The sequence below is a fragment of the Toxotes jaculatrix genome, chromosome 10 (assembly GCF_017976425.1).
Source record: "Toxotes jaculatrix isolate fToxJac2 chromosome 10, fToxJac2.pri, whole genome shotgun sequence".
NCBI classification, from domain to species: domain Eukaryota; kingdom Metazoa; phylum Chordata; class Actinopteri; family Toxotidae; genus Toxotes; species Toxotes jaculatrix.
This window is the reverse complement of record NC_054403.1, coordinates 21,144,616-21,288,794: the sequence shown is the minus strand read 5'-3', so window position 1 is coordinate 21,288,794 and position 144,179 is coordinate 21,144,616. Positions and strand designations below refer to the sequence as shown.

Below are 144,179 nucleotides of genomic sequence, written 5' to 3'. Positions count from 1 at the left end.
GCACAAAAGGCAAGATCACGGGGCGCTTTCCCTGGGTTTTAAAGGGACATGTGAGGTTATATTACTGTGGTCAAGGTCAGTGGTTTGAAAGGGCGACAAAGTGGATTATGCACACCTCCATTTGGCTTGCTCCCATGAGATCTTCAAAAATCAAATTACCCAACATCTCAGATTGTAGCATTCATCAAAAAGCACTTGTGCAGGCATTTATTCAAATATTTACTCTCAGATGCCATTTGGAAAAGGTCAAAAAGTGATATTTTTTGTCTCTGTGGACGTGTTTCGGTTTCTCTTTTCTCTCTGTGATGCTGAGAGCACAAGCCTTGCTGTGATAGAGGGCAAAACAGAGTTCAATTTTTCAGCTAAAGCAGTCGGACGTGCATTTTCCCTCTGTGGTGCAGAGGCTGTGTTTGTCTCAGTTTACCTTATCATTCATGTAGAGCTGCTTTAGATAAAGGCATAAATCTCACAGTGGCACAGTGGCAACAAAACAAAATGGGAAGGTCACAAGAAAACTCTTAATGTTTAATGCGCTCCAAACGTTCCCTTTGTTAAGCTGCTTTTGACGGTTTTGAAAGGGCAAGAGTCATAAAACAGGAAATAAAACAGGAAATAAAACATTCACAATTCAAAAATCCCCATTTAATTTTCAATATAAATTTTTTTTAGTTCAAAGTCACTCTGGCTTCTCTGAAGAGGGAGAATGTGAGATATGGTGGATGCATTTCATTCAAGTCTAATAAGAAAAGACTTTTTTCAGTCATACCACTTAGCATTTAACAGCTGATTTCTCCTCACTGTGACTATGTCTTTGTGAAGTTCTGGTGCCTGAATAAAGCTTTGCAGAATATAATAAATGGGTCAATTACAATGTCCATTTACATTAACTGGAAACCAAGCCAGCTCAGTGTAATCCAACTTCACTAAGTTTGTTCACTAGTTTTGTTTTTTTTTTGTCTTTTTAGCTTAGCACACCATCATCTTACACTTCCTTCAAGGGTAAACAGCAATGCACACATAAGAGGGGTTACCATAGAAATGCTCACCTTATGTGAAGAATAAAAAAAAAAAACCCTCTCTGGTCAATCTCCTTTGACTGAAATGAATGTATTTTATTCTGGGAACAAGAAACTGACTCCACATGTGAGAAACAACCCCCCACCAGCCTATTATACCGAACTGCAATGAGGACAAGGTCATAGTTAGTCTCCTCTCAGAATAATAAATTCCAGCAAGACTCTACACACTACACTGCAATCTTCATGAATGGAAGTCTGGCATCAGCAATTACAAGGACCCTTACATGACCCTAATATGACTATTACATAAGCCAATTCAACAGTGATTCAGCAATTATTCACATACATATCGGTAAATTCTACCACACATGATCAATCAAAAAACAAAACAAACAGTTCAACCAACAGTGAAAATGCAGCTGTAGTTTAGTTAAATAAAACTCCTGTGGATGAAGAAACTTCAAAAGTGACTATGAACTGGGACAGCTAAGCCAGAAAACCAATGTTGAAGGCAAATATACGCTCAACCACGAGTCTGACCTGTGGGCATAAAGTGCATTGTCACTCACGTTAACACTGGGTTGAGATTTAGCCACTGAACATATACTGATACTGTTCTGCAATGCAAACAGAGACTCTATTGAGCTGTTTCTCTGTCAGCTGTCGCATCTGTCATTCATTTCAACATGCACAGAAAAGCTGTGCTGATATCGGCACAACAGTAGCTATCAAGAGAGCAAACCTTATGGCTATTGACTGAACAGGATTACATATAAATCACCTGCTGATCATCATAAACCTCTTAAAAATATTGAAGATTTTAATGGGCATTGGAAAAAAGGTTACCATTTCAGTAGCGTTTAAAGAGCTTTGAAGATTTAGGCATTTGCAAAGTGCCTCAGTTTCCAAAGTAAATATTTTCTTTACTCAAACATCCTCAGGACAGGGATTCTATAGAAATGCAAATTCTTTAAAATCCACAGGCCTTTCATTTTCTAACATTATGGTCCTCACTTAGCTCTAAATGAGTTTCTCGCAGGGCTCTTTTAAAGCTTTTTCTGTAGCCTGGAGTGCTCAACAAGGCCCTGCTACACCGGGGCTATTATTTCAGCCGCCGCTAACACAGACCTGGAGGGTAACAATACAACCAAAATCACATCACCGTCTCTTTTTTTTGTCTTTGCTCCTTTCCATCTCCAAGACTCTCAAACTGTCAGTCTTTCATTGTCCTTCTCTTGCTATAATAACAATATGAGGCATTTAATTATCTCAAGTTGAATGATCAGAGTATCTAAAGTGAGCTTTGTAATTGTAGCGTGGACTTTTTTTTTTGTAAATGTCATTTGCCAAAGATCCAAATGCCATTTTCCAGTGGGGTACGTGAAATTGCTTCCTCTTTATTTTAGCTATTTATTGTGCTGTTGCAGCTATTGAATGTGTCCCCAAAGGGGCAGATTCATCCATTTCCGAGGTTGAATAGATTCATTACTATTAGGTTGGAGCAGATATTTATGTGCATGACACAAAAGTTCACCTTCACTCACAGAATGGGGTGAAAAGATGGGCTCACATGGTGTCATTCAGCCTGCCTGCTTTCTTTAAAGGTTAGACTTGGAATTTAAGCTGTGTGTGGATTAGTTATTACTATTATATTTCTAACAGATTTACATCAAAGTTACCCAAAATCTTTTTTGAAGCTGAAAATTTTGTGTTAAACAAGAAATTAGCAGAGAAGGCTTTTGCATCTATTCTTAATGGACAGTTATGAGTGTATGTACCTATTGTTAGGTATCCGAGTGTTTCAGCCACATTACGCACTGTGCTATGTACTACTAGTCATTCATTTGGACACAACAAAAAGACAAAACAATGGACAGTGGTAGGGAGAGAAATATAAAAAGTGACCCTGTCAGTGACCTCCCTGAACGTTGTAACTGGTAAAAATCCAATAATGTTTTGGTTAAAACCTATAAATGACCTAATTTAATGCTGGATGTGGCTCAGTAATGCTGATTTGCACTTGGAGAAATTGGAGAAACCCAGGCTCAACGTGAATGCTGTGCAAAGAGGAATACATTATTCTGACTGACTGTATTGCAGAACTCAGTTACTCTCTGTGAAACACTCCTTCTTATCCCACTAATTGGAGAAAATGAGAGGGAGGGGAAAAAGTTTTCAGATGAAATTGCTCATTTGCCAGAAAAGGAAAGAAAATTATTGAAGGGAATTTCTTATTTCTATCCACGTAATGCCTTCACATCTTATTCCCATAATGTCTCTGTATTATATGCAGGAGAGGAATAAAATAATTGTCAAGAACATGCTCTTGTCACACTCGTCAGTCCTCCTCAGCCATAGTGGGGAGCTGAATCTATCACTGAGTCAAGGAAGACTACAATGGAACTAGTAGTTTTGCACATAATAAACCCAAACTGGAATTTTAATTTAAGTGCACCACTTACGTCAAGGTTATTTATGAAGCTTTGAGACTGTTGACAAAGTATTAATGGAGAACATTTTACCAAGACACACCACAGAGTTAATACACTGCTGATCCATATAAACTGCCCTGGTTCATTTAACTCAAACAGTAAAAGATATGGGCTCAGTAAGAAACACTGTCAGCACAATTGATTTGGAAAAAAAAAAAAGAAAGTTAGTTTTGAAAGTCTGACAATTACAGACTCCCTCCTCCTCCTTCCTATAGTTTTCTAATAAGCAGCAAAGACCACAGTATCCCCAGGAATAATGTTCATATTGGACTGTGTGGCTGGGTAAGTCAGGATATTTTAGTACTATCCTTGAGAAACAGCAGAAAAGGGCTTCCCACATGAGGCAGATATAATACATAGGAAACAAGAGGGAAGCGGGCAAATGCAGAAAAGTCAGCAAATTTAATATGCTTAACACGTACACAAATACAGGAGGCATGATAAACACAAAAATGGCCTGGATCTGTGTTACAAGCTTGATGCTCCTCCAGCTCTGATGGGAGCATGGATGGCACGCCTCCATTTCTCTTTGTATTATCATTTTTACAACTCTGTCGCCTGAGAACAATATCAATATTGGACAATGCTGCAAAACCCTGAATTACATTCGTTTTGTTTTGGGGTTTTTTTTTTTTACATCCAATGCCAAAATCCTTTACTTCTATAATATCTGTGCATGGTAAGTATGGTTTGATTGTGATTATATGACTGTGGTTAAAGGAACTGCTTGGATTAGTTAGATGAGGAGCACTCTCATGTCTGTACACTAAATATGAGTCTAGTCCCAGCAGCTGGTTAGCTTAGCTTAGCACAAAGACTGGAAACAGGGGGAGACAACTAGCCTTGCTCTGGTCAAAGATGACATTGTTCAACTCCTTTAAAGATCGATAATTAACATGTTTTTTCTTTTTTGTTTCTTTGTTTGAACAAATCGCTTTGTTTGCTTGAAACAGACAAGACATAACACATTAACATGTGAGATTTAGAGGTGCTGGTAGGTGGATTTTGTAACCACTGGCCAGATTCAGCCTAGCAGTTCCCCCATTTCCAGTTTCTCAGATCTAATGTCATCTAACTCTCAGCAAGAAAGTAATTACTATATTTCCTAAATTTAAGTCTTTCATGGTACAGTTATGGTTAGGCAGCTAAAATACTTGGCTATGTTTGGGGAAAGTATCAGTATGGAAAGAATAAACACAAATGCAAATATTGTAAAAACAATGTATTTTAAAAACATTGAACATAATCTGAAGTTTTGCAGAATCATCTGGTATCAAAGTTCTTTGTATAAATAGAATATAAATAGAAGAGAATAATAGAATAGAAATAGGGTGAAGTGTAGAATAAGCATCTAAGCATCTAATAAAGGCAAGAAGACAAGCACCATGGAGCAAAAATGCCATGTTGTATTAATGGATGTGGGAACTGACAAAAATTTTCAGGACCATCAACTGAGTTCAGTGAAATAACTAGGGAGCATGAAAATAGACTTTGATCTCTGCTATGAGTCGAATCATGAATGAGCAGCAAATACGGAATATGTCACGCACATTAACAAATAGCTGTCACCTAGTGTCAAAACCAGTCTGATGAGTATCTATTGTGGAATGCAAAATACAAGACTGTAAGACAGGGTGGCTGTGGGAATGCATGGGATTGCTCTCTAAAAATGACGAGACAAACCCAAGGCTAACGTGGTGTAAACGTCTAGAATCCTTAATTCTGTAGACGGGTTTGGGGACAACAGCTGTACAAGAAAAAACAGGATGCAGACTGTATGCAAAGCAGGTTTAGTGCATGAAATTGAACACTTTGCAGCCACTACATTCAATTCTCACAAGATACATTGGCAATCAACGCCTAACAGTGGAAACACCCTAGCAATATCAATCTTGATTTGCACAAGATGTGTCCTCTACCTTTCTAAATTGTGCCCCAACTGGACCTGTTTGATGGAGTGCATATTGTGTTAGCAACAACTAGGCAGGTGGATTTGTTTCTCACCCTCTCCACTTAATGGCATGTGAAGTAAGCTGATTCAATTCCCAGTGCCCACACCTAGCTGAGTACATCACAGAAGGACAGTGCTAAAAGATTTATTGGACAAGAGCGTGTATGTGAAAGTTTGCCGCTGGCTTGATGTAAAACATTTAAGGCAAACTGGCAGAAAGTATACACAAGGTGAAAGAACAAAATTGAGCAACATTTTTGTATCGCGTTAGTGTTTAAACAGACGCCTGAAATGTTACGAAAATGAAAAGTTTGAAGTGATAAAGTGATTTGACACCTCAGGTCAAGTAAATAAATAAATGTTACTAAATCACCAAATTACATTACGACTTATAAATATGGATTATCTGACAGCTGGTCTGTTGACTAAATACCCTTGATTTAGTTTTACTTAATGTTTTCACAGCTTACAAATGAGTAAACTGTAAAGCCCAACATTCAAACCCAACTTTGCAGAAGTTTTACTCAGTATGTTGCAGTTACATGTCAACTATCAGCCTGTTTATGGTTGAATATAAATTTCTCCTAGTGTATTTCCTACAATTTAAATTAATATGCAGTATATGTATCGGAAAAAAGAAAAATGATGCTGTTTTCTTCAGTTACCGATAATGGACCTTAAGAGGCATTTAAAAGTCATTTATAGCCCTCCCTCCATACACATCAGGACAGCCTGAGAAATGCATCAGAAAAGCGCTTTGTGATGATTAACAGTCCTCCTGATTCAAGGCGATGTATATGCCACTGTGTTGAACTCTCAGATGCCATGTCTCATTATCCCCACCCTGCTAATGGAAGGAGGAGACAAATAATTCAGCCCTGCCCTGATGGTGACATGGAGCATAACAGGTCTTCTCGGGGGGAGACTGAACAGCTTGTCAGTCAGAGCAAGCAGGATTAGAAAATAAGATCCTTGAAAAGACAGTAAAACACTGCTTTATATCACACTGCTGCAAACAGGTTTATCTTCTTACTATTCTGAGTAATCAACATACATCTACTCTGCATTTCTCACCTCCCTGTTTATTGTTCAAGCCACTGCTTGGACAAATGTGTGAATATACTTACAGTAAAAACCGTGTACTGTCTTCCACATGTCAATGCAATAAACTGCAAGGAAACATTTAAAAAGTCAAGGAAATATCACAGCACTTTAAGACCCGCCTTCCAGCTGTATTTGCCTTGTAGGGTGTCAGCTGCCAACTTTAATTCTGTTTGCTGTGTTTGGGTCTTATTTAAATCCGGTATATCTGCAAATTGAAGCAATTTTAATGCTTTGTGGGCTTCAGAAGGAACAGCTGTTACCTGGGTAGCAAATAATGGTGAAACAAATAAATAATAAACTGCACAGAGATGCAGCAGCTGTCAGATTGGCTTAGGCACAAACACCTACATAGAGTACAGGAGGGAGTAACTGAAGGAAAAACTAAACAATTAACAGCTTCAAATTGACTCTACAGTCCTGTCCAAAACATATATTTTTTAACTTTTGTATGATTTTAGTTATCTCCTCGTAAATTAATACAAACATTTCACTGTGGGAAAGCTGAACTGGGGGCAGAAATAATGTCACTGGAAGAGTTTAATCTAGACTGGTGGAGCAACAACTGAAACAAGTACAGAGTTTTATTAAACTCGCTGTCTGGAAATTTCAGACTCTCAACACAAAAATGGACACAAAAAATGCAAAACTGTTCCAAACAGTGTCAGATTCACCAAACTATTTTTACCTCAAAGCATTAGAGTTTGAATTCTCCAAACTGCACTGCTGTCAAATGCTGGAAGTATTCGCCATCTAACCTCGTCAGAGTAAAAGCCAAGATAAATGTTGACACCTCAAGCTCTTAAAAATCTTTACATATCTGGCAGGGAAGACAGTTTAATCACAGGTTTTGATTTAAAACAAGACTTTACTAAATAGGGAAAAGAAAATTAATTGTAACCTGACAACTATTTGGAAGTGTGTTTGATATGATTAGCCTACTGTGTAATCAATCTCTCATTGGAGAAACTGGAACCAGATAAGTCTGGCTTTTCTTTAACTAAAAAGAAATAACTCAAAATAATTATTAATGTTATCAAAATAGTTGCCAATTCATTTTCTGTTCATCGACTACTCGATTAATCCACTAATTGTCGCAGCTCTTGTTACAATCCTGGTCAAACCTGAGCAGTTAAGGTCATAATGAGTCAGTCTTACCTGCACAGGCATGTGCAGCTTTGATTCATGTGTAATTTATCATTGCCCACTTTTCAGTTGGTTTGCTTATGCTCAAAAACACACAGAAACAATACACAAAAGAGCGGCTCAGTTATAGTAAGAAAAGCAAATACAATTCATCAGCTGTGTAATCAGCTGTGAACAGCAAATAGCAAACTATTTCTCTCGCTGGCTGACCTTTCACGAATGATGACTGTTAATGCATTATAATGCACCCCAGTCAAGTATCAAACCTTAGTGGACAAGAATTTGTTCTGTTTTTGCTCTGTGTGAAAATGGCAGTGACTTGATGGAAGAAGGATGCAGGCGCTCTGTCACTAAAGTGCTTTTCTCCTCAGACTGTGAAAGTTTCCACCACTGAATGAGCTAATTTATTTTCACAGGCTAAAAGACAATTGCTTCCTGAGCTTTGTGTCGGCTCTGTCGTTCTATTCTGTGTGTATGTGCATGTGCGTGTGCGTGCGCAATCATATTTGCACAGTTCACTTCTTGAGCTTCAGATTATGTGTGTAAAGGTATTCTTCTGTACATGAATGTGTGTCTGCATGTGTGCTGAAAGAGAGTAGTGTGAAGATCACAACTGAGAGAGTAAATGCTAAGATTAAATCACTGGAAATATGTATGTGGCTGCTGAATTTCAGTGGCTGTCTCTGGTGACAATAGTGACCTATAAAATGCTGCAATTTAAGTATTATTCTTCTGCTTTTAAAGCCCAAAGCTAGTTTTGTGCATCTTACAGTCTGCAATTTATATTTTTTCTGTTTACCTCCATGTGCCTTCTACCAGAAATTAATTTGTGAAATCATCAGTGGTGCTAGAAGCTTGGCCATGTACTGCTGTGTTAAATTACCAGACAGTAAAAGGTAACAGTCAATTTAAGTGAAGGTATTTGTACGTTCGCCTCCTGCCTCGTGACTGACTGCAAACGATGCTGCATCGCGAGTGTGCAGCTAATATAACAGCTTCCATTCTGGACTCTCAGATTCTCTCCTTTCTCTTAAAAGTCAGCACTGTCAGAATGTGTTGGAATTGGTCAGTGTCAGTGTTTCCAGTGAAAAGTCTCAAGGAACCCACAGCACACTCGCTGCCCAGCACCAAACAGCAGACAGACACAGTTACTAATTAGCTGGTGAACATAGTCCAGCATTTAGCAGCTAAGGAGACAGATATTTTGTTAGTTGGTAGAGAACAAAACAGAGCTAAGAGATAGTGAATGTTGGACTTAAATTCACCAACAGGTCAGAAACATGACTCAAAAAGAAACAATAATGTTGCTCAGTAGCTGATGGATTTGACAATAAGCAGCTGTATGCCAATTAATTTGTCATATCAACCTAAAAGGTATGTATGTTATTGCAGGTTTAAAATACAAGCACCAGAGCTTGAAATCTAAATAATGTGGCTTGCAATGACATGTGAAATTATCGAAGCTTGAAATAAGTGTCTCCACTCACAGAAAATCTTCACCATTTTAGACTTGTTTGTGCCTTTTTAAGGAAGAGGCATGAGGTGTCCTCTGTCACTACATGAGCAGTGCTCTAACTAGGGCACAGCATGAGGCCTTTCAAGTGTTACCTCACCTGGATTATCAGGAGAGCCTCACCACACATTGCTGCACACCATTTAAAAAAAGAAAAAGAAAACAAAAACATGAAGCATGAACCTGGTTTATTTGGATTTGGGACAGATGTGTGGAGAAGGAGACGGAGGAGTTTAAAACCAGGAGGATAAAGAAATGAGATTTGTCATGTCCTGCCTTTGGTGCTGCTGCGTGCTGTGCTAGCTTTCATGCTAATTAAACTGCTTGTAATTCTCATGATAATAATGGGTGAGAGGCGTTTAAGGAAGAAAACTGTTTTATCTCTCCCCGGTGTCTAGGGAAGATCTTGAGAAAATATTAAGGATTGAAGATGTCTCTTCTTATAAACACATCTGCTGGAAGAGATAAGAATAGATGTTATGTGTGGCAGAGTGTACGAGGGAACTGAAATGAGACAGAGGACAAGGTGTGTGAAGGAAACAAATTACTATGTTAATGTTGGTGAAGTTAAATTTGGCAGAATTCAATATTATCCGAGAAAACAGCACGAAAATACACCTGTCTCATTTACTGTAGTAGCATATTTACTACAGGTAAAATCCAATTATTTTACAATGTCCTGTCCCAGGACGCCTGGAGAGAGAAACAGGTTCGATTTGCATAAACAACAAAGTTCTACTCTTTTGCCTGTCCATCAGAGTTCATGTACTTCACCTAACCCTTAAGTTAAATTTTGATATTTTTCCAAATAAGAAGATAAATATATGTTATTATTCTTTTTGAAAGATAAGATTTTAGTCTCAGAGTTTAAATACATGTGTTGCTGCCGGGTTGTCTGAAAATAAGGTGAACAGGGGGAGTGTGGTCAGAATAAATTTAACTTTATTTTTTAATATGCATTACATACTAGATAACAGATGTAATTTTACTAGTTTTTTTGTTTTGTTTTTTAAATTTACAGTCAATTACATTTTGTGTCCCTGAAAAAGTCTGTTTACAGACAAGTCTAACTGTAACTTTACTGTTTATCCAAAATGAGCTCATCAGCTCCCCTAGCATCCTGCAGCAATTCTTGTTTCATGCATTTTCCCTTTTTGTATGTGTTTTTGTATTTGTTGCAGTTCCGGATTTGGATAGTGTTTCCTTTAATGTTTGTGCTTTTAATTCAGTTCTACTCAATTCAATTAGTGCGCCCACCAGTAGCAGGAGATATTCCACACATAAAATGTTGAAAATTGCTGCCGAAAAATAAATAGCTAAACCTTTTATGATGTGACAATGCTATAGTGAAGGTTTGGTTAGGTTTAGACACAAAACAACCTGGTTAGCTTTAGGGAAAATCATAGTTTGGGTTAAAATGGATCAATTGTTAAGGTTAAAGGAACAACACTGACCAAGCCCAATGTCTTGTCGACACATCCATCCACTCTGACCTCCTCCCTATGCGGACTTTGTCACACCTGACCACCCCCTTTGTTCCCAGTATAATTACTATGGCCGCTAGACGTCGCCTAACAACAAAACACAAGAATGGGTCTTAATGAGCTGCTTCCACAGATGACTTATGGGGTTGTTTTTTATGGGTGGACAACCTCAAATATTTATAGCTTTCTGAAAATAGGGCTGTTTTAATTGATCGCCTAGCATTTCTCCACAGCACACAGGAGCAAGCCAGTAAGATGTACGCTACATGCACTAGACTGTAAATCTATTATGATCTTTTTTCCAATTAATTCTTCAAATCAGTTTCAATTAAGCGGCATTCATCTGTAAGCATTCCAGTGAGGAATGTGTGTGTTGTGAACTGGACAATAATCATGAGCCACATCTGTGCTGTGACTCCTGAAAACCCATATGGGAATGTGATTTGTTACACATGACCGCAACAGTTCAGTCTGTGTCATCTGTATCACAGACTGTGCGTTAGCATTCAGGGTGTGTTTGTCCAGTTTAGGGAGGAGACACACACACACACCGCCTTTGAGTGACCCCATGGAAATGACGACCGCAGCCTCGTTTTTTGATTTGCAGTGGTTGCCACCCTCCGTTAAACTCAGGGTTGAAACGTTGCCTGTGGATGTAGTTTTAATAAAAAATAATGACCTTAGACACTTTACACTCCTATGTTGTGTCATAGTTTCTGTATTCCTGTGACTTTATTTGCTGCTGGCCATGCACTGTAGCTTCTCACCACTGAGCTAACTGATTACAAACTACAGAAAAATATCCAAAGGGTGAGTTTTCAGTGTTTTGGATGTAGAGCGCACGACTCTAATACAAAATAATGTTCATTTCATTGGCTACCAATTCATGTGTACAGACTCAAAGTAGAACAAAACTGTAGACCAACGAGACAATACACTGCCAGCAGTGCGAATCATTATGGATTTAATTTGATTCCTCAAGTTGGTGGTTTTTGCGAAGCTGTGAGGATTAATGTCACTGAGAAAATGTCTTGTGAGACTGGGCCTTAATTAGATTCAGCTGTGGAAACTATTATTAAATTCTCCAACAATTAACCAAAACTGTATATTCATTACATACATGTGCTACAATATGTAATATTCACATTCCCCTAGTATCAGTAACAGTTTTTCTAAATGTCTAACTTGGGATATGTTAAGGACTTTGTACATTCTCTTTTTCTCTTTTGTGAGATAAAACCATAAATTTTCAAGCTGTCAAACAGGCAAAGCTCTGCACAGGTGATGAATTGAATTTTCCTTAGTCAATTCAATTTATTTGAGACTGAACAGATGCTACCTTTCCACACTTATGCTTTTTTTTTTTATCAATTTAAAATCCTCTTGTTGATGAACACAGAAAGATACACAGCCAAATTCATGTGGCTGCAAACTGATTTAGCCATAGATAGAGCAGAGAGCACAGCTCATGTCATTTACTTTGCTGGGGTGTCTTTGGTGCCTCCGTGACTTTGCAAATAAACCAAATACATATTGCTCAAAACCTAAGAGAGAGAAGAGCTCTGAAAAATGGGTGTTCAGTATAAGAAAATGAAAACCAAATTCAATCTAGAAGTCACCACTGTGACTGAAATAAACTCAAATATCTGATTTTTTTTCTTCATCTTTCTATCTGAATTTCAAATAAAGTGTCACATTTTGCTCTACCAGAGTGGCCTCTGGCATCTGAAGATATCTGGCCTTCCTGACAAGAATTATCCCCCATCTGATTCCAAACCGCCTCTGCAACCTGCTGCAGTACTTAGTGTCAGAACTATAAAACTGCTGGAAGCCTCAGTCAGTGAACTGTAGTTATTGATTGTTCAGGGACCACTGGCGACCTTAGGTGGGTAATTGCATGATGGGCTCCTATGCCTGCAGGGACAGACAGAAGCCAGGAAAGAAATGGTCACATTGTGTCCTTAATGAACACCAGTAGGATGCCTCACAACTTTGATAGCACAGAGCAGTCCAGTGGTAGACCTGCCCGCTTTGATAAGGGATTTAAAGAGTCTATCCCGAATGTTTATTGGACCAAATAAAGTAAGACATAGGTTTATCTTTCAGGTCGCAGTCAGACTTCAAACTTGGGTCACTGCCTTCTGGAAGAGAAATTAGATTTGATTTGTGATCAGTAGAGGATTTTGTTGCTTTGGGCTGGCAGTATACTCCAAGCATAACTGAATTTGGCATCATCTCAAAGGCTGTCAAACAACTACACTGCGAGCATATGACAGTATAAGTCATATTTATTAAGTTTGGCTTGTTTAGTGAGGTCCATGCCAAAACAGAGGAGCTTGCGGCAGGAGAAAATATAGTGGGAAAACTGGAAACATGCAGTTGAAACCACAGATGTACACAGACGTAATACAACCAGTCACATGACACTGTTGACAAAATCCAGGCACTGACGTACAGTACTGGATGGCAGAAAACTAACCTTTGAGAAATAGCCAACAAGTTGGTTACAAAGCCACAATATTTTCAAGCAAATACTTCAAGCCCTTAAAGTTTCCATTAAACGCCTGTTATCCAGCTGACAGTCTGCCAGAAACTGCAGTGCTTTGACTTTCGGCTACTAAATGAGAAAACATTTTAGTACAAATGAATCAGTGACCCTTTGTTTGCTTCAGTCTTTTAACTTCAGTCTTGATGGCATCTAGTAAAAGACAGACAAGTGGGAGTTCTTTTTAAAAAGCTTTTTCTGCAAAGGAAACAGTTTCTGCACAGTTCAACATTTCCCCCCATAACCTGCAGATTAGCTTTGTCCACCGGGTGATTTTTTTTCTTTCATGTAATCTACTTTGAAGGAGAAAAGAGGCAAGGCAAACTGCCACCTCTGCATTGTTTCTGTAGATATGAGGGGTCTTGTGGCCTTTGTCTTGTGAAAATGCTGAGGCGAGTTAACAAGAAGTGTCTTCCTGGAGGCGGAAGGTGGCCTGTCCTGTCTCAAGGACTGTCCACTGTGAGAGCTCATCATTTATCTTGCAGTTTGGCAATGGCCATCATCATAAAGGAAAGACAAAATTATTAACTGTCTGTCATGAACTGTATATGATGTAGCATTTGAGCAAAGATTTGCAGGATGGTTTCTTTATGTTTTCTCCAAATGTTTCTGGTTTTGTTTTGTTTTTTTTAAAGAAAAAACTAGCAACCATTTTTAATAGAGAGCAAGAGCTCTCTTTGTGTCAGCACAAAATTTAGCATAGCAATTCATCTGATGATTACCCAAACAAGTTCACTACAGTTTATACCGCCTCTTTTGACAGCAGCCATTTGGGAAATTGGACTTTAGAACTGCTCAAACTACAAGACAGCCAACCAAAATTTATGACACGCCAGTAACTGAGCCAATCATCTGAGAGCTAGCTCGTTCATCATTTAGTCAATTAATCAGCCGCCTTGACTCCCACTCGACTCTGAATGTCAAACAACAACAGATCCTGCAGAAGTTTGGCATGATTTTAAAATGAGTCAGGGTGCAACCAGTCAGGTTTAATCTGTACAGTGTCTACCCGACGTTAATGGGCATGAAAGTAAAGTTCAGAACAGCTGGGCCAGTCTCCAGCTAAGTTGATTTTCAGCTTCAGTTGGTCTGTTCACATAGCTTCAATCAGCAGGTTCTCCCGGTAGTATTTCTATTTGGAGTGATTTTACAATTTTGTATCCTAGTCGAAATGAGCAATAGATTTAATCAAATATTTTTTAAACTGTTTTCTTGGAAGAATTTTCTCTCAAATAAAATGGGAATAAGCAGCCATGGTTTGGTGAACACAGAGCTTCTGCACTACCTGGGTAAAGCAACTGAACACAGAACGACCTCTGAATAGAAAAATGTTTGTTAACAATTGTAATCACTATAATACCGCAAAGCTCCAACCCCAGATACAAAAGCCATCCTGAACTCCTGTTTATACTCCAGAATATCAATTTAGCATTGACCCCAATAGTGCACACATTCTGATGTCAGCAATAGAGACAGATGGACTCTGTGAGTGGGGGTTGTTTGAAGTAAACTAACCTGTGATTTGGGATTTGATGGTTGAAAGGATTGTTGGCTTGAATCAGTCTGCAGATAAGTCAACAGAGGCATGAACTGCAGGAGTAATAGACTGGAGGAATGCAAGCAGTTGAGCACTGAACTCCAGTGTCCAACAGAAACCTCCAGAAGTAAACTCGCTCAAACAGGTCAAAGCTCCACGGCTTTAATTTATAAACTGAACATTTGCTCTTCCTTTGACATTTCTAAACCTATTTTACCCGCAAAACAAGCAAACGTCCTTTTGTGTTGCCTCACTAATCCCTATACAGCATGTCACAGATTATTTAATCCTTGGCTTCAAATGGAATTTCAGACACTAATACTTTTTTTTTGAGCATTTCTCAGGGGGACTCATAAAACCAAAGGTGAATGGACCTTTCCTCTCCATGCACTCATGTCTCTTTCCTTTGTTTACTTGTTGACAGGCGTCGTTCTGCTACCGGCGGTTGGTTTCAGTTGCTATAGCAACCCCTGCTGGCAGAGTTCCATGGCAGCTACAGCTCAACCGACGCTTTCACATTAGCCATTTTGTTTGATCTGTGTCCAAGCAAATACCGACAGGTGTCTTTTATTTACTTTTCTTTCTCTTGTTCGTAGTTTGAGATGTCCACTTGTTTCCTGTTTAGCACGCACACCTTTATACTAGCTGTCTTGGGCTAGCTGTGTTATGGCTCATGGTAAAATGCTAACTTATGGCATTATGAAGGCAGAGTAAAATAATGTGCAGGCAGAAAGTAGCAGACAGAGATCACAAAGCGTACTATCACAACTGCCGTTCCATGTGACATTAATACATATTTATGGAAAATCCCACACAGCTCAGATTTAACCTTTAAAACAGAGGTTAAGTTCAGACAGCAGGCAGAAGCAAATGTGCTGTACAATATATCAGAAAATGCTTTGAGGCAGTGAACTAATATCCCTTGAAAAAGCAAATGAGGCAGAGTAACAACCATGTTAAGATGATCTCGATGTGAGATCTAGCCAGCAGTCAGGAGACACTATTATGCACAGTTAAATGATTTTGATAGATTCCCCCCTCACTCTCCACCTCTCGCTTTAGAGCTTTCAGCAGGTGCACATGCACACATGCATGAACACACATGCACCCACACAGAGTCGACCTTAAACACACACATGCACCTGGAAGGTACATCATGTTGTTATTCCAAATGTGGCGTGAGTGAATCTAAACCACATGATTGCATCAAATAGGAGTGTGTACAATTTAGGCACTGGCAATTCTCTAAAAACAGACACACTTTGGCAAATTGAGGCTGGCAGAACACACACTGAGGATAAACTGGCACTAAAAGATGTGCTTTTTCACATGTAATGTTTTCTTTCCCTTTCATCTGAATTTTAAAGCACATTTTCACACAGGTTCACAGTGACTGATGATTACACTGTTTATAATGTAGCTGTCCTGAGAATTTAGGGTCATGAGACTGTGGATTTCTGTTGTGTGTACAGACAGATCCAAGGCCTTTGATGAAATATTGGATTTATTTGTCTCAGTGGCAATGTATCTGTTTTCATAATGTGCTCTATCCTTGACACCTGATCTATGATGTTCTCTGACGGGACAGTCTTGTGAAGGACCCCATAAATCACACACACCGTTTCTCAAAGACACATAAAGTTGGAGGCCTCTTGGGCTGACACTATGTAGTCCCTCTGGCCCAAGATATAGTGCAAACCTTTCTGTTCCAAAGCACTCTGTTACAAATTTAGTAGTCTCTTTCCCTTTCTTCATAAAAGGTAACTTCTTAAGGATTATGGATGCTTTTATATGAAAGTTAATTAAAATATTTTGGTTTGTCACTATTTCAGGCTTTTGTACCCAAAGTCTTGTAGAGGATTTAAATAATCAGGAGTGTTTTTTTTTTCATGCTGGATGATGAATTTTATATTTCTACAAAAATGCACCTACAGCATATTAGTATGAACTTTTTTTTAATAACCATCTGTTTTACCCCCTCAGAGAAGCAGAGGTTTCTGTGTCATGAAGTTAAAATCCTGCAGTCAAAGTTAATTATCGCCAGAAGGACTGAACATCTGAGATCGGTGCACACCCTGCATTTGTTCTGCCCCTTCATCTCTATACAAAGAGCACTGTCCCTTATCTCCTCATTGTACAGTATGATCGGACCACCACACAGAAAGTACACATTTTACATGGAAAAAGAAATACTGTGTTCTTCCTGTCACACAATGGCACCTCCTTCATTTGCAGCCACCCTCCCAAAAAACTACAACTGATACTAACTCGATTTTCGGTTGTTTCGAATTATAAGACAGGATGAAAGCAATCGCATCAAGATATGATAATTTGCTTTAAAGTATGTGCTACAGAACATAATTTGCACAGCCACACCAAAAAAGTTAGTTTAAGTTGCTTTTTTTTTGCAGTTTTACAGTGTGCGATCGGTCCCAACGCACCCAAAAGCTGTGTTTTCTGCTGCAAGATCTGCTGATCACAGTAGTTTAAAGTAAATGAAGTCCTCTTTCAATGATCTTATGGTAATAGAAAGCAAAGAGAGGAAGGAAGAAAACACAAATGAGCTGCTGATTATGCACCAGAGTCTTTTCAAGTTATTATTATACAAAGGTTACAAAACTGACAGTGGTTGCATTGCAAGGATACATTTGAAAACTGGCTTTTACCTGCCATTTCAATTAATTGTATTCAATTTCTACATAAGAAAAATAAGAGACAACCCAAAAGATGCCTTATTATATTAATCAAAAAATAGGGATTACTGGTTTCATTTCAATAATTTTAATAATTAAAAAGCACAAAAATGACTTTCAAGCAGGAAGGCAGGTAAAGGAGAAGATATGCCCATCTTGAGGGTTTTTTTTTTTTTCTTTGACAGTATTTATCAAATTACTGTCTTCTGCAGACTGAGTGCTGTCTGTACCAACAGCTGTGAGGAACCCTGGAGGCAAAACTCCATCATGACTGACTTACAGCACCTGTTCTATTGGACATTATTTGTCTGGAGAAAGGGATTATGCTCTGCCAACCAGCTCTCTCTTCCCGCTCATTCATGCCATCATAACTCCCAAACTGACACAGAACTATGGTCAGAGTAACTCAAGGAGGAATGAGCTTCTTCCCACAGTCTAGTTTTTGCATGAGTTCATTCAGTTCCTCATTTATTCAGGCTGCCATCTGGTAAATCATCATTTCCTAGCTGCTACTTGGCCACGACCTTCATCCCAGAGTCCCAGCTGAATTCTACATGCACCTGTAATCCATACATACAGTGTGGCTTGTTTTTGTGGCCTGCTGTGAATGGATGGCATGAAGAGAGCAGAACTCTTCACCTCATTACATGATCTATTTAAAAACCAGAGTGCAGATGCTCCGGCAGGCTGATTAAATGATGGCTGATATCCTCAGCCAACGTGCCTTTCGCCCATGAGAAGGCACCTGTGCCACTCACTGTTGCAGCAAAGCAATCCTCAATTAAAATCCCGCCCGGTTTACTCTCCACATGTGTAGGACAGTTTTAGCCGCTACACTGGGGAGGAAGGTGGGGGGTTGGAGGACGGGGGGGTATGATCAGCCTGTTATTCATTTGTTTTGAAGTCCTGTCATAATATAGTAAAAAAAAAAAAATATTTAAGAATTCTTTTCATTTGTTATCACTGACATTTTCACTCTAGTGGCATTGTTCATACTCTACCTGCAACATGGATGGCAATGTTGACTATCCATGTTGGTCCAGACTGAAATACATGAACAACTGTTGGACTGATTACCATAAAACTTGGTGCAGATATTCATGGTCCTCAGAGGAAGAAGCTTACTGACTTTAGTTATTCTCTGATATTTCTTGTAGTGCTATCATGAGGTTGCCATTTAAGAAGGGAATGGGCACAATTATTCGCAAATTTGCCTCGGGGTGGTGCAAATTGAGGCAAAGACGCCTCCATGTGAGTTGAAATTGAGCAAAAAAATTTGCACTTACCTCTGGGGTTCATGAATCTGCATCATATACATATAGATACAAAAGGAAATAAGAGTGAGACTCGAGGGAAATTACAGAGAGAACAGGACTTCTTATTGAGTCAGAGGCTGAGCCGAACACAAACACACACAGGCACACCACCACACACACAGTCAGCTGTTAGCTAGCGTTCAGCTAACATCTGTACTGTTGGTACATTGCCACAGAGTGCACAAACAAATGGTCCAGCAGTCAAATTGGCACAAACCTGAACACACCTTTACACCAGCTAAACATGTTAGCAAGCTAAATTTAGCATTTACTTGATCCATGATAGAGAGAGAGAATATGATCAGTCACAAAGAAGACAAATAATTGTTGAAATAAAAACTCATTAACAAACAGTTTTCTATAACTTCCACCTTAAGTAGCTTAAGTTTCTTAAACTAATCTTATCCCAGAGTCTGACCATATCACATATTCAGGTGGCTGCAGCTCTCGGGCATTTTTATACAGAGCCTGGCATCGAATCTGTTTAGTGTTCTTGGAAAATCTGGAGTCTCCAACAGAATTTAAAATAAAGTTCTGTGAGTTTGAACTGCAAAACATTACTCTCTGGGATTCAAGAGGTCAAAGGCAATGTTTTAAAACCGCATATTTGCAGTTGGATGAACTGTTAGAATCTGCACACTTTAGTTTGAGCTCTCCCTGCAGTATTTGGAAAGCTGTGATGTCTACTGAGTGAAAACAATGAAAACATTCAATTAGTGCTGGAAAGCTATCATTTCCCTGTTTGGGAAGAAAGTATCAAATCACTAGAGAAAACTGTAAATCCAGGGGTTTAACATGAAGCAAACGTGATGAGCCTCACTCCAAAGAGAGACATTAATAATAAAAGCTACACATCGGGCATGTAAGATCTTAAAAGCTTTGTGACACAAAGTGTTGCAGGAGTCACATCACAGGCGTTAACACTCAGCTTAAGCGATTAAAAAGCAGTTCTGTCTATGCATCTCCCCAGCAACAGAAGTTCCTCATGAAGGAGAATCTCATTATTGCTGCATTTGTGACACCAAAGCAGATGCTTCTTTGAGGAAATTATTGCCATTTAAAAAACTGGTTTAAATGGATTGACTGTCAACACTTCAGCACAACTCTTCTGAGCACAAGGGGAACAAGGTGGAGTGACAAACTTAATTAATCACACTCTGGCTTGTTCACCGCAGGCTCAAGATGGTGGCTTTGTACCTGGGTGCTCATTATAGCTTGCGTCTTGATGTATGAAATAGAAATGACACCCTAAATGTTTTGGGTTTTGTTTAAGGCTCATTTATGTTTAGTCATTCATCATGTTAATTGAGTCTCTCCACTTTGTTGTGCTGATTTTGCCTTTTAAAACCCATTTTTCATGTCATACCTGAGTCACTTTAATAGCCTCCTGACTCTGAGTTTAACATCACAGAGAAACACTTTTACAGGCGGAGTACGTTCAACAAATCACGGGCAACAAAACAATTACTACAACTGTGTTGGCAGCTGATGAGAAAGTTATTTTACGGATGATTAATGTTGAAATTTACACAGTAAACCAACCTGTGTTATACCACAAAATAGAGACTCACAGGCCATTAAGGCTGCCTGTGAGTCTCTATTTTTATTGAACTTTTCTGCTGCATTTTGTAAAGCAAAGCAAACAAAGCAAAGCACTGCACAAGTTGAAAATGAAAGAGAAAAGTCAGGAGACAATGTTAGAGGATACAGTTAAATATGTGAAAAACAACCAACAAATAAATTCAAAAAGTAAATGAAGCAAATGTCAACTTTTTTTTCACGTGTAAAAGCTGAATCCACATTTTCAGATTTTGTAAGACAATTAAAGGGATAAGAAATGGGGAAAAACAACTCATGATAGAATTTTTTTCTGTTTTCTCCAACTTTTGCTTTTTTTTTCTTGTGAAGTACTTTTAGTGCCTTGAGCGTGTGAAAATCCTTTGAATGGGTCAGAAAAAAGCTGTTAAAACTATAATAAGGCTATTACCTGTGATAATGAATTCCAAGTAGAATTGGTTTGTATTTAGGCATCACAGTTCAAAAAACTTGAGAACCACTCATTCAAAATACTCATTCAAATTACAATTATTTTAAATCTGCATGTTTCTGAATACAACCAAAGAAGATTTATTTTTACGGCCTCTCGCCTGGTTCTACACTGCTGATGTTGGATACAGGCTGCTTCTCTCTCCCATTTCTTCCTGATTCATTCAGAGAGCTGCAGTGTGGATATGAAACCCAGGTGTGACGGGCTCACAGCTGTGCATCTGCATCAGCTGCTGCTGCACAGACTCAGAGGCTGAGAGGCTGCGCTCCAGAACAGACACCAACAAATGTGCTGCATTAGTGTCATCTGGCACAGAGAAGGAAGCATCTTTCACTGTCTCAATCAATAATCTACATCTGCTGCGCTTTATTTTAATATCCAACAGTAAGGCTTCCTCAGCTAAAACTCAAAATCCCATTTTCCCTTTAAACATCACGTTAGCGGTTTCAAATTTAATGTCTAACTCTGCTCAAAAATGTGTGTGCCCTTATTGTTATTTCATTGGGATGTTTGACCCGCTCTGTGTAGAATGATGTGTGTGTGTGTGCTCTAGAGGGTTGTTTTCACTGTGGGTGAACAATGGGTGCACCATTACATCACACGCAAAACTTGTGAACATCCTGCGGCATTACATCTTAACTGTAATGCCATTTTGTTTGCCATTTTACAATCTACTCATTGTGGCAGATTTCAGTCTATTTTTTTTTTTTTTTTTTTGTACTGTTTAGACTCATCTGAGACAAAATGTCTAAGAGAAAATAAGTGGACCTTCATGTGCAGATGATCAAGCCTTGGTAAACCTGTGGCGATAAACCACAGCTACTCTTCCATGCAAAACCCTGGAGATCCTTGTCAGATTGGATTTGTGTAAAACCATCAGGCTGTAACATGAGGAGGGGAACTTTTTTTTTCTTTTTTTTTATGTGCACCGTGTCCACAATAGGACTGTGATCCTCCGTGTTCAAGCTATAGCGCTGGTGGCTATCTCTTGTTCTGCTCCTAAATTATTAAAAGCACTTAGTGTGTCAGCGGTCATTAGGGACTAAGTCCACTCGTTTGACCTGGCTGACGCACATTCTGGGTCAGAGAGAAGACACTGCAAGATGAGGAATTATTGAGAAATCTTGGTCAGACATGTATCTCCCAGGGGCATGAGGGGAAAAAAGCCAATTTTTTTTAAAACTGTTTTTAAACTGTTTTGGCAGAAGGAATCTGCTGAGGATTTATGCCAGCAACATCCGGCTTCACACCCATTCTGTTCCAAACATTCTTGCCAGTCTAAGTGATATTCTGCTAATCCCTGACAAATAGAATCTGTTTTTTTTTTTTTTTTTTTTTTTTTACCTTCGCCTACATAGGGAGGTCAAAGGTCAGCCACAGAATAGCAGCACTGGGTGCATGAAGGGTGAAGTTTGCAGTCTTGGAGACAGAGGGGGTCTTTAAGTTAACTACAGTATCACTTTTACACTGTGGTGCCATTTTCCATTTAGTGATACAGTGAATGTGCCGCACACTTGCACTATGGTTTTCCAGGCATTTATTCTGGCTCGATGGAGCAAAATCTCAATCTGTTTATGTTTTTAATGTAATTCTTGGCTGATTTCTGAATACAGCAAATTGCAACAGTGAAGTTGTGACGATATAAAAGCTGATATGACCTTCTCAAGGTCAGCACAAGAAAGGAAAGACCTGATTTTAGAGATGCTCTTTGATTGGACGAAGCATGACTGAACAACTCTTGTGACTTGATTGTCAAAAGAAAGGTCAAAAACTATGCTAAGATGTAAGGTATTAGATGTAAGGATTCTGTAAGGAAAAATTCTATTTTATGGTCTCATGGTTCACAGTTTATTGTCATATCACCCAACCCTGCTCATAATGATGTGAGAAGCTTTCAGTTTCTCCACCATACTGAGTTAAGTGGCGTGCCAATTCAGCAGATCACACCACTATAGTGAAGATATGCAGAGAGAAATACGACCCAGTCCACTAGCCCTAATGCTGGCGCCTTATTGATCCTCTGAGCTGTTTGCGGACAGATTCTGTGCAATTGGTGCTTCAAACCAGACACATTTTATAAACTTGCCAACACTGTGGGTGATAAGAGGAGGTTTCTCTGTTTTGTTGATTGGTTGATGGGACTCAAGATTACTTTTGTCCTCAAAGTGCAGACCAGAATCTGAGTGGCTGTTAGCTGTTGATTTTGAGGTGAACTCTGTACTGACACAAGCTTTAACTTGTTTTGTTCCTTGCAGCTGAAGAGGATGAAGAAAACGTTTTTTTATCCAACAGTTTTGTTTTGGGTGAAGCACTTTGATCTGAGTTTGACCTTCATTCCGCTAACGTCTTGATAAAAGAGGTCTGAGAACATGAGGAGAGAAATTCTAACTCAAAATGAAGTCTTCACTGTCTGGAGCAATACACAACATGACCCCATGTCTGTTCCATGCAGGATCTCTTCTTTGACGTCCTGTGAAGAAGTCAGAGCTGTTAATGTGTTGTGGCAAATGACGGACAGCTACTGTGAGAGAAATTGGCGCCTCAGAATTAGTGACATGTTTTAGGGGCAAGACATCAAATGTGCTGCACAGAAGAGGCTTTAAAGCTGCAGTTGTTTTGTGATTAAGCATGCACAGCAGCACAAGCTATTTAGCACCTCCTTAGCTTCAGACGCATTTGTAGTAATTAAAAGTTTGACATCAACATAAATAACATTTTAAAAATCTGCATGTCCACAGCAGACAAATTCAGGAATTATTTGAAACTTTTTTCACTCGCCGCTGATGCCAAATCCGTATTTGACATTGCATTTGCCATTAATTCTCTTCCCAGAGTTAAAACCAATTTCCCATGCTAGTAATCCCCACAGAATAGTCATACTACATATACAATAATCCCAGGATACAAGATGAAAAATGTCCATCCCCTAGTTTTTTCTTTCTCTGGAGAAGCTCTGAAGTACAAACACTGGAGCAATCGTAATCTGCTTTACTGACATGAAACATTCAGGCTTTCATGTCCAGGTTGAGCAGGAGTAAAAGTCCACAGAAGCGTCAGTTAACCATGCAATGGACTTCTTCTCATCGCAGTCACTGGGAATTTACCAGGAGCCTGAAATCAGCCTCTGAGCTTTGTGTACTTCAGGTGGATTGGGACTGCCTTTGGTCTTTATTTTTATTTTTTATTAAATCTTTTATAACTTTGTGTTTCAGGTAAACAGCCATGACAGAGGGATGTTCTTTTTGGGTTTTTGTTTTGTTCAGTTTTGTTTTGTTTTTTTTTGCCTGAGGTCTCGCTGTGTAAACACAACTCTGAACAGACAAGCCCAACTGCATTTTAACTAAGAATTGCCACAGACTGAGTGAAAATAGTGCATGCCACTCAGGTCCAAAGTCCCAGCATCCCACATGTACATCTGTTCACGTCCAGCTGGGTCCACAGATTCATTCAAGCCCAGCAGCAACTTTGTAAGCAACTAAATGTCCTCTCACACTGTTAATGTGCCACTACAATATGTTTTACATAAAACCATATGTGCCTGTGCCATAAATTACAGACCAATATAAGTATTTTTAGTTTTCATAGCTGATGAGTGACCTGTTTTCCTTGTTGTAACTCACAGTGAAGGGGTTTAAGTGAAGGGAAGCCTCAACAGAATCCCAACAATACATGTAGGTGATGAATAGAAATCACCATTTTCAAATCATAACTTTGGGCATGAACAACCCTGAAATACGTCTCTGTTTAAAAAAAAACAAAAATGTGACTGATAAGCCTGGTTAAGAGTAAATTTAGAGGAACATTATTTGCAAAGTCTGCTGCAACTAAAAAGTTTTCTAACCTGTCAGAAAATCTTGGCTCATTAAAATTATGTCAAGGATGTAATATGGTATTGATCATCCACCTGATCACTTCCTCTCAGCCCCAGGTAATTTATGCAGGCTTGCTAGAAGGCAAATCCTTAATGATAAACTTTCAATGATACAATATATTGTGCATCTATTTTGTAAATTCATAATTGGCAGAAAAGGTTTCTGTCAATGATTTTCCACTCTCTTTGCTCTAAATTGTCTTGAGAAAATCAATAATGAAAATTTGCTGTACTGCCATGACATATTGACGGTGTCATTTAAACGGAACAAGTAAGAATTGATTAACAAGATGAATTCAAGTAACCTGTATCAAGAAAGAATGAATACAGCCTTTATCACTGACTGAGTCATCTCTGACTCTGCCCCTGAGGGAGCCATCACTTCTCATTTACAGCTGTCTCCCTTCTCTGCAACAAATTATCACCTCCAAACAGATGTGATCATGCCACAAGTTTATTTATTTTAGTTTCATCAATCAACTGGATGTTAATAAATAATACTATGTAGACTGTCAAAGGAAAATGCAACCAAGCTAAATGTACGTTTTATTTTATAACTGTATACTGTATAAAGCTTTTAAGCTTTTAGCTTCTCTGCTCCCCACATGTGGAACAAGCTTCCTGGATACCGGAGGTCTGCTTAAACTGTCAGCTCATTTAAATCAGGGCTATATTTTTATTATTAACTTTTTGCTTGTTCTTGCTTTTGTTTCCACTTTAATTGTCATCATTTCTCATTATGCCACTGCAGGAATAGTCGGGGAATCATCGAATTCAAAGGACGGACATGGTCCAAAAATGTACACAGACAGCGGTTTTGTTTTTTTTTTTTGTGTCTGTATACATGGCTGTGTTCACATACATTCATCTTTGATGGTCTGCTGGGACCCTCGCAACCATGCAGATGCGAAATCTATAAACTAGACTTCAACAAGATTCATCCCCTTGGTACCATGAGTGTTTCTACAAAATTTTATGAATCCATTTGAGATATTTCACTGTGAACTGACCAACCAACAGCCCAACACTGCCACCCCTAAAATCGTGGTAAATATTCCTGATGGTGCCATTTAAAAGGCAACTTTATGACCTGACCAAGTGATCTGCAATTATTTTTGAAGGTATTAAAGATTCCTAGAGATTCTTTAATGCCATTAAAGATTCCGTCCACACTCTTATCCAGATTCTACGTACTCCAACCACGTCCATGGTTGGAGTACGCCTTAAAAATCTTCACAAAGACCCACCTGGTCTCAAAATGTGACAGACCACATTTGGTCATCCAGAAAAGCATGACCATCAGGACAAATTTAGGTCCAGCTTGTCTTTCACCTGGCAGAATGTCAGGTAATATTTATCTGCAGCTGAGAGACTGTCAGAGAAATGTCCTACACGGAGTGTTGTTACTGACTTTATCTAAAATCTTTAAATAGAACCAGGGAGTCCTTAAAAAGTGCTAAGTGAAAATTGTTTTCTTAATTTCAGACTATATCTCATGAGATTGCTCCTCTAAAGTTCATCTTAGAGAAAATTTTAAAAGTACCCCGCTGAGAAAGACTTAAAGTTGACAGCAACTATTATTGCCAGACATGAGCGGATTACATGATCCCAGGATGCTCGGATCAAAGCGTTGGCAGATAGAGATCAAGTGAAAAGCAGTCGGAGGTTTGGATCAGTCTGCAGTCCATGCTGAGTGTTCAGCTTCCCTATAGCTAATCAGTACAGCAAGTATGTTTAGGAGCAGTGAAGAAAGGGACTGGAACAGACAAGATTACAGTCTGGGAGGGTTTCAGACTGAAATACAGTCTTTATCACCAATCTGTCATTCCCACAAATGTATCTTCTGCGAACCTGCCCTAACAGGATTTGGAGGCCTGCAGGAAGATTTGCAGGATTTCGTTCTTTATTGGTTAGTTTACATCTTTCTCTAGCAGAGTTACAATGTCACCTCTTTCACTGTCTACCTCATTCAGAGGAAATTTACACAAAATCACAAAAAGCTCTCCAGAAAAAAAAAAACAATCAAAAAACACAACTGCAAAATGCATCATTTGTAGCTGCACTACCGAACAACAAATTAAAGCATTTTCTGATCTGGCTCCTCCATCAGTAGAACCATATCATTACTCCCTAACCCTAACATCATGGTCAAGGTTAAGAAAAGATCATGGATTAAGAATTACAACTTCTTTAAGGTCAGTAGGTCTTTCTCATGGTATAGAGCTGCAATGATTAGAAAAATAATCTTTTTTCAGTTTTCAGCATTTCAAATATGCTCTCCTGTTTTTCTTTCTTTTATACAACTGGAAATTGAATAATTTTTTTGTGTGGTTTATGGACATTATATAGACTAAACAATCAATTAGTGTTTTCCCAGCACCAGGGAAAACACTAGATTAATCCAGAAAATAATTAATCAATCAATAATTAAAATAATAATTTCCTATAATAATGCACATGGTTAAGTTTAGGTTTAAGGGACAATCACAGTCTTGGTTAAAAGAAGCCAATACTGACTGTCGGCCAATACTGACTGAGATTCCCATGCTGTACAGATGCTCATTCACCTTTTCTTTTATTTAGGGAATGCGTCATCTAACAGCACGTATGCAAACAAAGAGATGCAAACCACTGTTACATTTTTAAATGGCTGCAGCTGTGCTTTAACCACTCAGCTCTGTGCAAACACCTACACAACCAACAACAGTTACTAACCTAAAGTCATTATTTACATGAGTAGGTCCATTGTAAACACATTCCCTCTTTACTTCTCTGCTAAATTCAATAACAAGTGTGATTTAAGTTAATAACACAGAGAGAGCTCATTCCCATAGGGCTCTCAGCAAGAAAATTCACACCCGAGAATATAAACTTCGAGATGAGACTGTATGCATTTTGACCAAGTGAACCTGTCTGATGCAGCTCACTGTGCGCTGAAAATGGAACTGAGACACAGCAAGGCAAGTCAGATGAAGGAATTTATTTTAGTGCTATTTTAGGGGAGATGCTTTTCTTTTTTTTTTTAGCAATGAAGTGCAAAAGATGAAAAATATAGATTTTTTTTTTTTTACAGCAAGAAGCTGCAGTTAAATCCTGCCTGCTGTGGCACAGAGTAACAATAAACTGTCTGAAATTAAAATAATTCAATTGAGGTCAAGAGTTCAGCTTCTGACATTATTTAAATCTCATCAGCCCAGATAATTTTATCACCATGAACTTGGCTGTTGCATGAATCACAGTTTGGTCAATTATAAAGTGTCTGAATCTTTAGATCTGATCTTCTGGTTTAGTTTCTGTTTCAAACTTTATTGCTGCAATGAAAACTTTAATTAAGAAACAGAACAGAAACAGAAAGTGATGTTTTGAAACAGAAGGTGACATAAGCAGAGGATGGTAATCGGAGAACCCAGAGCTTTAACAACCTCACTGAACCTGCTGTGAATGGGTGTCTCTGATAAGGGCTGTGTTGAAAAATCTCAGCCGTTCACTCCCACCAGCCTGCAAAGCACTTGACGTGACAGACACACACCAAAACATATATGGACATACAAAAAACACAAGCACAGGCATGCATGCATGCCAACATATACTAAACAAACACACCCATACACTCCACAGCTGCTCCAGCTGATATCCTTAGTCCACATTAAACATCATTTCAATATGAAATGTAAGAGCTGAAAAGGTTCAGAGTAATGTGAGAATTCACAGTCCATTTGTACTTATCCCGTGATAAAAAATAAAACATATGCACAACCCCTGTTCAGCAGCGCTTAGCGAGAATTGCAAAGGAAATGTCAAACCTTACTGGCAGGCAACTAAAAGAGGAGATCACACTATTCACGCAGCATTTACTGCCATCGCATGTAGATTTTGAAATATGGTGAGAGCAAATTCAAACTCAAACCTTGTTAAATGAGTGAAGTTCATTCAAAAATGCATATTCTTGAAGTAAAAGGTAAAAAGTTTTCTTTTTTTACCCTAAATGCTTTCAATGGCACATTAAAAAGAAATTCTTCAAAAGGCTGAGTGCTTGAAGCAGTCCTTGAACATCTCCCAATTCTGTGCTTTCAATAAATTTGTAAGTGCCCTGTGAGACATGCCACACACCAACAAAAAACATGAAACACACACAAACTCAATCCAGGGCCACTACTAGTTTGAACACATTCTGGAAGCTTAAATTCTGAAATATGAAAATATGTTAGGCTCTCCTCGGGGGAAAGTGGAGGTATCATATGTAATTTCTCAGATGATCTGGTTGAGCTGGGTTTTTGGCAAAGGTGCCTCAATTCCTTCCTTTGCCCTGGAGGTAGGATTAGAACATAACAGGATCTCAGTTCTCAAAGCTTCCGTTCTTCCTTGCAGATAAGTTAAATCATCATCATTCACAGGAAACATCTACAAAATGCACCATTGTTTATGCTGCTCCTACACGGCTGTAGATAATGGGAAGATGGTAGAGCTTGTTTATAATGAAATAACATTAAAAAGACGTATGTGCCAGCACACACGTTATCGGCCACAGGTCAAAGTCTGAAAAATTCCTTGTCTGATCAGACAACCAGTCAGCTCTGGCATGAATTGGCAGTTTTACATATCTGGCAAATACTGCTGAACTCTTCAAGCTCTTTAGAGGTCCACTGGGAACAGATAACAAATTTACTGTGCGACCCTGCACATCAGACACAGTCTGGCAGCAATGTGAAGACTTTGCTCGGGATCAGGGCTTCAGCTACAACTTACTTTCATTTACAGTTAATCTAATGTTTGCTTTTTTTCTTTTTTTGCTTGTTACTTTTATTAGTCAACTAATCAGTCTGTTAAATGTCAGAAGATACTGAAAAAAATGTCCATTCATAAGTTCCAGAGACTTGTCTTCGTCATTTATAGACCTTGAACATTTGTAGCAAATTTCATGGCGAGATATTTCATTAGCCACAGATGTCAACCTGCTGGTGATGCTAGATTAAAAATCAGGGGATCACCAAAGTCACAGGGATTCTTGTGGACCAGTGGGACCTTGTTTGGACAGAATTTCATGGCAATCTATCCAGTAGCTGAGATATTTCTGTCTGCAGAAGAGAAATGCTGGAGCCATGTTGCATGGCCTAATGTTTACAATGATATCAAAACAGAGGAAAGCAGAAAATCCTCACATTTGAAAATCTGGAACCAAATGATAAATTGCTTCAAAATTTCTAATCAATGATTCAATCGACTACCTGTTCCAGCTCTGCCTCCATTAATGGTGTTTATTATTGTAAAGCTGCAGTTCAGTATAGTCATTTTCCTACCTGTGAACTGGATACGTTTTTGTCTTTTGATATTTTGTTCAGCTGAAATTTTCAAACCAAGGACAAAATAACTTGTTCCTGTTCCAGAAAAGCTGCTTTTTGTTTTTTTCCCTCCACAATGTATCAACAAAATACCAAGTAAAAGTAAGATTAGGAAGGCGGTGTTCACAGCAAGAGAAAAATTCAATTTATTTCTAAATAACTTTTTTCTCAAATTTTGTCCATGTACTGAACTGGTGAACTCTACCCATCTGTTATTCCGAACAAGCTAAAACCAAAGCTGAGAATTATTGGAAAATACTATCTGACCCCCTGTCTGATCAATAGCTAGTGAAGTAGATAAGACAAGACAGGGGCTGCTGAAACAACATTATGGGAAGCCGTTAGACAGAGAGGAAAAACACTGACACTCCACCGCGGCTGATCAAACGCCTGGCCATTACTACTCCTCTGTGAGGAATTACATCCTATTGTGTGTCACCCATTCAGAGCTATTTTACTTGTGATGAATAACAAATTATGAACTCGTACAGGAAAACATTCATATATGCTCAGAGCCAGTATAATCACATCTCACTTACTGCCTTTTGCAAAGGAAATGTGTTAAATGACCTCTGCTGTGACCTCATCAATGGGACTCTATCCAGATATTGGCTTTTAAAGGGTGAAGAGAGATGTCTTCCTATTTAGTTTGCCATTGGGTTTTTCTGTTTCCCCCCCCCCACAGCGCTAACAGTTTACTGATTGACTTGTTTTTTTAGCTGTAGGTATAAGCAAACTAATTCAATTAGTAGGAAAATGTACCACCACAGGCTTTAAAGTTCTCAAGTGAACACAAGTTGAGGCCATTAAGGACACCTTGAAACCACTCTCTCTCTGCCTCTGCTTTTGCTCTTAGTGCTCAGAGTATAAATAACACTGTGACTGTTATTTAATGGTTTACAGTCTGCCACCATGGTGATATGAGATACAATAATGTGCCAGAGGTATTTCCATTAGTCAAGATGCATCTGTGGTGAAAATCTTGATACGCTGATCCCACTTTACTCGGAGAGGGAAGACAATGGGCTCGGCTGTGCCGTACCTTGACCCCGCATCAAAGGACACTGTGTGAGATATAATGTAATCACTCAAATAGGTCTGAAACAAAAGAGAGAGCCATCACTCACAGTTCAGGGATTTCTAAAGCTCAGCCTGAATGCAATAATTCACCTTCTCTCTTCATTCACAGAGGCTCAGTGGATAAACAGTTTTGAACAGAATAAACAACCAAAAGGTCTTTTTAAGAAACATGTCAGTTACAGCAGTAAAGACACATTGAATCAGGATATAGCATAACAAGTACCATCCTAAATGTACCCCATGAGAGGTTTTGGGCTATGTTTGGCTTGTATGGAGAGAAAAAAAACGTACTAAAATGTGTGTTTCAGAAAGTGCAGTAAATGACAGGAAGTCAAGCTATGTACAGGATAGGAGTTTACTTCCAACATCCTCTGGTGGATTCAAGCCAGTGAGGGAAAAACAGCATCTTCAAGGAACAATGAGAGCTTTTGCCAACTCGTACTACTGGCGCAGTCACAAAGAGGTTAGCGTAGGGAGAATAAAAGTGGAGCAATGTTTACTGCCCAATTTGTGCATGGGAAATATGAGCAATGTTGTCAACAAATCAACATTCAACAAATCAAAAAAATCAAAAAGTGTAGCTCTGCAGGATCTACTCAGTGCTTACAGTCCTCATGTCCTTTGAGCTGTCACTGACAGAAATCTTGTCCACATACATGAAGCTGTAAATGATCAAAAGACTGATTGAACCTCTTCATCACCTCCACCTCATCAATACCGCGCGATGCACTGGACACACTGTAAGGTATCTGGTGCTGCTTTAACAGCCCTTTTGCTTCCCTGAAAGCTAGTTAATGGCATAGAGACTTGAAAATGAGGGTGCATTTTAAAAAGAAGAAGGTGTTGCATTCTGGCATTTTCCTAAAGATCAAATAAAGACCTTTGAATTACGATGAATTATCACACCAAGATATCTGCTGCTTCAACTAAAAGAATCTCTGGAATCTTTGAAATGTCTGATAAGAAAAAGGGCCTTTTCTCGTTTGTGTGATCTTTTTTTCGAATCATTAGTGGGTGTAGAACGGTGTCGGTGAAAGATTTTTCCTTTCCTTTAAAACTAATTTCTCATTTTCCACACTTCATGTCCACCATCTCCTACTCTGCGGCCTTTCATTAATGAGGCAGAAGCGGTCATGTACACTTGCCTGTTTGTTACAAGCTCCAGTAATTACAGCAGGTGTTGTTTGGTCGACCTGTTTACTATAAAAAGATCATAGTAAAGGTGTTGTGAAGATACTGAGAAGTCTGTTTTAGATGTAAAAGTGCAAAAATATATTTCTGACCTGATTATAACTCATCAAGTCAGTGGTCTCATGTGTTTCTTTATGCCTATCCGAATACAGTACCCCAATATCAATTTAATGTAAGATAACTGGATACCAACATAATAAATAAGTATATTATTATTATCTATAAATCTGATGATAAGCTTAAGGTAAAACTGCATGCCACCCAGGGCACCCACTCAGGGCAAAAACACAATCAGTTTGATGTTGACGTGGATGTGGGAAGACATAAAGCTAACATATTTACAATTTATGTTCGTTCTAAATATAAGCTAAAAACAAATGCAGCCTAAAGTCAGAATTTAGACAGAAAAGGTCCAACTCAGTGATGAATGAAGGTGCATTTGCTTCTCTGACTTCATGACAGCTGATGGATATTATAAGTCGCTTTTTATAGTATGGTCATTTTTGAGTAAGTGGGGTGCAGGCAATTTCTGGAATTGGAAATGTAATTATATTAGATTCACAGAAAATGGGCAGATTTGATAGATAAAAGTCACAGGCACACACTTTGTATAAGAATGCAATCAGCTGGTAGTGAACAGTGGAAGACTTTAAAGCAAAATGCTTGTTTTCCCCCCAAAAAATAAGACAATTTAAAGTTTTCTGCTGCTAAGAGGAAAAAAAGAATCTTTGATTAAGTGGAGGAGGAGGCTGCGTTAAAGCCATTACAAGAGGTGACAAAAAAAAAGTGAGTTTAAGGTTGTTTGTGTCATGAGCTGCATACTCCCTGTCTGGCTGGTGGCCTGTCATCCGTTGATACTTTAATTACAGGTTTATACACCAGTGACTGTTTGGTCATGCACCTTGAGTATGAGGTAGCACAAACACAGAGGAGTAGAGAAACTTGGTGAAACCCAGGTGTATGTAATGAGGTCAGGTGAGCACAGCGTCAAAGCATATTAAATCCATATTTTTGTGCACAGAAAAACCGTTGGGGCTGCAAAATTTAATCTTAAGAAAACACACCCGGTGAGTCATTTCTGCAGTGGGTGACAATGAAGCTGACAGCTGCTGGATTTACAGCCAGCCCAGTAAAAGGTTTTTGTTGTTTAATGTTTTCTCACTTTTCGTTGTTAAGGTATATACAAATACTGATTATAACATAAAGCGTCTCCAGCAGTTGTTTGTCTTCTAGCAAAGAGACACAAGCTTGTATGCAGAAACAGATGGCAGCGTCCCAGGCGATGCACTGCAGCTTGTCTGCAACCTGTTTAGTGGTGTCTCTATAGGGAGACAAATGAGCATGTGTCATGTAGTATTCTTCATGTGGAGCCGTGACACGTTTATTGTGTTTAGTGTGTAACACAACTTGCCCATATAAAGTTTTAAACACGATGCATTGCACCTATGGAATCCAAATGGATTTATTAAAGCAGCTGAAATTCAGCCGAACCAAATGCAGGGGACATTTGTTGAACCTCTATCACTCTTTCATTTCCTGTCACTGCTCTACCATCACTGTCAAATAAAAGCAAATAAATAAATAAATAAATAAAATACTGTTGTTATTCTATGCTCTTCTACCAACATCAAAAAGCCAAAACAATCTCAGTTTTGCCTGTATTAGTATGGTCATCATCGGCAGTTGAGCACCTTTAGGGAATTTATTCTTGGAAACAGACGTTGACTTGTATAATAAAAGCATAACATGCCCCCAAAAATGATTTAAATCTGCTATCTGTAGTGCTACTCTGCTAGCCTCAAAAAGACAGCTGTCTGTAAGAAAACAAATGTCTCGAATCTTCAATGTAAAGAGCTCTAATTGCTATGTTTGTTTATAATAGACTGAACCATGCCTATGATTCAGCTGTCAACTGGAAGTGTCATCTTTTTTCCCCCTTCAGTCAAACTCTGTATTCTTTTCTATTATTCATTTCATAACATTACATAATCTTACAGCCAGACTGAACTGAAATTAAAGATTAAAAAAAAAAGAAAAAGAATGAAAATAAAAATCAAAGAATTACTTCAAAGCTAAACTTCAGTACCAACCATGGAAGCCTCCCTTATCCAAACAGCAGCTTTGAGATGTTTGTTTGTGTTTTCATTCATTCATTTCAGTTTATTGGAGGCTTTGAATTGCTGCAATCAACTTGTCCTTGTTGTAATTGTCAGCCTGAACTATTGTTTATAGCTGATGACGGCTTGGCCGACATTTCCTGTGGCTTAGTGACTTCAAATTACTTGTTAATCATGTTGCTTGCGGTTTGATTGGGGGGGATAGTAGTATGTCAGTTCTGTGTGGACTAACTGTGTTGTTGTAGGTCCAGGTCAGATTTTTCAGTTTTGACAGAGTGTGATAGTCAAACACAAAACCCTTCATTGTGTAAACCAACAGTGGTTTATTTGGCTGGTTTGTAAATTCCATTATTCCTGTAGCCTGTAATCATTACATCAAGGAAAGGTTTAGATAATCTAAACTTGCCTACACTGAAGCAGCCAGATCAATGTATTTTTTTTCCATTTCAACATTCATGGAGCGAAGTGTTTGTTTTCGACACCAGAGTAGTGCCACAATGAGAGCAATCACTCCAGGGTTTTTTTTTTCCTGTGGTCATAATGTCTCCAGAGTTGAGAGGAAATTTATGGTTACAAGGCTTCAAAGATTCAAAAGATTCAAAGACCAAATATTTAGTTTTGAATCTGATGATTGTCGCTGCATTTATTGTACAGGCAAAGAGACACAGTCTAAACACAGATCAGCCCGGGGAACATTTTGTCAACAGTTTGAAACTGAATAATGAGCAAACATGTAAGAGTCGCCAAATGATACAAGTGCTGGGGATTTTGAGGATTACATGCAATTTGTGAGGACTCCTTTCCTTTCATCTTGGTGATCAGAAAGGCTGTGACTGCTGAACGTCTTCTTGGAGGAGTATTTTCTTTCATTACCATGACAAATGATGGTCATACCTTTGCTAGCATTAGTGTTTTGTTGACAAGACTGAAGAGATCTCATGTGTCTCTGCGTCTACATGCCTGTAACAATCATTTGAGGAGCTTTAACAGCGCAGTAAAATGAAGAGGATTAAGAAGGACAAAAACAGTTTGATGACAGTCAATTATTAGCAATTATTGTGAAAATGATATAATTAATAAGTGCCCTTTGATATCCGGTGAAATAAACAGCATGTCATAAATTTTTTCTAGCTCACTTTGAAGAAGTTTTCATGTGCTGTGTGATTTATGTCTGGATTTTGCAGCAAACAATCCCAAAGCTTTGATCCACGACACTGTTCATTGCAGGTTTATTCTCTGGCCCAGTTTACTCTTTAGATCCCTTTGGAGAGATGTCATATTCCTAAAAACAGCCGGCAATTATTCCTCTGCTGTAAAAGTTTATAGTCTAACAAGTCCTTAATCACAGACACAAGCGGTGCAGCTCGTAAAAACACAGCGTGCCCTCCCGTGCATAAAAGGTGCTGTTTTATATCAGCATCCACAGTAAACAGACATATCACCCTGCCGTAATATTTATAAAACGCCTGATTTAAGGCCCCCACCATTCATCCGTGACTTGCCCCGATGTGAACGCAAATGATGGTCCAGCACAGATATATATCAGCTAATGAAGGCACGAGGGCATCAGGATATTATTCACACAGTTACTGCCGGTCTCTCTGCGGCGAGAGCCTGCTCCCACCGCTGAGAAAATGACTCCCTCCTGTTTGTGTAGCCACATAACCACATCTATCTAAAACACTGCCATATCAAATGATCTATCATCCCTTTATCTTCCAAGTGAGGAAATGGCTACCTCTGCAGAGAACCACGGAATTGCTCTGCAGTTGCCTGGTAGTTCTTCAGCCAACCCCCCCACCCCCCTCCCTGTGGTGGATATGCAACGAAATCGACATGAAAATGTTTGTTTTTGTCGATTTTCCCCGGTGTCCACACAGGGTTTTTTTTTGTAAAGCTGTTACAGGGTTATGCCTGTTTCTGGGGACATGATTTGAGTATTCTTAGTTTTAGGTATGTCTTGCTAAAACTAATTCACAGATTCAACAAAAACTGAACATTATAGCCTTTGAGAACGTATGGCTTATTGCAGGGCTGTTGTATGAGACTTCATTAGTTTCAGATTGATTGATTAAATGAATAACAAATCACCATTAATGCTAATGCATAATGAATAATGAATTTCATATTTCATGGGCTATTTGGGATTTTTTTGGTAATGCATACAAGAAGAAGAAGAAGATGATGATGAACAAAAGTAGTAATAACAACAACAACAAGAACAACAATATTAATAATAACAACTGGAACCATGCAGTTCATGGTCCGAGCTTTACACCCCATGCCACCAGGGTGCCACATTTTCTGATATTTATATTAAATATTGATATTTTAATTGATAATGAAAATAATTGTTAGTTACACCTTTAGCTTAGACTATTGGCACACAGAATAAATATTACACCTCTCCAGGTTATAAGTCAGCGGTGAACAGCAGAGAGGCTCTATGTGGATCTGATAAAGGACCGTCTCAGATCAGGCCTCTGTTCCCGTCTTTGGTATATAACTCTCCCCTGTGTGCACTTACGCACCATTTCAGCTTTGGATGAGCCTCTGTCTTAAATTAGCAACTAATGTCTTGTAGTTTCCTCCTTAAGCCTGAGCTGTAATGGCAAAGTTTTGTTGTAAATGAGCAGGAAAACACCAGAGGCGACAATAGATAGCTAATTTGTTATTTCTTGCCCGTTGCCCACAGAGTGCAGCACTAAACAAAGGCAGATGCCATTTTATCCCCACTGCCAAATGATTTCACCTCTCGTCATCACGACTGCTGGTTTGAAAGCTGTAAACAGATTCCACAGGTGCAGCACATGTTGAACGTGGAGTAGTTAAAGTGTTTGCCCAGACCCGATGAAACTGCAATTTGCACACAACCCTCTATTTTGCTGTTGTTTTGCTCAGGAGTGGTGATTAGAAATCTGGAAATGAATATCTCCATCCTGTTTCTTCCTGTGTGCAGTTACGCTCAGAATCAGTCTGTAATACTCTGGAAATGACTGTGCTCTGATTTGCCAAATGTTTTGAAAGAAAGACAGATTGAATGGTCAAAACAGGAATGATGATTGAAGATGATGGCAAGAGCGATGATGATAATAATAGTGAGGGTGATGATGATGAGAGTAATTACTGACTGTGGCGGGGGATGAGAAGAAAAGCAACTGTTGACAGTTCAGAGTGAGCCGTCAGCAAAACTGAGTAAAGCTGATTTGATGCCCGTGGACAAGCCCTCAGCGGGAAGATCTAAACTGAAAGCCCCGCACTGCCGCCTCTCACATAAAAATGGGAGCTAGAAGAAAGGGACAATAACTCAGATGAAAAAGAGTGGATTGAGGAAGAGATCACAAAGACTAAGAGTTTGAAGAAGAGATAAGAAAAATGATGACAAAAACACTGAGGAACTGAGCCCCTCAGCTGCACACCACTGTGAAAACTACCGCTTGGCCAAAATCCTCCCCTTTGATCCGGTTCCACATATATCGTCTGTGTATGAAACGATTATCGTCAGGCGTCCACCCCCCGTCTCTCCCTTGAGACAACTTGTCCCCAAATCCCTGGATGCTGGGGTGAAGGCTTGCACACCCCCCTCCATCGGAGCTGTGATTATTTGGCTGGGGCTCTGCCATATCAAACCCCAGCCAGCTAAAGATTCCCCAGAGGAGAAAGCAGAGAAGGAGACCTGCACCACCACCCACCTGTGCAGGGCAAAGATAGGAACAAACCAAATGGCACCCCACTAGAAGCAATCTCCTAGTGGACACCCCTCAAAAGATGCCATCAGAGGGTTTCATTTATTTATTTATTTATTTTTTCACATAAACTCCAGTGACTCAACCCCAAACTGAGAAAAGCAAAGTCTTGTAACCAGTCCAATTCTACCGCTGCAGCCTGCTCTAATCTCTCAGACGAGGTGAGCGGCCTCGCCTTACAGGGGACATATGGGCCGTTTGAAGGAGAGCAGTAGTCATGCTCTGTGTGTGTGTCGGGGCTGATGAGGTCTGAACGAGGTCCTGAGGACTGCAAGATCAGGCGTTTTTAAAGAATCGGCTTAGAAGTGTTGAGCTGCTCTCAGGTTTACCTGCAATCTCTCATGTCTGTACACTCTAATACACTTTAAGACGTAATACACTCTGGGAAATGATCTTAAACTGAGACGTAAAGTGTTTCAAGAAACATTATCTTGAGGTCCTTAGTCTCTTTATATTATTTGAAGTAGAGCTGGGTGGTGATAATCAATTAATCGCCTGAGTCATTTTTCAAGCAAAGATGGCACAGTTGCTTGTTACAGCTTTTTCAAAAGAAGATTTGCAGCTTTTCTCTGTTTTATATCACTGTCAATTAATTATCTTTGACTTTTGAACTGTTAATTGCAGCCTTAATTTGAATATTTAGGTTTGTATTGTGACCTTGATAACCATTTGAAATTTTATTATTTCCTCAATTTCAGATTTTATTTGATTTGATTTTATTTTGTCAGGGTGTTTGTGTTCATCTCCACAGGTGCAAAATAATTGATAATGTCACATTTTATCACAGTGGCAAAATTTAGTCAGTGCACTTCACAAAATTGAGTGGCAATTCTTTTAATAATTGAATAATGGTTTAAATAATCTTTTACGCAACAATGCCAAGAATTAGCTGGTCGCAGCTTCTCAGATGTGAGGATTTGATGCTTGTCTTTGATCACACATTATAAGCTGAATATCTTTAAACTGTTTGTTGGACAAAATAAACTTGTAAACCTTCACTGTGGGAAATTAAAGAGAGCTTTTTTTCCACTATTTTCAATGTTTTCTGACATTTTATGAAAAAACCGAGAAAATAAATCGGCAAATTAACTGATAATGAAAATAATCAGCCGTTGTGAACACATTTCTCCTGCTGTCAGTCCAGCACTCATGTCATTCGTTTAGTTTACCATCAGTTTGTTTTCATGAAAGACAAAGTGACAATACTTTCCTTTAAAAATTTAACTAACAACACTTCATGACAGAACGTACTAAGGCAAAACATGCTGCACCTAACATGAACTCATTATAGGATTCACACTTCATTAACACAGTGAAGTTGTCAGAAACAGAAAATATAAGATTTCCTGCAGTGAAATATCAAATTTGTGTAACAATCCAGGAAACTGAAAATCTGAATTGGCTCTTTGTCACATGAATGTGAACATGGCCTATGAGATAATATTATATATATATTGTTCTTGCTGTTGGTGTAATGTTGTATTGTATTGAGAAATAACGAATCACATCACTGAACAAGCCACTGCATGTGTTTCTGTTAAATCATGTGAATAAAACTGGCAGCTGGGTGAGATTTTCTGTCACTTTTCTTCCCAACACAGCTTCACCTCATTCAAACAAGCAACGATATTCTGAAAATAATGAGGCACGTGCCATTCGTGTCTGTTGCCAGATAATGTAATATCACTCAAGAAACCCCTGAAAACACATTCAGTTTCACCGTGGAGTAAAAGTGAAATGATCTCACCCTGCGTTTACAGATTTTGTCACTTGTTAATAAGGATGCGGTGTTAAGGCTGAAATAAGCAAGTTGTTAATTTTAAGCAAAAAAAAAAGGTAAGAAACCTGCTCATGAACCATGGGATCAAAGGTGTGACAAACATAATCATGTGAGAATAAGCTGTCAGCCCAGAGCTGTCATGTTTGAACTGGACTTTTCTCACACCTTCCAGTACGACAGCACGTTTCCAGAGACAAGAAAAAAGATGAAATAAAATTTATCACTGAGCTGCAGTAAAATATTGTCTGCAAATCTTTCCATCCAGGGGCATCACGATATGACAACAAGATTTATTTTATTCTTGGCCAGATTTTATTTTGCAGTGTCTTGACAAATTATAACGACAGTGAGATTTCTGTGTCAGAGCTGTCTGCAAGGCTCGTGAAAAAAAGTAATCAATTATGACACAGAAAATAAATAAATAAATTTTAAAAAAGGCCTGACAGCATTTCCAATGGACATATCAGCAGCATGTTGGCAGAAGTGGGTAAATGTTGATTCAGCCAAGAATCACAGACAGTTATCTAATTCCTGCCTGTCATTCTTGTTGTCCAAGGCAATTCACTCCGTGGTAACAGTCTGTGTTTAACCTCGCCGGGTGATCGAACGCTTCTCATTCAGAGCACTTAAAACGGGCTTCTGGTGCAGAGAGGGATCAATACAGGGGGGCATTACATCTAATCAAGCACTGATTACTTTCTCAGCATTGACTGCAATTGGCTAACATGTCATTTAGTTTTGTAAAGCGTGTTTGGTTTCCATAGATTTAAATGATCACCCAGCAGAAACTGACCTTTATGTTCTGAAAGCTCAATCACTTTCACTCAGACGTATCACATGCAATGTCACGGCCCACAGCTACTCGTTTTGAGAAAATTAACTTGATTAGTGCAGGGCTTTTGTTAACTGCTTGTTCAGATAGTTTATATCTTGTTCCACCTGTGCACTGAACAGAGTCTTAAGCTTTTTACGTGACAGCCTTGGGACACTTAATACTTACTTTGGTGGATTTGACTTTTTCTACCACCAGAAATAAAGCTCAACTGTGATTTAAACTTATTTAAAGTACCAGTCAAACAAGCATGTAACTACTACAGCCATTGTTCTGCAAGGTTACAGACTTTTGCAGCTTTGTTTTCTTTTAATTTACCGACTACGGACCAGGAGAGGTTGAGGGCATGTCAGCACATTCCTCTGTGTTGTAGTAATCAAACTCCACAGCTCACAGCTCTGACTGTAGAGAAATCAAAGCAACCTATTCCAACCTAAAGTTACATGACACCACAGCCTTGTCATTAATGAGATGTCACATCAGTCAAACGTCTCACACACCCACGCACACAGACACGCCATCGTGCATGCATGCATGCATGATGGGGCATTACAGTCTCGATGAGCAATGAAAGAGACACTCGAGATTCTCACTATATCTTTTTAGTCCCATCCTGGCATTGATCATATTTAGGATATGATGTTTATCTGGATCACAAAGAAACAATTCTAACATTTTTTAAGTTTCTGTTCATCTGTGTGGTCTGTCTTTGTCTCCCAAAACCTCCCAGACAGCCTCTGTGTTGCTTTTGTATTGACTGAGTTACCTCAGCAGTTGAGAATGAATGGTTCCTGGCTGCCTGCACGCTGTGGTATTGACTGCTCTGCAAGATTTGGCTTCTGCAGCACATCTGATCACCAGTAATGGAAGACTGGAGCAGCAATACAGTTTATTCTCAGCATTATCGGTGCCAGATTCACTTCCATTGCTGATCATTACATTGTTTAGCATGCTACAACCGTGTGCAATCAGAAACCCAATCAAAAGCAGCGTATCCAGGATTCTAACACCAGGATTTAATGTTTACATGTACAAACTATTACAAGCTATTGAAAATTACATATTCTGTAAGACAGAATTGCACCAATACCCAAATCCAATAACTAATAAACCAATAAGCAAATAGTGCTCATTTAAATAAAAGTTTAGTTTTCCATTTCTACACATTCATTCCAAACACATACAGCATGAAAACACTACAGCTTTGGAAATTCTGGGCCACACCTTTAATGGAGCTAGACTAAACACTAGCCCCTCCTCTTCCAGTCTTTGTGCTAAGCGTAACTTATCACATATACCCCGGTGAAACAAAATTTCCTTAAAAGCTGGAATATGCCTTTTTGGACGTGACAGGCAGCCTGTCTCCCATAATGAGACGGCAGACCTCAGCAGTGAAATGAGGTGTTTGCTCAGAGCTATCACATCTCGGTAGTGGGAGCAATTTGTGTAAATGATAAAAATTTAACCTGTCACCTTCATCTTACAGAGAACACTTCCACCTGAGATTATGCAGCACTCCACTGTAAACATTTTCTTTAGAAATACTCTCTTTCGATTAGATTAAGATAAGATAAGATAGACTTTATTCATCCCACAACGGGGAAATTCAATTGTTACAGCAGCATATAGAAAAGGTAGAAACGGCAGTAAAAGAAAATATAAAAATAACAATATACAATCCAAAACACAATGGAGAAAAACAAAGGCAAAAGTACTCAGATTATAAATATTATATACTATATACAAAAGGTGCTTGAGTCTTTGATTGTCTTGCATTGCATAGCTACATAATGAATCTTCACCTTGTGTTTGCAGGCATTAAGTGAATATCTACCAATTCATGACATTCTTTTTAGTCAATTAAACTTCAAGTGTTTGGAAAGAAATGTGGTGTGGAGAAGTAAACAAACTGTTTTGAATTAACCTTGAGAAGATTCAATAAAGCAAACATTGCCATAAAAACTGCAATAACCTGTGAAAAGTTTGCTTGCTGGTTTTCCCTCGCCTGCGTGTCAACCTTTCACAGTAGCCTTTTCATCACTTTCTTGCAAAATATTTTTCTTCTCGACTAAATCCCTGCGATAAACTGCTGGTGCCGTGCTCTGAAGTGTAGCTGTTGGCAGTAGAGAGAGTTTGTTCTCTCTGCATCAGACTGAAAGACCCAGGATAATTTAAGGAAACAACTGTTTCCTGGCATGCTCAGACCCCAGCCGCAGGGTCCACCGATTTATTGCCAGTGTCTAGTTCACACTAGGAACATGGGCCGTCTGGCTCGCCTCCCAAACTCTCTGATAAGATTTATTGTTTGTTAAAACGAGGCCCCACCTTCCTTCACAGTCATCTTTATCTAGGGTGTGATGAAAAGGAACAAAGATTCACTGATATCCTGAATATTTGTCTAATACTCACTTTAGGCATTTTGTTATTCCAAGTCAAACTGAAATTCAAATTTATTTTTTTTCTAAGGAATCAGTGTTTATATCTTTTGACTTTTTACTCTTACTTGGTCAAAACTGTGACTACCATAAGAAAAAAAGGACATTTAAATTTTATCTATTTTTATTGCAGTGATAGCAGCCCCTTTGTCAGTTTCCTCCAGGGGGTGAATGGTTGGTACAGCGGCACTGTAATTTGATTGGTTGAGGTATCTGTTCCTTCTAGGAAAACAGCTTGCACTCCCCATGTCTCTCCTCATGATAGGAATCATCACAGGGTAATGTATGTAGTTCTGAGGTTTCAGGACTACCCGCTGCTTTGAGTTTTGACCGTCTGGTCACTTGTCAATATATCTGGATTCATGAAAAAGACACAACATAAATACAAAAAGACCTAAAACCCCTCTTTTCCTTAGAAGTCTGACCTCTGTACTGTAAATGTCTCTTTAAAGATTCCAACTTTTTGGCTATAATCTCTGCTGTCTTAAAAAAAAAAAAAAGGCCTCTCTGTCCTGCTGTTATTACTAAAATGTCTGAGCTAGCCATGACCCCTCGTCTTCCCCATGGACTCGCCCCTTGTGTCAATCCATGACGTTCAGTCTGCAAACCTCTAGGGCTTACTGGAAATGGTATTCATTAGAGGCCACTAAAATAGAAATATTATATAAACAATATTAGACATTTTTTTTTAAATAAAATACTTCTAAACATTTAAACATATGAAAAGAACTAAACTATATACCGTTCAGTAATGTTCTGTTCCAGGGCTGGGTTTTTAATTATTAGTGCCTTTACAAATGTCAGTGTGATTTCAAATTTCTGGTTTCACTTCAGCTCTCTATTATGTTTAGCAAACATGCCTTGCGTCGGAATAACGTGAATAAAAAGTGACGTCTGGTGGGAGTCACTGCTGTATGACAGAAGCTGGCCCTCAAACGTCACTGAGTCTTTGCAAACCAAGACGCCCACTGAGAGGCCTGATGCCCAGAAACTCATCAGCAAAACATTGAAACGAAGCAGGTATTTCACACGCATCGGTCCTGTTTAGGAGTCAGGCGTGAGTCCTGTGGTAGAACAATGATATCACCAGGCCAGCATTCTTTAATTGAAACCATCGGATCCCCAAGCTATCCCATTACACCAGCCAGGCTGGGGTTGCCAGGTCAGAGTATAAGAAAGCTCCCATGCGTAATTTATAGCACTCTTACCTCAGATAATCCATACATATAAGCTGTGAGGTTATGAAGCTACAGACCCCCTACCCATCTGCAGCCAATTTAGCCCTTGCACAATCCGCCTTAAATCACACAAAAGCTCCCAGACCTTGCTGACTGGACTATAGAGAAGGCAGAGGAGTCCATTTTCATTTGAATTCCCTACACATACCGCTCCTGGTAGATTTAAAGGAGAAAAAAAAAGAGACCATGGGCATTAACTACCTGAACTAGTGATCCTCTTTAAAAGCTCACACCCTCTGCTTTTTCCTCATGCAGCAGTAAATTTGCAAAGGAATGTGGCCTCAGCACCAGATCAATAAAACTTCTTTGCAATTTAACAAGAACAGATGTTAGCAATCCTACTAGGTATGCCCTGCTACATCTTAAGTGAGCCAACCATGAATGTTTATATGTGTGTGTGAGTATGTGCGGACGTTTCTAGAAAACAAAACCGCGGGCTTCTCCTGTACCCAGCCCGTTATCTCAGGAATCAAACATGTGATCCCCTCTATCTGTGGAATTATAGGAGCTTAATCACTGTGAAGATTAACCTTATCAGAAATCACATTTCTTCACACAGTTTCAATTATAAGGACAAACTCTGTGTTGAGGAAAGGGAGTTGGAGCATGGTGGCACTGAAGACAGATTAAAAAAAAGACGAATGGTCCGAGAGATGCCTGCTAGCTGTTTTCCAGCTGTGGTTAACATCTTTATCTGCAAAATCATCTTTAAAGGAGGAACACCGCTCAGTTTGAGGATTGGGGAACTTTCATCTTCATGTCTTTGTGTTGATTGTCTTGTGCTGCTGAACACTCATCAGTCATTATTACTCGGTTACAGGAGATGAATATTTCACAAAGTGAGAATCACGGCCGCACAGAATTTTCAGGGTTTGTTTGTCACAGTTTTGTAGTGTTATCCATGGTCTGTCTTTACATACTGTTGTTTCTATGGTTATTCTTCTTCTGCAGCTGATCCTAAACACTTATTTGTTTTTGCGAGCACCTGGATTTGCATTCCGCAAATAGTCATAATTTGTGAGTGCCCACTAAATGGTTTGGATCAAACGCTGTTATGGTTAGGTTTACACACAAAAATGACTTAAGTTTAGGAAAAGTTCGTACTTTAGGTTAATGTGACTGCTTGGTTATCTTTTCTTGTCAAAGTTAGCATGTGTCTGTCTGCTTGAACGTTCGGTTCAGCCGACTCCTCTGGCCCCTCCACAACCGTGACAAAACAGGCAAAACTCTGAGGTCTGCTTTGTTCTTTGACCTCCTCTGCTGCAGTAGCAGCTGCTGCACCAAGTACTACTTGCTGACTGACTCACACATAGCGGCTGGTAATGTTAGCACTGGAAAGTCTGATAAGTTGCAAAAAACAGGATTGTGCATGAACGAGATTTATTCCTCTGCTGTGGCAGTAAAACACAACACATGGACCTGCTGATAACTGCGCTGTATTCAGAGCTTAACGAGATTTTTAGGGTTGACAAACAGTAACATTAAGCGCAATAAACAGCAGGCTACGGCGATGTACTGACACTCCCCCAGAGACACATACACTGGAGAGCCCCTCACTGCAGAGCGAGACTACCCACACAGTGACCCTCTCAAAAGGGCCATAAATGTGTTTTAAGTGACTGTCAACGTTCCACCAGGCTCCCAGTCTTCCCTGTCGAGAAACAGACTGACTGCAGCTTCTCATGGCTGGTTAGCGCTGACTTACCAGCTTTCCAGTCACAGTCCAATCACGTTCATCCAGCCCAAACACATCATGCTACTTCTGTCTTTGTTCCTGACAGACAAGAGTCGTAAATTTGCTGAGCTGCTAGAGGTTCTTGTCAGATGAACATAAACATAGTTTGTTACAGGCATTTAAAGAACAACAAATTCTGTCATGGTTCTTGGGTGGCCAGGCTCCCACAGTTGTGTTTTCCTCTGGTTTTAGTTATGTTACAGCTTACCAACAAGCTGTAAATGTTTCTGTGGTTGTGACTGTGACACAACTTGCAGCTAAATACATTCGTATGGTCACAATTAGTCCTCAGACCCCCTACCCTTCTTCCTTTTTGCAGATGTTTCTTTGTCTGCGGTTCTGCAAACTCAGTCTACGCCTTAAGTGTACATCTTTTCTTAATCTGAGTTTCATAATCATAATTTACAACACGTTGCATCAAGTGACTCACGTATGCATTAGGTAACCACGTACAGCGATAATCAAGCCTAAGTGAAGCCAGTTTTGCAATAATAACAGTTTTGCAGCGCCTCATCTTATATAAGAAGAATGATGTCTTTAAGTGGTCTGCATTGTTATATCAACCTCCTTATGTAAAAACCCCCAAGTTGGCATATATTTATAAAATCTCCTATGAGGCTGAATATTACTCTACAACTCTAAATCATGTTTAAGGAGGCTTATGTAAAACATGAGGGCAGATCCGAGATATATGAAGAGGTTCCAAGAAGCAGATCTGTAATTCAATTAGACCGAATAAAAATCACACTGCAACCCTTCACAGGGACTGTTGGATTCCCTCCACCCATTCTTCTACATTTTATTAGATCCAGTTGTTGTAAATTAGGTTTTGAAATTCTTGCTCAGTGGTTCTAAATCGCCCCCACTGGGAATGTTGAAATTTTCTGTATAAGGGTCAGCAGGCATCGCTCCACCAATGACCTCACTGGGGACAGGTCTGTTGTCTGAAATGGCACGCAAGTACTGCAGAGCACATTTTAAACTCGGTGTCCAAACATTATGAGGTCAGGTGAGACAGAGGAATGGGCTCGGTAAGCCTTGTCTGACAGAATTATCATGGCCATTGGTAACAGTGGAGGGCACTATGTAAACAGCTTTCTCCCAGATGCCGATAAATCCAGAGCCATTACAGGCAGGACTGAGGTGTCGGTTTGCATTTAAACAGCAAGTTTCTATAGAGAAGCTCTCACACACACGCACACACACACACACATACATACAAGCTCTCATGTATGCATTCACACATGCACATACTCAGAAATGTGTACACACTCTCTCGAACGCCATATACATAAACACACACACACGCATGCACGCACATTTTGTGACAGAACAAACAAAGTAGGGATATCTGCTTCTGTTGCTAGGATACCAGTTCTCCTGGCTCCTAAGTAAATCAGTGTGACTGGTGGCACAGACGGCTGTGAAAAATTAACACAAGCTGTGGTAACAAAGTAAAAGTAACTTTCAACGTAATGAAAAGGGAAACCACATTCGGTTTGGTTCCAGTTTAAAGGATAGGTTCACAGTTTTTCAAGCCTGTCTTAAAACAGTCAGCCATTTAGACATTTAAAAACAGGCTTTTCTTGTTGTAATCGTTCCTCCTGTTCATACTGGCTAGAAGCCATCCCTTCCTAATGTGCTTTCAGTGTAAAAGATTGGGGGACAAAATCCACAGGTCTCATTTTGTGTAACTGCAACCGACAGTTATTTTCATAACTGATTAGTCTGCACATTATTTTCTCCATTATTTGTTTTATCTTTAAAGTATCAGAAAATAGTGAAAAGTGTCCGTTATAATTTCCCACAGCTCAAGGTCACATCTTCAGCTTTTCTGTGTCAAAGAAAAGTAGCTTGAAACTGAGAATGTGTGGCATTTTTCACTTTTTTTGCCTGAAAAAAAAAAACTAAAATGATTGACTATCAAATACTATTCACTGTCAAAATAGTTGGCGAACATTTTTCTATCAATAGACTAATCAGTGCAGCTCTAGGTTGGAAGTGCGTGGCTAGTATAAACAGAAGGAGTGATTACAGCAAGCAAAACTAACTGTCAAAAACTGACTTTAAATGCTGTGAACTGGTCCTTTAATGGAGAGATGGTGGTTGTGTTGTACTCGACTACTAAAGTAGAAAAAAATGAAAACTGCACTGACACTGAGCAAATACATGTCCGCTGTGACCCATGGCCTCTCTCCCCACACTTCCATCATCAGACTGTTATTGAGCAATTATGGCCATTGATTTTCTCTCCTCTCAGCAAACCTCTGTATGACAGCTGGCCTTTGTAAGTGGCCTCGCTGGACTCCTAACAGCTGCCCTCTGTGGCCACGCTATTTGCACGAAGATTTGGCCAATTTAACACAGTATTCCTGCCCCGTCGCCTCAAGGTGTACAGTAAGGCTCTTTGAAACAAGCATAACTGCGCGTCATGTGCAAGTTCATCATACATCATCCATACAGTACTGAAAATTTCTTTTCTTTTCCCCTCTTTGCCCCTAGACCCACTTCTTTTTATTGCACGCTGGGCCAACACATTTTGAAGGTACTGGCGGTGCTGATATTATAACTTCTCCCCAAAATTTTAACCCACCCACACCCTATCACATCAAACGACAACACATGTCAAGATATAAATTATTCAGAGCAGCTTCACCTTCAGCTGTTCACGGGATCCTTTTCAGTTTTCAATCAAAATGCCATTCTGACAGATATGTTTGACAGTCCAAGGCTATAATTCAGCTTTGCACAATCTGCAGCGCTGGTGCACAAAAAACAGCTTTTTGTTTCATTCAAACAATATCTTTTGAAACTGACAGTGAGCTCCCAGGGAAGTGGAGTCTTTTCTCATCGCTTCTGCCTCTTCATTGTTCTGGATGGGTTCTCTTTGTGCGTTTCACACTTTCTCCTAAATCTCTGAACGTAGACGTGTTTTAACACAAGTTGCACAACTTTGAACTGAACCTCACACCACGGCAGTTCCCAACAAGTAAGCTACTCATAAAAAACAAACAAACAGCAAAACACCTTGCAATTAACAGACCGAGACTCAGGCCATTAGAACAAAGCAGCATGAAACAGCTTGATACCATTACTACAAAGTGGAAGAGTTATAACAAAGCAAGCGAGTCCGAAACACCACTTCTTTCATTGTGAGAATGTTTGAGTTGCCCTCATGATGAATACAGGTCAGCACTGTTAATTTAATTTCTTTGTAAAAGCGTTACTTGTCAACACATTACTTGTCAATTGTGATAACTAAGGAATGACATGATAATTATTTAATTACTATGAATTATGTTTTTTTTATTTATTTAAAAACCAGGACGGATGAGTGAGTGAACGGAAGGAAGTCCAGAAATTCAACAGTGACAGAAATTAAACATTCAAAGATGACTCAGACAACTCAATGAAACCCAGCAATCCACTTGATATGCAGCAGCAGGCAAAGACATGTCAGCAATCCAGCAGATGATTATTATGATTGTTCGCTTACACATATGGGGTTTTTTTTTTCTTCATTCACAAGAATCCAGGAGAAATGTTTTGCAGCCTAGATAAGCATCAGATGACCATCAGTACATATAAGCATAAGGCTAACAGTGAGTGTGGCAAACAGTAGCAACAGCTTAAACCACAGAGCAGGAACTCAGCAGTTCAGATATAATTATGATATGAGGAATAATAAAGCAAACTGTCACATAAACATGTTACCACCTTAAGCAGCAATGTTTCTACAGTGCGTAGCTGTAAATAAACATAAGAATAAGACTTATGAGAACACAATAAGAAGACTACAAAAGACTGTAGAAAAAACATTTGATGATCCTGATATTTAATCTCATACTCTAAACATGGGATGTTTAAAAAAAAAAAAAAAACAACTCATACACGAAAATAAAAAATTGGTCACACTTAATGACCACAAGTTGGCAACAGTGGTTACAGTACCATATTCCAGAGAGCTGAGTTTGCAATAACCTCAACCAAAACAACGCAACAACCAAAACAACTCAACAACCAAGAGAAAATACTCAAACACCAGAATTCTAATTTCACCGCCATAAAGATCAAAAAAGCATGAAAGCATCGTTATTTATTTGCCAGAAATACAACCAAAACTGAGGTCAGCCAAGACAACAAGTGAAATCACAGATAAAACCGCAGCAAACAGTGAACACAGTTTAATATCAGCAGCACAGGAGCGGACATCAGCAACCAACCAGCAGATTTGCGCAAAAACAATTAACATCCATTAAACGCAGGTAAAGGCCAGGGCACGGGCCTTTCTTACCTGCGTGTACTGAAGCGGTGCTCGTCTGTGATGGATCCTGTCGGACAATAAACAGTCTCCATGGTCCCAGTAAGCTTCCACAGCTGGGCCGCAAGCGCACGGTGAAATAAAAACAATAAAAACAATAAAACATGGTTATTTCCTCCATAAAGTCGACCAGCAAACAACACGAAGGCTGTAAAGTCAGGTGAGCTCGAGTTGCAGGTGTTCATCGGCTGCAGTGGCACCTGCTGCAGGTCAAACCAGAGCGCATGACACTGATGATTTAAATACACCGCCGCCAGGGTGGCGGCCAATAACGTTGCAGCAGTGTGGCGCCAAAACTGGTCTGAATGGGCGTGTGTTCCTGATGTGGGTGTGTCACGGGTGTCCCCTCCACTCTTGACGCCCCCTGTATTACACTGATATCAAAACATTTATCACTGTTTGGGCGCTACAACACAATGCATCTTAACATATGAAGGAATAGATCTAAGTCATGACATAGCATGAATACAAGCTGACAGGGAGATACATATATTAGAAATTACATAGAGGATAATTTCAGTCCCTGGCCTAAAATAATAAGCCTTGAGATTTATTTATTTAGTCAGAAGATCTACTTGTTGTCCCCTAACCCCACTGCCAGTTCACCTTTTTAATGCTGTCCTCTGTAGTTATATAAGACATCCCCTGTCACACACACAGTGAGCAATAACAAATTTTATGTTTGGGCTAAAAGCCTTTTTTCAGGAAATACATTTTGTCATGTCTCAGCAGGACGAGCACAGGTGTAAATAATAACTTTAATGAATGAGTGCTGAATTCCTTTTAGCTGCTTTGGTTTCAGTGTCCTGTTGTTGTTCACGCTGGCTCACTTTCACACTGTCATGGCTCAGTGGGACACTAAAATACTGTAGAAAGAAGCCATCATTCATGTTATTAGTAACACCTGCGCTTTTCCTACTATCAAAAGTCATAAAGTCTGTTGTGAAAAATTCTCATTGTTATTTCACACATCCTTCGATGACCTTTATGTTTCTCCTCAAAGGTTAAAAGGATTTGTTTGTCTGTAAAGTTGTGTAAAATTGTGAGAAAGTGTAAGATATCAGTACCTAAGACAGCTGGAAGAGGGACAACCTGCACATGTGATTATTTTCAAAAAGCTCCACATGTCCATGAAACTAGTGGTCTGTGTCTTCACAGCAGAAGAATCCTCCCTGTGTAATGTCAGGGAAGGTAGTATGCTGCAATAGTATGTACTAATAATAGTAATAATGGTTATACCCAGCAGATGTTAACTTTGGAAACACACTTTGTTAACTTGCTTGTGTCATGCCTCAGTTTTATTCATGATATCTTGGTTGTGTAATACTTGGTTGTTTTATTTAATTAAATCTGTGTTCTCTGTTTTGAATAACTGTCTTTTATGCTTTTTGTGTGTCAGTGGGCCACAACAGAGAGATGAAGGAGGCCCCTTCACTGACTGTAGTCCACCTGAGCCAGATCCATTCAGTCCTCCGGAGAACCTTTGAGTTAAGTTTTGTTTTGTTACACTGATTTTCCCAAGGTCAAGACTGAACCTCCACACCCAAGCATGTTTACATTGTTTTATGACAGAACAAACCAAACCATGTGTTTATTTCAGACTCATGCTGGATTAATAAGATATTTCCCTATATAAGGCTGCAGTTGCAGCTTCCAATAATGAACAAATAAATAAGAAAAGACTGTAGGCAGGTGCATTAAAGTTGATAATTTGGGTAAACTGGCTTTGGGTGAAACTTCTTGCTGCCTGCTCAGTTTCAGTCTCAACAGGAGCTGAACCTCATGATATGTTCCAGCCCACTGAACAGAAGTATTACCTTTACAGTAATTTTAAACACAGGTGCTTTCAAATCGAGCATAGTAAGTGAAACAAGTGGCAGAGAGTATTCACTCCATGGTGCCATATTAAATCCTATAGGGAGCCAGCTTGAAGTGTTAATCCTTATATGATGTTTTCCATATAGATTTTCAGAGAGCAACTAGCTGTATTGCAGCTTTTGGTCTTGGCTGAAGTTTTATGGAAATGATAAAGCTTAAACAAGAGAAATAATGAGCTACAAAAATTGCATAATCATGTGTTTTTGACATTTTTCCACAGAGACAGCTTTTACAATCGTCTTTTACCTGAACATCCTACTTTTTCATCTACTCTGGTTTTAACCTGACAGGTCAGCTCATGTTTTCAGGTATTTACACTGAGACTGAAACATCTGTAACCACTTTTCCAGATGTGTTTCTACCCTTAACACATGCAAGAATATGTGCTGTTGTTTTGAGTGGACCTCCATTCGTGCCCTTTCCAACATTTTGTTGGAGCCATTGCCAGTTTGCTAAAATGTAGATTATTAAGTTTTATAGCAACTTCAGATACTGTCATACTGAAAAAATAAAAATAAAACACAAGGTGCTGTTTCCATCTGTTCCTGTGTTTTATTGCAGCAGGTACAAAACTAACCTTCATCCTGACACCTTTAATTGTGACAGCACCTTTTTTTTTAATGAACACATAACAGACTCAATAAACAGAGCTGGATATGAAATAGCAAAGACATTCACAGTTTCCAGGCTCACCAAATACCCAGATGCGAGAGCCACTACTTGAATTTCCTTTCATGCGATTGGGGAGAGTTTTAAAATGCACTCAAGTGGAGTTTCCAAAATATTTTTTCCTCCAAATAGCCGCTAATCCCTCTTTTCATATGCTTGAAAACTTGCTTTTAAATAGAAAAAGCTGACTGATTCAGACCTCATAGTAAACCTTGGCTTGTCTTTGGTCTTTGGGGGGGAGCATAAGTAGCGGCAAAAAATGAGAGAAGATGAAAGACATTTTTTTTAAAGCCACACACACAAGTATTGCTCTCATTCACATACAAAAACATCCAAGCATCCATTTCCCTTTCTAAGGTGGAGATAGAGGTAACGGCTGGTTGCAGTGTAGTAAAATATTTCAACTGCAGCTGTGTCAGAAGTTTTTCCACTAATCTCCTGAGTTGAGATTCTTTGAGTGGGAAACTAAATATCTGTGTCTGAGGCCTGTCACACAGCGTCGCATCACAGGATGATCAAAACCCCCTTCGGCAAGCTTTTGCATTGTCTGAGAGAAGGGCCTCTTTTGAGAAACGAGGGATGAGGAGAGACGGGGTTGGCTGGTGGCGGCTGTGGAGGGAGGGCTTGGAGGAAGAGGAGTAAAGAGAGTTGGAAGCGGGGTTAATCCCACACTGTCATTATCCTCACTTCTTAGCTACAGTCTGTGAGCCTCCCCCGTAATGAAGGCCATTTCCAAGGATTTGCACCTGGCACAGACGCCAAATTCTGCAGTAATTACCGATACAGACAGATTCCTCTTACCTTTAGCCTTTACTCTAGGTTATAAATAATCCCTCGTCTTTCTGCACCACTGTAAACCTGCAGAAAATGCAGCATATACAGCACTTCAGCTTCTGACTGATAATGATACAGATACTGTTACAAAACAGCCGCCTTTGTGCATAAATGTCAACAAGCAAAGAGGCTTTGTTTCAGCTCATTTCATGATCCATTTGTTTTATTGGTAATGATTTGTCAGAGGAGATAAAATAATCATACAGGCTCTGTATTATCTGATAAAGAAAGTAAATCTGAGTGAAGACGTTAAAACCTGCTCTTCTGAGATCTTTCATTTAAAAAAACAAGCAGAACAACAGGAGGAGTGAAGGGATAAAACTGTGATTATGTTTCTACAAATTGCTTGTTAAAGAAAACAAACTAGATTTATAGTTTTTTGTCATGTTGATGACGTTGGGACGTCTCCCCCTGTCTACAGTGACGATTTTGGATTTTGGATTTCCTGGAAAAGGCATAGAAAAGAACAGGCGAGTCCACTGTATGTCATCTGCACTGTGCAATCGTCTGCATGTGTCCATATGGAAGCCCAGATGAGTCATTATGAAACATTCCTGTTTCCCATCTAGCACCACTGTTACTTTCCCATGACTTAACATCGCTGAGCACGCCCGGGCATGATGATCGAGCCCAAACCTCCTCCCCTTTCTCCCCTCTCTTGTCTCATCTTACAAAAGCTTGGGTTTTACGCATAGTGATGCACAGGCTGATGCATAATGACAACAATAAAAGAAATTCAGCAGACGTCACAGAGAACACTGAGAAAAAGTGCTTACTTTCTTCACCCTCAAACTGTTGAGATGTTATTTGATAAATATGGAAATATGCTTGTCAGATAAATATTACAGTAAGCGCGTTTGTTCTTCAGTTTGCATGCAGCTGGTTTGGCAGCTTTCTGGAAACTAACGTGATCTTAATTACTTTATCCTACTAACCCACTGATTTGTTTCAGCTGTAATTCTTATTCCTGTCATCGCCTCCCAACCAGCCAGACACTTGGACGGTTTTTATTCAGCTTTGTAAATAGTTCTGACTCTTTCTCTCTTTCTGTGTAGCCACTATGAAGCTACATCAATCACTGTCATACCCCTAGGCAGCCTTTCCTCCTGAGAACTGTTTACAGTAAATGCAACAAGGACATGACATTTAAGAGGGAAAATAGATTCCTCATCTATACTGTAACATACTTCATGGGGATCAGGGCTGCTCTTTAGGGTAGCAGGGTTAACAGGGATGTTTCCTTCAGCTAGAAGACATTACCTGGACATCTGCGCTGCTGAAGCAAGAAAGTGAGTCACGGGCAGCCACAGAGATGCTGCTGCTTTGTGAAATAAAGAAATAAGTAAAGAAAGCGAATTTCTTTCAGTGCTAAACTACATATTACAAAACTCAGTTATCACAACAATATGTGAACAATTACTTGAGAACTGAATCATTCCAGGCACTCACCAGCTCTACAAATCCCTGAGCCATATTAACAACGTGTAAAAGTGTCATTGTGGATATAAATAATATCTGCTGTTTTCTTTTTTTTCAGTTTGAATCAGAAGTAAAGAAGTAGAAGTGGCTCCTGAACATGTCCAGCAAACAGCGCAGTCATATGGCAGTGCAGTCACAAGGCATGTGGGCAGTTGTCATGGAGACGCACCTATTCACATGTGTGAGCCGTGTGTGTTATCTGTTGGACCTCTCATTTGTGTTGGCTTCTAAGTTTGAAAGTTTGCTCTTGACAATAGATATAGTAGTTTGACACAACAATTCCATCTCCAGGACCACTTACTAGCCCTTTACAACGCTCTTTATCAACAAATGGACTTTGTTTAGGTGTCAGGAAGACAAATCTCTTGCCATGCAAACTCAGTATTAGCAGACTTTTAAAAAATTCCTAAATAAGTTTTGAAAGTGTAAATAAAACTCGAATTCAATTTTTTTTTTAATTAAATCTGTCAATCAAAGATGAGAAATACATGTTAACTCCTGCAGATATCACAAAATTTGGGTAATGTCACAAATTTCTTGCTGTTTTCAGGTTCTGTTACTGAATGCTTTTCCAGACTATGGACACATCTACGTATCTGTGAAGTGAGCCAAACCTGGAAGCTGCACCTGGGAGCTGAGATTGGCTTCGACGTGCCAGCTTTCCTGTAAAAGGGTTGGCAAAACTGATGAGGAGAGCCTTTTTAACCATGTTTCTTTCATATCAGAAAGCAAATGAAATAAAGATAACTGAAGCTATGTCCTCGAGGAAAAGAGAATTGTTTATTTTGCCAGTGTATTTCTGTCTCCCTGTGTGATGTAGCTTTCACAAGCATCCAGCTCTATTCAGACCACACTAACGCTCTCAGCTGGTGACGTGTCATCAGCTTAATTTCGAGTTATTATTATTTTCATTTACCATCATCTTGTATTAGCTCCATAAATGACTGCAGTAATGATCCACTCAGTGAACCCACTTGAACAAAGTACACCGTTTCATTAAATAGCTGAAGCTATAGAATGAGCTCAATGACCTGCAGAGTGCCACGGGTGGGTGTTGTGGCAGGTGATGATTCACAGTGCATTTAATTAAACTGTGGAATCAGGCGATAGAAAATAATAGCCGTTGAGTGGAGAAATAACTGTTGTTCCACCTCAGGAGTTTAAAGTGACAAAGAGCCGTGATATGCTGAATACATTTCCACTCCACGAATAAAACAGAAAACAACTGAATGGGCATTACAAGAAATTCTCATCCTTGACTCAAAATTAGGAATATTCATTTGGAGAAAACAAAGCCAAACAACATTACCATTTGTAGCCTGAGGGTGTAGCTGAGTGTTGTATAGAAGCTAATAATGAGAAAATGCTTTAGTGGGGAATTTAGATGAAAAACAATAATACTGAGTTTCAAAACGTTTAACTGTTACGCCAGTTACAGAGCCTGCAGGAACAGTGAAGCTCTACCCCTGTGTCCATGAAAAAGATTATCTGTGATACTTTCCTAAACAGCAATATTTAATTCACAAAGTCTTTCGCGCATGGCTTCTGTTTCAGTAAAAATATTGTTTTATACAGCAATAAATTCAACCTAAATGTGACTGTTAATTGGAGAAAACTTGTTTCTCTTTCTAGATTTACTTTTTATGGGAGCATGCATGGGGTTTAACAGGCAATAGAGCTGTTTAGAGTATTCTCTGGAAAACATATGGCAGTAGTGGTGGTGCTATGTTAAATATGTTATTGTGTGTGTGTAGGTAAAACATATGAAAAAGACACATCCTCAGGTCTTGCTGTATTTTCACAAGACAGATTGGTATCAGAGCCGTGACACACACACACACAGAGCATGCATATCAGATATTTACCCATAACAGTCTGTGTACCCATTTGGAATCTGTTAAGCCTCCCAGAGCCAGATGAAACCTGTTTTTAATGCCGCACACAGTTGGCACCAGCGCTAAAGAAAATGTTTTCAAGCATGCCGATCATGAAGCAACACTGCAAGATTTGCCTGTCTTACCTCAGAAGTGGGAGTGATTTGTTTGGGTGAAATGCAAACTCTTAATTTGACTGTAACTGTCTTTAAACATATCAAGGAGAAACATTTTAAGAATGTGGTTTTAAGACTTTACAGATGTATGCGCAGTATGTGATACCACCAACGCACGAAGAAGTTACTGTTGTTGTTATTCAGTGGCGGAAGGTAACTAGGTACTTACACTTTACTTGAATACTTTCATTTTACTCCACTACATTTATCTGATAGCTGGAGTCACAAGTTACTTTAACATTTAAGATTTTACATGCAATTCATAAGACAAGGTCAAAGGTGAAATGATTCAGCTGTGTATATATAGTCAACAATTTCTCCACCTCAACCAGCTAAAGCTTTAGAAGAACATTAAACTGCAACCTTAAGTAAGAAGTAAAATCAATAAACCAATGATGTAAAGCAATGAAAAAGTACCATTCTGTCATCTGTGAGTACTTTTTAGATTCCTCTAGTACGTTTTGCTTCTAATACTTCTGTACTTTTACTCAAATAAAGTTGTGCATCCAGGGTTTATACTTGTACTCGTAATGGATTATTCATACAGTGTAGTATTGCTACTTTTACTCAAGTAAAAGGTCTCAATACTTCTTCCACCATTGTTGTCACTTCATCCTGTTTAAACGTTCAGAGCCGAGGATGAGGGAAGTAACAGAGGTTGTACTGAGAGTATTTATGGCCTGTGAATATGTGCCATTGTCATGTTAATGTGGTGGGATGCTTCTGATGATCCTCAAAGCGGGATTATATTGTACAAGCCAGCTCCACGACTTCGCTGAACTCACACTTCTCCAGGAGAGAAAGGGGGTGGAATCTGAGGATTACTAAACTGCATCTAAAAATCGATGTGGGGAAACTCTTCGCCATATCAGCACTTATACTTTGTATACTGAATAAATAAAGCACATGCGTTTGCATTCTCTCTTGAGGATATATTTAAGAAGTGGGGTTGACCTTTTGCTGTGGCACCAAACCTCCTGTGCGTAGCCCTCCGGTATACGTAGAGCGTTTAATGTCCGTAATGGCCTTCAGTTAAATAACCGACACAGCAGAAATTTTTGCAAACAAGGGTAAAATCAGAGACATCCATATTCAATTGAAAAGCCCTTAAGCTTTTCATACTTTGCCCTACCAACCAATTACAGCTGACAAAGATTTGATCAAAAACAGGCTGAAATCGGGAGCATTTGCTTGAACGTATCACACGTGGACTTGGTTGCATTTTGTCACCACCATGTTTCCTTGAAAATGAACCTGTGCAGATTTCTCATCTCTTTAGGGCAAATGTGACACAAACTGGCAAGGTATTTGACATGAGTGATGTGCCACTTACTCATCAACCGACGCTCAAGCTTTCTCACACTGACTGCACATGCAAAGCTGACTCAGAGGAAATTTTGAAATTCTAAAGGGCTTTGATTCAACATCAGTAAATCTGCTATTTGGATTGGAGAAATATTTTGTAACCTCCGTTGCTGAGCTGTTAGGGGAAAGATGTGAACATCTCCAATAAAAAAAATAAATAAATAAATTAAAAATTTACAGCTCAACAGGTGGTGAGATTGTGCAACTTGGATTCAGCGACTACCCACAGATGCACTTGTACTGTGGACAAAGGAGGAGAAGAATTCAAGGGATGAATAACCGGTCTGTCTCTTTCATTGATTTCCCCTGAAAGCGAAGAGTGAAGAGAGAACTCCTGGAGGCTCAGCTGAATAGCCTTTTTAAATCCAAATCCTGAGAAGGCCCACGCTCTCTGTGGGCAACAAATTAATGTATAGAGCTGCTCAGACTGCTTGGTTTGAATATCCCGGCTTTGGTCTTTAATCAGTCACAAAACTGATTCCCTGCAAATATGGAGCAGTTTTCTGACACATAATAACGTCTTTCTTGTTATTTGGCCAGATTTCTATATGTGTGGCCGTGAAGTCCTTGCATCGCCTGGATCAGCTGCTTCAGTTCCTCCTGTCATTTCACACATTCCGGCAGCGTTATCTCCGTCAAATACCATAACATTACAACAACGTGAGTCACGGGGAGGGGGGATTGGTCTTCAAGGCGTGATGTAGGCGTAGGCTTCTACACAACAGCTGACAGTCAAAACCGGGAGGACCGTCTGGCAGTGGAAACACAGCACAGAGGAGGCGCTCCGGTGAAGTTGAGCACCGGTCGGCGGCGAGTTTTTGTGCGCTCGGGAAAGCCCACAGAGACGGTGCAGGGTTGGATCGTATACGTACTGTCTGCTGTTTTGGGAGTATCGGTGGAGTGAGCACAGAACCCGAAGCTGCACGAAATGAAATCTTTGTCGACTGTGGACGATTATAGTTAAGAAAGGTAAGAGGTCCACGGCACTTCGTGGACTCCTTGGCCGACGCGAACGCAAGGATGCGAAGTGGACGCACTGAGACTGTTAAATTAAAAAAATATATAAACGTAAAAAACATGACAGCAGGCGTTCTTGTGTGCGTATAATTTTATTTTTTGTTTCAGCCCGTCTTAGCTGTTGTTCAGCCTTTTAATTCCGTATTTACCACACCTGCCTCATGATTTCCTGAAGACAGTGAATATCGCCGAGCTTAGACTCAGTGTTTGGCATTTTCTCTTTAACGTGTTTATGAACACAAACGTTTATATTATGTAAAACATCTTAAACATATATCGCATAACATAATTTTATTTTATCTTTGAGCTTTTTAAACTACTAGACTTAGAGATTCAAACCTGATAAACTCAGTTTGTCTACATATTATTGAACACAAAACACACCGTGTTTGAGTTAGTCTGTGTTTGTACCATAAATGCACTGTATATATTGTATCGTTACAGTTAAATAAATGACACCAAAACATTTTTGTTTTTAAGATATGAAATAAAGACAAATATTGTAACAATGGCACATTTTCCTGTTTAAAATGTTGATTTTTTTTTTTTTTTTGTGGTTTGTAATTTTCCTCGCTGGGTGGAGTTTAGTCGCCTCAGTAACTAAATAAATAAATGACATGCAAATGTTGCTGCCTTAACCTTGTGGCCTTGGGGTCATGAAACAGTGATGATAAGGCATGTTGTTTAATGTGGGTAGGATTGTGTATTAGCAGGTATTTTCCAGAGGTGTTTTGTTTCTTCAGGTATGATCTAATCACAGCTGTTTTCTTCCCTTGCAGTTACTGCTGCTGGCAGAGAAGAGGCAGTTTTTTTTTTTTTGCTTTTTAGTTGGACCATTGTCCTCAGGCAGCTGCTCTTTCAATGTGGGATACAGTTTTGGTGCTTTCGCCAGGCTGAAATCCCACAGGGTCAGGACCTCCCTCATGGCAGCCTTGCTCCTCGGGCTGCTGCTTTTTGCAATGCAGTCTCCCCCCGTCCCTTCAAGACCAATGGCTGACGGGAGGCCACCTTCACCTCCCACCTCATCGCCCACCGACAACGGGACCACCACCCACCCAAACGGGACCCTCCAGCAGCTTCCACAGATTATAATTATTGGCGTGAGGAAGGGGGGCACGCGGGCGCTGATTGAGATGCTCAGTCTGCACAGTGCAGTGGCAGCGGCTCAGAACGAGGTGCACTTCTTTGACTGGGAGAGTCACTTTCAGAAGGGCTTGTCTTGGTATCTCAGCCAGATGCCCTACGCCTTCCCCGACCAGCTGACGGTAGAGAAGACGCCGGCCTACTTTACCTCCAGCAAAGTCCCCAAACGCATCCATCAGATGAATCCTGACATCAAGCTGCTGCTCATCCTCAGAGACCCCACAGAGCGGGTGCTCTCGGACTACACCCAGGTCTTTTACAACCGTCTCCAGAAGCACAAGCGCTACCAGCCCATCGAATCCATGCTGGTGAAGGATGGAGAGATCAATTTGGGATACAAGGCTCTCAATCGCAGCCTGTACTATGTGCACATGCAGCACTGGCTGCAGTACTTCCCACTGGAGAGCATCCACGTTGTGGACGGGGATGAGTTGATCAGGGACCCCTTCCCTGAGATGAAAAAGGTAGAACGATTCCTTAAGCTGGAACCCCAGATAAATGCTTCAAATTTTTACTTCAATAAAACTAAAGGATTCTACTGTTTGAGGGACCACGGGCGAGAACGGTGTTTACATGACTCAAAAGGCAGAGCTCACCCTCATGTGGCGCCTGCCATCCTGCAAAAACTCTACCAGTTCTTTCACGAACCCAACAAGAAGTTCTTTGAGCTGGTGGGTCGAACATTCAACTGGAAATGAACGTTTGAGTCTCAGTAGTTTGGTATAGAGTTGCTTATGGATAATCTCTGTGAGCTGTCCTGTTTTCCTCACTAACAGTGTAGATGAAGCGAGAAAGCTAATGTAAATTTAAACTAAATCTATTTTTGTACTCGTGTGTTTGTTACAGCAGTATGATCGAGCCAAATATCAGGGCAGACTGCAGCTCATGACATGCTCTGTTAGTGCATGTCTTGTTTTTTCTTATTCAAACATATGCATTTTACTGTCTTTCTGTACTGTTGGAAACACATACTACTGCTCAGCCCGTCTGATCAAAGCAGACGACTCATTGTGACATTGGTAATGACATTCAGACTTTAGACTGTGCCAGTTAATGTGTTACATAAAGATAAGTACCAGGCAGTTTAATATTGTCATACCTTCTTGTTTCACTTCACATAAGATGACATTAGTAATGTCTAAATGCATTTAGAGCTCTGAAGAACCTTTTACCTGCTGCTATGATTTTCTCAGTCACTTTGAGGCACACGCCATACTGAATATGTATTTGTCCTTTTTGTTACTCAAAATGTTTCTTTATGTAAGAGTCAGTTATATAAATGCTCTGCGCACATCATATATTTGCCGATCATCACGGTGTACTGTAAATAGATTTTTTTTTAAAGTGAAGAATTAATACCATAATAAAGATGTATTTTATTTTTAGCATGTCTGATGTTGTTTTTTTTTCATCTTGGTTTATCTATTTTTATTCATCCATTATGTTTTTGTCTGCTGTGCAGTTTGTTTTAGATCTTAACAAGCAAAGAGGATGATTCAAGTTATGACTTCCTCTCATTTAACAGGCATGAGCTTGTGTCCTCTGTATAGACTATACCTATCATTGTGAAGCATTTAATAACACTGTTCTGAATACATTTACACTTAGGGGTGTGGGGTTTTGAGCACTTTGTACGTGCTGTCTGTCACAAGCACATAAAACATTCAGACTCTTAACTGTCCTGAATTTCCTGTTTGACTGCTCTCTGCATGCACAAGCATGTGTAGACCACAGTGGGTAGCCATATCTATTCATAAAAAAAGGGGGGTGTGGGGGGGGGGGGGTTGGTGCTGGTGTCTGTTCATCTGATGGGATCTCCAACTGTGAACAGTTGCATTAATTGTTAGGGCATGTTTCTTTACACGTTCAGAGTAAATTCTACTATCATAAATTAGGATTAGAGTAAGAGAATTGAGAGTGGGCAGATACGTGAGCTCAGATTCGAGCACAATCCGAACCAAGAGAAATCAAAGTTGTTAAGTTGTTTATGCCCAAGGGTGCGATCTTCTTAGTCAGTTTTTTTTTTAGAGAGGCAAGGGATTATTTATTCAAATCTTATTGCTACTTTGAAAACATCAGCAGCACCGTCTCAAAGACATTAAGCTCCAAAAACCTACAGTAGTGGTTGCATATTTGAATGTGGCCTAGATTTACTCGCAAGCTTACTGGGACTCTGCAGACAGGATGTCAGCGTCATTGCCCTTTAAATGCAGACCAAAGTAATATTTCCTTCTTTGTATGTATCTTATTCTTTTTGCCCTCACAGAGCAGGAGTATTCCCTCATCTACCTACAGTTTAAATGTTTTTCATAGTTACAGCGTTGAGTAAGACTATCAACGGCTATCAGCGAAACAGGTTTGACTGCAGTCGCCAGGTGAAAGCAGGAGAAAGAGTAAACAGAAAAGAGTATGTGGAGGTGAGGTACGAGGTGGAGGCTGATCTCTGCTGTGAGGTTATCAGACAGCTGCTTGCGTCATTTGGCATGTGCAGCAATAACACAGAGCTGGTGGGTTCTGCTTTTAGCGTTACTTTGAAGGTGTCAGGTCTCCAGATGGTCCTTTAGAGCCGTGACATCTGGAAGAGGAATGCCGTTTACTCAAAATCAAGAAAGCAACAGCAGCAATGTCAATGTCATCTTTCTCTGGGTCGAAGAAGGACTGATACAATTTTCGGATTAAAGTTTTGTATTCTCCCCTCAACACCACAGACTGCAAAAACATAGAAGAGGGGAAAAACAACACACCAGGAAATAATGTAAAGCTTTATCTTCAACGGTGGATAGTAACTAAATACATTTAATCAAGTACAATTCTGAAGCAATTGCTCTCAACTTATTTCCATTTTCTGCTACTTAAGAATTCATCTTCTATTTCACTTGAAAATCATATTAAAAGCTTATAAAACAGATTACATCAGCCTAGGTTTGGCTTGTGACCCCTCATGAAAAAGCAGATCTGTTTGGGGCCACTCACATTTCAGATGTCACTGAGCTGTTAGTGGTTTTATCAAAGTGACATTTCCCTTTAAACTTATCAGATGGTGGTTTCACTTAGATAGCTATTAAAGGCCCTGTACTTAAAAAACAACCCAAAGAAATCAGTCCAAAAGTCTAAAAGTTTGTATAGTAGAACTTTTTCTGAAATTCATGAAAAAGCTGCACAGAACTGGGAAGGGTGGAATTGTCGATAAGTCTGTGTGGGTTTTTTATCATGAGTAACCCCTATCACACTACACATAGTCAATTGATCAAATATTAATATAAAAATATTGATTACAGCAGTTTTACAAACTGGGGGTGGGGGTAAAAGGATGTACTTGGAAATAATGTAAAGCTTTAGCTTAAGTTTGTGCAGGTGCTTTCAGAGGAAGCTTTCTGAATCCTCTCTGCTGAAATTAATTTGAGCAAGGACACGTCTTCACTCTGCTCGGACTGTTTTTTGTCTCTATTTTTCTCCGTCTCTCTGCTCTGCTTACACACAACTCAACATCAGAGCAGCATCTATTAAGAGTTCATGAACGCCCCATTAGTCTAGTCAGCTGTGCAGCCCTCTAAAGTTTTACAGTCACAGATTTCCCTTAACATCACCTAATTAATCTCAGCCACATAATTAATTTGCCTCCTCGCCCCACATGCAGTAAGAGCGGTAAACCGGGGCTGCAACGAGGATTAATGGCCTTGCCCTCCCCCTGGCGCCTCCCCCACTGCCACCACCACCTCAGCTGTAACACTATTTGCTGTCGAACTTTCTGAACTAACTTGGAGCCAGTCTGCCTCCCACCCCCACCTCTTGCCCTGCTGCCAGCCCGCACTAGTTGTTCCTGAAGGGGCCTATTTCCTCCAAATTACAATCAGCCATTCTGGGGTGTTTCAAAGGATGATGTGATCCGATGGAGCACAGCCCCTTCTGCAGTCACCAGGGCTGCAGCTCGCTTTAATTGGAATAGATTGTTTGTCCACTCAATGTGTGAAACCTGGCAGAAATAACACATGCACCCACTCTTTCTCTCTTTCTTTTTCCTTTTGTCTACTTGTTAGCCAAAGCCCAGTTTGTACCTCTTGTATAACCTTTACACTTGAGTCACAGTGATAAGCATCTGAATTTCCCAAAGATACCTGGCAATACTGGCACCACTTTCCGATAAGGCGCCATTTATAAAGGGTTTACAAAGGCACTTCAGTTGTTTTGATTCGTTATAGAAACCTCTCCAATGGACTGTTTGACCATTTGTCTTCTGTGAAAAACATCCATTTATAAACTGCCTATGAACATTTACAGCTGCAGACTTGATGGATGTTAGAGCCTTTTATTGATGTCAGACTGGTTTTTATAATAAATATAATAATATAATGTTGTGATAGTGTCATTGATGAAAAAAACAGCAGCACCAATTAATGATAAAAATCATAATAGCAATAATAATAATAACAATAATAATAATAATAATTATGATAATGATCAGTGTTGAGTAGTAGTGGCAGATCCAGGTCCTGCAGCTCTGGACTCAGAGGGACATGCAGACAGGATAGAGAGGAAAAACCACAAACTACAGGAGTGAGAAGACTCAAAGTTGATGACATGCAGTGGTGTGATGCATGGAGAGAGAGGGTGCTCCACCAGCATAGCTAAGTGATGGGCTCACCTGAGCCAGCCCTAACTTTAAGCTTTATCAAAGAGGAAAGTTTTTAATCCTAATCTAAAATGTAGAATATCTGCCTCCTGAACCCAAACTGGGTCCTGGTTCCAAAGGAAAGGAAGCTGATAGCCCAAGGCTCTGCCTTCCTTTCTACTCTTTGAGACTCTAGGAACCACAGGTAAACTGGCATCAGGTTAGGGTGCTATGAGGTCTTTAAGATGTGATGGCGCTTGGTCATTAAGGGTTTTGTACTTAAGGAGAAGGATTTTAAATTCTGTTCTGGACTTTACAGAGAGCCAATGCAGAGAAGCTAATATGGGAGAAATATGATTTCTTTCCCTAGTTTCTGCTAGTACTCTCACTGCAGCATTTTGGATTAGCTGGAGGCTTTTCACAGAGTTACTGGGACATCCTGATTATAAAGAATTACAGTAGTCTAGTCTAGAGGTAACAAATGCATGGACTAGTTTTCTGGCATCCTTTTGAGACAGGCCATAATATTGCACAGGTGGAAGAAGGCTGACCTAGAGACTTGTGTGTGAAGCAAAGGACATGTCCAAAATGGCCCTAAAGGTTCCTTAGACAATGTTTACGGCCAAGTACAATAACTTCAGTTGTGTCTGAATTTAGAAGTAAAATATTACAGGTCAGCCAGGTCTTTATGTCTTTGAGGCATGACTGAATTTTGACTGGCTAATTAGTTTGATTTGGCTTCATAGATAAGTACAGCTGGGTGTCATCTGCATCGCAATGGGAATTTATGTGGTGCTTCTTGATAGTACTGACTAAATGAAAGCATTGGTCCTAGCATAGAACCTTGTGGAACTCCGTGACTAATTTTCAGTCATTTTTCACATGAACTAACAGGAGTCTATCCGATAAATAAGACTTTGAAAGGCGCAAGGTCACATTTATGTGCAGTGCCTTGACCAGAATGACACATTCCAGTCTCTTACAATTGTCTGTTGTCCATCTTGTGATGGATAGAGTCAAATGTAGCATTAAGATATAAAAGGACTGGAGAGAATAAGGGTACACCCTTATGCCAAAAAGGTGATTTATGACCCCTGATTTCCTCCAGCAATTTTCTGTAGGATGATATAAATATATAACTAAATAAATAAAAGTTTTAAAAATACAGAAATTTCAAAGTTGCAAAATAAAATACAATAGAGGAGCGACTCGTGGTAGGAATACAAATTTATCAGCTTGATCCTACGGCTTTTAAAAAATACACCAAAAAAAGCAAATAAAACATTTTGTTTTTTCTTAGAGGTTACCGTTTGTGCCGAAATACACTCTCCTCCGTGTGAAAACTTGTTTACCGGTAGGTCTCCTCAGAACAGCTATTCATTTAAACGTCTTTATAAAATTTATAAAATTATTTAACGAGGGTTTCTCCAGAGGTGCTGGAAGGTCCCAAAACGCAGTCAGACTACAGTAAGAGAGTATCTGAATCATAAAAAACAGCTGTTGACAACAAAGAGTTGTGCGCAGGTCACTCACTATAAATACTTACAGATTTAGTAGAGCGCACTGAGCGGTGTTTTGGGTGTTCGGATACGTCTGTCGGAGTATGCGGACGAGACAGCGAGGACGAGGATTTTGTGCCGACCATCCGTCGGTCTAAAAAAAAAACCGTCTGAGACTCCGTCGTGTTAAGCGTCAACATCAGTGGCGGTTTTTGGCACGGGCGAACTGGACAGCCGCCCGGGGCGGCATCACATGGGGGGCGGCACAACCACGTGAAAAGAAAATCATCTGCGCCGCTAAGCTGTTTTTTATTATCTATCATATTACTGTGTGGGAAATTGGCCAATTCGCGCCGTCCTCATCTCCCGGCATGCACCACCAGCATATGTATGTAGAAACGGCACCCTGACTGAAGGTGGTGGTTAGGTTGGAAGAGTGTGGGAGTCGTCCCTAGTCGTGGTCTTCTAACAGTCGAGGCTCCCACGCATACGCGGCAGCGCATGAGGCAGTTGTATTGAACCACTGTACCGACGTGTGGTTTGATCACTGACGTTTGAAGCAGGTGAGTGCTTCGGACGTCATAGGAATCACCTGATTGGTTCGGTTTGTCATGTGAATAACGTGGTGGGATCGTGTGTGTTCAGAGATGGAATAGCTCTGTATAGTGGCGGTCATTTGAAGTTTTCTTTGCCGAGTATGTCGGTTTGTTGCGGTTGTTAGGTGTTTTGAGTGTTAGTAGTGTTGATAGTGTATTTTTGGAGAATCAGTGTATATAGAGCAATAGATATATAATATATAAATTAGATATAGATAAAGAGTTACATAGATAGGTATATAGATATACAATCCTAAAAAACATTAGATATACATAAGACATATAGATTCATTACATATAAATACACACACACACACACCCCAGCCTCATCTGTGCCGTCTGAATGGGTTTTTTCCAAAGACAGGTGACAAACAGCTATGAACATAAAAATCATCGGTCGGCCACTGTGCAATGTTGTATTGTGGGACACACTGCAGCACCGTGGGCGAAGGCCAGTCCTTTCCGAAAACTCCATCGATGACTGGAGCTGGCCCAGATTCATTTCACAGATAACAAGAAAAGTAAGTTTGCTTTAAAAAAAAAAAAACCCCAAAACAAATCATTGAAATCCTGATAGTTTCTGTGATTTAACTGCATTTATTCTCATTTAACTGTTGGAATTTCTGAGGAGGACAGCATGCTTCATAGATCTGTTGATGAGCTGCAGATTCACTCAGGGGACTTAAACAACTTCCCCATGGTGGCTGACACTGAAACAGAACAATGCACGCAGCCAACAATTCTGGACAGGTTAATAGGTGATGCAACAATGAGTACTGGTATGTTTTGGGCTTCGTTAGTAAATAGGTTCATGTGTACGTGGGTAAAGAGGGTGTGCTTGAAGAACAGGGCAGTGAGTGTGCTTGTGTAACTGTTTATTTGTAACTGAGTTTTTATTAAGAAACAACAGTTTTTCTACAGTTTTTGGACTCAATCGGTTTCTTCTTTTACAAACTATTTCCCCAGCCTTGGAAAAAACCCATTCAGACGGCACAGATGAGGCTGGGGTGTGTGTGTGTATTTATATGTAATGAATCTATATGTCTTATCTCTAATGTTTTTAGGATTATATATCTATATACCTAACTATATAACAATTTATATCTAATTTATATATTATACATCTATTGCTCTATATATTCTGATTCTCCAAAAATACACTATTAACACAACTAACTCCCAAAACACCTAACAAACGCAACAAACAGACATACTCTGCAAAGAAAAATTCAAATGACCGCCACTATACAGAGCTATTCCATCTCTGAACACACTCGATCCCGCCACGTGATTCACATGACAAACCGAACCAATCAGGTGATTCCTATGACGTCTGAAGCACTCACCTGCTTCGAACGTCACTCAAGTGCTTCAAACGTCAGTGACCAAACCACACGTTGGTACAGTGGTTCAATACAACTGCCTTATGCGCTGCTGCGCATGTGTGGGAGCCTCAAGTGTTAGAGGACCATCACTAGGGACGACTCCCACACTCTTCCAACCTAACCACCACCTTGAGTCAGAGTGCCGTTTCTACATGCATATGCTGGTGGTGCATGCCGGGAGATGGGGACGGTGCGAATTGGCCAATTTCCCAGACAGTAAACATACCATATTTCACAACACAAAATATAAGTGAAGATTATGTGGGGTTACAATCAGCCAAGCAAAATAACAAACATGGTCTTCTATTATTATTATTATCATTATTATAATGAATAATCCACTTGAAACCACCTTATCATCTGGTGCAGTCAAACAGAAAAGTACTATGTGTCTCGCTTCACGATAGTCAGACTTGGAGTCAGACGTGTGTGTTTTGGTTAGGAAAAATCACGTTATTTATGACGTATGAACCACTTTACTGCTTCATTCGGTATCGAAACCCTGTCATTGGTTTAGTGGTCTTGCAACAATGTAGCGTGGGTTCGATTCCCGTCAGAGCTGCTGGTTATTTAGCTCATGAATTAGACATTTGGAATGAGATCACATTTGCCATCTGGAGACTGAACACCCAGTATTCAACATCTTTTAAGACTATTTAGACTTGTATTAGGATAGCTCACGATTCATAACACAAATTATCAGGCCAAGTTTCCTACAACAATCAGACGTGTCAAATAATATAGCCTATGTATTTAATATATATATTTAATATTTGTATTTTATTGTGTCAGCTTGAAACCATACAAACATGTAGTGTAGTCAAACAAGAACGTGCATGCCGAATCAAATCCCAAACAATTCATGAACCAATAAATGACACATGTTGATTGCACTTCATTTTATTGACCACTAGATGTCCTACTCGAGTACTGTGTCATTGAAGCCTCGGGTAATGAACCATTTTTTTGAAATCGGGTGTCGAAGCTTCAACAAAGCCTCAATCAGCCATCACTTGCAAAAGGAGTGACCTAGCCAGGTCCCCTATGTTTTAATTGTACAGTTAGATAAAAAAAAAAGGGGCTTGATCGCACCCAGTAGCTGGCCTATCTGACAGGCCGGCCACTGTCAGACAAGCCAGACGTACAGATAGGCTTGATCTCGCCCATCGGCTGGCCTGTCAGACAGGCCAACCGTGCAAGCAGTCCCTCCGACCAACATTTTAGTTTTAACAAGGGCTCGATCGCACCCAGTAGCTGGTCTGTGTGACAGGCCGGCCACTGTCAAACAAACCAGCTGTGCAAGCAGGCTTGATCATACCCATTGGCTGGCGGAGCTGTCAGACAGACTCAACGATACAGCCATACCTCGTACAATCCCGAAGGACAGACGGGCTCAAAATTACCCCTCAGCTGGCCTGCCATATAAGCCAGCCAGCCAGGACCCCTGGCTGACGGTTTCAATTTCTACACTTAGGAGCTCACGCCAATCGGCCAGCCTGTCAGAAAAGCCATCAAAATGTGAAATAGCTACGTTTGTCCGCAGTACAAAACATATCAGTCTCACAATTAGGGCCTGAAAAGTGTGAAATTGTCACTTTTTTTTTGTCCCATTCTTTTCTATTGGCCTGCTGACGGGTCATATGACTGATTGCAGGTCTTCTCAAAATAAAAGCATGGCGGCCATTCCTTTCATTCTCAGTGTAAAATGCATTATTTCAAGATTGTTTGGACGCAAAAAGCCTTTTGATGACAGTTCAAGTGAGAAATACACATTAAAATTTAACAACATTCATTCAGTTCTTGTAAATTATCTTTGTTTGTTATTACGATAACAAACAAAGATCAGGCCAAGTATATCGCTGTTTCCTACAACAATCAGACGTGTCAAATAATATAGCCTATGTATTTAATATTTGTATTTTATTGTGTCAGCTTGAAACCATACAAACATGTAGTGTAGTCGAACAAGAACGTGCATGCCGAATCAAATCCCAAACAATTCATGAACCAATAAATGATACATCTTGATTGGACTTCATTTTATTGACCACTAGATGTCCTACTCGAGTACTGTGTCACTGAAGCCTCGGGTAATGAACCATTTTTTTGAAATCGCGTGTCGAAGCTTCAACAAAGCCTCAATCATCACCAGCAAAGGGAGCGACCTAGCCAGATCCCCTATGTTTCAATTGTACAGTTAGATTTAAAAAAAGGGGCTTGATCGCACCCAGTAGCTGGCCTATCTGACAGGCCGGCCACTGTCAGACAAGCCAGACGTACAGGTAGGCTTGATCTCGCCCATCGGCTGGCCTGTCAAACAGGCCAACCGTGCAAGCAGTCCCTCCGGCCAACATTTTAGTTTTAACAAGGGCTCGATCGCACCCAGTAGCTGGTCTGTCTGACAGGCCGGCCACTGTCAAACAAACCAGCTGTGCAAGCAGGCTTGATCATACCCATTGGCTGGCGGAGCTGTCAGACAGACTCAACGACACAGCCATACCTCGTACAATCCCGAAGGACAGACGGGCTCAAAATTACCCCTCGGCTGGCCTGCCATATAAGCCAACCAGCCAGGACCCCTGGCTGACGGTTTCAATTTCTACACTTAGCAGCTCACGCCAATCGGCCAGCCTGTCAGAAAAGCCATCAAAATGTGAAATAGCTACGTTTGTCCGCAGTACAAAACATATCAGTCTCACAATTAGGGCCTGAAAAGTGTGAAATTGTCACTTTTTTTTGTCCCAGTCTTTTCTATTGGCCTTCTGACGGGTCATATGACTGATTGCAGGTCTTCTCAAAATAAAAGCATGGCGGCCATTCCTTTCATTCTCAGTGTAAAATGCATTATTTCAATACACATTAAAATTTCACAATATTCATTCAGTTCTTGTTAATTATCTTTGTTTGTTATTACGATAACAAACAAATCAAACCATTGTTATGTGGTTGCTATGGACACTGCCACAGAGGAAACCAAGTGGCCTGTTTGTGATTGTATATATTCGTTACATTGTGAGCTGTTGAAATATTTCTGTAACTGTTGATTACATCCATTTAATTAAAAAAAAAAAAAAAGAAACAACATATAATGGATTTTAGTGCCCCGGGGATTGCATATATATATATATATATATATATATATATATATATATATATATATATATATATATATATATATATATATATATATATATATACATATACATATATATATATATATAATCACGTGGCGGGATCGAGTGTGTTCAGAGATAGAATAGCTCTGTATAGTGGCGGCCATTTGAATTTTTCTTTGCAGAGTATGTCGGTTTGTTGCATTTGTTAGGTGTTTTGAGAGTTAGTTGTGTTGATAGTGTATTTTTGGAAAATCAGTGTATATAGAGCAATAGATATATAATATATAAATTAGATATAGATAAAGAGTTACATAGATACGTATATAGATATATAATCCTAAATAACATTAGATATAGATAAGACATATAGATTCATTACATATAAATACACACACACACACACCCCAGCCTCATCTGTGCCGTCTGAATGGGTTTTTTCCAAAGACAGGTGACAAACAGCTATTAACATAAAAATCTTCACATGACAAATCGAACCAATCAGGTGATTCCTATGACATCCAAAGCACTCACCTGCTTCCAACGTCACTCAAGTGCTTCAAACGTCAGTGACCAAACCACATATTGGTACAGTGGTTCAATACAACTGCCTCATGCACTGCCGCGCATGTGTGGGAGCCTCAAGTGTTAGAGGACTATCACTAGGGACGACTCCCACACTCTTCCAACCTAACCACCACCTTCAGTCAGGGTGCCGTTTCTACATGCATATGCTGGTGGTGCATGCTGGAAGATGAGGACGGTGCGAATTGGTCAATTTCCCACACAGTAATATGATAGATGATAGATAATAGAAAACAGCTTAGCGGTGCAGATGATTTTCTTTTCACGTGGTTGTGCCACTCTACTAAATCTGTAAGTATTTATAGTGACCTGCGTACAACTCTTTGTTGTCAACAGCTGTTTTTTATGATTCAGATACTCTCTTACCGTAGTCTGACTGCGTTAAGTTGGGACCTTCCAGCACCTCTGGAGAAACCCTCGTTAAATAATTTTATAAATAAGACGTTTAAATGAATAGCTGTTCTGAGGAGACCTACCGGTAAACAAGTTTTCACACGGAGGAGACTGTATTTCGGCACAAACGGTAACCTCTAAGAAAAAACACAATGTTTTATTTGCTTTTTTTGGTATATTTTTTAAAAGCCGTAGGATCAAGCTGATAAATTCGTATTCCTACCACGAGTCATCGTCCGATCCTTATATAACGACGTTACTTTCTCACTTGCACATTTATACCTTTCTCTGTTTTTATTTTTCTTTGATGCACCCTAAACAACAAATGCTTTGTCATGAGACGCCTTAGAATCTACAACATTGCATATTGACCCTTTGATATGAAACTCTGTGTGTGATACTTTCTGCAGATCTGGACCTTCAGACATTCTGCAGAGAGTAAGGACCATGGAAGAACGGGAAAAGGACTTTTGTCGCTCCTCAATTTTATTTTATTTTGCAACTTTGAAAGTTTGTATTTTCAGAACTTTTATAAACGCTTTTATTTATATATTTATATCGTCCTGCAGAAGATTGCTGGAGAGGTGTGATGACGCGGGGAGGGGTTTTCCCAGGGATAGAAACGTCGGAAGCAAATTGTGGGGGTGGAAGCGGAAAAATACATCACTGGTCTGAAAAAGCATTTTCAAGGATTTTTGAAATCAGGAGCCTTGTTTTTACCAATACTTTGTATTTATACAGGGCACACTGATGCAACAAAGCCTTTATCAAGAAATGAAGAACGTATCATTTCAAGGCTGCCTGGATACAGTTACAACATGGGTAATGGTTTAAAAATCTGTTTTCTTTGTTTTGTTATTATTGAGCAGCAGTCAGAATGATTCTTTTTTTTATCCAGATGGTTAAAGGAGTCTTTGAGAATGTTGGTAATACCTTCAGAAGAGCAATTAAGTGTTGTTGAACAAGCTTCTGGGTTTTCAGAGTGTGCTGGGTATTTTAGAGAAATGCTTAGCTCCAAGACTCAAATGCTCGGAGGCACAAAGAGGCTAACCCAGTAAGCAGAGTCAAAATGCACATTCAGTACATTACATTACATTTTTTTCAGTTTTTAAGGGACTGTAAAGAATTTTCTTTTGTCCTCTCATGTTTTCAGGTAAGTACAGTATATGACTGCTTCTTGCTGCATCTTGCTTGGTTTATTACAAGACTACTCCCCATGCACTGAGTGTGTCATCCACAGCTATAAAAGATGAAACACTGAAAATGATAGATCACACCATTGTAGTGCATTTGCAGGAAGCTTTTATTCAGTGTTGACATGTGCTCCAATCTGAGATAAAGCCGCTTCTTTATGATGCAGGTAACCTTGAAAGCAGGACCAGGTAAATAAAAAGGTTCTCAGAAATCTGTAACTTACATTTTATCTGCAGCCTTGACAAGCATCTTTGATTAAACCATGACACAGACAACAGTGAGTCAAAGAATGTATAATTTCAGCCTAACTGCATGCTGGTTTCTGCCAGTTTATTCAGCATTAAAAGGCAAACTGACCATGTTTGAATCGAATGGGGCTGTGAGCTGCTTTGATCCTACCTGCTTTTCACCATTAAGGGGTATATTCATGAGAAGATCTAAAGGCTTTTCACTCTGAATAAAGGTGTCTGTCTGATAAAGAACAGTCGTCCATTCATTACCGTTTCAACACAAAACTGAAATGAAAGAGTCGCCCAGATTGGCACCATTTACAACCATGGGCTTAACATAATGCAAAAGGTACCTGTGCCTTCACCTAAACACCTTACTGAACCACGGTGTTCAGACAATTGTAAGATTTTCAGTCTTCAGTGGAACATCTACAGTTTATAATGGTGGCAGATTTACCAGTGGGTCCTGGATTTCAGACAGAGGTGGACAGAAGTGAGGTTGAGTTTGCCAACTTAAGTGACTAATTTAGTCAATCTAGCTAATTTAACGAAACATTGTCTTCCTGCAGAAACTCACCTCCCATGAGATTTCAGAATGAGACTTCTCCTTGAGCGAGATGCCCTTAAAAAAAATCAGAGTCCTTCAGCTGTCAGGAAATGTGAAGGATTTCGAGACCCTTCGCATTCACCCCTGCATAAAAAGAAAACAATTCTGGCAGTAGATGAAGACATTACAGTGAATAAATTGAATCACCCAAATTAAATACCACAGCCTATGACTCAAAGTTATGATTCTCTCTCTCAGACACAAATCATCAATTTCCCTGCATGCTTATGGGCATTTTCATTTTACAGCTTGACATTGCAACAAATAACATTTAAAATATTAGATCAGAAAAACGTAGTTTTACCTCTGATGGAGCTGCTTCCTCAATCCTGTTTCTGCGCTAATGGAACATAAATGTACATGTTATTAGTAGGAAAGACTTGGAGGGAGGGCTCATGCTGCACTGTATGATGTATGTGTACACATTCCTATCATTCCTTCATTTTGGCCAGGGTCTACATGTGCTGCTGCTGTGCGAGCCAGTCATCCCCGTGCTGTGTTATCGCTTGTTTCCTGGCATAGCCTCCTCTGGCAGAGGAATAAGCCTCCATGGCCAATGATAACTCTTACTGCTAACAGACACCTCTTCACGGGTGAAGCATGACTGCACTCACAGATAGCCCCCTCTCCCTCTGTGTGTGTGTGCAAGCATGTGTGTGTGCAACATGCATCCTGGATTCATGACTTGTGTTGTGTTTTTCTGTGTACATGTGAGTTTGTGTGCCTGTGGAGGAAACATAGTAGTCCGTATGTGTGTGAGATTATGAATGTGTGTGCAGTGAACTGTATGGATTTTGATACAGAGCAAGATTTTCAACCACTGGTCTCCAGACCCAGAAACCCCTTGATAACTCCAGATGGGTTCTGTTTCAGGGAACGGTCTTTAAAAAAAAAAAAAAAAAAAAGTCTCATTTACTCATGACGTCATTTGGATGCTTGTGACACTCCAGTTATTTTGCAGTGACAGTTTGTGTAAGAAAATATTGTCTGTCTTGTCCAAAAGACATGACAGCACTGTTAGTTGTCCAGACACTCAACAAATGTTCTTTGATTACATACTGCATATGGTTCAAATCAAAGCTAAAGGACATGCAAGAACTCCAGCATCACATTACAACACAACTGATTTTTGTGTGTGTGCTGTTTTGATTACAATGAGTAAAGCTGCTGCATATTGAAACCATGTGCTGACTTGTCCCCTGGTGGTGGTGTTGTGCTGATGAACACACTCCGGTTCCAGGTCAGTGGAAAACAAAACACGTATTAAGGACTCTAATTAAAACAAGGGTCCTTCTTAGGGGGTGGTGACAAAGACGGGGCCAGAGAGGTGAATCTGACTGCCACCCGACCTCCACCCACCACTACCAGAGTAAGAAGGTAATATAGATAGTTGGCTTATTAGAATAAGAGCAACTGTATGAAATTAATGTCAACATTTCTTGATGGAAAGCCCGTATCAGGTGACAGAAAAAGATGAAAAACTACATTTATTATGTGAAATAAATATTGTAACAATAAATAATGCACTGCTTATTATTGCCAAGAACCAGGGCTTTAAACGTGACTCTCATCACATTTTTCTTCATTTCCCAAATGTGCCCCTCGTCTGACCCTCATTCTGACCCTCATTCTGACCCTCCCATTCAGTACTCTCTAAACCTGCTCTTGGATTTCAGAGGGAGTCGAAAGCATTGAGAAAAAGTCACTTTAAACACAAAAGTTGATTTGATATGACATTTGGCATACTTCAAATATTTCTCCTTATAATCTCCTCATAACACTCCAGTAACACTTATCCCAGGAACTACAACCTTCCAAGTCAAACCACGCTTCTTTTTTGCTTTACCTTTTGCAGTTGTTGTTTTTTCTTTTTTCTGAGGCATTTCACAAACGTAACTCATATCCCCAAATGTCAAGCCGAGAAAATAGAAAACAGGTGGTAAATGTGTTTGCTGCATAAAGACAAAATTACATTCTATCAACGTGCCCAGGGAGGGAAATTTCTCTCTGCCTTGTGCCAAGTTCTGCAAGTAATGATAGGAAAATCAATCGGCTGTTTCATGATTGACCAAATCCCTTCACCCGCAAGTGTTGAAATCCAATGACCTGCACCACTGATATATATCCCTTCTCACCTGGAGAATGATGATAAAATCTTCTCACTAACTGAAACATGACCATTTAAAGTCCAAAGTTTTATTCTATGTTACACAATGTAAGTTTTTGCTGTGAACACCTCAGATGTCATGACCACGAATCAATCTCTATTACCTTTTTTCTGACATTTTGAAAAGTTGAATTGTTCAAAAACTGTATATATATCTTTAGCTGTATTTGGGTCGATAGTGCTCATGTCCTCCTGATTATAAACAGACATATTCAAGGCTTTTTAGCCACATTAGTGCTGGTACACTATGAATGGCAAATGTGAAATATCCCAACAATTAAAGACATTCATCTTTACAAAAGAGGATGAATCTGTTATGCTGAGACTAGTAATCAGGCCAGGACCCAAAAGCAAAACCCCAAAGACAAGCAAAAGGAGTGAACTAAAAGTCTTTTAATAAACCAAAAATCACTGGAAGTGTCCAGGGCCAGGAAACAAAACGCAAACTACCAAAAATCATCCACACAGGAGAAAAATACTCAGAAACAAAACCAAATGAAAACACAAAATGTTCTTCCATGAAAACAGAGGAAACCAAGGTAAGCCCATGAGGTGGGAAAAAAATGCAAGGCACAGGTACGGGAACAAACACGGGGAAGACACAGACTCAGGTACAGACTTGGGCATGGACACAGATGAACCGACCAGGACACAAGCCAATAACGAGACTTAAATACACAAGGCAATGGGCATCAGGTGAAACCAATTAGGGTGGAGCAGACAATCACAAAAGGAGGGAAACGAGATAAAGACAGGAAGTAGAACAAGACAAGATACACAAGGGCCATGATTTCAAAATAAAACAGGAACAGTGAACAAAACTTAACAAGAGTCCAAGAGTCCAAAAGAGAGTTCAAAACATAACCAAAAGAGTTCAGAGAACAGCCGCCTAAGGGGCTAGTCATGACAGAATCTGACTGACTTTGGTGATTCCCTCATTCTTTTATTTATCGCCTGCATGACAATTTCATGACAGTCATGAAATTTGATGCAGACCATTGACAGTCTTTGTTGAACGATCTGTAAAACGATTGGCATTTCCATTTCCTTTGTTTTTCTTGCTAATTAGTAAATATTTGTGTGCTAATGTTCTAAAATATGATGGTGACTTTGGTAAACACTGATGAAAGAATATACAACCAATAACATATATATCATAAATATTTTAAGGCCTAAATGAGAAAACGTAGGCATTAAAATATTTATGAATAAGCCAGAATTTCTCCATTCTACTTACCTAATTTTTCACTTCTTTGCTAATCCAACACCTGTTGTGCCTGCTGTAAGGCAGGGATGGTGACCTGGCACACCTGTCCTTATAAAATTCAGAATCGCAGACAAACCAGAGGGATTTAAGCAGATATTTTCAACTGCTGACCTTGGTCACAGAACATAAATGCCGCACATCAACTGCATGAATACAAAATGTTTCTCAGAGAGAGAGAAGCATATGCAGCATCTGTGCAGGAGCTTCCACATCACAGGAATCTCTCTATTTCTTACATTCCCTCTGAAGTCAGAGGAGGAACATACAACAGCAGCTGAAACCTTGGCTTGTCGTACTTCAATCTCTTAGATCAAACGCACTTACCAACAATCCTGAGGAGCCTCACAGAGCACATCCTCACACATCTGTCAATGTTTTCAGGTGCTCCTCCGCCTCTCCATTCCCCAACAAGAACAAGTTTGAGCATTAAAAGTCCCCCAGAGACAGGTGAACGGAGGAAAGAGGGAGAGAGGACATTGATCTGGTTGTGTAACACGGAGCAGTTTGCCATAGGTCAATGAAATTCCATCAGCTTTTGCCCCCTTTGGTCAATATCTATCTGGAGAGTCTCTACAGACATTGTCTTCCCTTCGCCCTCAGCCACTTGTATTCATCTGCAGTCGGCTGCTTTCAGTGGCGACAGAATCAGATTGCAACAGGAAAGGTTAAAGAAAGAAAAATCACTTGATGAGCAAAGCATGCTCCAGAGAAATAAAGCGTCAGAAAGTGTATTTTTTTCTGCTATACTCCTCTGGTTTATAACTGATAACTCTCTTGTGTATTTTCTGTCCAGGTTATTTAATTAGACATTTAAGGTCTTTTTCTACAATCGCATCACAATCAGTTGATTGTTAAATACATAATACAGATTTTTTTCCCATACTGAGGTATGAACTGTGGAGGATAATAGAAATCCTGACACCTGTTGTTGCTCCCTCTAGTGGTTTCTTGAGTCACCCTGGACTTAAAGGTGAAAATGCAGTTTAGCTTCAGATCATTTAGTTGAATCAAAGTATCAATGCAGCAAAGTGAAAGTCCTGCATTCAGAATTTCACTTTTAGTGAAGTACAGAAGTTTTGTCATAAAAGAAAGCATTAAACGTTGAAGTACTTCTTATTCAGGAGAATACTCCTGCTCCCTACAAGTGTTTGATTATTATACATCACAGTATTGGAGTTTTATTATTGACGCACGTGGTTGGGCGATATGATGATGTGCTGTATACCATAAGAAGATAGAAACTTGTCAACTTTAATGTGTTGTGTACTATTTACACTTCAGCAGGACTGCTTCATTGCAAAACTAGATTTAGATTTTTTAATATATATAATGAAAATGTTTGCCCATATTATCCTCCACCACTTATGTATAAATGTGTAAGAGGCATTTTAATATCATAGATAGTCAAGGTTATATTTTTTTTACTATTATTTGAAAAAAATTTAGTGATTTCATGTCAGTCTGTCAAACCAATGTATCAACATACAGTAGATTAGAATGCAGCCTATTCTTTCTAACTATTGGATAATTAATATCATTAAGCAAAGAGACATAGCAGTGTTTATTTTCAGCAGGATTTGATTCAGCTCTCCAGCGTCCATTTTGAAGGTGGTTCTCATAGTTCAGCCCGGATGTCAATGAGACTGTTTTGCATATTACCTTGGCAACTGCCTTTTTATCATGAAGCCACTGTTCAGAATTTCCTTAATAGTAGTTTCATTCAAAGCAGACATTTCGTATGGAAATGTGACTCCTCCCTGCTTTGACAAAATGAGGCTCTCAGCAGAAAGGATTTTGTTTCTAACTCAAAAACAAGACCCACATTAACATATCAAGGAGCTGGAAAAAGAAAGATTGGGAGATATTCTAAACATCTTCCCAGTGGACATCTGACAATAGATGTCTGGTTTTACTGGAGTTGTATTTCAGCCATGTGAATTTTTATGATGATATCATGTATGTCTTTGATATTCCTCTGCTTTTTTGTGTTTTTGTTCTCTCTTTCATGTGTCAGAAATTCTGGCGCTTGGAATCACCCGCAATGCCCGCCGCCCGTCCCTTCTGTCGCGGTCTGGCTTTATAACACACAGAGGTGGGAGGGAATCACCCGCAATGCCCGCCGCCCGTCCCTTCTGTCGCGGTCTGGCTTTATAACACACAGAGGTGGGAGGGAATCACCCGCAATGCCCGCCGCCCGTCCCTTCTGTCGCGGTCTGGCTTTATAACACACAGAGGTGGGAGGGAATCACCCGCAATGCCCGCCGCCCGTCCCTTCTGTCGCGGTCTGGCTTTATAACACACAGAGGTGGGAGGGAATCACCCGCAATGCCCGCCGCCCGTCCCTTCTGTCGCGGTCTGGCTTTATAACACACAGAGGTGGGAGGGAATCACCCGCAATGCCCGCCGCCCGTCCCTTCTGTCGCGGTCTGGCTTTATAACACACAGAGGTGGGAGGGAATCACCCGCAATGCCCGCCGCCCGTCCCTTCTGTCGCGGTCTGGCTTTATAACACACAGAGGTGGGAGGGAATCACCCGCAATGCCCGCCGCCCGTCCCTTCTGTCGCGGTCTGGCTTTATAACACACAGAGGTGGGAGGGAATCACCCGCAATGCCCGCCGCCCGTCCCTTCTGTCGCGGTCTGGCTTTATAACACACAGAGGTGGGAGGGAATCACCCGCAATGCCCGCCGCTTATTTAATAAGCTGATGCGAGGCCCATTCTCACCCATCTGTGCGTATATGCAACCTGCCACCTACATGGGAGTGTGTGTGTATGATGCACTTATCAGGTTGTAGCTGTGGGCATCCCCACAAGACCGTGTGCACGCTACATCTTTGTGTGAGAGACGAGGAGAGAAGTAAGAGTGATCCTACATGCACTCTGAAGGCTCTTAGCACCTTTGTGTCCCATGTGTGCTCAGCCTTCAAATCAATACCCCTTTAGTCTTTTTTGCTCAAGTTCCCAAAAATTTTTGGATTTCACACAGAAAGACACCAGTGGAGAGAATTTTTTTCCAGTTGAACACTGAAGCTAGAAGACAAAAGTTCAAGACAGTCCAAAAGGAGTTATATTAGTCCAAAAAGACTCAATAAGACCCAAATAGCCTCCCTGGAGCTCATCATAATACATATATATAAATATAAATTTAATGAGTTATGCAAGGCTGAAGTTTAAAATGAAAAGCTTTGGGAGGCCTGAATCGCTTCCACAGATATAAGTTGCTTTGCCAAAGCAGTCACCATTATTTGAACAAGACCTGGGTTGAAAAATATCACAATTTCCCTTCAAGCAAACATAGCTTCTCTGAATGTCAACAAAAAAGAAATTAGATGCAATCCAGGTCACCCCGGACCCATAATGTTTCAAACCCAGACCCATAATGTGTTCCACGAATTCTGTGAATCTTACCTCCTTCAATCTGCAAGCCAATCTTTTTTCAAATCACAGGAAATTTGCTTGAACAATTCTTGGAAGGAAGATTCAATAAAACACCACAGACAGTAAATCAAGCCTGTCTGCAGTGGAACAGCAAAGTATACTGAAATTGGACTTCTTTTCTAGGTCACAGGAATGAATAAGGTAAATCACCAACTTGTAATCTGGTTGCTGTCACCTTGCTCCACGACTAAAGGCCCTTATCAGCTGCGACAGTGCCGGAACCATTTTGTTTGCAGGGTGTAAATAACATTACATTGGTCATGAAGCATGATAAGGTATTTCATGAAATGTGAGCCACCTTAATAGATTTTGACAGGTGGCTAATATTACATGGGGCTGATTTGGTTCAAGGGGGAAATGAGGTATAGAAATATGTGCAGAAGCTGAGAGATATCAGCGCAAAATGGTCCTGTGCATCTTTCCCCGATGAGGCTGAGGGCTTCGTCAATATCAATGTGGATGTGTGAACAGCAGGGTGAAGCAAGAACTCACTATTTACAGGCCTTCATTACTTTCTTCACATAGTTGTATGTGTAATTTACCAAGACTATTATCAGCAGAGAAATGGAGATAGAAGGGTGAAGAGAGTAGGTTTCACATGTTTGGAAGTATAGTTCCCTATGGCAGTATGTTCCCTGTTTGTCCACTCTCCTCTCTTCATAATAAACCCCTGGCGTTACAGGCCCTGTGGGGGAAGCTTCTAGCAATAGGCTTCTTTAACTGGAGAGAGAGCCACGTCTGCCCCCGTGATTTGTTATTCAGTGAACCGCATCTCTAGAGAAATGGATTTACTGGCATGCCCTCTGCAGAGGAATGAAGGTCGGCCCCTACCTTGGAGATGTCATTTGCAGCACGATGCAATTGTTAATACGCAGCTTTGAGAAAAGCGGGCAGAAAAACATTCATACCTATTTGGAATTCCGGTGATGGAGAGAGATGAAAAGAGAAGGGTAGAGGGATTAGGAGGGCAGAGGCAGAGCTGGTCTTGTTGTTTCTTTCCTTCTCAGCTAGTGCTCCACAGTTTCTTTCACTTGCTGCTACAACCTTCTGCTGTTTAGAGGAGAAATCTTACAACTGTAGCTGCTGTCAGTCTACAAACATTCCTGTTTGCTTGCATAGCTTGGAGGAAATTTTCACCTTTGCTCCTGAGAATGTGTGAGGCCTCACAGAGGAAGAGTGAAGGCAAGACATGTTTGGTTTTACCTGGCAACTCAAAAGTTGTCCTTAATTAATGGTTTATAATTGATCTATACAGCATTTGTAAATGGTTTATGAACACGTATTAGAGCTATTACTTGCAGCTGTAAGTGGTGCCTTATCAGAAAGTGGTAACAAAACAAGGCATATATCAGTTTGTTAGTGGACACAAACACTGAAACAGCCACACATTTGAGAACTGCAGAAATTAGTTTCAAAGCCTCTAAACCACTTGAACAATCCAGCCAGCTGTCAACTCAAAAGAAATAAAGAGACCAATCACCGACTGCTATCTCAAACAAAACCCAAAACGCTTGTCTTTTCTGACGGCTTACAAGCATGTGGCAGCTAATGCTAATGCTACAGATGGTCTCCCATACTTAAAACTCTGTAAATGAGGATACTTGAGCTGAATGGCAAATGTGTTGCTCTAACTAAGCCTGACAGAGAGCCCTTTTTAATGAGCTGAATATGACTCAGGTGCGTTTTTCCAGAGGTATGTTAGATTAGCAGCCTTCGCTGACAAAAGAAAATAAAACAAACAAATGCATCAAAAACCTTATAATAATAATTTGGGAGCCTTGAAGGTACATGTATGGACATTTTTTGGTAACACTTTAGAATAACGATCCTTTGTGAGACATTTATAAACTATTAGTAGATATTAGTAAATAGTTAACTAATCATGAACTTATATACATTTGTAAATTATTATAAAACCATTTATAACTAAAGTTGAACATTTATATATGATTTAGATATTATGAAAAATGCTGTGTCAACTTGTTTATATATTATTTATTCATCATTTGTAGACTTTTTCATCACATGTAATAAATGTTGTAGACAACTTTGGGATCCATCCTTCCTTGTGACATCAAACAGTGACAGAATACAGAGTAGTAGTAGTAGTAATAGTAGTAATAGTACAGAGTATAAGAGTATAAAACATTTTGTTAAAACAAACACAGCAACCAATGTGCAATGAAACAACATATAGCAACAACACTGAAGTGCTTTTCAACAGCCTTCACATTCAAAAAACTGTTAATACAGATTAAAAAATGTTTGTTTGTTCTGCCAACAAGGCCTCCTTCGCTTTGGTCAACTCCTCTATTTTTTAGGATTCTAGGATCATCTTTTTCCTTGGTCTGGGTGTGCAATTTCTTGGCCGACAGCACAGCTGTGGGGGACAGTGGCATTAGGATACCTGAAACCTGTTTTGTTTATTTTGTATTTGTTAACTATCTACTAATATCTACTAATAGTTTATAAATGTCTTATAAAGGATTGTTATTCTAAAGTGTTACCGATTTTTTTTTAACCTTTGGACAGAGCAAGGCTAGCTGTGTCCCCCTGTGCCAAGTCTTTATGCTAAGCTAAACTAACTGGTTGCTTTCTGGGGCTTCATGTTAAATGTACAGACATGACAGTGGTATTGACTTTCTCCTCCAACAAACTGCAAGAAAGCAAATAAGTGTATTTTCCAAAATGCTGAACTCTTGCTTTAAGTAAAGTTCCTTCCCTCATATACAAGCAGAAATAAGAATAAGACCACACTGATGTCTTAGTTTGATGTAATAATTTCATCGCCTTGCTCAGAGCTGTTTCGAATATGTAGGACAGGCTTTTGCATGGAAAACTTTACTATGCAGACAGCTTCAAAAACTCCTCTTCTTCAGCTTGTCATGTGTAGATGAAGCCACTGTAACACTGCAAATGTGCTTTATTGCTGCCCTGTTGCTGCACTTCTCCTTAAGTCCTTGGAGGATCAGTTAGGACACTAATCAACCATTAATCCAGGAAAGAGGTACAGTAAGATGCAGGAACCTAATGTTTTTCAAATCTGGATGCTGTTTTTCAAATCGTGTGAATGGGCTGCTACACTGAGAACCCTTCAAAGAAAGAGACCTCAGTTTAATTTGAGCATTTTTACACACAATAAAGCAATACATAAAATACCCAGTTGTGGTTTTGTTATCGGATGGGACACAGATTCCTTTTAAAGAGACTGTGATGCACATTTAGCATCTCCTTTCTCCCTCCTTTTTTGTTTTGGTCCATATATTTTCCCTCCCTTTTCTCTATCCTCTTTACTGAAGTATTTCCCTCGGGGAAGATGGGGCTTAAAGCTATATCCTCGATATAGCTTGATCAATCCTATTGTTTGCTACCCTCAAGGTGATACCTATCCAGAGAGACAGAGAGTAGTAGTCTATCTGTACTGTATGTGACCAAAAATAGCTTTGAGACATAAGCTTGATCAAGCTTGATAGTTGGTAAACTTTTGAGTCTTTACATGTCCTGCTACAGGCCCCTATACTGAGCAGATTTGTCAGTCTAATATGAGGGTGTTATCATATTATGGAATATTAACGTCTTGTATTTATATACACTTTGTGAAGTATTTCTGTTTGCTTTCTTGCTGATAATTAGATGAGAAGATCGATACCACTCTCTGTCTGTACGCTAAATATGACGTTTCTGTCCCTAGAACTGCTGCTCACTGGATGCTTTTTGTTTTCTTACCATTCAGGTACAGGTGTTCCTAATAAAATGTTTGATTAGTGTATAACTAGCTTCAGTCTTTTATGTATGTATGTTCAGGAAACCCACATTTACTCGTGTAGCCAAAAACTGTCATCTCTAAAACTGATTTTGTTCTGCAATGCTGATTCCAATAATCACATCTGAGAAAAACAGAGAAGGATTCCAGGTAAACCTATTTGTTACAAAAGAAAATCCTGCATTCATAGTAAAATGCTCAACTGTTTAAATTAAGAGTTGTGGTTGGTGACCTGATAATAAAATTAGACAGGTCAGGGCATTCGTTTTTTCCGTGCTTAGCTCAGAGTAGTTAAATTGCACCACGAGGGGCTTCAGTGAACAAAATATCTGTAACACTGCGACCTTTCCGATTTAGAGGCACTAGACCTGAAATATAGTACTGCCTTCAAAGCTGACAAATTCTCTCCGTGTTTTTGAGGCCAGCCGTTGTTTTCTGTGTGTGTGTGTATGCTTGTGTATCTATCCAACACTGGACCGCTCAGTCATGACACAGAAGGGGGTTTGCCTAAAATCCAACACCCAAAGTGTCATGGCTGTAGCTGTAGCTCTAGTTTTCCCCTCATGTTTCCTTGTGTTCCCCCTTCCTTTGTGTCTCCTGTGCTCCACTGTCTGTTTCTCTTTGTGTGTGTGTGTCGTGGGCATGGTGCTCCTTCCCTGACTCTCCTGGCTCCTGGTTTCATGATGATTACACACACCTGCCTTCCATCAAGCTCCTAATGCTGCAGTATATCTCTCCAGCTCTTCCCTAACTCTTCACCATCATCATCATACTTCAGGCTTCTCTACTGTTCTTAGTGAGTTGTTTACTTGTGTTGTATCCCTACCAAATGGTTATCTCTTTTCCAGTGCTCCAGGATCACTACTCGCTTGCCTGTCTGCTTGCTCTCCAACTCACTACCACCTGCTACCCGCAGCCTGCCCACGCCATTCTCCCTCATTCATCCATCCTGCACAGCCAGCCCTGCCATTCCTCACCACCCTCCTGCCCTCTGCCTAAGCCAGCTACATCCCTGCTCATTCTGCCTCGATTCCCCACTATCGTTTCAGTAATTCCTCTTCATTTATCTTACTCCAAAAGTCTAGGTCTGAAAATCCATACTTTAAATCATAACAAGTTGTGCTTTCTGGCTGGTCTGTTGGTAATAAAGTGCAACACTACATTAACAATAATAGTCTTATATACAGTGTGAGTGCTAATTGACTGCAATGCTACACAGTTGTTTTCAGAATATTTGTCTCCTCTTTGCTGTTGTTAAAAGGAAATTATAAAGATGGTATCTATCCTTTAGGTGAAGGAGTCTCACAGCTGCTCTTTCAAAGACTTTTTGCATAAAGTTTGTAGGTAAAACTCTGCTAATAAAATGTTTTATTGTTTGGAACTGAATCCCCTTGGACCATCACTGTTTCTTATCAAATTGAGACTACAATAAAAATAAAGCACTACTTTAACAACGGAGATGCCTCATTTTATTCTATGTTTTTTAGATTTTACCCTTCTTCAAAGAGAGAACACCCATACTATTGTTATACACTAAATTAAACTATACACAATATGGAGAGTACACTTTAAAATCTAGTCATTAAATGTTGCTGCATATTTGTACTGAGTAAACCAGGGAAATGAAAGATGTGTGATTACTGGCACCACCAAGTGGTGACTGCCAAAAAAAGAAAACAGCTCACTGACAATAGTAAGTGGCTTTGATATAACACCTTCCTTTGCCATTACACTAATTAATTCTAACTTCTGTAACACATCATGTAAGTGCTTAACATACAGTGGTTCCACAGGTTAAATAGAAAATAACCCAGAGGTTCACATTTATAGGAGTCAAATATTGATTTCTAAATCAAGCATACTCACATTCAATTTCAGAGTTTGAGAGGTATTTTGAACACCACCATGAAAAGGGATCTTCACTAACCATGATTTCATATTTCCTGATACCGCCTCTGTGAACTACGACAACCCACAATCAGTCGTACCAAATATACCACGAAATGCACAAAGAAACTTAGATAAACAAGCAGGATGAGTACACAGCATCAACCTTCAGCATGCTGCAGAAGAAAACCACAGCTCAGATAATTAAATACGGATCCTTTTATACTGTTGCTGCAGTGATACGGAAATACATTTGTATTTGAGCTAAATAAATCTGCACTGAACATGACAAATGCCACAGGAAAAGGAAGTTGCTCTCAGTTTCTCAGAAAAACAAATCCTGTAAGTAAACCATTTTTCAAGTTTTAAGAGGAGTTTTTTTTTTTTTATTGTTAGTTGGCTACTTAATCCTTTATTTAACAGATATGGTAACACTATGTAATAAATCCCAATCAGCAATCAGCAATGAATTGATTGAAACTATGCATCTATAGCCTGATATAACAAAATTTTCTCTACCATAGCGCTCCATTGTTTTCCAAAAACTATTAAAATCACATTAATGAGCCACAGCGTTGCTCTGGGTGACATGTTCCTTCATAACGATAAATATGAGCGCCAGTTTATTGTGTCAAACTCATAATAGCTGCCCTACTGCGGGAGATGGCCATAAGAGCATCAAATCTGTGTTGATCCGCAGCTGAAAATAGGTCCTGACAAATGTTCTATTTCCTCCTATTCCTTCCCAGAGTAACGCTTGCTGAAAACCACAGCGACCTGCTGTGTTAGGAATCATTTAACATTTTTAAAAGATTTAATGGATGAATTAGTGACTCATTTTAAAAGATTTTTGTCTACAGCAGGAACAAATGGACTGGAGATGAGATCTCCCTTGGTAGGGAAAAATATTACTGAGACATAATTACACATTGTTAGTTTTGGTTTTTCATGGGATTTTTAACAAAGAGAAAAATATATGAATAATGCAAAACCTCATCCTTAAAACAGGTCTGATCCTACTATCTCATAAAAGACCGTTAGACCTTAATAGTATGATAAAGCATGATTCAATTACACAATTCAGAATTCAACACTGCAGAAAACTATTCAAAATGGCATTTAGAGGGTGTGTGCATCGTCTTTTTTCATCTAAAATCTTAGTGTCAAGGTTTTTGGAATGTTACTTCTTTGTAAGTCCCAAAAATTTCCAATTGCAAGTACAGCTAATTCTGTCTGCACACCCTCAATGCAAATGAGGGATCTGCACACCTTCGATCCAAAATACTCTTTAAAGAGGAATGAAACAAGAGCAACAGGACGCACAAGCTTTGTGCACTTCATGACATGCAATGGACGTTTGTGTACAGAATACACAGAATAGACCACAATAACTGTAGTAACATAAAAATATGAATAAATATGAAAAAAGTTCCCCCCTTTTGACCTTGTAAATGGTTGTATGTTGTAAAGACCTTAGAAATAAATTGTCTTTCTTGGACATGTGGTGCATCTAAGGTTAGAAAGTCACATGATCTATTAGTAGTAGTACTATCAGGTTAGTAATAATCACTAGTGCTGGGTTTGAAAAAGCCTCAACATGACTGAGAAATAACCCAGAAAGGCTTTATCATATTTTACTTCATTAATATTATATCCTCAACATTATTACTGTACTTTTAACTGTATATTATCATGCATCTAGTCACGGGATACCATGATGGTTTTCACTCTCTGGGCTTGATCAAATCATTACAGTCATCACACAGTCAATTAACTTCCACTCCCTGCCCTGTCATGTCCTTTAAACCACTTGAACCTTGTGTGCAGGGCACACATTGAGATCTGTGGATAATATGAATGGAGTGGCTGTCGGACTCTGTAGGCAATGAGGATGAAATAGGCTCCTCCTGCTCTCAGTTAATGGGGATGGATTGTGTCTGAGGTGATGCAGAGCCACATTTACTGGAGGCCACAGCCAGGGCGAGGCCCTGAACTGTATACCTGCTGATCTGCAGCAGCACCGGGAGACTGATGCCTGCTCCCCCAACAGACTGTTACACGTGACCAGACCAGAGGTGACCAGGAAAGTAAGGATCAGGATTCAATGGTTGAGAGGTTACATTAATTAGACTTGACCATGCTGCTGCTCATCCATTATTCCTGGTCCCACTGTTGCTCATTTGGAATTGCTAGAGCACTGTAAGTGTGTGTGTGTGTCTGTGTCTGTGTGTGTCTGTGTGGGCAATAACTTGTTGTTGGGCCACTTCTGACCTCCACAGTACATGGTAGTTTCATTATTTCCCCAGTCTACCAGTACTGCTGAGCTGATGAACTGATTAGCGAACTGACAAAAAATTAATTTTCAGCAAGTTTGATAACTGACTAACTAAATCAGTTAAGTCATTTTTAAGCAAACATACCTAAAATTCTCTTGGTCCATCCTCACAAATGGGAATATTAGCTACTGAATATTGCTTTCTCAGTTTTCTATGACGGTAAATTCAACATGTTTGAGTCAAAAATAACAAATACAACCCCATTGGGTTCCCCACAAGATAGAGGATGGATTACCTGTAATACCTGATATTGCAATTGCAATTAATTAAATTATGTAGACCCACATGGTAATAAGTAACCCGGGGGTTTTTGGGGCTCCTGGGCAGTTGTATCGGATTTGTACTGAATTATTGCTGAAAGGGACTGTATTTTTTACATATTGCTGCAAAGTGCTTTACAATTTTTCATCTCATTCACACACACACACACACAAACGCACGCACGCATGCACACACACACACACAGATGGCAGCAAGCTAACATGCAAGGCACTGGCCTGATCATCAGGAGCAGGAAAAACTCAAAACGCAAAAACTCGGATGCGCAAACTCAGATGCTTTGTAATTATGAAAAACTGTGTTTACTTGTTTTACTTTCACAGAGAGCACATACTGATGGTATCAACGCTTCTCACCACAGGCAGGTGGAGCACTGATGAGAAATGTTCAGCTGTTTGCCAGGTGCACCACATCAACACTAAATGAACACATGAGCTCAGATTCCTGGAAAAACGTTTTTTTTCAGTTGGACTTTCTGTAGCATAGATGCATGTTTAACATAGGAAATTATATCAAGATGTTCTTAGTGAATGTTTTTTTTTTGTCTTGATTTTTCAGATGGTAAATTTGAATGACAAAATCCAAAAATTCTGCAACAAATTCTGTTGAATCTTACTCACAATATACATAGGCTACGTTTTAAAATATCTTTTTAATATCTTTGTAACATAGCATACATCTAACTATATAATTAATAAAGTATCATGGTAACGCTTTATTCTATAGGTTTATAAATTCAAATAAAATAAAGCCTCTTGGAAAAAAACATACAATTTGGTAATTATGTATGAGTGATGAGCTGGTACACTTCGAGGTATTTCTAAAGGCCAAGCTAGCACAACCTTGAGGCTTTTAGGCAAATGAGCTACAGGCTGAACCTGTGAAATGTGTCTTCAAACAAACACAGTTCAGTTTAAATGAAGAATAACATTTCCAGTTATAAATGAATGATTAATATATTCTGTTTGGGATTTAAATAAAGCCATTTCTTTCATTAAAATTCATCTGGGGGGCTATAATAAGCTCAACATAACTAATTAAACTAAATTTAATAGGAATATCCGAACTTTGTCTCTATTCTTCCTGTAATTAGCACCAAACTACACAGTTCTTTCCAGGAAACTTTCAAAAATGAAGGAAATAACAGACCTGTAAAATAAAGTGTTATCAGTCAGCAATGGACAGAAATTCAGAAAAATTCCTGGTTGCATCAAAAATGCAAAAGAATCGAGATCCTAATACTAATCCTTACAGACTTACAGTCTGTAAGGATTAGTAACACATTTTTCATTGTTTTGGTTCTGTACAGCATATTGGATTTTGAAATTAAACAAAAAATTGAGAATGTTCATATCCACATTTGACCAGCCATTTTGGGAGTTTAGCCCCTTTTTATACATAACACTGAGAATGCTGAGGTCATGCCCTTAGGGGATTTAGAAAACTTGGGAGACTTTATATCCTACAGCTGAATATTACACAGCTTACAGTTTTTCACAAGATGATTGTAGTATTTTTTAGAGTCAATATGTTAAAATTTGAGCCCATGTATAAATAATACATGTAAAAGAATGCAGTGTTTCTCCACCAGAATTTTATTCATGGCAGTGTGGAGAAGGCTCAAGGTCAAAATCGTAGCTTTGGTCCAGCTTGAAATATCTCAACAACTGGTGGATGGATTGTCATGAAATTTTGACATTCATGGTCACCAGGTTATTTTGGTGATCCCCTCATTTCTCTTTTGATGCCACCACTGGGTTGACAGTTGTGAATTTGAGTGAAGTGTCTTTACAACAATTGGATGGACAGTTATAGAATTTGGTACAAGAATTCATGTCCCACTTTGATGATCCCCTGAGATCATCAAAGTGGGACATGATGTTGGGCTGCTGATGATTTGAATGTGCCTTCTGGCTGGGGTGAAGCACAGCTACTAGCTTGCTAACAATCAGCAGGCTAGCTCTCAGCTCATTAGCCCTGGCTCCTCTCATTCAGACACACATCTTCCAGAGACTCCACAACACAGTAGGGGGGAATGACTGGGATAAATAAGGAATAATCAAGGAAACATTCTGGCTGCGAGCTGACCTGAATATGGGGCTCCTTGTCATCATGAAGGCTCTGCCAACAAACCATTATAATGAATGGAGCAGTGTATGGAGAGGACTGAGAGAGAGACCTGCAGTACAATCATACTAATGCTCAGGGAGGAGGACGTGCTTTTGTGGTTGGGTTCATACAGAGGCTTGTTTCAGTACAACTTTTGCATGGTGTTATATCTGCCCATGGTCTATTCTTAGACAGCATCATGTTCAAGACAAACAATATGAATTTAAATTTTTACCTATTTTTACCAGTGAGAAGCTGTTTGCAGAGGACTAGTTCTCAAAAACAACACATCCTCCCCCAGACATTCACGCACATGGCTGAGTTAGTGTCTGTCTTGAAAGACATTTAGGTCAACCAACCTGACGAGAGAAACAATGGTGATATTTGGGGTCGGGGGAATAAAAAAATTATAAATAATAAACAAAGAAAAATGAAGAATTAAATACACTTAGTAAAATGGCAAATGAGTTATTTAGGAAATTCTTGAGAATCTGAAAGTGTTCTGATGTGGCTAAACATCAACTACACGCTTCCTCTGCTAATAAAAAGAGAGAAAAAAATCTTTCTTTCCACCCCTCCTTGTCACAAACTGCATTTCAGGCTGATGGACCACAGCTCTTCACAAAGTTCACAAAGCCATGACACGTTGCTGCAGTATCAGATCAGGTACCTTCCTCCATGAGGATAATATTTCATGTACAGGACATTCGTTTTCTAGTCAACTTTAGCGGTGAGCCACCACCGGTCTCTGTCCATCCATCATCTCCTGACCTTCAGCTCAGTGCCCTGACGGCTGCCTGGGGCACAGGGAGAGTGACTAATGTCGTCTCAGCCACCACCTCCCTGCACCAAAGGCCCCTGATATCCATCCAGTATTATCCGAGCCTGGCGTCTACAGATTTCTATCACTGCTCCCAGCTTTAATTATTCACGCTGCTGAATCACACTCTCATCGGAGAGATAGCCAGACTGGCCAGACTACCTGCCGTCTCCCTCTCTCAGATCTTATCTATCTGGCTGTATGACATTATCTCATTCTTCTCTTATATACTGTAGATTAGAAAAGACAACTACAGGATTCATCTGCACCTAAGCATACAATAAATAAAACCGTCAGTCCCTAAATGAGCCAAGACAAGAGTATCCATAGTTTCACCTGTACGCAAAGGTATAAGTTTGGTTTCAGATGTCAGGCCACCTTCAAGATAAAAACAAAACGACCTGAAATTACATAAAGGCTATTACCTGCCTTTATCATGTTTTCTATAACAATGAGTCTAACAAAGGAATGATAAAAGTTGCATATGCTTCATCGGGGGTATGGTCAAACAGCATCTGAAACCCTCCACAGAAACTGGAAGATGTCCTAATCATCAAGGCGATTTGCGTGAAAGCTGTAGAAGTAAAAACAGGCATCAAGCATCAATAAGACTGAGCTAATTCTTTTGAGCAGATTTTCTCATTGACAGTCAGTTATTGTGGTGGTTGATGAAATAATGTTATTTGATCCAGGGCTGAAACATAGCAGGTTCATATGCACAGCTTTGGATTAAGACAGAGCCCTGCAGATTTTTACATTACAGGGACCTACATGCAGAAAGTGGGTTTTTATGTATGTATGTATGTTGGTCTAAGTTGAGTGAATGGGAGAGATGCAGAGAGCCCAGGCCTCGGCTGGGGGCGTGGCCGGGAAAACCCTGAGTGAAAAGGCTGTGCACTGTGAATGGGTCTCTCCCACATGGAATGGACAAGGGGGGGTTCACTCTATAGAACAATAATGAAATTAGTGGGCTAAAGTCACCTCGACTTTCTTCCAAATAACACACCCTTAATTCATGTTATAAATACAGGCCTATAATTCCTGCACAGTTTTGTTTTTTGCTCTCAGGATTGCACTTACTCTGCCAGTCACTGTGGCTCAAGAAGAGAGGAGCTTTTCAAAGCTAAAGTTGATCAACTCATACCTGAGGTCAAGCATGTCTCAGGAGGGGGTCTGGCCCAGGGATTAATTTAATGTAGAACCACCACTGCCCACACTCCCCCAACCCCACCACCCTCCTGAGTCAGGGTGCTTACTTTTATACACGCATGCTTGTGGTGCATGCTGGGAGATGACTGAAAGGGTGACACAAGTGTCTAAAAGATCATCTCTGAAAGTTAAGTAATCATTTTATAGAAAATGTCCAGCCACATTTACTGTAACTCTGTGGTTGTTCTGTGTACAAAGGGGCTTCCCGATAATACCCAAGCAGCTGTTCATACATCATAATCTTGTACTTGATGCGGTTAGTAATTGAGAGCACATGCAACCTTCCCATGGAGTTGGAATTCAACATTCTGACTTTAACTTCAGTAAGATGCCCATAAAAGCATGAAGAAGTTGGTTTATATTAACCTTTGAAAATCCTGAAATTTTTGGCACGCACACCCTCACATGCACACACGTCTCCCATATTCAACCTCTGTGTTCTTCACCCCCCAGGCTGTGACTCTGGATCTTATTTCTTAGTGGCAGGTCCAGGACAGAGGAGGGGAGGGGGGTTCATTTTTTTGGCTGCTGGGAGAAGGACAAGGGGGGGTTGAGGACACAGAATGAGCTGCAAGATTGACAGGCTGATGGGGCTGTCGCTGGGGGCCAAGGTGTAGAGATGTTCGAGGAGCTGGCGTTTGTGGCTGAAAAGATAAGCATCAGTGAGAATATGAGAGGCTAGATGGTAATCTTTTACAGGAAGTCAGGCTATACTATTGCAGAAGAAACCACAGGAGAGAGGCTGACCTTGTGTGCCTGAGCTCAGCTGCATTGCTTTTTGGGGGAGGCCTGGCCTCCAACCCACTGCAGGCAGGAAGATACTCCGTCACTGTACTGCTCTATTTAAAACAAAGGCAAGTCAACTCTAGAGTTTCTTCAGTATGAACATCACTTTAGATCACAGCACTCTGGCTGCACGAGCAAACAAAATTCAGAATGATTATATGGTCTATATATAGTCTATGTCTTAGACAGCCTAGTCTATATATGGTCTTTATAGTATATGTTGTCTAAGAACTATTGCACAACATTAGCAATACACAGAGAGCGAGTTTTAGCTGACACTTGAATGTCTGATTTTCAAGGTGTGTTCAGACAGAATGGACTGTTTGTGTTTATTCCCTCTAAGCAACCAATGTACCAGCTGTAGCTAGCAACAACTGTGTGTACGGCAGGGTGACTGTGTGTTTGTGTAGCAACTCTGACTGATCTCAAAACTCATGCAGAACTCCAGTTCTTTTTAGTTATTTTCTCCCAGTTGCTCTCCTTTTTTCTCTTGTCTCTACATTTATAAAGTAGATTCATTCAGCCTCAGAATAACCTCAAATTCTTTGCTCAACTCAAAATGTTTTCTGTGCACCTTCACCTCCGTTTATGCCACCTGGAATGAATTAATATCTAATGACAACCAAGCACTCCCTATCTAAATATTCATCCTCCATTCTATCCCAACACACCTTTATTAGCCAATAAAATAGAATTTTGCTCCCATAACAAAATGGACAGGGAAACTAAAGTTAATTACAAGTTGGGTTTCATCTTGTTGCTCTGGCCATCGGCTCTATTAGTTGTGCTTACATTGTACTCACGAGTGCAATGCACAAGTCATTTCTAAGATCTTGGAAAAACATGGATATGAGCACTGAGCTAATCATACAGGTTGAAGACATGTGACGTTAAGACTTATTTAAAGAGAAACAGAGGCAAACAGTTTGCTGTTTAAACATCCCTCACAGTTTTAGAGAATTTCCTGTTTCAAGAATGACCCACAGTGTTTGACCTACCTGCACACATAGGTTTTTCTGTGCTGTGAGGCATCATTAACAAGTGTTCTGTCCCATAAAGTGGAAGCTATTGTTGCTAAACTGTTGTGTGGCCATTGGCGCGTTTGGATGACTCAGTGATTACTTTGCTGATTAGAATATTACAATTGATAGAACAAATGGCTGGAACTATGAAAATGAAACCCAAGTTGTAATAAAACAACATTTTCCTTTAACTGTGCAATTTGACCAAAAAGGTTTTAATTATCCTTGAAGAAGCTGTTGTGAGCAGTGCTTCTATTTTTCGAGGTCACTGTTTTTTCAAGGTTACAGAAGGAGGCTTTTAAACTGAACATCACTTGTATAATATCCTGGACTGGCTGTAAGGTTTTAAATAAGAATGAGTAATGCTCACCTCTTTATCTCTAACTACTGTCAGTGTGCCTTCTTCACGGACCAATAAAACCCAGCTTCATGACCAACTGAAAATATTCTCTGCATGATTCAGCAGATTTTCTGCCTCATTTGACCTGTTATACAACTACTAATAGATTGAATTTAATGCCTCTCATTGTCTGAATTTGTTTTATGTGAGTGTAAGCCAGCATAGCATACAACCATCATTCCCGATGATAACAAACCATGTTGTAACTTGAACATTTCTTCACCTGAATGCTGAAAATGTGACCAAAAAGTTGGAAGTAGACTGCTTTTAGTGTTTATGCTATAAAATGAAAATATTACACTAAAGTGAAATGTCACTTTGAAAGGTTAAGCTTGAATAAAATTGTGTCACAAATTGGAATTTGGGTTCACCTTCTATTTTGGTATACAAATGAAGTCAGATGATGATCTTATTAAAAGAGAAAATGTCACCCTGCTTCCTTTTGCACTTCACAGAGCAGATGTTGAAATGTCAACGTTTCTTGCTACAGGAAATACCTGTAGCATCAGCAGTTTCATTTGACCATGACGTACTGAACAAAATAGTCTGGGGCCTGGTTTTCAGGTGCAAAACTGATTTTGTTTTAGATTTTTTAATTTTTGAACTGCCGTTGCATGAAGATTCACACGCAGGCTGCATACAAAAACTAACACAGGAAACACTGAGGGTGAGGCTTTTGATCACAACCTTCAAGGACTTCTCACATGTAAAGAGATCGATGCCGATCAACAGAAATTTTTAAACAACAATATGCCAGTATCACAAAGATGAGTCGAAATATTTTGTTCACGCCCTGCACTGACAACTACAAGAAAACAGAACAAATCAGACCAAGAATGCACAAGACGAAGCCCTCCAAAAACAAACCTGCCACTGTCTAAAAGAAGAGTGAAGACCTAAAGCTGTAGGCCAGTTCACCACACAGGAAGTCATTCTAGGTTACTGCAGTGGGCTGCTTAACTCTGACAGTCTGACTTGAAGCATACCAGGTGTTTTTGTCTGTGTGTATGGGAGTATAACCAGCAGGCAGGGATTTCTGGACACCCTTTGATGTTCTTGTTGTAAAAGTCTTCACAAAAGGTAGGTAACTTCTTAACTGCTGTATTTGTGACGGTGTAAAAACTACGGCAGATGAGGGAGGCAAAGACTCTGGTCTCTGGTAAAAAAATAGATGGAAATGTATGAAAAGAGGAGACAGGCTTTGAAGGGCAGGATTTTCTGCTAGAGATGAGAATCACGCTTTGATTAAAATTCTCCAGTTGCTGTTCAATTTTAGATTTAAAGTAATATATAAATTGTAATGTACAGTCATCTCATCATATATGGAATCTGGGTATGTGCACTGGGTACTGAGGAGCACATTTAGTAAAATAAAACAGTCAGGCTGATGTTGCCACATAAAGTGCAAAACTCATATCAACAGTTGTACGTAATGATTATACATTTAAAGTACCTTGTTTTCACACCAAATAATAGTTTTAACATCTTCCCAACAAAACTTCTATCCTGTGAAAGTGAGATAACTGAAATTAACTTGATAAAGATTAAAAAGGTCAAAGACAAGCACTTCTTGTGCACCATGTTCACATGATTTGCTACAGATTTTAGTACTCAAAATGAAAATAGAGCTAATTTAATAAAATATCTGCTGCCAGAAAACAACAGCAACAAGAATATCACCAACAATAGTAAATGATATTTTAAGAAAAACAATCCCACTATACTACAGTAATCCTACTGTTGATATCGTTTCTCTCTGAGCTCGCTCTCACTCTGCAGTTGATACTTTTTTGATGCCTGTAGCAAAGCCAGGTCACAAGTCCTTAAGCAGTCTGATGGTTTGAGTTGCCACAAATCCTCTGCACCCAATTTCCATGGGGCAGAAGTTTATTTTCCAGACTAACTGCTCAACCTCAGATGCTAGCTCCATGCATCTAATCTCCTGCCTTTTTATACGTCTCATCCAACACCACTTCCCATGGCCCAGTAAGCTCTGCAAAGTAGACAGACAGCCCTGCTGAGTGTTGGACCACAGTGCCAAATCCAATACTGAGTTTGAGTCTCCCTTCTGGGACTGTGAGTTGGTAGCCTGTAATGTCTGCTGGCATTTTCACAATCCCTGGGCCTTTCTTAAATGTCCTAACTTCTATTTTGGGCAGGTTTCCTTCCTGCTTCCTGTTTTGTTTTCCTTCACAGCCAAAGGGATTTAAAGATAAAATCCTGTCAATCAAAAAGTGAATGATTGGCATTGGCCCTGTGTTTCTTTTCCCCTTTGTGCCCCTTTTCCTGGAAACATGATTTTTTATGTTGATACTAAGTCTTAAAAAGCTCAAAAGTTGCACAAATGGAGGTTATGTGACCCATGTGTCAGTCTCATCGCAGAGAGCTAATGTGAAACTTAAATTATAGCGGGCCTCCTTTGTTCGGTTGATTCCTTATCAGAAATTATTTCTGTTTTTTTTTTTTCTTTTTTTTTTGAGTTACTAAATTACCACATTTGAAGCTTCATCCACATTTTTTGTAGAATGTTTTCACATGTCAAAGTCAAATTTGAAATAGTTTGCATCTGCGGGTGCTAATTAATGAATTTTCTGGATAGATAAGTCAGTTTTCATTCTCTTCCTTAAGATAAATATTGTACAGAGAAATGAGCACTGCTTCCTCTCCTTACAGAAAGGTTATCTGAGATGAATCCTGGGACATTTCTAATGAATACTAAGTGCTATATGCTTGAATTAAATTCAACATTTGATACTGTTGCTCTGTATGCATCTCACTGATTTACTAGGAGGTTGTTACTTCCTGGTCTACTCTGATTTGACTGGTCTTCTGTGTCTGAGTATTCCTTTAGTCAACTGACAGCTTTGTATCTTTAACTGAATTTGCAACCCTGTCTCTGAAAAATGATGTTTATAAATCACTAAATTGCTGACAAACTTAATCACTGGCTAGATCATGCTCAGAGGCAATAATCTTTTGGTATTTACACGAATGACATTTATTAACAGCACTGGACTCACCAGGAGGTGGCTTGAGTGGATGGCAGATGAACAAAGCACACAGCTGTTGCACCAGAGACTGGGCTTTGCGTCCTGATTCCTGTCTGTGGTGAGGTTTAGGCATCAAAAGCACTTTGGTTAAGCTTAGGGAAAGATCATGGTTTTGTTTAAATGTAAATAAAAACATGGTGTCTGAAGTCACTGTGAACTTTTTCTGTATTAAACCAGAACACAATCTGATCTTTTCTCAACCTTAACCAAATGCTGAGAGTCTAAACATAACCATACAAAAGTTTACTAATGCTGTACTCACTGTAAATGGATATTGTACTGCAATATCAGATAGCTCGGTGGGAAAAAAATACATTGTCATTATTAGTAGTCGTATAAATGGTTGTAGTGTTATAAATGGTTTTGGTAATGCTTTATTTTATGGGTCCATAAATTCCAATGTATTTCCAAAAAATTTCTTTAGATGTTTCCTGGAAAGAACCATATCATTTGGTTATAATTACAGGCAAAATAAAGAGTGATCATCTAGTACACTTCCAGTTATTTCTAATCTATAATCTAGCACAATCTTGATACTTTCACACAGAGAACGTGAGCTGCACACGCAAAAATTTCTAAAAACAAACATACAATTCGGCATAAATGAAGAATAATTTTTACAATAATAAATGAATGAGTCATAAATATTCTTTGGAACTTAAATTGAGCAATTTATTTCACGAAAATGTGAGTAGAAAATGTGAGTAGAAATAAATGATAACAACTCACACACAACTACACGACACGACTAACTGAACTGACTAACATAACTTTGCCTCTATTTTTCCTGTAATCAACACCAAACTGCATGTTTCTTTCCAGGAAGCTTTCAAGAAATGATAAAAAAAATAGCAGACATGTAAAATAAAGTGTTATCAAAATTAATTTTATGCAGAGATGTAAAAGAAAATGCTTCAATATTATATAAGTTAAATTATTTATGTTAGGCTGACATAATGGCTGCAGTAGCGTTAACCTAAATTCAGATTTTAGATGTTGTAGATACTTAAGATATTTAAGCAATATCTTTCTCTGCACCAGAAGGATCTTTTAACAACTCAGGTCCTTATACAAATATGACAAATAAAATTATAAATCCGAGAGATAGTTTTTTTTTCACTGAATGTTAGAAATGTAAAAACAATCCACTCTGTGTAGTTGTTTGTGAAGACCTCATTCTTCTGCTTGTGTAACTGTTGAGGAGGAAAAGTCCAAGGACAAACTGTGGCGGAAGGCCACAGTCTTTAGCATAACACCAAACTAATGATGTTTTTCATTTCTGTTTCACCCCCTCGTTAGCTGCAGAGAGAAGGAACAGCCATGAGTCTGCTGTGATAATGGTGAGTTATGGCGACTGTATCCACAGTGTTTCCCTGCTGGTTCCACATGAATGTTCCCAGGGGAAACTTTGTGAGCTTGCAGCCCACTGATAATTACCTTTTAGCACAGAAATGAGTAAAGAGTGAGTTTCTGCTCTGTCATTGTTATTCACAGCAAGAACAACACAGTGCAGACTCTGATTCTTCTCAGCATTTTTACTATAGTTTACAATTGTTGTTTTTGGTTGCTTTAGTACTCCTTAAACTAAAAGTGTTAAATAATATTCAAATGTAATTTATTCTGTAAAATAATCATCTCTCAAATTCGCTCACACTTCTTCACGTCTTGTGAGAGAGAGTTACAGTGACTGTGACTGACCTGGCAGACATTAATTAATTTTTATTTGCATAAACTGTTACTACATCTGTTAGAGGTGGAATGTCCACATAAAGGTCTCATTGTGGTGATGAATATTATGTGTGTAGTTTACTTTAGAGCACAATCAGTTCTGAGTCTAATGCTTGATAGTGATAAAGCATCTTTAATCTGCACAACTGTTAGTTGTTAGTTGTCTTTTTGAGAAACCTGTTGTTGCGTTCAGATGGTTTTATGATTTACTTTTGAAAATCTTTGAAAACTTAAAGTGCATGTCAGAAATCCAGCACAGCAAAGACATGAGGTGTAAAGTGTTTTCTTGGGTATTATTTCTCAAATCACACTGACGCTTCAAAATTACATAAAGCCCTTTTGTGCTGAATACTTGTAATTCTTTACCTATTTAATGAGGAAAAATCATCACATGAAAATTAGGAACAAACATTTAAAGTGATAAGTACAATGGTTCTAGTAATACTAAGATTCCATAACAGTGTTGTCAACTATATCTGTAGAATGCATATGAAAATCTTCCCTTTTGATAGATTTAAGGCATCTGAAGAGTGAGGGTGTGCCTGTTGCATCTGCAGTCTCTAAATGTAGAGATGAAATACGCGTTTAAAAGCACTTGCTCAGGTTTGGTGTTGCACACATGTCTAATGGTGACCGGGCACCTGCTGGACAAAAATATCAATTTCCACTTAGCTTTTAAATTAAAAGAGAGAAGCTAGTTTGCTTGACCATGTTTGTTGCACCCACTGATAATGTATTCACCCTAATCTCACCCATTTTTTCCAGCTTCACCACAGGTGCACAAAAATACCAACACAGTCACATTAATTCACAGAAATAGACAATGTTTGTTATTTAACACTAACACTTTGTCACAGATTGTCACTTTTTTCTATGACTGGCTATAAATGTGTAAATCTTGAAGCTTTTGTGACTGTGAAGAGAGAAGCTTTAAAAAGGAAATACCTGAGAGACAAGCAGTGGGTTATGTTGCAACACCTCATAATAGCTTCCTGTGCTTATCGGTGTTGTATAAGCACAGAGGATTTGACGAGGGCTGTCTCAGAATATATTACTGTGTACTGGGTGATGTAAAGAGCAAGACCCAAAAGTGATTGCAAGCTTCACTGATTTCCTTACTTTAGGGCAGATGAAAACATTTTTTACATTTTTTACAAAAAAAAGTCAATGAAGGCAGAATGAGATTATTATCAAAAGCAGTTCTTTTTGTCCTAAATCTTAGTGACACTTCCATTCTATGCTATTATTTCTAAAGACATTTTTGACATATTGTAGGATTGTACATTATATTACATATATTGAATAAATGTGATGTAAATGTAGTATTTCCAGTATGAAGAAGATGTTTTCTTTCTTCAAAGGATCGTGGCAGAACAGACAGAAACAGAAATCAAAGACGTGGTAACTACAACAACCCCGTGGAGCATGAGTACGACGTGGTGGATGACCAAGAGGAAATGCTCAATGTGCACATATTTCCAGCGAGGCCAATAAACGAAGAGAGAGAGTACGCAGGTAGAGAAGAAAACACTTTTTCATTAGCTCATCTAATCTTTGACTTTTATTTCACAAGTTAGGGTTAGGGTTTTTCAACACAAGAGTGTTGAATTAGTTTAGTTTGTTTTTTTAATTTTGTTTCTCTGTGGTTTGATAAGTTTTTATTACATTAGATTTGAGGAGTGTTTTTATTAGCGTTCAATGTTTTTATATTTTAGTATATACTGTAACTCATAGGCTTGTTGACAAGAGAAGCGAATGAACAACAGTAACCCACAAAATTGCTGCTTTGGTTGCTCAGTGGGCTGAGAAACCTAGAGAAGTAATTCTGTCCATTTGGGGGAGTGAATTTGACCTTTAATGTATGTCACTCCCCCATCTAACTTATTTTTGTCAGCCCTAAATGTGTAAAAATATACCACAGAAAAATAGACTAAAATAACCCGTAAAAAAATAACTATAAGTCACAAACTTGTCCAAAGTTCAAATTAATGTTTGCACCCTAGCTGACACAATGAGGGTTTCACTTCTCTACTCAGAAAAGAACATAATTAGAATGAAGTTGAATGAAGTGCAGGCAAAAAAAACCAAAAACATCTCCACCACAGACCGTGATGAGAATGAAAGCAGTGTGGATCTGAAAGAGAGCTCATGCTGAGTGAGCATGATCTGCCAGTGGGTCTCCAGAGCCATCTGTTGGCTGAGTCAGACTGCAGGAGATTACAATTATCCAGGAGCCGAAGGGGGAGAGAGGAAAGCATGTAGTGTGAATAGACTCCCTTTACTCTCCTGCATGGTTGTGGCCCACAGCCAGGGGGCTTCACAGCTGCACGTCTACAACTTTATACTGAATGTGGCTTTTAAATTTGTTCACACTTGGAGTGTTCTCCCTCTGTAATCAATACAGTCTGCTGCTGCAGTGTACTGCTGGGGCTGGCAAAGACCTAGTTACAAGAATGAAACAAACTCAAAGGGTGTTAAACTGGCAACTAACACTGAAACTACTATCATTACTGTCGCTGACGAAAGTGTGGTGCTCACAGTTTCTTTTGCTTTCAAGACAGGGATCTTCCGAGGTCATTATCAGCTCAGAGTCTTTCTTCACTCGCCACTGTAAGGTTTCTGTTTTTTTTTTCTTTAAATGAATGTTCTATTGCAACTACTACTCCACTATAAATGTATACTTATACTTAATGTGCTGTGTGCTGCTCTCCACTCCCTCAGCACCTTCAGTAAACTCAGTAACTTCTTTAAAATTGCTTCTAAAAACACATTATTATTTCTTATTATACACATTATTATCAAAAGACTTTTGAATAACCTCTTTTAAATTGCTTTTTCTCTTTCACACTACTTCTGATAATGGATTTTTTACTTTAAGTCTGAGTCTTTTCCTAACCTTATTCAAGTACTTGCAGCATATGTATGCAAGTACATTTATGTATATATACTTAAACATAAATACATCTAAAGTCTGTTTGTAATATTTTGTTTCATTTTGTCCTTGTAAAGCCTTTAATAAACTTTATTATTACTATTATAAGGGTAACTCCAACATCGTCCCTAGATGTCCACCCAGAGACATCCCACATTCTGTAGGTAAAGTGACAAAACTTTCCATTATTTTTGCAGTAAAGACATTCTGTAAAAGTAGTTGTGAGAGTGGGCGGCTGTTTGCTAACATGTTAGCCAAAATAATTCAAAAGCTGTGGTTTTGTGATAGCTATGTATTTTTATATCTCAAGTACAAAACTTGATTTATGCTTATTTAAGAAAAAGAAGTAACATCACAACGAGAAAGAATACTTAATAAGTTAAAATACGAATGTAAATGAGTGTCTATAACCTCCTGAGACTCAGAGGAAAAAAGGTTTTGCCTTTTTGATTTTTTAATGACAATTTAAGTATTGTTGTTGAAAGAATCATGTTGCCTGTGCAACAGGCCACAGGCTTTTCGCTCGTGGTGCTGGGCCAGCAGGCTCCTCAAGAGCCTGTGCGCTCTCATCTTGGTTGGAATTGCCGCCACTTTGCAAAGAAAGTGCATTTGCTGTGTTGGCCACAACCCCACAACTGAGGCATGACAAGAAAGCCCAGGATGTCCACTTAAAAGGACAGTACGATTGAGATAGATTCTATAAACGATATTTTGACCTTGGGGTCTCAGACTCATGTCCCCCACAGAGGACAAAAATGAACTGCCAGGTCTCAGGAGGATAAGGGGAATCGCCAAAATGGAAAACTCAGGGTTTTTAACCAAGTGTTGCAGCGGCTGACCTCAATAGATTTAGGCATGTATAATGCTAACTGATGGTTTCAAGTCAGTTTTAACAGTCTCTAAACCTCTTTTTCTAATGTGTGCCTGTGATTGCAAAAACAAAATATTGTATGAAGTACGCAAGTAATCAGTAACCAAAGTCTTGAAATACTAGCACCTTAGTACTTAGTACCTTAGCACTGTACTTCAGTATCATGTATCAGTAAATGTGCAAAATATATAGCTACTTTTCTGCAATCTGTTTTTACATCACAGGGCCTGCTGTCAATAGAGATCTGAAGCCCAGCAGAAGAAAGATCATTTTGGGTAACACAAATGAACAGAACTAACTAAGAACATCTGATCTGTCTGGGTAACAGTAACATCCCAGATCTTAACATGTTGCTTTTACAGATAAGAGGTCCACACCTGTGCAGCCAGAAGAGCAGGTAAACACCTGTGCCATACAACATGGTGAACTGTTAACTATTTTTATCTCTATAGATTGTGTTGATTGCAACTCATTAAACAGGTGATCACTTTTCTCTTTTTTTTCTCAGCACTCAGACAGGTAATTTACTCAACCACTATTCAAGATATCCATTGGAGGGTTATGAATGGACTTACTGCTGAAGTGTGTCTTCTTCCAGGCACTCTCCATCGCCTCCACCGTCTGCCCTGGAGTTAGTGAATCACTTGCCTGGACCGAATGTACGCAAACCCTGCAGGAGAGAGTGAGTGCTGTTTCAGGCTAATTTGTGGCAGAACAGGAAGCAAGTAGGGATCACTTTTAAAAGTGAGCAGCTACACTGTGGTTGTTCTATTTTGAAGTAGCTGACTACGGCCCCATGTGGCACGTTGCCCTATGTGAATGGTACAAAGTGAAGGGAGGCACTCTCAGTTTACAGTTTACACAGTGTAGCAGTAACACCATCTACTGGTTAGAAAGATAATCACAGAAAGGCTTGGACGCTTTCTTTGATAAAGCATATGGTGATTTTATGTATTTCTTTTTCATTTCAGTCAACAACAAAAGGCAACTAAAAGAGTAAGTAATCAAACATAGTATTATTTCAATCATAGCAAAGAAAAGCTTGTGAATGTGGCAGGTTTTTCTGTCATTTTATTGTTGACTGGGTCTCTCCCTTCTGTATGCGCTACTTATTTATTGTTTCATATATTTTCACTGTGTCTTGTGTCTTCTCCTGTAATCATGAAATGGCATAATTAGTCAAATTATCAGCCATGGTAATTGAATATATTTCATGACACACAATTAAACTTGACTAACCTGACTAGAAAGGACTCATTAACTATCTTGGCATGTTTCATCATATGTAATCATATCTAATTGTCTTTTCATTACTTTTAACAGTCAGAATTCAGTTCACATGCCATAGGTAAGAGCTAAATAACTGTTAAAGTAACATTTTGCTGAAAAATGTCTAGACAGCTGTAATAATCCTGAATATGTAATGCTGGGGTTTTTTTTTTAGATCTACAGACTACAGAAAGTGTTTCAACCACCCTTACCAATCAAAGACATTCTTTGGATTTGGAGACTCATAATCTAGAAATAAGGTGAGACTTTTATTTCTCAGGTTATTCAGGACAGCTATATCTTTTTACACCATGTTTGATTTACATATGCTCTTTCCTCCTTTATTTACTCTAGGCCACAACAAAATCTAGGTAAGTAATGTTACAGATCATCAGTGTCATTATACACCTATTGATTAAATAAGTCAACATTAACATCTGCTTAAAGCAAGGGTGCCATCAAAACGTCACCATGAGTGGCCTCAAACTAAAGAAGACTTTAACCAACATGACTTTGTTCCAAAGGAAAAGCCTCAACAGGTAAACTTGCTGCTACTTCATAAAAATATTCTGTCAAATGCAAGTGTGATTATAGCTGTGAGATCACTGATCACTGAGCTCTACTGGCAGACCTATTGTGAAGAAGACTGGTATGTTGGGGCTTGCAATCGAAACGATGCTGAGCACGCCTTACACCTGGTGAACAAGGTAACTCTATATAAATAATTAAAAATAAATCTGAATGTTTCTAAAGCTAAAGTTTGACATTTTGGGAATTATGCTGATTCATTTTCTTGCTGGAAGTTGAATGAGAAGATCATTCTCAAATTCATAGCTATATCTATGCTATCCTGTGAACTAATCAGCAGGTTATATCTTATTTGTGTAACATGTACAAAAACCAAACAACATGTGGTGGTTTTAGGTAGAGGATCATGTGATGAACAGTTTCTTGGCTGGGTGCAGAGACTAACTCTCAGCATGAAAACTAATGAGTGCATTTCCAAAAATGTCAAACAGTACCTCTAAACCAGTGCCTCTAAAATTTATTTATTTATTTTTTTAATTCCTTAGGACGGGGCATTTTTGGTACGAGACTGCTCCATGAACTCCAACAGCGAACCCTTGGTATTGGTTGTATATCATGAAAAGAAGGTTTACAACGTAAAAATTCGGTTCATGGAGAGCACTGGCAAGTACGCCCTGGGAACAGGACAACGATCAAAGGATGTGAGTGGAAAAATTCATTATGCTAATTGAACAAGTACTCTCTTCAGCAATTATATTTACTGTTGCGAACATCTTGTTTCTCCTCAGATGTTTGACTCTGTGGCAGACATCATCAAGTTTCACACCATATTCCCAATAATACTTATCAGTGGGAGAAGTTTGTCTGGAAGCAAATATCCAGAAAACTGTGTGCTGACCTGTCCGGTAACAAGGAGTGATGTTGAGAAGCTCCTACAATAGCACGTGCAACTGTGTATGCAAAAGAAAGTGTTTGCTTATGTCAATAAAAAAAATATACTTCATCCAGGGCTACAAGCTAACTTTTATTTTTTATTCTGAATTAACCTGTTGATAATTTTTAATTAACCATGAAGAGCAGTTTCACACTTGACAGACACCGGTACCACTTTCTGATAAGGCATCATTTGTAAAGAATTTATTATTGGCTTTATTAATGGAGTGGTTGGTTAATGTATCAGTTATAAGCCAGTTATTGTATTAATAATAACAGCTTTTGGGCTCCTCCAGCAACTTCACTTGTCTTTTTAGTTCTTTAATTCATAAGGGAGATCTCTCCAGTGGACTGTTTGACTACTTATCTTTTGGAAAGTGCCTGCAAGACATCTGGACCAAAATAAATTCACAGTTTAACATTTACAACTGCAGACTTGATAGTTTGTAGAACCTTTTAGTAATGAGTTACTAACATTTATAATTGCAGGTGACTGACTCATTACTGCAGCTGATTAAAAACCCGAGTCACAGTATCATTGATAACTGCAAACTTAGTGTGGAACCTTAAGTACTTATTAATGGTTTATCAACACCTACAACGTATTATGATTACTCAAAAGAATTACTAAAATGTCTATTTTAACGGGGCACACTGCTGAACAATCTTTATTCAAGCAAAAGAATGGGAACTTCTAAATTTTAAAGTGTAAAATAAATCAATCAATAAATAAAAATAACTCTTACCATCAACATTTCACATTTATTCTATGGTTCTTTCTATGTTTTTTTTTTTTTTTTTTTGTATTTATTAAATCAAAAGCTAGTCAAATTGTACAGGTTAAAATGGTTATCTCATAATAAGCCTTCAGTTTGTGTTCATAAGCAGTTAGCAAATAGCAACTGTTACTAATAAAATGTTAACTGATTTAGAATGGCGTTTTAACTGTTGACCAAATAGCTAGGTGTCCCGACGTGTCCTGTATGGTAGTGAAAGTGGCAACACCACGCTGTGTAACTCAAGGAAAAGCTAAATATTAAACATTTCACCTATCAGAAACATGTTGATGTTAGACTTACCTGTGAAGAAAATAAAAGTAGCTGACAAATTCCCTTCGCAGGTCCGTCATTTCAAGGGTGAGTTAGCTTAGCTAAACGTTAGCAAGTAGCAACTGTAGCCAGCACTGTTGCTATAGATACCAATAAACCGTTAAGTGGTTTGGAATGGTACAAAGTTACTTAAGCAGAGGGTTAATATCCAGTTACAGAAAGTAATTAGTTATTGTTGTTGCTACATTAAAATGTAAGCATCTGTTATAGCTGGTCGAGGCGGAGCGACTATACTGCCGGGCAGTTCGGTAAGTTTCATATCTAAAATGTCTACCTGTAACTGTAGTTGTCAAAAAAGTTTGTCGGTGTAATGTGGTGAAGTAAATAGCAGCGTGAAGACATCCTTCAAAACTGTACTCAGTAAACTTACTGTAGTTTCATAACTAATTACATTTACTCAAGTAATGTACTTAAGCATAGCTTTGAGGTGCGTGTTCTTCAGTATTTCATTTTTCTGCTACTTTACTCATCTACATTTATGTGACAGCTGGAGTCACTAGTTACCATGCAGACTCAGATTATTAATCCAAAATATAATTAACAAATAAATGGAGATGTGTTATTATTACTGATTAAGTTACCCAGCAGGAGATAAGTAATTAAAATTAGCTTCACCTTTCCACCTGCCTGACTGAAATAAGGACATACTGTCTGTTAATTTTAACAATCTATTAATTAAGTGGGTGTATATAAACACTGGAGCCTGATTGTCTTTCCACTCTTCTGACAAAGATAATAGTCCCTGACATTTTGACATGTCACAGCAAGAAAAACACAAGTGTTTTAAATTAATTAACGATGGATGAATTTCTTTTAGGTGTTTTGGTTTCATGGTCCTGGCTTTGTACATACTGTCACTGTCACAGTTTATAGGGACTCAGAACAGATCAATAGTTAATATTATTAGCAACACCTGTGCTTTTCCTTTCATGACAAAGTGACTGCTGTGAAATATACTTATTATACCCAGGTTTAGACATACTCCACTGGTCTCGTTTTTTAAGGGCTTGAGGTTCTCTCAGTGTGTTAAGAAATTGATTGACCTGCTATGAAAAATGCTTTATTATGGTCATGGGCACTTTATGTGATGCAGTTATTTTAAACAAAATGGATAAAGCCATATAAATTGTGATCATATTTACTTTGTTTTAAATGAAAAAGGAAGTGTTACACAACTGTTTATAAAAGCATGGCAACACGATGATGATAAATGTAGTAAAACCAACTGTTTAACTGAAACATGAGTAATTCTAACACAAATGAGGAGTGAATGAAAGGCAAAGTAACATTTTAAATTGTCAAACACCTTAAAAATAATTATATATAACAAAGACTGCACAGCAGCTTCAGAAACTGCAACGTAAGAAAAGAAAAGCACAACATAATTGCTGCTGCAGGAGAGGCAGTGGAATGTTAGCCATTCCCTAGTATGAACACCAGTCATCACATATCATATTCATTGGTATATACACAATAAAATCTTTGAGTGACCAAAATGTATATACACAATAAAAACTGTGGGCAACCAAAACCTATAAATCATAGGTCTAGCACCTCATATATCATGAATACATTATAAACAAGAACACACAGGTGTCGTAATGCTGCCGTTAAGATGAGAAACAGATCTGCAAAGTATCAGGATAGCAGATTGCTTATGTCCTTTTGATGGTTTTTGAAAAATATACAGCAGGTTTTAATAGGTTTTGAGTGTCCAAGAATCACCACAGTCAGAGTATCTACATGGCGGTAAAATAAAATAAAAATTACAAAAAAAATACAAGTACAAGGTTTTCTTTCGATTATCATAATAAACCGGTTTGGATTACTCCGTTGTGTATCACTGTGGATCCTCAGCTTTTTCTCAATTATGGCTACAAAGCAAACTGTACAAAGAGAAACAACGAGGAGAGGATTCGATGGAATTAACACTTCTTTTAGGACAGAAGCTCAAATAATCACAAAAATCTGTGATTACTTACACGTTCAGGTCCATTAAAACACACGCCCAATGTGATAAGAGTAATAAAAAGTATAAAGTAATCATCAAGTTCACGTTAACATGAGACTGAAAACTAACAGATAAATTCCCAATGATTCATTCAGACTTTACTTTTGCCCTTTAAGCCTTCTAGTAGAGTTTTAAACAGAAAGCAGCCATTCATAAGCTCACCAAAACTAACAGTGCATTCAGGCACTCCTGGCCTAGTGGTAAAGTCAAAAACATTAAAGTTTATCAAAAAAGAAATACTGATGGGAAAGTGGGTTGCCTTCCATATTACCAAGTTTACAGTATAGCTGTGACATTTAACTTCTCACAACACACAACGGACAACTGGGACACTTCCATTTCTGATATTCAGTATCGTAACAAGAACAAACACCAGTGTTTATTCTGAGCTTCCATTATTTACACCTCCTTCCATCAGCTCTACTGCTTATTCTTTTTTGAGGGTCACAAGGGGATCCTGTGCCAATCCCGGCTGACTCTTGTGGGATACACCATGGACAGCTCATCTATATCTGGATCTGTGGGGGGAAGCTGTAGTACCCAGAGGAAACCCATGCAGGTACGAGGAGAACATTCAAACTCCTCGCGAAAGTATTTACACCTTGCAGTGGCTTTTTCATTGGCCAGGTTTGTTTGATGGACTTATCAATTACTGATGGCCATCTGAACAATACATTATGGCCATGTAATACTTCCCAAATATAAGAGTTTGCACAGAGTGCCTGAATGCACCACCAAACATGACTCTACATGGATACTGAGTGCTGCACATAAAACACTGACTGTGATCTCAAGGAAATCCAAGTTTCTCAGGCCAAATTTGAAGAAGCCTTTGAAATGGAACAATGTGCGCAAGTTGATCAGCAATTGAAAAGTTGACATCTGGATGCAACTCTTGAATTAGAATGCTGCATAAGTGCCTACACAACTAGCTATGAACACAACAAATGCAAAAATGGGGGTAAGACTCAAGACATTGTACAGGCTTGGAAAAGTTCTATGTCTATGTTCTGTGTCTTATGCTGATATTTGATGGTTGTAAAGGGACTTTTTGTTTTCCTTGCCTTGGACTGTTCTGTTAATATGAAAATTAACAACAGAAAAATAGGGATTAATGCTTCAATAAGACCTTAGTCACAGTATGTTTTTTGTACGCAGCATGTGACACTTTGCCCACAAGATAAAACACAGATATCATCACAAACATCTGGTCATTATTTATTGCCACTCACTGATTTTTCCATCATTAAAATGGGCTAAATTCATGGCTTTGTTTATTTTGTAAGTGGCACTGTTTTCATTCTGAATGCCTCTTTGATAATCTCAGGTGTGTTGCACATATTGCAGCTACTTGAAATCGCATCTTAAAGGGGCCAGATGAAGCATAAAACATTACTGATTCAAACAAAAAATAAAGAGTACTTAATGCTTTAACTCTGACAGACCCACTGGTTTCTCAAACTTCTGAAACTGTTCTCAACATCTGTGTATCACTGACTGCAATCTACTACAGCAGATGGTGCTTACTCGATGACCCAAAGCAGTCAAAACTCCATTGCACTTGAATAATCCATATCCCATACATACATAGACAAACATTGAACACAATGTTCAGTGATAAACATTATGCTCACAAAAGAAAACAAGTGCCTTAATGTTTCAATTCATTTTTTGAAGCCAGCATGTTACTATTGTGATACTTGTTCATTTCTTGATAAATATACACTTGTCCATTGATACACTGTCCCAGAAGTTCATGGAAAGACTCTAACAGTGCATCCCATCACCTCATATTTCTGCCCCATCACTTTGCTCAGTCTCATTTTTAAGATTTGGCACTTTGGAACCACCTCAGAGGCTCCTGTGTCAGCAATAGTGTCTGCTCTTGCTCCCTGTACAGGGGAACGGGGTTGTGGGTGATTGAGTACCACTACAGGCTGGTTTGGGCCTGGTCGTTTCACCAGTTGGTCCACCTTCAGCGGCATTGGGTAAATAGCTGCACAATCAGTTACGTTACTCATAGGTAAATGAGTCTTATATTTGGATATTCTAAGTTTGAGTGCTTTCTTGTTTTTTTTCCAAACACCTACTTGTACCCTTTTCAGAGAGACAGTGAGGAACTTTGAGGAGATGTCATGCTCTCTTTTTGCCACTTGCTGTAGAGGACCTGCTGTCACAGATGCGTCTATGTGCGTGGCAAGTTTAGAAACAGATCCCTGATCTGTTGAAGATTGTGAAACAGGGGTGGGACTGCATTTATTATTATCTGTTGGCGTAGTGTTATTTTTTTCCTTCTTGACTTCAATATGGTTGTTGGTCAGTGCAGAAGGATGCTGGATACCCTTATCATGCTCCTCTACTTTTACAGAGTCACCGGCCCGCTTGGTCAATGAAGTGTTGCCGATGAAAGATGAATCTTTCGTGGCCACCTTAGCACAGCTCCCCGATGTTGGCACCTCCCTCGCCTGCTCTGTGCTCTTTATCTTGATGTGATCTTGACGTGTACTGTCAGAACTGTTATTTTTATCCATCACTATGCCATGCAGAGCTATTACCAGTGGCTGAATGGAGCCTTGCACCTCCTCTGGTTGTTGACTTAATGAAAACACAGAGGAGATGATTGGAAAACTCTCAGGTTCTGGCATGTCTCTTTCTCCTGCTCTCTCATTTAACTTGACTTCCGGTTTCCAAGATGAGATCTTTGAATTTGTATGATTAGAAAGCACAGAGGTTTTGACTGGTGATGGCTCATTTAGAGTTCTGTGTGTTGGGAAAGACTGATTGGCAACAACTTTATCCTTACATGCTAAAATAGCTGGAGGTCTCACTTGGATGGCTACAGCTGAGGGAACACTCAAGGGAAGAGAAGCTGAATTCAGACTTTGCTGGTTCAAGCCCACTGCCTCTTTCATCATTTCTGAAACAGTGTTGTTCCTGAGGCGGATCTCCCCGGGTTCCAGCTTCACAGCCACAGATGCATCTCGAGGATTGCTTTTTGTGTCACTTGCTCTCCGGGCAAGGACACTCTTGCAATGCTCTGGAATTAAATTCTTCCTCTCCTCCGCTGCTCTCTGAGAAACACATGAAACAGTGCTGCCTGGATGCAGTGTGCTAGTCAACCTGTTGGCAACCCCGGTGGAGATAACAGTGCTAGGAGGTGCATTATGACTTAAAGGTCCTCTTTGTGTAACTCTTATCCCACTATTTCCTTCTTTTACAGGACTGAGGATACTTTTGGGAATCTTATTTGGAATGACTGTGTTACCGTCCAAGTTAATTATTTCTTGTGATGTTCTTTTCAATGCACTCTTTTCTTTGCTTACTTGATTCAGGAGGTTTTTGGAAATACTGACTGGGACAACAGCAGGACGCTCCACATTCACTGTCTTTGTTTCACACTGTTTCTTGTTAACTGTGCACATCCCCATGCTCCCGGACTTTACTGTGGATGTCTGATGATTTAATGTGGATGATAATGGCTTTCCCAATGCAGTGTTTTGAGGAAGGACTGTGGTCCTTGTGTCTTTTATCACAGACTCGTTTTCCTGTTGAGAGACGAGCCTGAGTTTTAGTTCCTTTGTCCCATTAACCGTTTTCACCTCAACAAGTTCAACTAAGCAGCCAGCAGGGATCGTTACTTCCTCTGGAAGAGAAACAGTCAGGGCCCTGTTGTGCTGAATGAGTCCACTCAAAGGGGACAAAAGTTCTGTATTTCCATTAATGATGTTTGATACATTTGTGTCCAGTGTTTTCCCTCTCTGCTCATCTTTACCCAAGCTGACGGCAGGTGAACTCGGGGTGGGTACCCTCACCCGAACAGCTGGTCGAAGTGATGATGGATCAGCAGTGGGCACACTTTGTAAGGCACTGGAGACAGGCACATGAGGAATTTTAATCATGCCGGGCTTAGCAGGTCCTTGATTGATGCTTTTACTATGCAGACGCTCAATGTGCTTCACAAGGCACAGCCTCCTCATGTAGCCCTGTCCACAGTGAGGACATTTGAACGGATATTTTGCAGTGTGTTGCTTCAGGTGTGCATTTAACTCCGCCTCACTGAACGAGACATTGTTACAATAAAAGCAATAAAACCTTGTCCCCATGTGCTCGATCATATGCTTCTTGAACACTGCAGCATCTGTAGAGGCGAATCCACATTTCTCACAGTACATCACATTTGACGTGCTTAATACACTATCCAAGGCCAAATTCTGATGCCCTCCGTTCACTGTTGACGCCACGCTTTGATAGCTGACAGGTTTCATGTTGAGCAGTGGGGTCTTCTGATCATGTGGCAGCAGAGTCCCACAAATTCAAAGGCTGCAGTTAGAAAGTGAAGTAAACCTACATCTCCACCTGATGTGCAGCATTTGTTCGTCAGAGAAGCGAAGGTCGACGAAACCGTGATCTGGCAAATGAGACACCTGCCCTGTGAAAAGGAGATGAGAAAACGGCTTTAAGAGTCAAGTCTGTGAATGAATCTTACGAGGACAGTGCTGACATTATAACCAAGGCCCATAAAGCACCTCCCCCCTCACACACAGCTCATGCAGCATTTTCTTCGCCTATAGCAGTTTCTTCTCCACTCCACGGTTTGTAAGCATACCAAAACACACAAAGCGGATAACATCTCTGTATACATCTCCCTGCTGCTGTCTTCCTTTGAACACAAGGAAAAGGCCCTACGTGACCACAACTGGGGGGTCGCAAAGACGACGCCCCGCATTTCAACTGTTTATGCTTACAACAGAGTCAAATTCCACACACGTACCTGCTTGAAGTGTTGTGTAAGACCGTTATTTGATCTGTTATATATTTTTCAATTCAATAAATAGTTTAAAATCCCTTCTTTTGACGTGATACTGACGCTTGTCAACAGAGCCAACCGAACCGCTTTTACGATAGCTTGGCGTTAGCCATCGATAGCTATAGCTAAACCAATTCCGGAACATGCCCGCTCCTTCCTTCAAAATAAGAGTGTTGAATAAAAATATGACTACTTCATTAAGGTCTGTTCTCTTAATTTTGAAAGTTGTGACCGGAAGTTTAGGTTTTTGATTTTGATTTTCTTTACAGCGAGCAAACTGGGCGCAGCGTAAGCTCTATTCTTGAACAAATACAACGCAAACCTCATAGATTTACTAGGATTGTTTACGCTAGATTCTAAAACTGCTACAAAAACCACGTAAAGTTTTGATTGGGCAGCTACGCTATCATTGCCCTCAAACATGACGACTTCCACCATTACAATATTAATTTTTAGCTCTTATTAAATCGCCAAAGACAACATTTGGACTTATTTTAGAAACATACAGGAGGCCGTTTCACCGCATCAGTTGGCATGAATGTGTCTGTATTACTGAGCTCACCCTGTGACACAGGAAGTGATTTAAAGCTTTTGTATTTGATGTGATAAAAAACCACAGGCTTTCAGAAGCTGAGTGACCAGAGGATAAACAACGGCACGCTGTGGATGCATCTGATTAAAATGCCCTAAACAAATAAAAACATGCTGTTTATCAGAATCTGCAGACTGTTACCTACTGTGTCAGTGTCCCTGACATTACCAAGGTGAGTAATAAAATGTGTTTATGACAAATACTGGGCTGGACTGAAGAATATTCACTGTTTAAAAATTGTCATGATGCTTTCTTGATTGCACTTTATGTATGTTTTAACCTAGAGGTCTCTGCTCATATGCTTTAAATTTAATATGTATAGTTAATCAAATTCATGTTGCAGATTTTGTTCTGATTTACACCTGTTATTGTAGCCACCCTACTGTAGCTCATGTGAGGATCACCATGACTATTGTGAAAACTGTTTCTGGGATTTACACACCATTGTTGCAATTCATAATGACACAGCAGTGGCTTTCACTTGACCCTCCCATTCCCCATTCGTCCGACACATACGCTTGCGAGCTTCCTGGTTATGGCAATTTTAATCCAGCTAACCCGGACGCAAGCACCGTGCTTGTTTATCCTCAGAAAGCAACTTTTCTCGTCTTTTGGCAGACACGGAGTTCTCCGCCGCAGCATGGCCTCAGACCCGACGGCATCAGAGACGACTCGCTTCGACTTTCTGGTGATCGGCGGCGGGTCTGGAGGTCTGGCCGGAGCTCGGAGGGCGTCGGAGCTCGGAGCAGCCACCGCCGTGATCGAGAGTCACAAACTCGGAGGTACCTGCGTGAGTAAAAATAAAAAACACTGCTATCCATCCCGACTGCTGTCACTTTACTGTCGCCTCTGCAGCTTTCACACACACGTTAGTTGCCAGGTTCACTGCGAAGCCTCCGGACTCCTTTTGTGGAAGTTTTTTGTGTGCAACAAACATTGTGGGTTTGTTGGAAGTCTGAAGCACCCACCTCCCCGTCCCCAGCCCTGACGTACTGAGGCTAACATCCAGTGATTAAAACAGAACAGACCAAATCTTAACACTTATAGTAAACTGACGAGGTTAACCCTGCTAGCCATAAACCGTTATCCCCCGTGGATTCCCGCATTGAATTAGACATATTAGAAAAAGGTGCATTAGATAGGTGTAAATTTGTCTTTGCACTTCCAGAGGTATAGTATCACAATAAAATGGCCATACTGTGTTTGTTTGTTTAATGATGCACTTTGACTCTGGGTTGTACCTTTTAGCTTTTCATTTACCAATACAACATATATTAATTAAGCAGTGTACTGTCCAAATAAATTTCAGATTTCTCTTTTCTCTTCTAATCTTTACAGTTTACCATGTGCTTGGATGCTGTTTGTTCAAGCTTACTCTGAACTCATTTTCTCTGCTTCAATGTTTTTCAGGTGAATGTTGGCTGTGTCCCTAAGAAGGTACAATTTTCTTTCCATCCTTGTTGTAATAGGCAGAGTTTAATTCTGAGACATAATAATTTGTTAATATGCATCAAAATTCACTTGATATCAAATCCAGTACCTTTTACCTCTCTTCACAGGTTATGTGGAATGCAGCAGTTCATGCTGAGTATCTCCATGATCACAGTGATTATGGCTTTGACGTTGGAAATGTTCGTTTCAGTTGGGAGTAAGTTACAGTATCTGTTGGTGTCTTATTCGACTTTTTTTTTTTTTTTTTTGCAACCACAATGAGCTCTTTTGAAACATGCCGGTTGGCTTTTCCTGGAACAAAGCGGTATCCATTTCACAGCACAAATTCTCAGCTTGTTGTGTCTTCTGTTGCTTCACTTTAGCCTACTTCCCTGTCTTTGTGAGCAACATAGTTTATACAAGGTGGTTGCTTAAGATAAGCCTCTGACAGGAGTGGCTGCCTGCAGCATAAGGACACACTAGAGAGGGATTCAAAGCACACATGTATGACAGGGCAGGGCAATCACCTAACGTTCGCCTTTATGGATCTATGTAAAGTTGTACTGTAATACTGTCTGTGGACAATACAGGAGGCAGAATTGAACACTGAACACTAATGCAATTTACCAGTGTAACCATGCATTACCTGTCTGAAGCTTCCAAGGTTCAATTTTTTTTTTAAGGTATGTCAGAAATACTGTTAATTCAACTCTCTGTTGTCTTTTTTGAGGCTGTAGTTAATCTTATCATGTAATATTGTATCAGGTTGTCAGGTGTTCCTGTTATTTTGACCATACCCTGTCACTGTAACAGGACCTACACTATAATGCAAAGTATTGTGTAGTTCTTATAAAGTTAAAAATACAATACTTTCAAGATAAAATAAAAGTACCATTAAAACGTTGTTCTGTTCGAACAAAAAATAGAAAAAAAGTGTGATTCACAGCCTTTGGACACAGTTGAGTGGTACATCTTGAGAGAAAGACAGGTGGAAGGGAAAAAAACTCTTATTTTTCCTGTGTTTGTGTTTGCAGAACTCTTAAGGCCAAAAGGGATGCTTATGTTACTCACCTAAATCGCATTTATCGCAACAATCTTGACAAGGTAAATTCAAATTCATAATATCATGTCTTTTGTTTTATGTTTTTTGTTTTTTTCCCTGAACAAATTTTCTCCTACTTCAGGTTAACACCTTGTCTATGAAATGGTCTCTAAGCGTCTCCACCAAGAATTATTTGACTCTGTTTAGTTTATTTTTGAATAGAGAAAGAAAATAGTAATTGCAGGAGAAATAATGACATCAGCTCTTTTACAGGCTAAAATCCAAACTATTCAAGGACGCGCCAGATTCACAAGTGATCCTGAGCCCACTGTGGAGGTCGGTGGAAGAAAGTACACAGCGCCTCACATCCTCATCGCCACTGGAGGGCAGCCTTCTGTTTTGAGTGATGCTGAAGTTCCAGGTAAAACTGTTTAGGTTTTACTTGGAGACAGTAATCATCTTTGTGTTAAACACTGTTGTGCCGGAGTAGTTTGTTTGATTTAATCTTTTCAAAGCTGACAGCTTTTGTAAAAGTACAGAAATGTACAAAATATTGTGTTTTGTTAATAATTGTAGGGGCAAGTCTTGGCATTACCAGTGATGGATTTTTTGAACTTGAAACTCTGCCAAAGTAAGCTTATCATATCATATCTGTAGTGTTTATTTGATACCATTAGGAAAATTTGTCTGTAGTAAAAGTGTTTTGCCAACAGGCGCAGTGTGATTGTGGGTGCCGGTTATATTGCAGTGGAGATGGCAGGCATCCTTTCAACCCTGGGGTCCAAAACATCCCTCATTATTCGACAGACAGGAGTAAGAAACACACAAAACCACAGCACAAACTAAACACTGAAATGAATGATTTTCAGTAGTGTGCAGCCGTGCATTTGTTCTACTCTCTTCTTCTCTCTGTAGGTTTTGAGGAACTTTGACAACTTCATAAGCACAAACTGCACCAAAGAACTGCAAAACTCTGGTATAGATTTGTGGAAGAACACACAGGTGAAGTCTGTGAGTAAAACGGACAGGGGTCTGGAGGTGACGCTTGTCACCAAAGACCCGGAGAAGAAGAGCGATGAGGAGAAGATCAGCACCATCCAGGAGGTGGACTGTCTTCTCTGGGCCATCGGCAGGCAGCCAAACACCTCTGGACTGAACATTGGCGAGATGGTAACAGTCTGCTCATGAAACTGCTCCTTATGTTTACTTTAAACTGGATGGTGGAATATGCAGCGGTAACAATGTGTAACATATGAGCTCAGTGGAAAAACATGCAGATGTTCCTGACAGATGAAATGATTGAAATCCACAACACCTGTAGGATCCATTAATAAAACAGGGACAGACAGATAACTTCAGCTTATCACTAGTCACTGGGGACACACCTTTATATAAAAAGAGCTCAGAATAAACCAGACATGGGATCATCTTAAATCGATGATTAGTGATAATCTGGAGACAAGATTAGACAGCTGTCACATAACATTTCAGAGGTGAAGAGTGAAATGTTGGCACATGTAAAATGCTTGTTAGCTCAATGTTAACAGGCAAATGAATAATGGATTAAGAGGGCAGTTAAGTCTGGGTTAAGTCAAAGTCCTCTTTCTTCTATTTATGGGACTTGCAGCTAGCAGGCAGCAGAGAGAAGTGGGCTACCATATTGTCCATTGAAAGGAAGTGAAATTTAATAGAGTTTCCTATCTGATACCACATGTTTGGACTTCTCTTTTTATTGTCTAACCTGTAATATGAAGGAGAATGTGAGCATTAAGGAGCAGTTTAACAATGACTATATAACAGTTTCTCTCTCTGTTTGCAGGGTGTGGATACAGATGAAAGAGGCCATATTATTGTGGATGAGTTTCAGAACACCAGTCGACCAGGGATCTACGCTGTAGGGGATGTTTGTGGCAAAGCTCTTCTCACACCTGGTAGGAAGTTGCACTAATAACCCAAATCATCTTACAAAGGTGGTCGTTGTGTATAGTCTTAAGTGTACAGCAAGATGTTATTTTAATAAGAAAACTGTCAATAGACCACAATTTGACTGCAAATCTCACCTTTCCACTACAATCTTCATTGCTTTAAAACATTGTGTTAAGTAACCTGTCTCTTTCTATGACCCCTGAAAGTGAACAGTAGGAATTGCTAAATTATTAATCACCTCTGGTGCAGCCCCCATGTAGTGACAACCATATAACCAAATAAGGTAGTATTAGAGCAGACATCAATCACTGTTTTGTAACTTAGATATAATCTGCCACAAGATGAATTTGAGATGAACATCGAATCTTTTGTATTCAGGTGAAATAGTTTAGTCAAGGCGGTTATTGTTAGAGTTGAACTCTGATGTTATGTTCTATGTCGGGGCAGTTGCTATTGCTGCAGGCAGAAAGCTTGCACACAGACTGTTTGAGGGCAAGAAGGACTCCAAGCTGGACTACTCCAGTATTCCCACAGTGGTGTTCAGCCACCCACCCATCGGTACGGTGGGCCTTACAGAAGGTGAGTACGCCCTTTACAAAAGATATCTTTTGGTGGGTAGCAACTTAACTTTTCAGAATTGTGACATTTTCCAATATTTGTGTAACGCCCTGCAAAGTTGGCGATTTAAATTTACTCTACACCACATATACGCTGATGAAAGTTGCAGCTAATAGAAATGCAGAATTACTCCCAGTTATACTGAGTATTTGAAGAATTTATACGCTTAACATTTGCTAATGTTCATGTCACAGACGAGGCCATTAAATCTAGAGGAAAGGAGAATGTGAAGATTTACAAGACTTCTTTCTCGCCAATGTACCACGCCATCACGAGCAGGAAGAGTCAGTGCATCATGAAGCTGGTGTGCGTGGGTAAAGAGGAGAAGGTAGGAGCCGTCCATCCTCCAGAAAACAGCTACTCAATGCGAGAAATGAATATTAAATCTTATGTCTTGCATTTCCTACATCTAGTCATGTACATTTGTTTTGACTTTATTAATTATGTATTTATCAAAGCTACTGTTTTGTGTTACTGTTGTTATTGAGGTAGGTTCTCATCAGTTAGACGTGATAATGAAGGTCCGAAAACCTGCCTGAAACTTTCCTGTATGAATATTAAATGTTAAATTAAGCTGTTAATAGGTTGGATTTTTGGGAACGTTTTGTTATTTAGTGGACTTTTTCTTACTCCTCAACAACCATATATTGACAAGATTAGTCCAAGATAAGGTTTAGGAACAGTGTTAAAACCAAACTGTGCAACTCTTAATTAAAATAAAGAAAACAGCACTAAGGACACTTAAAACCTCTTCAAGCCCGTTACTACCTGAACTAAATGGAACTAACCCTTTTTGAGTTTGACAGTGTCCTTTTTTTTTGACTCTTTTATACTCTGCAACTGCAATGACTTTCAATTTCTGAATTCTCTTTTCCCCAGGTGGTGGGCCTGCACATGCAAGGCCTGGGCTGTGATGAGATGCTGCAGGGCTTTGCTGTGGCCATCAAAATGGGCGCTACCAAAGCAGACTTTGACAAGACTATTGCCATTCACCCCACCTCATCTGAGGAGTTTGTCACGATGCGTTAATGCAAACACAAACTCCCCCCTTGCTTCCCTATACGACCAGAAACCCAGACAAGCATACCAGGACAGAGTCACTGCTCCGTACTACTCTCGCATCAGCTTGACGACTTGCTTTCTAAAACTACCTACATACTTCCATTTTCTCTGATTTAAGTGACCTTATTTGTGCGCAGTATTTCATTTTTTCTAATTTTTACCTAAATGGACCAAGACCGAGTTATGGCCTTCTTAAACTGTACTGGATTCCATTTTAATGATTGTGAAATGGAAGTGATGGATCTGCAGGTTTTGTTGTCAAGTGATTGCATGGGAAGTCAAAAGACCTCTCTCCTAGTGTATGTGTTTGATTTGTCAGTCATTTGTCAGATTAATTTTACAAACACTGCTGCTTCTTAAGGCACCTATTTACTACCAATGCAAGGTCATAACATATCTACTGTACTGTTTTAAAGATTCAATAAACCTGCAGGTTTTTTCTTAACTGTTGTGATTATTTTCTTTCTGTGACTAAGCCTTTTGGTGTTTTATTTTTGTGGTGTGTTGTAACACCTCTCCACTAGTGCCTTTCCCATGGGTTGGGCATTGAATGAAGTACTGTACTGCTCATACTGGGACAGAAGGAGCTGTGTTCCTGCTTTGTATATATTTTGTATACATATCTCATATACACATACATATATATTGTTTTCAAATACAGTCTTTATACATATCTCACTATAGAGATATATCAATATATATTAGATGTATATATGTACACCGATATACTTATAGATATAGACATTCTTTGTGACCTTGTTTACACAGTAGTTTACATAATATCGCGACAGGAGTATACATACCACAGAAACCTACCACACTCTCACGAGAACAGCGTAGACGTCAGTTGGATGTCATAGGTCACGTGTGTGTGTTTGTAGCAGTTACTCTATGTCCGTTAGCGTCAGTTTGGTCATAGATTCTTAAAATGGACACAGACTATGCCGAACAAACATCGCCATAGAAAGGTATTGGATTTTCTGAAAAACATCATCTAATTCTACCAACTGGTCAGCTGCAGCTGTTTTTAAATTAATGGAAATGTCAAACAAAGATTGTTACTTGCGGCAACTAACGATGTTAGCCCGCGGGCTAGGTAGCTGTAGCAGCGTCAGCGTTAGCCGGCGGAGGCATTACTTGACCAGCCGGTGATTAACAATGACAACGATTTCATTTAGAGGCAGGTATCAGCTGTGGTCAGCATTTGAGTTTGTTAGTCGTCATGTTAACCTTTCTGTTTGATGATACTGTCAGATGTGCAGAGGCGATGTCTCGGCGTCAATCTGTCTAAACTGGGGTAAAGTGACAATCGGACAGCTAGCCCAACAGTGACCGGCTGTCTGTGACTGTGCGTAGCGAGTTCCTGCTCTTCAGTGCCGAGCCCGGCGACAGCGAGGATGTTCCACAGCTTGGCCCACAGACCATGGCATGTGTTCTGCAGGGTCTCCTTGCAGCACAAGGCGTCTCCGAGGTTCCCACAGCTGTGCTACGGTGAGTAGGCTCTTATCGAGGGGCCACGCGACGTTAGCTACAGCTACATCCGTGGCACCTTATGATGCTATCTACTCTGCTCTAGAGCTAAAGAGACTAGTTGATTAAGCCAGTAGTTAATCGTCAGAAAATTATTAAAAGTATATACTACTTATAAAGTTATTATTTATACTTAATAATTATTACTATTTTGATGATCGATTGATCTTTTAGGCCATTTGTTAAGCAAAGCATTCCAGCTGCTCCAGTATCTCATATCTTCTGCTTTTCTCTGTTTTATATTGTTAAACTGAATATCTTTGGGGTTTGGGCTGTTTGTTAAATAAGAAGGTTTAACACTGGGGAATTTGCGACAAGCATTTTTCACTGACTTGACTTTTGATGTTTTGTAGACTAAGCGATTCCTCAAGATATTAACCAATAATGAAAGCAATCGTTAGTTGCAGCTCTACTCTGCTCTCTCTTGAACCATTGTGTTGGTTTATTATGCAGTGGAACTGAAGGGGGTAAAAAAGCTTACAGTCATTGTATATTGTTTTGCACAGGTTGGCAGAGTGGAGGCATACATAGTCTGTGGTTCAGCCTTCCGGACTGCAGAGTTGCTTCTTTAGGGCTGGGCAAGGTGCAGTACTACTCTACCTCTGGCAACAGTAAAGATGGTCCTCCAAAATCAGCATCAGGTGATGCTCCATCAGCAGAAAAGGTCTTGTCTGGTGCTGCAAAAACCGCCACACCTTCATTAGGTGAGAAACTAATGTCTAATAAATTGCAGCAATGGCTGAGATGTTTGATGGCTGTCAGCTCTCAGCACTTTATTTGGGTTTTTATCTATTATCCACTCTTTTAAAACAGTTAAAATTGTAGTCTCATTACATGATGTGTCAACACAACCCCCAGAAAACAGTTCTGGTAAGCTGAGATTTTAGGAACATGTATGGCAGCACTTGGAACATTGTCAAATCATACTGGGATAACATGGGTCATCGGGTTTTGCACAAATTTGTGGAGTCCACTCAAGTGCATGCTGTCATTAAATAAGATTTTCTGAAATTCATGTAAATTTTCAAAGATTCAACTTTACACTCAAATTGTTAAGCCGATATTAACGTTTGTAAAGGAAAATTTAGTAGTACATTTGAAACAAATGGGAAATAGAAGTATCCTAACTAGTGGTCTCAGGCTTTTAGACCACGCTGTATATAATGTGATAAATCGAAGTCCCGACACAGAAGATTGTCATTGTACAGTGTGATGGCAATTGGCAAGAATGACTTCCTGTAGTGTTCTTTGTCACAGCAGAGTTGAAGAAGTCTTTTGCTGAAAGTGCTTCGCAGTTTGACCAGCAGGTCATGGAGGGGATGCGAGATGTTTTTCAGTATGGTCAATAGTTTGCGCAGAGTCTTCCTCTCCACAGCCAGTTCAAAGGGCTCCAGAGAAGTCTGCAGCACAGAGCTAGCCTTCCTGATTAGCTTGTTCAGTGTGTTTATGTCTCTGGGCCCAATGCTGCTGCATATTGCACTTACAATATTCTTTGCTGCTTTGTTGATTTCCTTATTTCTGTCTTTCTAGGCCTCACACCTCAGGGGCTGACTAAAGCTGAATCAATTCAAGTGAAAGGTATTGAACAACATCTGTATTCACATGAAACCGATCTTATTTAGTATTTAGTATGTCCCTCAGAGTGTGGGTGTGATTTGGTGGCTTGCAGAAGAGTTGGGACTGCTAAGTGAAATTCGGTATCATTAACTCCCATCTGTTGTCATATGCAGTTCGGGCAGTCCTGAAGAAAAGGGAATATGGACCCAAGTACACTCAGAACAACTTTATCACTGCAGTCAGAGCCATGAATGAGTTCTGCCTCAAACCTAGGTAACGCCTGATCCCCAGTGTAACTGTGCTATGTTTAATTTAATGTATCCAGCAACACTAAACCATTTATCGATGCATAGCTGAATGAATGGTATTAAAAACTCATGCATCTGTTCAGTGGTAGCTGAGATGTTGGCAGACCACAACCACAGCACAGATTCCTCTGAGTTAATCAGTAAACATGCTTTTGTGATTAACTAATGTCAGACTGCCTAACGTCGTTGCCCCCTGGCCTCATGTGTCCACAGTGATCTGGAGCAACTTCGGAAGATCAGAAGACGCAGCCCCCATGACGACACAGAGGCTTTCACTGTGTTTTTGCGGTCAGACGTCGAGGCCAAGTTAGTTCTGCACCCTTCTACCTGACTCATCAAGTGCTATTGAAAACACACTTTATACGTCTTCCAACAAATTGCTGCTCAAACCAAAAGCTGTCATTGGCATTGTTCTCTAACTTTTGTTGATTCATTTACTTCTGTCTGTGACTATTAGAGCACTAGACGTGTGGGGAAGCCATGAAGCTCTTGCCCGAGAGAGAAACCTGAGGAAAGAGGTGGAGAGAGAGTACCAAGAGAGTAGGTTTTTTTTTTTTTTCCTGGCTGCATGTGCATCTTTGTGAACAGACAGTAATGCTAAAGATTTCGTCTTAAAGCAAAAGGTCAATGTTTTGAGTCATACACATATTTACCTGAGTCATATCAAGAAGAGTTAGAGGTGCTGGTAGGCGTCTTTTTTCCATGAAGCGTCTTGGCTAGCAGTTTCCTTCTGTTTCCAGTCTATTATGCTGAGCTAAGCTAACTGGATGCTGGAGAAATTAGCGTGGTATCAATCTTCTCATCTGACTCGGTGCCAGTTAAAGTGTAGAGCTGCAACTAATGATCATTTTTATTATTGATAAATCTGCCAATTATTTTCTGGATTAATCAGTTTATTGCTAGTCAATTAAAACCGCAAAATGATTAAAATCATTAAATGTCTGTTGTTAGATCAGAACCCCAAAATATTTGGTTTGCTGACAGGGACAAGCAGCAGATTCTCAGATTTGAGCATAGACACGTCAAATTTTTGGAATTTTTCCTTGAAAAATGACTTAAATGATTAATCGATTGTCAAAATCGTTGGTGATTCATTTTGTTTCTATCAACTACTCATTGCAGCTATAAATCAGTGTGTTTCCCAAAATATTGAACTTCTTCTTTTAATGTTAGGAGCAAGCTCAATTTTTGTGAATATTTGCGTGTCTTATTTATATAACCCTAGCTTATTGTTTCTCATCTATTTTGATCTTTTTTTTTTGACATATGTTTTTTATTTGTACCTTTACTTCACTCCCCTCCAGATATTTTTCGGAATCAACAGTTGTTGAAAGAATACAAAGACTTCTGGGGAAACACTAAGGTGAGCACTCTGATTCTATGATCAGGTCTCCATGTCACATTTTAAATGTGAAAGAGAAAGTAACATGCATAGTCCTGTCACCATGTCATGTTGCCCTAATAACAGCAGGTGGGGTTCACATGACCTTTGTCCCTGTAACAGAGGTCACTGCATTTATATGTCAGTGTCATTATCTGTTGTCATTCATGTAGTGCCCCTCTGTACTGTACGATGCTGATGTTATTTCAGTGACCACACTGTACTGTTCTGCACTCCTCTTGTATGTCATGGTATATTCTACACTCTGCTGGCTTGTTTTTCCAGAGTATTTCCACACTGTACTTCTTGACATACAGTCAACTGCATAAACTGCATATTGACTAAAGGACAGAAATTTTTAACATGTTTAGGTTTTGTCAGAAGCCCATTTCTAAATCATTTCATTTTACCAGGAACATAACCTGTATGTGGTTGAATCATATTAGAGTGTTCACCATTCATGTGCTGATTGACAACTGCTGATTTAAACTCAATAATAATCAGAATTTCACTTTGCTTTTTGCATTTCTTTGTTTCACAAAGCCTCGATCAGGCAAGAGGACAACATTTCTACAAGGGCCAGGAAAGGTGGTCATGGTCGCTATTTGCATGTAAGTTTTCATTCCCTCGCCAGTTTCCCTGAATGCTGTTTGGTTGTGCTGTGAGATCTGCCTGCACTGAGCTGTAGCACGCAGTGGGAGGTATTGGATTAGAGAGTGAAACTAGGAGTCTGTTCTCAGCATGGTTACTACATACAGTATGTCGGATAAGTGTCAAGAGTGTAGTGTTTGAAAATGGGATAAAAAGTCTTGCAGAAGTGCAAAACATGCTTGTGATTTTTTGTTTTAAAGAAATACTCTGCACTGTAGAGTATTGACACTAGTAAAGATCTAAATGATGTAGAAATTTGAATTGGAAAGTGCATGGGACCTCGTCTCACATGAAGTCTTGTGGCCTATTGGATTAGGAAGATTGTGTTAGAGGGCATGTGCAGTCACATGAACAGCAGACTGTTTCTTTCATTGAGTGTGCACAGAGACGCACGGGACTCAGTCAAGTGCTCATTATAGGGTATGTTCAGTCTGGGTGTAAAAGCTGTGAATCATTTTTTGTAAATTTTCCACTATAAAGAGAATAGTTAAGCAGTTATAAATAAGAGAAACTGTTTGTAATAAGTTCATTTGGCTTCATTTCAGATAAGGCTACATTCACATTACATGCTACAGTTACTCAAATTACTCAGATGATTTGGTTTTTGCATCCAAGTGACTCACATCAGATTTTTTTCTCTAAAGTGCGAACAAACAAAATCTGATCATTTGTCATAGCAGATCTGGGCCACTTGGATATGTGGTTCCTGATCACAGATTCATATTTGCTCTTGCCAACGCGACTGCTGTCAATAAACACGGGTGGGGTCTCGTTCTGATGTCCTGTACAAGCCACCTGTAAATCACCTCAGTCGCATCTGCTGTTAACCATTAAACTATGTTTCAGATAGCAAACGTTTTCATCACTGTGTGAGTGCTTCATCCACTTTTTTTTTTCTTTTTGTCCCCAGCAATGGGCTCAATTTCTTCTTCAAGCTCCTGGCTTGGGTCTACACTGGATCAGCTAGCATGTTCTCTGAGGCCATCCACTCTCTGGCCGACACCTGCAACCAGGGTCTGCTCGCCCTGGGAATCAGCCAGTCTGTCCGCAACCCAGATGCTGTGCACCCGTAAGCACCACACTTTCCTACTCTGCTGAAAAGAAGATGACAGGGAGCTGATTAGTGCCCAAAGCATATTGTATCATTGCAGAACCAAAGAGTAGAAGTAATGTATAGAAATTCATGTAGCTTCAACACCATCTGGCTTGTCAGAATTGTATGTAATATTAACATAGCATAAACAGCATTTCTACCACAGTACTATGACAAATTCAATATATTAGGAAGGATTCAGACCAAAGATTGACTCCTGTTTTATTTTAGCACAGCAAAGTTTTGTCACACAATGCCCGATGAAAACCTACACACACAGAGATGATTTTCACAGATGTCCCCAGTTTACAGATTTACAACTTTGCAGATGTAACTTTTAATCCAGTATGTGCAGAGTGTGCAAGTGTGTATGATTAACAAAATAATGGTGGCCTAAATGTCAGCTGTGATAGAGCCCTTTTGTGTTTTTCAGGTATGGATTCTCCAACATGCGCTACATTGCCTCCCTCATCAGTGGGGTGGGCATCTTTATGATGGGAGCAGGCCTCTCTTGGTACCACGGTATCATGGGATTGCTGCACCCGGAGCCCATTGAATCATTGTTATGGGTGAGTGTCTGGATCAGCTCTTGTCTGTAATACAAGATAAATAAAGATAATAATGATCCGTCATGTTATGTGTCTGTGTTACAGGCATACTGTATTTTGGCGGGCTCTCTGGTGTCTGAAGGAGGTGGGTTATAAATATTAACCAATAGATCTTTGATGTTGTTTTGACTGTGTAATTTGTATTTGAACATCTCTTTCTATTTTTCTTTCTCAGCCACATTACTAGTAGCCATCAATGAGATAAAGAAGAGTGCCCAAAAACATGGACTGTCTTTTTATGAATATGGTATGTATGACAAAAATCTGTGTCATTAAATGTCTTACATGCCATTTATATGTGCCGTTATCTGTAGAGATCAGATATCAGTTTATTTAGCCCTGATCTAGACAAAACCGCAGGTAAAATATCCTCTAGAGGCAGGAGGAACTGAATTCTGATTGAGTTGAATTAGTTGAATGTCACATATGACTTTTTTTTTTTAAATAGACTGTGAATTCAAGATGGTCAAGTGTAAAAAGAAATGTTTCTCTGAACCACACATAGTGCATGATCTCTCTACTCTCGCCAGAAATGGCCCACATTTTGGATTAACTTACATCTGGAGTAAAATGAAACCAGGTGTTTTCTGTCACTGTGTACGGACAGCGTCATGCAGGTCAAGTTAATTTCCAAGTAAGAAATCAGATCCAGTGGCTGAGGACACATTCCTGACAACAGATGTAAATGAGGATACATGCCTGAGTGGTCTAATGTGGGTACAAGTTGCTTGTAAATTCAGTCTTTCATTGTTTAATGTGTGCAGTAATGCAGAGTCGAGACCCCAGCACCAACGTAGTACTGCTGGAGGACGCTGCTGCTGTATTAGGAGTCATCTTGGCTGCTGGCTGCATGGGGCTCACCTCACTCACAGGTAAACAAAAAGATAAGACACACTGTTCACATAGTTCAATCTACTGTCCTGTATTTGTCCTAAATCGTTCAATTAATAAATTCACATTTCTGTTGTTTCTTTTTATATCATCTTCATCTCTGCTATGATTTATTAGTCTTCTGTTGGTGAGATAAATTACCCTCAGGTTAATCTTTCTTGTGTTTTTGTACTTTGGTCTCTAATTTGAATGTTGGCAGTCACCCAGAGTTTTGCTGATTTTCTTTTGTTGAATTTCTTTTCTTCTCTCCATCTCTGCCTGTGTTGTCCCAGGTAACCCATACTACGACAGTTTGGGATCTCTTGGCGTGGGCACACTGCTGGGCACCGTGTCAGCCTTCCTCATCTACACAAACACAGAAGCCCTGCTGGGTCGCTCCATACAGGCTGAACGCGTACAGAAGCTTACAGAGTTCCTGGAGAACGACCCCGCTGTAAGGTCAGCAAATGTGCAGACACACTGTTGCACGGACACGGACACAGGTGTTGTTGATGTCAGGTCTAGGATCGGTCATGTGATCACAAATAAGTCCACCAAGTGAACCAGTCCATGTGGGCTAACAGTGGTTTTACAGGTCTACTGTTAAAGGCTTAAAATAGACCACCTGGTATTTGCTGATCTTCATGTGCAAACGTCTTTAGGGCCAGCTCTACACAGAGCAGTGACTCAGTTTAGTGCCTCAGTCACGACATCAAAGTATGAGTTACAAAGCTTTTTAATACCACAAAGAATGGAATTTAGCACCTGTACACTCATAAGAGTCAAAGTTTGAAAGATATCAGTGACAGCTAATAGGGACAGTATAGCCTAGAATTATTCACCAAGTGCATGAATTTATTGACCCTTATATTGAATTCTTTGGTCACGCCTTCCCAGTTGTATACGGCAATAATCCCTAATGATATCATCAAACTGAAATCAGTGCTTCTGAGGACTGCACATACCCTGTTTGCAACCAGTGTCATTGTACGTTTCATTCTAACATTTGTAAGGTTTTCATAGCACATTATAAACACATTATGTTTTGAAATCCACTGTAATATCCAGTAGAGATGTTTTCTTCTCTTACTGAGGTAGACTTGGATTGTTTTTCTTCCTGCCTCCCCTGGAGATTTCCTGATATTCTTTATTTTATTATGAGCAGGGCCATCCACGATGTGAAGGCCACTGATATGGGACTGAGTAAAGTGCGCTTCAAGGCTGAAGTTGACTTTGATGGCCGAGTAGTGACACGGTCATATCTGGAAAAACAAGACATTGACCAAATCCTTACGGTAAGTTTTTTTTTTGTTGCTGTTGTTTTTTTCGGGTTCACACCCTTGAAAACAGTGTTGTTCTTCTTTTTTTCTTTAATATTGCCACCTGATTGAAAATTTACTAGTTCTTACTTATTTTTTTCCCCCCATGATGTAGTCAATAACGATTTATTTTTAAAAATTTTGAAATACATTGAGACGCTGTGCTATCTAGCAGTAGTGTTTTTTTCCTAACCATGACAGAAAACTCTGCAGATGTTTTCCATAGTGTTCAGAGTTTTGTTTTATGTGTTTCTGGCTTTTTCTGTGTCCAACTTCCAATCCTGTATCTTAACTGACAAAGTTAAGTTTTTCTTTCTGCAGGACATTCAGCAGGTGAAGACCCCCGAGGAGCTGGAGAACTTCATGCTGAAACACGGGGAGAACATCATTGACACCCTGGGAGCTGAGGTGGACCGTTTGGAGAAAGAACTCAAGGTAAAGAAACATTAAACTTGTCCAAATTGTTGTTTTGCTGATGCTGCAATATACCTAGAAACTCCACTTTTTATCATTTCAGGGTGGATATTTATGGGAATTTGTCTTCATATCCAAGGTATTTTATGAGCATTGCCAGACAGACTCGTATCTAACTCTGTTTTGTTCCTCCATAGCAACGTAACCCAGAGGTTCGTCACGTAGACTTGGAGATACTATAATACTTACTGGACTCCGCTGAGGGAACATCCTATTGTATCAAGAAGAAAAGGTGAAAGGAGGACTGAGTCCACCTCCACAATCTGCCTCCCATTCTGACCACCTCAAAACAAGCATCCGTCTCTGCACAAGTCATCAAGTCTTACCATAGAATAGACCAGAACCAAACACAAGGACAACATCTGAGCAACAATTGAGCTTTCTTTGTGTTGGCTGAACTTCAGTTAGTGATACCAGGAGTTCAGCCTGCCAGAGATCCACTGAAGTGTGAGTGCTTCTGGCTAGAGACTAAGGACTATTGCTAGTCTCCTTGAATTTCCAGAGAAATTGAAATCTGTGTTGCAGTTCACACAGATACGACTCTTTAGTCTTGTGATTGTTTGCGTGAATTCACATTCCTGCACGAATGTGTCTAAACATGGTTGAAATCATGTCTCTGTCTAAAACAAAATCAGTAACAGGACCAGTATCACTTACTAGACTTGTACTTTACTTTAATGTTATGCTTGAACCACAGTGATAGTGTTTCCTTCATTAGTACAAAGGAAACCTGAGAGCTACATATTCAAACTAGATTTATTTAATTGCTAGAAAATATTGCAATTGTTTTTTTCTTTTAACGTAAAAACTGAGGAGCTGGAAATGGCACAATGCTGCTGCAGGTTCTCTAATGAAGACAGAATATGTGATGAATAGATTTTATTGCTATTACAGCAAAATGCAGAGTAAAAGGTGTTGTTAAGACTTTTCATTTGATTTGTTTGATAGAGTTGATGAGTGAACTGATGTGTCATACAGTAGCACTTAATGAGCTTCAGCTTATGTAAAAAAAACTTTTAGAAAACAGAGTGTCCTTTGATGTTACAAAGACAAGTCTAACAAATCTATCAAATAACCATTTATTGGACATCTTTCTCTTTGCAGAAAGTCAAATGATAAGTGTGAACATCCCTTCATGCCGTGAAATGATATTATAGGCAGTGGCATCTATTCTTTTTCTCTCGTCTTCTGTCTTTGCCAGCTCCACACTCGGAACTTTGACGTTCTCCAAATTTGAGGTTTATTTACTTTGTTTTGAGAAGTTGGCAGCTGATCAGCGGATGACTGATTGTACCAAAGATGAAGTACAGGAGGATGCATTCAGATCCACTCAGTGTAAATAAGCGGCCTACGATGACGAAAACATACCTAACAAATGGACCAGCCCCTTATCAAACAGTTTTAATTGAGCGTCAGCGTTACGATGACATTGTTTTAATCATTCAGGACATCACACTGTACAGTGTGTGTACCAAAATAGCAGGTAAACAATCTCCTACTCTGTGTTTCAGCTGAATAATCTGTTTAAAACATACATCGAATGTGTTTTTGTTTTCATTCTGAGTCTGCTGTCAGCATACGGTCGCATCTGCAGCACGAGACACACCTGCCTGCTAAACATCTTATTTTGCTTCAGGAGGTGGGCCGGAGTCATTTCATCTTTTTTGGGAGGGTGGATATATATTTTTTTGAAGGTGTTAATAATAATGTAATATTTACCTTTGGTTATAACGTTGTTGCCACTGCTGAAGGAGTTGGTATAAATTTGAAAGAATTTATTAAATTATTTTGCTTCCCTTTTCTGTTATGGACTTGAATTTCTTTTTCTTTTTCTTTTTTTTTTTTTTTTACATTTTTCCACATGACAGCAAAGCCCCCTGTGTATTATGTGTTTATATTATCATGGAAGACATCATTGCCTGGTCTTATCAACTTCTCCAGATGTTCTTGGCTCTTGTAGGAGCTCCGAGCGAAGGAGCAATAAATGACTCTTGTAGGTTTGGGGAAATGCTCCACTGAAGATCTTCACGCATTTGACCACATCTGGAACCGTAAAGAGGTACATGTTCGAGCCTCGGGTTTTGGATAGGAGGCCTGTTTCCTGTTTAAAGCTCAGCTGGTTGACTGGAATGTAAACCCAAGTCCATTAGATGGTGCAGTTGTAGGGAGTCGGGGGGGGGGGGGGGGGGGCACTAGCCTGTACGCTGACGTCAATAAAAACAGTCATTTCCAACCAGTCTGCGCATTGACCGACCATTCAAAACATTACGCACAGCATCGCGGCCGGACCACGCTAGACTACTCGACTGAAATAATTTTTCGCCGAAGCCCGGAGAGCGGAGACAATGCGGACAGACTCCATTGCAGGTTTTTGACCATTGAATGTTGTCTTAACATTTTGGGTGTTTCGCGCATATCCGTGTCATGTCTCGTCATACCATTCCCAAATCAGTTGTGCCAGTACCACTGCCCATCTCGTTTCCTTTCATGTCTCCTCTCATCGGAGAAAGAAAGGATCGCTTGTGCACGTTGACTTAAACGAGAAAAAACAACAACTGCCAGATCCCCTGGCTGATTTGGTTCATTATTATACAAGAAACATGCGTCGAGACGCGCCTGTCACGTCTGGAGATCACCAAACACATCTCCAGGCTTTCAGCAGCCTCCTGCACATCACATCGCTGCCTTCACTGTCATTAATCATTGTTTTTTTTTTTTTTTGCAGGCAGCTTTTGAAACATGAAGATGTTCTTGTAATATTTTTTAGAAGCATTCTGTTTTGTTTTTTTTTCTTCTCCGATATGTTCATCTCCAGCAGCCGACAGATGGGGGCGCAGCAAACCTGCACAGTTGGGGTCTCAGATTTTCATGCAGCCTCCCCTCCATCACCACAAGCCTGTGGTTATAAAAACCCCGAACCCCATTATTCTTCGGTGCGGTATTGAATTAAAGAAAGGAGATCTGGTGCAGCAGTGCAATCACCTCCAATTGCCCGTGCAGAAAATCTAACCTCATTAACCTTTTTTTTCACTCACCGTGTGTGTGTGCTCGCGCGCGCGCGTGTGTGTGCGTGCGTGTATGTGTGTGTCCTTGTTTTTCTACATGATCGATGTGCTTGCTGTTTCAGTCACAGGTACAGGAGCATCTTGAACAGTCCAGGCAGAGTGTGATGGCAGGAGAAGTCTTCATGGCGGTTGAGCATCATCAGCATCATCATCTTCACCATCACCATCACCCTGCTCTACGCTTTTAGCCTCTTTACAGTGCTGCCTTGTCTTATCATGTTCAAGCAGCATTGTACAGGGCTATGACAGCATAGAGAGCTGAGCTGCTCGGGCGCTGCGTTTCCCTGACCCCTTGGATGGCGGCCAACCAATGACATCATCCGTTCAAAACACAAAAGGAAGCGAAGATTGTATGTGATCTGCAGGATCTGTTGGCAAGGGAGTGACAATTGTTCTTTAATTTTCATGCTGGTGCAGTCAGACACTAAAATGTGCTGCTGTTTTATGGTTAAAGAAAACTGGAACACATGAAGTTCTCCTTGGGTTGAATTATTCAATGCAAACATATAACCTTTAGTAGCCAATACATTATTGATCCAATGAATTAACACTGTACTGTGTTATTTCTGGATTAACCCCAGTTCATGCATCTTATGTGTTAACATTGCATTTGAGCCACAGAGCTTCTTGTCCCATTTCCTGAAAAATAAATAACCGACTGTCTGGTCTAATCCAGAAGGTTGTCTGAACACTCACCGCTGTTCTTCTAAAGCTATTTCCAGAATCATCTGAGACTCTTTTAACCGTCCGATGATAAAAATAGATTTTTAATCCATTTCCCAAGTTGCAAACCTGTGACTCTGTTTCCCAATTCAAACAAAGATGGTTGCCACAAATAACAAACTGTATCCCCTTCCTCAAGTTGTGTTTGAGTCATGATCAAAAATGCCATTATAAGTTATATCAGTATATATCAGAGCTATAATAATTTATTAGTCGATTGAAAGAAATGAAGAAGCAACTATTTTGATCATCATTGCTTAATCGAGGCAATACACAGCAGATCAATACTGAAAGTTACTGTTCAGTTGCAGCCATTGGATATATTTATGTTCTCGTACACGTGGATTAGAAAATACAATTCCAACTTGAGAAACAGGCCAAATGTCAGGTTAATTATAAGTCTTTACTTATGGTGAAGAACACAGAATATTTTTTCATCCCCAGGGTTAAAAGAGTCTATAAGCTTTCTGGAAATTTATTAATAACTAATTAAGTGTTGTCAAACAACTTTATGAGCTTTTCAAAGATTCAGATGATCAGATGTGTAGTAAGCAGCACAGACTGGGGCTTTAACTGAAAATGCCATTGAATGTGATTATATTGTGCATTTACTGAGAGACCAAAAATATATGAAGTACTATTAAAACATCAGAAATTAATTTACTTCCCTTGATTCATTTGAACTTAAGTGTGTGTGTTAAATACTTTCCTATGTATATCAAATTTTTATGTTATGTTTGAATGATGTTTGGTTCTCGGCTGTGAACAGAGGTCCTATTTCAGGCCTTCTACTGGCTGCAAATTGAGCTCTTGACTTTCCCTGTCTGTCCTGAGTGTCCGTTATCCTTAACTCTGTCTGATATGGGATTAGCAATGAGAGCATTGTTAACGAAGGAGCCTCCTCACTAATTAACTAACAAGCTTAAGTTTGCCAGAAGTGAAACTAGTTCATGACTCCTCAGTGTACAAACGAAACAGAAACTTTTCAATGAGAATTTTGCAGTAATCCAATGAGAGTAACCCGATCTTATTTGCTTTAGATTATGAAGAGTTACCCTATTCAAATGATGAATTAGATGGAGATTCAACATAGCATCAATACCAAATCCACAGTTTCACAGATTTTATTTATTATAAATTCTTTTTTTTTTTTTTTCCACTAACAATGGCCATGGAAGAAGAGTCCTGCTGTGTTTTATTTCGCTGCCTGTGGTGCAGTCCAGTTCAGGGTCCTGTGTAAGGTCCCAGAGAAGGAAGAAAAGGATGTGGGGTCAGGCACTTTACTTCCTCACTGGCTGCAGCTCACACAGGGCTGCAGACCGTTCTCGTTGCAGGAAGTGCACTTCAGGGCTTTGAAGGAATCCGTGAAGCAGTTGCGAAATACAGACATCTTGCTGCCATGGCACATTGGGCATGGGATGAAGGCAAAGCCCCCACAGGTCTGGCACGTCTGGGGTTGCTGTACCCTCTAGGGAAATGGACAGATTACATATTTATGTAACACTTCACATAAGATATCCAACATCAGATAAATACACCTAAAATATCTTCAGACATAATACATTTTAGGACTTGCGGGAGGAGTCACCAAGCCTACCTCAGTCCAAAGGTAAGAAAACTGGTCCTCTAAAGCTCACACACTGCATCTCATTTATTCAATCTGTACAAAAACCAAAGTGTAAAAGCAACAATTTGTGGTTTTTCCAGGGGTTATGTATAGGACTATTTCTTGGCTGTGAGCAGTTATACTTACTTGAGTCCTGTACTCACTGTGAGGTTGCCAGGAAACTAGCAGAGACTCTAGAAAGTCTTAGTAGCACATATGCTGTGTTCATGTTGTGTTGTTTAGATCAAAATTACCAGCAATGAAGTCAGAAAAACTGTTCAAGTCAGGTACTGGTGTAATTCCAAGTCAGAGACACTGGAGAGTGTGGCAAAAAGGCCACAAAGACATGATTGCTGCCACCAGGGGGTGATTGATAAGTTTGTGGCCTCAGGTCGGAGGTTTTCCTGTTCTTTCCTTTTATCAACATTGCATGAATGCAGCATTGACCCCAAGTAAAACCACAACTTTTTGTTTTTACAACTTGGCTTTTGCATGGAATAAACAAACATGTCATTTGATATAACATGTTAATCCGTGAGCTTTAGAACTGCTGGTAGATGTATTTTGTTGGTTTTGGACAACGCTAGGCTAGCTGTTTCCCTCTGTTTCCAGTCTTTGTGCTAAGCTAACCTGGCTGTAGCTTCATATCTCGCAGACAGGCAGGCAGGTGAAAGCAATCTTCTCATCTGACTCTTGGCAAGAAAGCAAATAAGGGTATTTTCCAAAATGTCAAACTATATTTTAAACAAAACTCCCTTTGCAAATTAGGATATTTTTGGTGTATAACTGCGGATTTACTGTAAACACACAATAAAGCCATGTTGCAGGCTGGTTCCAGACTGATTAGAGAATGCATGACCTTTCAGAGCTGCATACTTTTTTAATAGCCAGCAGCGTTTGGATGCATGACGTAAATGTCATCACACTGCTTTCACTTATGAAGACTTTCGCTGGGTCTAAACTCCAAATTATAGCCAAGGCCTGAGAAAAGGCCAGTGCTCGTGTGAATGACGTTGCTGCTGCTCAGTGTGAAACATAAAAATAGCTTACACAGTCTCAGTTTGTACGACAGAGCGATGTGCTCTGCGTTGTGTGTTTGAACAAATGTGTTGGAAGCAGAATCAATAACCTGCCCTCCATTATTGATGGTCACTTACTGATGTCATGTTTTATTGACAACATGACTAGTGAGGGGAAATGACTGCTCCTGTTTGCACTGGGTGCATATTAATGGCTTTGGACAAACACAAAGAGTTAATTTATTATGACTCTATAATCACCTTATGCTTTAATATTATATGTGCTACAAAGCATTCATGACATTTTTCAGTAAATCTAACAGGAGATGTATGAATAATTAAACATCAGTGTGTGTCAAGTGGCTGACTCAACCTGATTCACGGGGAAAACGCATATTTATCCACCATCAATTATTCATAGTGGGATTTCCAAGGCAAACAAGGTGAAAACCAACCTCGATTTTTGTCAGAAGGTCTTGAAGCTCTCCTGATTCATTCATGCCGAGAATTTTCTCAGCACCCTGTAAAACATGTCAAATGCTGAAATTCATTTGTTTAGTGAGCTCAGTGTGGGATGTACAAAATGTTGACATCAGAAATAATAAGGAAGGAGTAATAATAACTGACCCCGAGGTAGTGTCCATCAATGAACACGACTGGTAATGAAGGAGGTTCTCCAACACGTTTGCACCGCTCCTCCAACTCCTTCCCATACTCGCTGTCCAGGGCGATGTTCCTCTCCACAAACTTCACTCTGTGGTTCTGGAAAATCTTTCTAACGAGCTCGCAGCGCTCAAAGGTGGTCCTCACCACACGGAAACTGGTTGTATAGATCACAATCCGCCCAAACTCAAGTGATAACTCCACCTGTACGAGGGAGAAAACAGAAGGTTTCAGTTTGAATACAGCCATGATCCCAACTCCTCCCAGGCCTGTGTTTGGATGGCTGTGTGTTATTATTAGGTTATGCCTTGTAAACCTTTTATAAAAGATGCCTCATTAGAAAGTGTCGCCATATGTTTTAACCATTTTACAACTCATAATGTATTATCTGCATAAATGTCAAGAATCTCCCAAAGTATAACATCAGTTTTTATACTACGAATGTTCTCGTCCTCCATTCCAGACAACTTCCTTTGGGTTCCTTTTATTTCAGTAAAGTTTGAAAAACAGTTTACTGTGCAGAGACACCTGAGACACAATAGGTGGTCCATTCAAATATATTTGTAAAAGTTATGTTTTTATTGAATGTTATTGCAGGTGGATTGAGTTGAAAACTCTGCACAGCACCACCATACAATGATAAATACATTATTTAATAATTAAAACTAAATGTTCAGCGTGTTGGGAGAGATCTACCTCAAGCAAATAGAATAAAAACATTCAAAACTGTAAGAGGGTTTGACAGGCTTGGCAAAACATGGTGATCCTGTAAAATTATTTTTAAATTGATAAAAAATCTAGAAACACCTAAAAAGCTCCTTTAGGACCTGACCACACTGCTTCACCTCGATAAGCATTTAAACTTCACCCTCATTTAATCAAGATGAGAAGATTTATCTGGTCCACAGTGACACTGTGTCTCCTCCTAATTTCACTCCGCAGAGAAATAGTTTCTTGGATATGACCTTATGTATCACCTCTGCATCGGCACACGGGCCAAGGCTTACATCAGAATAACAAACAGTTCTTTGTGCATGGATACTAGAAAGCAAAGTGCTGAGAATTCATTAACCTGATTAGTTTCTCTTGAAACACTTAACGAAATGCATCATTAATCTTTAATTGCTCTGCGACCTTGTCCTCTATTGTGAGCTTTTATCCCAGTCATACACCTACATGTAGCTCCTACCTGTAACTAGACTTGAGGACAAGGACTCATACGGATGGGAGCTGAGAGCATTCAAGCAAAAAAATGTGATTTTATGAATCAGGTTAAACACTTAGCCAAGACCTGGCCCAGTCAGATGTACTTACACTGCTGGAATTGGGAAGGTTTTCAAACAGGGTCTGACCTGCACTGACTTTGTGCTTGACCCCCCTCACAGTCCCGTTTTTGCTGAGTATGTTGACCCTCTTGGTGGTGAACGTCCAGTCCTTGGTGGCCCCTGCGTACATGAGTAGCTCATCAGGCTCACTCTCACTGTCATCCAGCTCCGAGCCCAGGTATCCGTACAGGTGTCCGTGTGCGTCTCCGCTTGTAGAGGGGGTACTGGCCCGTTCCGCGTCCGAGCTGCTGGTGCAGTCCGAGTCCAGGGAGTCTGAAGGCCCCTCATCCTTGAACATCTCCTTCAGCACCCTGCCGCTGTTCCCCGAGGCCACGCGGAACCTCACCCGCTTCTGTGGCTTGTCCTGCCCTGCCGTCAGCATTGTCCCCTCCATTGCAAACCCACTGCTACATTACATGGTCCACAAGTGCAGTGTAGCTCCTGGCCTCTCACGCAGAGGTAAGTACACAGCTCAGACACATTATTTTGCTTCCCATGGATTACTACCACGTTTAATCCTCGCTGTTTGAACAGATCTAAAAACAACTGCGAGCCTGTAAACGGGATTACAGTCAGGCTCACACTGCTGGTAAATAATACATGCATTTCTGCCATGGCAACCTAGCAACCTAATCTCAAGTAAAATGATAGTTGTCTTTGAATTATTCATCACAGTTTACACAGTTTTCACCAAAGCTTTGACAGAAGACTTTTAATGGCCTGACTTCATATGCTTTAATCAAACAAACATTTCTCTCTCTCTCGGGATAAGATGACACAGCAAACGCTGAGAAGCAAAAACAACTTCTGCATCAGCCACATTTTAAGATTTATTACAGTTATTTTTCATTTAGAACAAAAATGAATTAAGGAATGACTAAAATGTCAGACTGCTGAACACCCCTTACTGTACCCCTTACTGAACACACCTCTTACTGTAGTCTGACTGCGTTAAGTTGAGGCCTTCCAGCTCCTCTGGAGTAACTTTTAACAAGAGAAACCCTCGTTAAATAATTTTAAAAATAAGACGTTTAAATGAATAGCTGTTCTGAGGAGACCTACCGATAAACGCGTTTTCACGCGGAGGAGAGTGTATTTCGGTATACCTCTAAGAAAAAACAAAATGTTTTATTTGCTTTTTTTTGATGTATTTTTTAAAAGTCGTAGGATCAAGCTGATAAATTCATATTCCTACCACGAGTCATCTTGCCGGTGTAGTCCGATCCCTATGTACCGACCTTACTTTCTCACTTGCACATTTATACCTTTCTCTGTTTTCTTTGATGCATCCTAAACAACAAGCACCATCAACATCAAGCACCAAAATGTTCACATCAAACACCCTTATTTATTTATATTTATTTCATGTTGTCGTGAAGGGAATGAAAAACGATGTAGGAAGTTATGTCAGAAAAGAGGAGGGGGATAAGGTGGGCGGGTCTAGGAAGTGATGTCATACAGGGGTGGGGTTCAATGGGCGTGGTTAAGAAGTTGCGTCACAAATGGGCGGGAATTACGCCACGTGGTGGGGGGGGGGGGGGGGGTCATAAATCTTTTTGACAGAAGGGTGTACTCTTTCTCTCTGAAGTGATATAACTGTGTTTACACAAATACAAATTTAAATACAGCAGACTATATTTATTCTGAAGTCATTATGGCTACAATATTTTTTTCAAATGCAGTGACTTTTCTATCTTTTTTATTATTCACTATGTAATATAAAGTGAAGTAAAATGCACTGTGACATCACCCACGCATATGGATGCATGACTGCTTACTGTGTTACACCCAAAGTGGGAGTGCAGGTGTTCACTGGGCGTCCTCAAAGCGCAGACACGCACCAGATCATATAATGTGTCACAGTGACACAGTACAGCAGCGTGTCCACAGAGACGCCTCGACCAGTTTTTTTGTGTCACAGGTGATGAAGCAGCTCCCTGGAGATGTGACACGTCAGCTTAGAGTGGTGACAGCACCACTCTGTTTGAGTCCTGCAGTTTGGCTCCTGAGGTAAGAGCCACACACACCTGTGCCCACACACACACACACACACACTTCATGCCATCACCTGTTTGTATCACTTCATGCTGATCTTTAGAGAAAATCCATCTGGGAAAGCCTAATGTGTCAAACTAAGATTTAGTGACATCCTGAGGCCGTAGTGGTGTTATGAGTCTGGCTGTGGTTCCAGGTCTTATTGATTCAAAGTGACCCTAACTCTCCTTTAAACTGTCTTTTATTACAAGGACATTACAGCAGCTATTACAATATGGCGTGTAAAGGCTCATTGTATATTATTTCGGCTAATAGCCAATGTTAGATGCCATTAGGGTGTCTAGACTTTGAAATTACTGCCTGAGGAACTCAGGGTGTTTTATTTTTTTAAATATTGTCCTAGAGCTTGATTTTATGGAATTGTTTTTTTTATTTATTGAGCGTTAACTCTCCTTGACTTTTGTCTTTAAAGGTCCTAAAAACCTGTTCTCTCAATCAGCCTCTTACTGTGCGTTGGGGTCCTTTTCTGCCAAAGTTAGAACTTTAAGAGTTAGAGATTTCTGTCTGTGCTGTTCAATAAGGACTTAGCATCATTTGGATCAATGACAGATCAAAACTGATGACCATTGTTCAGTCTTTTGTTTGTTTCTTGCCTGCTTTGTCACCAGGTTGCTGCAAAGTGTCCTGAGGAGTTTTCTCAAAACAAAGTCACTGTTTGTTTCTGTTGTTCTACATTGTGCGTGACCTTGTGGTCCAACCAATGTTTACTTTCTCATAAAACTGACACAAATTAATGCAAAGCCGACCTTTTTCATAATTGAAGAACAGCATTGTTTACATTCATGTTTCTGATGCTGCATTGCTGCATTTCTTGGTGCATTACCTTGAAATGTAGATATGATTGTTGTTTATTTAGTTTATTATTAATATTATAAAATTTTAATGATGTAGAAATTACTTAGGCTTTGAAACCAAGTTTTCAGAAAGTCTCTATATTATATTATATTATATTATATTATATTATATTATATTATATTATATTATATTATATTATGCAGTCCTAGCTCTGCATGGATTAGAAATTGGCAGCCAGTGTCTGTATAAAGCTGCTTATGTTATGCTTCCTGCCAGTTGAACATACCGTTCTTATAATTGGAATAAATCAGTCACGGTCTTTACATATCATTTTCATTTTAATTAGTTTTTTTTTTAATATCATGGAGGAGCATTTTCTCAATCATCCTTCCCCCACACACCCTATAATTTTCAATGACAATGAAGAGAAAATCTCCTCAGTTGTCTTACTACACCTACAAAAAGCTTCACATGAATACATTTACAGTGACTAGATGAGTTAGGATAAAACATACATGAAAACAAGTGCACCATATTGTCTATCCTAATGTAAAGACAGGACGGTGACA

At 39.6% G+C, this 144,179-nt stretch overlaps 6 protein-coding genes across 10 annotated transcripts; 4 read left to right on the top strand and 2 right to left on the bottom strand.

The window, feature by feature from the left end:
• The first annotated feature begins 59,549 nt into the window (after positions 1-59,549).
• hs3st1 (heparan sulfate (glucosamine) 3-O-sulfotransferase 1) lies at positions 59,550-62,349 on the top strand. The gene is made up of 2 exons (XM_041048984.1): positions 59,550-59,773; positions 60,601-62,349. Exon 2 carries the CDS (start codon positions 60,745-60,747, stop codon positions 61,660-61,662), a length of 918 nt encoding a protein of 305 aa, XP_040904918.1. The 5' UTR covers positions 59,550-59,773; positions 60,601-60,744; the 3' UTR covers positions 61,663-62,349.
• Positions 62,350-97,290: 34,941 nt separating this feature from the next.
• On the top strand, positions 97,291-108,269 carry LOC121188977 (cytokine-dependent hematopoietic cell linker). The gene is made up of 17 exons (XM_041048947.1): positions 97,291-97,739; positions 101,009-101,049; positions 102,799-102,952; positions 103,995-104,047; positions 104,479-104,533; positions 105,465-105,515; positions 105,603-105,637; positions 105,749-105,759; positions 105,839-105,922; positions 106,212-106,236; positions 106,564-106,588; positions 106,685-106,769; positions 106,864-106,880; positions 106,957-107,048; positions 107,139-107,216; positions 107,583-107,738; positions 107,826-108,269. Exons 2-17 carry the CDS (start codon positions 101,047-101,049, stop codon positions 107,976-107,978), a joined length of 1,077 nt encoding a protein of 358 aa, XP_040904881.1. The 5' UTR covers positions 97,291-97,739; positions 101,009-101,046; the 3' UTR covers positions 107,979-108,269.
• A 1,874-nt stretch (positions 108,270-110,143) lies between these two features.
• LOC121188227 (flocculation protein FLO11) lies at positions 110,144-117,042 on the bottom strand. 2 transcript variants are annotated; one of them, XM_041047863.1, is made up of 2 exons: positions 116,932-117,042; positions 110,144-115,519 (listed from the first exon to the last, which is right to left on the bottom strand). In XM_041047863.1, exon 2 carries the CDS (start codon positions 115,353-115,355, stop codon positions 112,845-112,847), a length of 2,511 nt encoding a protein of 836 aa, XP_040903797.1. In that variant the 5' UTR covers positions 115,356-115,519; positions 116,932-117,042; the 3' UTR covers positions 110,144-112,844. The 2 variants fall into 2 exon arrangements, with proteins under 2 accessions (XP_040903797.1, XP_040903796.1); XM_041047862.1 differs by lacking the exon at positions 116,932-117,042 and adding an exon at positions 115,862-116,000.
• gsr (glutathione reductase) lies at positions 116,504-123,013 on the top strand. Of its 4 annotated transcripts, none has more exons than XM_041047865.1 (13): positions 116,504-116,661; positions 117,108-117,279; positions 117,900-117,926; positions 118,049-118,137; positions 118,955-119,024; positions 119,236-119,383; positions 119,539-119,593; positions 119,676-119,775; positions 119,878-120,132; positions 120,782-120,893; positions 121,336-121,467; positions 121,701-121,834; positions 122,386-123,013. In XM_041047865.1, exons 1-13 carry the CDS (start codon positions 116,600-116,602, stop codon positions 122,533-122,535), a joined length of 1,506 nt encoding a protein of 501 aa, XP_040903799.1. In that variant the 5' UTR covers positions 116,504-116,599; the 3' UTR covers positions 122,536-123,013. The 4 variants fall into 4 exon arrangements, with proteins under 4 accessions (XP_040903799.1, XP_040903801.1, XP_040903798.1 ...); XM_041047867.1 differs by having other exon boundaries at positions 116,585-116,661; positions 117,015-117,279; XM_041047864.1 differs by lacking the exon at positions 116,504-116,661 and having other exon boundaries at positions 116,992-117,279.
• Positions 123,014-123,432: 419 nt separating this feature from the next.
• slc30a9 (solute carrier family 30 member 9) lies at positions 123,433-134,151 on the top strand. Its single transcript, XM_041048825.1, has 18 exons — positions 123,433-123,536; positions 123,823-124,059; positions 124,605-124,802; positions 125,629-125,676; positions 125,829-125,928; positions 126,177-126,269; positions 126,421-126,503; positions 127,268-127,326; positions 127,888-127,955; positions 128,906-129,064; positions 129,522-129,657; positions 129,742-129,781; positions 129,872-129,943; positions 130,461-130,568; positions 130,860-131,025; positions 131,732-131,861; positions 132,207-132,320; positions 132,497-134,151. The coding sequence occupies exons 2-18, from the start codon at positions 123,966-123,968 to the stop codon at positions 132,539-132,541; spliced, it is 1,713 nt and encodes a 570-aa protein (XP_040904759.1). The 5' UTR covers positions 123,433-123,536; positions 123,823-123,965; the 3' UTR covers positions 132,542-134,151.
• Positions 134,152-137,435: 3,284 nt separating this feature from the next.
• grxcr1a (glutaredoxin and cysteine rich domain containing 1 a) lies at positions 137,436-141,154 on the bottom strand. Its single transcript, XM_041048516.1, has 4 exons — positions 140,750-141,154; positions 139,400-139,639; positions 139,228-139,293; positions 137,436-137,615 (listed from the first exon to the last, which is right to left on the bottom strand). Exons 1-4 carry the CDS (start codon positions 141,152-141,154, stop codon positions 137,436-137,438), a joined length of 891 nt encoding a protein of 296 aa, XP_040904450.1.
• Between the last annotated feature and the right edge of the window lie 3,025 nt (positions 141,155-144,179).

What these genes read in the sequence shown, in the direction of transcription:
- hs3st1 (XM_041048984.1), top strand. Translation starts at nt 60,745, where the DNA reads ATGGCAGCCTTGCTCCTCGGGCTGCTGCTTTTTGCAATGCAGTCTCCC.
- LOC121188977 (XM_041048947.1), top strand. An exon ending in AGACATCCCACATTCTGTAG is followed by an intron (nt 104,534 to 105,464) that starts GTAAAGTGACAA and finishes TTTACATCACAG; the next exon opens with GGCCTGCTGTCAATAGAGAT. An exon ending in ATTCAGTTCACATGCCATAG is followed by an intron (nt 106,589 to 106,684) that starts GTAAGAGCTAAA and finishes TTTTTTTTTTAG; the next exon opens with ATCTACAGACTACAGAAAGT.
- LOC121188227 (XM_041047863.1), bottom strand. Translation starts at nt 115,355, where the DNA reads ATGAAACCTGTCAGCTATCAAAGCGTGGCGTCAACAGTGAACGGAGGG.
- gsr (XM_041047867.1), top strand. Translation starts at nt 116,600, where the DNA reads ATGCTGTTTATCAGAATCTGCAGACTGTTACCTACTGTGTCAGTGTCC. An exon ending in ATCGCAACAATCTTGACAAG is followed by an intron (nt 119,025 to 119,235) that starts GTAAATTCAAAT and finishes GCTCTTTTACAG; the next exon opens with GCTAAAATCCAAACTATTCA. An exon ending in GAACTTGAAACTCTGCCAAA is followed by an intron (nt 119,594 to 119,675) that starts GTAAGCTTATCA and finishes TTTTGCCAACAG; the next exon opens with GCGCAGTGTGATTGTGGGTG.
- slc30a9 (XM_041048825.1), top strand. Translation starts at nt 123,966, where the DNA reads ATGTTCCACAGCTTGGCCCACAGACCATGGCATGTGTTCTGCAGGGTC. An exon ending in GTTCCCACAGCTGTGCTACG is followed by an intron (nt 124,060 to 124,604) that starts GTGAGTAGGCTC and finishes TGTTTTGCACAG; the next exon opens with GTTGGCAGAGTGGAGGCATA. An exon ending in GTTTGGAGAAAGAACTCAAG is followed by an intron (nt 132,321 to 132,496) that starts GTAAAGAAACAT and finishes GTTCCTCCATAG; the next exon opens with CAACGTAACCCAGAGGTTCG.
- grxcr1a (XM_041048516.1), bottom strand. Translation starts at nt 141,154, where the DNA reads ATGGAGGGGACAATGCTGACGGCAGGGCAGGACAAGCCACAGAAGCGG. An exon ending in TTGATGGACACTACCTCGGG is followed by an intron (nt 139,294 to 139,399) that starts GTCAGTTATTAT and finishes CATGTTTTACAG; the next exon opens with GGTGCTGAGAAAATTCTCGG. An exon ending in ACCTTCTGACAAAAATCGAG is followed by an intron (nt 137,616 to 139,227) that starts GTTGGTTTTCAC and finishes CCATTTCCCTAG; the next exon opens with AGGGTACAGCAACCCCAGAC.